Source organism: Phaenicophaeus curvirostris, chromosome 19 (assembly GCF_032191515.1).
Source record: "Phaenicophaeus curvirostris isolate KB17595 chromosome 19, BPBGC_Pcur_1.0, whole genome shotgun sequence".
NCBI lineage: Eukaryota > Metazoa > Chordata > Aves > Cuculiformes > Cuculidae > Phaenicophaeus > Phaenicophaeus curvirostris.
Genome location: NC_091410.1, coordinates 6,301,985 through 6,440,783, shown reverse-complemented (window position 1 = coordinate 6,440,783; position 138,799 = coordinate 6,301,985). Strand labels below are relative to the sequence as shown.

Below are 138,799 nucleotides of genomic sequence, written 5' to 3'. Positions count from 1 at the left end.
GAGAGGGTCACGGTTGGTCGCATGGCAGTCCATGTCACCTGGACACCTAAGCCCAAGGCACTCGAGGTGCACACATCCATCCCACGATGGGGCTGCAGTGCCGAGCTGAAAGCTTGAAGATCTCTAGCTTAACCTGAAAAAAAACAAAATGAAAATTTCCTGCTCCACAGAGCTCAGTTGTTTCTAGAATTACTTCCATCAGCATCTCCTCTGTTCCCAGTCCCCTGCCACAGAGAAGGCTGCAGAGGTTTGTGTATCTAACAAATTGCTGTTGAAACCCACTTGCTTGCAGAGAAACATCCTCAACCAAATCCAGCTGAGCCGGGGAAAGATATTTTCTCTCTCAGGCACTTGTCACTGTCTCCAGCTGGAGGTTTCTCCCATCAACCTGCCAGCAGGGCAGTTTGTGTGCACAATTCAGATGGAGCCAGCTGGACTGCTGTCCTCTACTCCAAAGGCGATAAATCTGAGAGCAGCAACCCAAAGAGGAGCACTGCGGGCGCCAGGCACGCTGCTGATCGCTGCTGCCTCCCACCAGCCAGGCCCTTCTTGGGAGAGTAACTCATTGTGGCAAAGTTTCTGCCAGATCCAGTATTGTGTGGCTGTGCTTCACTTATTTCAGCTGTACCAGGTATTATTTATCCTCTGGCAGACCGTTGAGATGCCAAGCAGTACACCATGGAGCTTGGCTAACTTCTCATGCTCAAACTGACTGTGCCCAGCCCTGAGCTCCTCTCTGCTGCCTGGCGGCTCAGTGTTGTGTGCATGAATTAACACCTGCAGAACAGCATCCTCAAACCTCTTCACAGAGATGAAAACAAACCCCAAATTTGGATGGCAAGTCCTCCCCAAACTGCCCAAGCAGCACATCTGCGAGGGTAGCAGTGTCCATGCCACAAGCTGCTGCAGGATGCTAACTCCTTCCACCAATACAGCTGGATCTCAGAGACAATGTTTCTTGGCTGTACGCGTGCCTGCAGGACAGGACTCAATGCCAGTGGTTGTTCATCTCATCCTCCCATGAAGACTGTGTGACTAGGAGAGCTCTGCAGGCTGGCAGTGAGGGGTTTAACGTGAAGAAGACCCCTATCTAGGCATAGAATCATTTGGATTGGAAGGGACCTCAAAGCCCATCTAGTTCCAACCCTCCTTCCATGGGCAGGGACACCTCCCACTGGATCTGGTTGCTCCAAGCCCCATCCAACCTGGCCTTGAACAACGTGGGCCAGGGCCTCCCCACCCTCTGGGCAGTGCAGAGACAGGTGGTGACCAGGGCCAGCCCTGAAACGACTGCCGCAGTCCCCCTTGTTCTGTGCTCAGGTAGCTGTGCTCTGAAATGCCTTTGCAGTACTCCAGAACACTTGGTCCTTCAACCTGTACCTTTGTGAGCAAAGCCAAGTCACGGCAGCAAACAGGCAGCCAGAGACACACCTGAAGCTCTGGTCACTGGAGTTTTCCTAAGGCAATTCATCTGTGTTGAATTCTGGGGATCAGCATTGACACCCTGTCACTCTTCAAACCCCACAGATGTCTCCCATCCCCAGCCAGGCACTGCCACCCCTCACAGAGCCCCTCGCACCTCAGCTCCCTTCCTGCTGCCCCAACGAGCTGTTCTACACGGCTACAGCCGTGCAGGAGACACGTTTCCAATGCAGGCACCTTGGACAAGTTTGATGCCCTTTGCAATCACCTTCTGTTACATTTCTATAGAGTTTGGTCAATTTGCATAATAAACATGCAATATAAATGTCAAAATCAGCCACATCCATAGTCTTATTTTCACTTCAGAGTCTGATTGCATCATTTTGAATCTTAACTTGCCTTTGCAAACAGCTGGAGCCTGGCACACTGGGGCCATCACCTTCCTGGCTCCCTGGGGCTTGCTCCAAGAGTTCAACATTCATCTTACAGCCACATCAGAGCTCCTGCCTTTCCTGCAGATGCAATTAGTGGCTCTGTCACTGCTGCCCAGCACAAGCGGACCCAAGAGGGAGAGAAAAACACATGTTGAGCCAGGAGACAGACCTGCACGGCAGCCCAGGGAGGCAGACAGCCTTTCTGCATGCTGAGAGGGAAACTGAGGTGGAAACAGCCAGGGGTCTGGCTCTCCATTGCAGATCCACGCTGCAGGTCTGGGTTCCTGGTGCTCTTTTTGGTCTGCTCAGTTTCTCATGACGTGCCATGAGAATGGATGCATTCAGGGTGCTTTTGCAGATGTAGGTTGAGGGGTGAGGAGAGACACCTCCAAACCCTGGTCTCCTCTAGGTTTATCCATCCACTCCATTCCTCCTCCTGTTGAGCTGTGGGTAAACCATATAAAGCGTGTATAAACCTTCCTGCTGCTCTCTGCGATGGCCCCACTGACTGCATCTGTTTCCTCCTGTGTGGCACATTTGTGGCTCATATTTAAAGGTTTCTGAATCCCTAAAGTGCCACTTCCCATTTAATTCTGCAAAGGCAAATGAGGATTTGCAGGAAACCATTTGATTCATGGGTTCATCCTTTATTTTGGCAGATAGCATCAGTTAAACGCCTGCTTATTTCTGCTTTGTGAGAACAATATAAACCACTTAAGTACACATACAAGATAGACTGATTCATAAGTGCTTATGAGCTGTTTGATTTACTGGGGTGTTTTTATCTTTGCTGAGTATCTTACAAAGTCGTTTATTATTTAGCAGTAAATTAAAGTAGAGGGTCTGTGATTTTCAACAACAGAAATTAATATCCCAGCACTCCTTTGTACCATATAAATCTAGAATTTACAGCACTGAAATCGGCCACATGGAGCTGTGAGACACTCCGTTTCCCCTTCTCCCTTGTTACCCCCTGATTACAGCTGCACAGGGGGGAATAAAAAAAATGGACTCGTAGGAGAGGTGCTCAAGTCAGTGAAGGATAGTTTAAATTAAAAGTCCAGGTTTTGTGGCTCTCGTGAGATGCCATTTGCTTCCCACTCTGCCCTCCCGCACACGTCAATTATGGATAATATATTGAATATGCTGCAATCTTGCCATGAGATCACAGATTTTTAATCTCACTGGTTCTGTGTTCAGGGTTAACTGCTACTGCTGCTATTATTAATTCCACCTATAAGATTCGTAAACACATGCTGTGGGGTGCCAGGTGCAGTGGAGAGGTGGCCACAGTACCTGCAGGCCTGGAGCAAGTGGTTGCTATGCAGAGACACAAGTGACAGTGAGGACAGAGCTCTTCCCCCTGAAGTTCCACGGACCTTCAAAGTCTGTGGGTGATATTAGGAACAAGGGTGGGGGTCTCGCAATGGAGAAAAATACATCTTTTGAGCTGGCTACTGCTTCCTTTGGGTCTGAGCCAGTTTGCTGCCAGTAGCCTCGTGCCACATTCAAGTATAATAGCATGGCCAGAAAGTTTTATGGGCTGTGTCAGGCTCTGGATGACACAAAGAAGCTAATAATTTACAGCTATCTTGTGTACTACAAAGGCAAAACATGTCCCTCTTAGATGTAGCTCTGCAAGCTGCAGGGATAAATCAGCTCCAGCAGGGAGCAAATACGAGGAAAGCAGAAAAATGACCCCAAACTTTCTCCTTGGCTTCTCCAGGAGGAGGAGGAGAGTGCAGAGGCCCTGCAACTGCCCTCCCAGCATAGATCGCATCCTGGCCGGCACATACAGGGCTGTGCTGGGGCTTCTGGGCTCTGTCTGCAGGCACTGTGATGTGGTCCACTGCTGCCTGGACAGACAGCTGACTCCAAGTTCTCTTTGCACTGCCTTTTGTCCATGCCCACATGAGCCCCCTGGCCTTCAGGAGCCCACCTGGGCTTCAGAGTTACAAGGTTTTGCATCTCCGAGGTGGGGATGGATTGGATCTGAGTCCTAGGAGCCACTCAGAGCCATCCAGCTGGCGAGCGCTTAGCAGTCCCTCCTTATGATCACCAGTGAATAAGGTGCATATGCAGTGAGGTCCTCATGTCTGGGGCCTCCACAGGGGCAGGATTTGTGCTTTTGGCCAACAAATCCCCTTTACTGAGTAATCCCAGGAAATTCAGCACTACCCGAGATGCTGCAAGCTGGAAATGGCACCCGTGGGCACTACAGAAGCTTTCCCCATCTCTGAGCACCACCTCAACCCACAGAGCCACCAGCATGTTGGAGCAGCACAAACTGCCCTCCCAGCACCTACCAGAGGTGTTTCACCACACCAGTGACTGGGGTGTCACCATGCCAGGACCGGAGCTGCTCTTGCCTCGATGCTCTTTGATGTTCTGCTGCAAGATCTGCACTCCCCAGCCTGGTGATCCTGCAGCATCAGATGAGATGAGTCACCCCATCACCTTGTTTTCACTGGACTCGCTTGCCGTGGTTCCCTAGGCAGCCGCTGGCTGGACCACTACCGAATTGCAAAGGTGCCCTTTGATTTCTTAGCTAAATTAAGAGAGTTGTCTATGAATCAGATACAGAGTAGGAAAGACATCAGGAAATTCAGCCTTAACAAGTCACTCTTTTCCCTTCTTTTCTTCTCTACGTGAAGAAATTTCCAAGGAGAAACCACTGCAGTGTTATTTGTCTTTGTTTTGGGGAAGAAAAGAAAGCTGATTAAAAGCAAACATAAAGCAAGAGCTGTGGGGTCCCAGAGGCTCCCTTGCAGGAGTTCAAAGGGAAAAAAGGAATAAAAATCTGGAAGCTTTAGAGCAAGACATCTAAACTTTGAAGATCACATCCGTTATGGATGAAGTAAAACACACAATAATTAGCACTGAAAGCTACAATATCTGAAAAGATGGGAAAAAATGAGTTCTTCATGCTCACCAAGTCCTTCCAAGGATGCTTGTGCCAGGCTGGCTTTATGGTCCAGACACTCACATCGTCACCAGCAGTATGTGAGCTGTGGCTGAGCTGCACTGGCTGGGAGAAGGGTTATTGTTGGGAAACACGCTGCTATTTCCATCGCTCAGGACCACAGCCCCCGCTCAGAGCAAGGATGGGGACAGCAGCACTCTGCACTCCCCCCTCAGAGCCTCCACAAAGCCCTGAGACAACGTGACCTGGAGGTGGAGATAAGGTGGGAGAACAAAACTCCTCCATGAGCATTGGGAGGCACCTGAAGCTTATCTGCTCTGTGCCTGCCAGTTGAAGATTACAGGCTTTTATTTCCTTCTTCCCAGTGGCAAGGAAAAAAGAGAAATAGGGGGAAAAAATCCTGCATGCAAAACATGAGCTTCAAATAAGTATCACAGCTATGTTATCCCATTAAAAAGGCATTTAGCTTCAAGCTTTGAATACTGTGGGCCTTACGATGCTGGGCTCTGACTGCAGTGAGCGATGGGAATGTAGGTCTGCCAGCTGCTGTTGGCTCTTACCTCCTTGGCAAACCATCTCCTCTTAGTGCAGAATATTTTTCAGCAGAGCCACTTGGCTTCAGACCTACCCAGGAGTTAATTTGCTTGAAAATCACCAATTAGATTAGGTATCCCTGTAGATGAGGGGTCACGGGCATGGTCCCAGCTCTTCAAGAGTCTTACCTTCTCCTTCGGAGTTGGGTCAGGCTCCCCTCACTCTGCTCCTCCTGCCTTGGAGTGGGGAATAGGGCTGATTTCTATCCTAGTTCTGCAGAAAAGGGGCGGCTGGACCATTGTGCTCCGATAGTCCTCTGAGAGCAGTGAATCGACTGAATCTCCAGCAGATGAATGGGAAGGAACTGCTTTCCTGCATGCACACATACACTAGGGCAGCGATGAGGTTGTTCAGTGGGAAGAAAAATAACCTAGGCAGATTCCTATCAAATAATGTGCTCCTGTATAGGCGATTCTCAGCAGCGCGGGGGCTGAGCTGGGCTCTGTGGCAATTTGAGAGGGAAGTTCAGAGCTATGGAGATCAAGAAAAGCTGTAAATTGTGTTCGCATAGCAACAAAGTCAACCAGGTTTGGGATTTTCTGTGGAGGAGGTAACATTCATCCGGGCACCAAGGGTCAGCTGCAGCCCCAAGAGCCACTCCACCAGTGGGCAGTGCTGAGGGGTGGGTTGTGCTGAGTGGCTGCGCCAGCTCCGGTTCTACAAACTGGATTTGTGGGTTCAGAGCAACATCACCCCATCATCAGCGGGGTGACAAGACCAGGCATCTCACCCATCTCCATCAAGAGTAATCCATCTCCGTGGAGCCAGGTGTATCTCAACGCCTCCATTCTCAACATCCTCCACTCTTCAGAGCTGCCTCTCCACCTGCTTCTCTTTTTCACCCTTTTGCTCAATTCGAGCAGATCAAGGCAGATCCAGGCTAGCCCCTCCTTGCCCAAACTTTTCATTACTTTAGGTGAGGAAGATGAGAGAAACTCTTGTGACTGATGCCTCCAGTAGCAGGTTTGAAAACCCATCCTTGTTCAGGAGGGCAGGTGTGCTCCTGGCTGCTGGAGGAGCAGGGAGAAAGGAGACAGTCGCCCTGGACTCTTCAATGACTCCTGCTGTGTGCCTCAGATTAGCAAATGTTTATTCCTTTTGCCTTTAGCACAAGGGAGGATGAGGCACTTTCCCTCCCCTCTTTTTAGTCTTGGAGGGGCACAGGGGTCAAGGTCATGCACCCCCTCCCCACCTCGATGTCCCTACAATAGTGGCAGGGACACTGTTTGCAAGGTCCCCGCAGCAAGGGGATGGTTTCTCCAAGGGGTGACATTCCTCCAGGGATGGGGACCCGCAGGAATGGCTAGACTCCGCTTTTTGCCACCTGAGCAGCCCCCTGGTAGCTCTAAGTGTCCCCATCGCCACTAGATGTCAGTGAAGACTGAAGCTGGGGCTTTGCTTGGCAGGGTTGATCCTGGCAGCAGGGCTGGGGAGGCAAAAGCCGAGTCTTGGGCATGCCACTGCAAGGGTTGGGGACACCAGGTGTGACCTGCCACCTGGCACAGGTTCGGAGGTTTCCCCTGCATCTCCCCAAACCTCCAAACCTTGTGGCCAGGAGTATCAGGAGTCCCGGTTTCCCATCCCCAGCATCCTCCAGCCGAGCTTCTCGTTAGGCAATAAAACGGGGTGAAAACAGCAAGGGAGATAAATCAGGCAGTTTCTCCGAAGGATGCGCTACAAGCAGCTTCTTAGTGTGCAAGGAGGGGTGGGACGCAGGGTCTCTGAGGGAGCTGCGTGGACTGTCCTGCAGGCTGGCATGGGGCAGGCTGTGGGGTTGGCTATGCCCTGCTTGTGGGCTCTGTGCTGTCCCCAAAACCCTGTTCCTGGCAATAAGGCATCGGGTGTTTATCATCCCCCTCCCAAATCAGCTGTTTGACATCCCCGTAAAGGCATCCTCCTCTTCCCGAGTCTTACCCGCTCCTTGGTTTTCACATTGGCAACAAGTTTCACCCCGAGCGCAGAGGATCGTCTTGGCTTTCTCACTGGGGATGGGCCACAACACAACCCTGAGCTGAACTGGGAAGTTCTGGGGGGCAAGCAGGGCAAAGGCAGCCCCAGCTCCTCTGACCGAGCTGAAGCTGCATCCTCCATCTCTGGGGACCAAGAGCTTTGCTGCTGCCCCAACTGCGATGTCCACGTGGGAGCAGCTCCTCTCTTTGGCAACCTGGCCTCACTTAGAGCGTCAAACATAACAGATAAATAACAAATGTCTTATTTCCATGAAAAGTGAGGAGTAGTGATGTTACTGAGCCAAGCGAAACAATTTGATTTTTCACTTACTGAATTATGACACGCTGGCTTCAACCTCCAAATCAAAAGCCATTTCCTACCACCAGTGGACGATTATTTAGGCAGTTTGAAACAAATCCCCAGCTTCCCCCACCAAAACCCATCAAGACCAAGCTTTTTTTTCTGCAAACATCCTCTGGAATTATCATATTCTATTAAAAGAACATGCTTTACATCAAATTCTCAAGTATCTCTAGCTGTGACTGAAGGGTCACAGATACTATGATAAATAATATGGGAGGGTAAAACCCCCATCCTCCTGCCAGCCTTTCCCACTACATATCTGGGGGCTCTCTTTGTCTTCCCTGTTTCCAGACTCATCACCCAGCCTTTCCCTCAAACACGAACAGTGTTATATCCATAGAATTCCATTTCTATTCTTACAAATGCCTCCCAAGACTGAGAGGTGCAGAGGAGCAGTCCCTACTCTGCAGGACCCACAGCCAGAAACCAACACAAAGTCCAGATTGACTAAGAGATTCTTGATTTTTACTACAAAAAGAGTATGTGATTTGGGCTTTTGGGGGAGCTGGTGTTTTTTTCATTCTTTTGGCATAGGGTTTTGAGTTATTTTTAAATGGCCTGGTTGCTCAAGATGTTCTTGTGGAAAAAAGATTGCCCTGTGCCCATCGGGACTGGATGGGGTTTGTGTTGTTGGGCTGGAATAATCTATAACAACCTGAGGCACATGAGGCAGGATGCTCTGCCAGATTTCCCGAGGATTTTAGCCAGCATGTTTAGGGATGTGAAGGTCTCGGAGCAGGGCTCGGCAGCTCCGCAGTCCAGGCTGGCAGGGAAAAGCCAGCACCAAGCAGCTTTGCCATGCCTGTGGCAAGCCCAGAGATGCTCATGAAGGTGCTGTAAATAATAAATGAGATTTAGAGTATATTAACCCCCCTGAGATGCCCCTTGGAGCCACGGGGGCTGGAGGGGGCTCTAAAGAGACACATCTTGCCAAGCCCTAGGGGACAAATTTCAGGTGGGTCCCCTGGTGACACTGCTTCTCGATGTCCTGGGGGGCACAGAGCAAGACCATCCAGGCACCTGCCCTGCCAGCCCTGTCGTCACTGCCTGAATACTGCATAAACACCCATGAAATAAAAGCCTCGCCTTCAGCAGGTCCATGAGTCCTGCTCCTGGGCTCGAGTCTCACCTCTTAAAACCCACCCACCACCACAAACCCACGGAGCCTGGAAAGGTGGGGGGGCTGCCTCTTAATTGCATGCAAGAAAACAGCTATTAGACTTCCTGAAGCCTTCCGAAGAGAATTAAAAGGGAATTAAGTTGCTCACTTCATCTTAGTCAGTACAAATAAACCTGCTGTTGGATTAGCAATACCAGAGCAAGAGCAGTGGCTGTTAGAATATCTTCCTTTTTGCCCTCCCCTCCCCACCCCAACCCTTTTTTTTTCGGGTTTTTTTTTGATTCTTGCCATCCAGGGTAAGAGAGTGTCAAACCAGCCTGGATCTTCTCTGAGATAGCCCCACCTGAGAGGCTGGGATGTTTTTTTTCTCGTGGAAATAAAAGACAAATCAAAACCAAACAAACCAAAAGCCTAATTCCAACTCACACTGGAACCTTTTATCCCTATGAAAGTCCAATACAGATCTTATTTTTACTGTAATATTGGACAGAGAAGCATACCTGGCAAATAAAGAGATGCTTTCTTTCCCCCATCTGCGTGTGGTTTGCTCTGCACAGTTGAACTAACTCATGCTGCATGAGGGAGATGAGCCCAAGCTGAGAATAAGCAGCCAAGTAACTGCCTGCAAAGGGACTTAGAAATGGAGATTAGATTGGCTTAATGACCAAACCCTCTGTGGACGGTACCAAAATGTGGTTTGAAAGAGCCATGACCCCTGAGCACCATCGCGTGCCTGCTCTGGGTGTGCGACCTGAAAGAATTTGCCAGCAGCCCAGCCTGATCAATGGGTGATGCAGACAAAGCAGGCAGGACGGGTACGAAGGCAGCCAAGAGGGACCTTCCCTTGGCTGGGGTAGCTGAATAAACGCAAGAAGCCTTCATTTCTTCTCCCCGGTGACTCCGGGTATGAGCCAGATAGCTTGTGCCTCCGTTTCCACAACTGCAAAATCACATTTCTCTTTTCTACAGTTCATGATTTGGTATCAACTTGCAAATCTGCCTATTTTTATATGTATATATACACAGAGTCATACATGCGTATATATATACACGCCCACGCGTGTACTATTTGCAGTGGGAGAAATAAGAATTTCTGGCTAAGACGCAGGACAACTCCCCTCCCTACAGACGCGCTTGGGGGGAGGGTCACAGCATCACAGCCCACTGCTGCGTTTGCACAGTTAATCATAGAATGACAGAATGATTTGGGATGGAAGAGACATTAAAGATTATCCAGTTCGACCCCTGCCATGGGCAAGGACACCTCCCACTGGATCAGGGGCTCCAAGCCCCATCCAACCTGGCCTTGAACCCCTCCAGGGATGGGGCAGCCACCCCTGCTCTGGGCAACCTGGGCCAGGGCCTTACTGCCCTCACAGGAAAACATTTCTTCCTAAGCCGACTGAACATGAGCCAGCAGTGGCCCAGGTGGCCAAGAAGGCCAAGGGCATCTTGGTTTGGATCAGAAATGGCGTGACCGGCAGGTCCAGGTAGGTTCTTCTCCCTCTGGACTCGGCACTGGTGAGACCGCTCCTCGAATCCTGTGTTCAGTTCTGGGCCCCTCACCACAAGAAGGATGTTGAGGCTCTGGAGCGAGTCCAGACAAGAGCAACAAAGCTGGTGAGGAGGCTGAAGAACAGGCCTTATGAGGAGCGGCTGAGAGAGCTGGGGGTGTTTAGCCTGGAGAAGAGAAGGCTGAGGGGAGACCTCATTGCTCTCTACAACTACCTGAAAGGAGGTTGTGGAGAGGAGGGAGCTGGGCTCTTCTCCCAAGTGACAGGGGACAGGACAAGAGGGAATGGCCTCAAGCTCTGCCAGGGGAGGTTTAGGCTGGACATTAGGAAAAAATTTTTCACAGAAAGGGTCATTGGGCACTGGCAGAGGCTGCCCAGGGAGGGGGTTGAGTCACCTTCCCTGGAGGGGTTTAAGGGACGGGTGGATGAGGTGCTTAGGGACATGGTTTAGTGATTGATGGGAATGGTTGGAGTCGATGATCTGATGGGTCTTTTCCAACCTGGTGATTCTATGATTCTGTGATTCTAAGATCTCATCTCAATCTCTCCTCTTTCAGCTTAAAACTGTTCCCCCTCCTCCTGTCCCTGCACTCCCTGATCCAGAGCCCCTCCCCAGCTTTCCTGGAGCCCCTTTCAGCACTGGAAGCTGCTTTGAAATCTTCTTGGACCCTTCTCTTCTCCAGGCTGAACAACCCCAATGCTCTCAGCTTGTCCTTGTATAGGAGATGCTCCAGGCCTCAGATGATCTTTGTGGCCTCCTCTGGACTCATTCCAACAGATCCATGTCTTTCCTGTGCTGAGGACTCCAGACCTGGGCACAGGGCTCTAGGTGACATCTCACCAGACTGGAGGAGAGGGGCAGAATCCCCTCCCTCAACCTGGTGGTCACACTTCTCATGTAGCGAAGGATAAAGTTGGCTTTTTTGGGCTGCAAGCACACTTTTTTATGGTTTCTCTGAGAGAGGTTTTGCTGAGGCTGGACTTGATGATCCGATGGGTCTTCCCCAACCTGGTGATTCTATGATTCTGTGAGGTTAGAAGCATTAACCAGAGCTTGAACCTCACCAGTGTCAGTAAAGTCGTGGTGCTGGGAGATCAGGTTTACCCTTCTCCAGTTCCACCCCAGTTTCAGTGTGGAGCCAAACCCTGCACACGAAACCATCACTTTGCCCTGCTGACAGTCATCTTCCTCCTGCTGGTTAATAATCTCAGGCCAAAAATTAAGCATGTGAGGGGATGAAGAGGAGGTTTGCAGCCAATCAGGCAAGAAGGGGTGGGGAGCAGCAGGACAGGGAGATCAGGAAAGCATTGACATGCCCAAGCATCCCGGCTGAGCAGCGCCTTGTGCCTCATGCCCTGCAAGACCACTCTCCTCAAGGGAGAAATATCTCAGGGAGCTTCTGCACGCCCGCATGGGCTTTTACACCTTCAGACTCAAGATCTGGGGAGGCGGTTGCTTTTGGGGGTGGTCTAGGGGAGATGCAGGCATCCCCAGGCACTGAGCTGGGGAACCTTGCCAGAAAGCATCCCCCCCCAGCAGGGTTTGCACGGATGCAGCTGCAGATTTCATACCCAGCACGGGCGAGCAGGCTGCCCAGCAGGCAGCGGCCGTTTGCCTGCGCGCGCGGCAAATCCTCTCTGCCTGCGCATCAGCAAGATACCAGGAACACAGGCGCAGCTGAACAAATACGATCACTACATGCCGTTATTAATTGGATAAATCTCATGTATTTTGACGCTTGCCGAGCTCTTTCAGGGACGTTTCAACCGCTGAAAGGTTGCTCCTTTTTGCCTAACTACTCCGGGAGCACCCCGAGATTCTCAGTGGCTGTGGGTGCTGCGAGTCACGTGGGGATCTCGCTACACAGTCACTTGGGGCATAAAGTCCTGCTGAGCACGTATACATAAATATATGTATATATGCCTTCCTTGTGGCACAGGGAAGGCATGAGGGGCAGAAGAGTAGTTGCCTGAGGGCACAGGATGCCCACAGCCCCTGCTCACTTTGACTTCACAGCTCTGAATGCAAAGGCTGCAGCTTATTTTCCCCCTGTAATGTCCCGTGTCCCCCAGTTCCTATCCCCAAGGGCTATTCCAGCTTTCCGTGCTGCTCCCTGCTAATGCCCCTGTTTGCTCATGCTGTTTTCCCAAACAGCAGCCCAAAAGAGAGGTGCAAAGACAGGGCAAACACATTGGAAAAAAGCTCAGCTAAATACTTACAGCCCCAAGTGTTTGCTCTGGATCAGGCAGCCAGCATCAGCTCTGCCTTTGTCCCCCAAGACCCTCCTGCTCTTCTCCCTGCATCCATCCAGCTCCTGAGAGCCCAGAACTGGCCGCACCAGAGTAAAAGCCCTCCAAAAGATTCACGTGGCAGAAAAAAACCCTACAACGTGGTCTGGGCTGGATGCTGACTCTGCCCAGACGTCCCACAGCATCTCCGGGGTCAGCAGAGGGGAGCACTGCTGGATTTCCCAGCCATAAGGGGGACATCAGACAGTCGAAGAGTCAAGAGCAACATTCAAATTAAGCAGAAAAGGAGGCATTCATGGAGCTCCACTTGCTGGAAAGGTCATGCACATGTCATCTTTATGCTCAGATAATGATCCACATGGGTCAGCGCTCCCCACCCCAAGCCCAGACGCTGGTAGCAAATAAAACCCTTCACGTTGTTAGCACTGAGTTACTCAAGCCGAGGGCAAAGCTACCAACCAATTTTCCTCTTACAGAGCCTCGAGACAAGGCTGTGGGAGGGATGAGTAATTTTAACCCCAGCACATGCAGCGAGAGGGCTGGCAGCTGAAGGAAGGTGGCAAAGCAAAGGAGGGAGGCAGGTCCTTGTCAGAGCATCTTCACTGGCACCAAAAAGCACTGTGATTGCTAAGGATAACAATCCCAGAAGGGACAACAGGCAGCCTGGGGCTGGGATCATCCTGGGTCTGAGACAGGGATGCAGTGGGAGCGTCACTCCAGGGCTTTAACACAGGGATTCCTATCAGGGAGAACAGGATTCACGCCATGGCTGTCCTCTTACCAAGCCTTTCTACATTTCTACTTTCCAAACAGCTGCTTTCTTGCTTGCAAATAACACTTGCCCCCTCCCCGCTGCTGCTGCTGCAGAGGGTGGATGTGTCACACGTTTGGAGACAAACCCCAGACCTGCTACCTCCTACAGCCCAAGAAAGAAGGTGACCCAGCCAGGCTTCAGGGTTTGCTTCACCCTGGGATAAAACACTCATCCACGGATCCCCAGAATCAGTGGGAACCGACCTGCCAAAGTCTGAATTAAGACAGCTGTGGCTTGAAAGCCTTTGCTGCAGCCATCAAGATGCCAAGCCCAGGTACCTCTCCCACTGCAACTATTCAGCCTGACAATGTCTTTTTGATTAAATTCTCCAGGTGACATGCAACTCTCAGGCTGTAAATGGGGTGTTTCATCTCAGCCTTCCTCTCCTCCATGCCGCTCACCTCTGAGGATGTGTGCTCCTTTCTCTGCTTGGATCTACACAGTCAGTAGATGTTTCTCCTCTCCTCAGCTGCCAGGCTAGGGTGGCAGGGACCGCAAGCAGGCTCAAAATGTATCCTGGGTTTATTAGAGGGTGGCAATAGACCAAAATTGCTCTGTGCGAGCGCTCTGGGATGGATGGTAGAGGAAAGAGGGACCAACCAGGGCTGGTGGCAGGTCCTGCCTCCTCCTGTGATGGCCAACAACAGTGACACAGCCCCACGCATGGGTTTCATCTTTGCCTTGGCTTTGCATGCAAAGAAAGCAAATCAGAAGGTCACTTTACCTTCAGATACACGTTTCCATCACTGGTGGGGCTGGCTTGAGCATGCAAATGCTCCGAGTTACTTGGCATGTGCTTTCTCCCTGTGGAGCCCAGCAGCACCCCCCAGGAGATGGAGCACATCTCACTCAGGCTGGAGAAATTCACGCCAATAAGCACTGCAACAGCTTCCTCAGGCTCCAGCTCAGGGGCTTAGCTGGACAAAATGTGTTTAAGCACAAACAGGACAGAAAGATGGGGGGGGACAGCTAGGGGACCACAACGGGTGATGTGGGATCAGCTTGTTCTGCATCTCACTGACCACAGGGACAACTGGACCAGGGCTGGGAACCCCCTGCATCCTCCCTGGCAAACGCACGGAGGTGGCTGCAGAGCTGCTGGCAAGTAATGTGGTTGGCCCTGGCCTAAAAATGTCAGTTGAGGTTCTCCTTCCCATGACAAATGTGCTGGGGTTTGATGCTAATAAAACTGGGGGTGGGAGCTCAACAAAGTCTCCAAATACAGACACAGCAACTGCATTGTCAAGAAGACACTTAACCCTTGATCATCCACAGTTTTGGTCTATAATTCATGTACCTTTTAACACAGAGAAAATAGAAAAGCTTTCATTATAAGCAGCTGCCGTGTGGCCCAGACCAGCAGCAAGGGGAAACACAGTTCAGAAGCCCTGGGGAATGGGGCCAGGACTGGCTGCTGTGTTGGAGTGATGATCATCCAACTCCTCTGGCAGTGCCAACCTGCTGCATCCCGCCCAGAGCCAGTGCACGGAGTCACCGTGATGAGCCTCATCTTGCTAATAAAGTAATTGAACACCATCAGCTGCCCTACTCAGATCACAGCCAAGATCCATCACATAAACGTCATCCACCAAGAGATTCATTTGTTAATGAGAAGGGGAAAAAAAGTCCTTGCAAAGCCCAGTTCAGCTCCAATTTGTGCTGGGCTGCTGCTGTGAAACTCAGCCCTGGAGCTCCTGGGGGTTTGCACCAAGTGAACTGCGATTTGAAGTCCTGTTCCAGACCTGAACCTGTCCCAGGAAGGTTTGGGCTCCTGCTGAACTGGGGAAGGGGGCTTCTTCAGGGAAGACAGAGCACTTAAAAGAGACTGGTTAAGGTAATATCTCAGTGCGCATCTTCCATCTCTAATTAACAGGATTTGCACCCTTGTTACCCAACCGGTGGGGAACAGCCTGGCCCCTCCTAAGGGAAAACAATGAGAAAGCAGAAAGAGAAAAATGCCCATAATATAACTTTGCTAATAAAAGACATGACAAGGATAATAAACATGACTTTCCTTTGGCTGCCATTTCTCTTTTAGAAACCATTCCTTAGTCCAAAACAGCAGGTGATTTTTTTTTTTTTCCTTTCCAATATTGAGCAGATCTGGCTGCCCGGCACAGCATCTGTTTTCCTCACCTTGGTGCAAAGTATCTGGGTTTAATCTTGGTGCTGGATCCTCGTGAAGGATGGAAAACTGAGAGCTCACAGGGCAGACGGCTGCTGCTCCTCACCGCGACATTGAGGCTAAAGTGGAACTGCTCCTTTTTAGGGGGAGGATTTAGAAAACTTTGTGTGTTTTCAGGGGGCGTCCTCTGGAGCAGGCTCCAGAAGCCTTAGATTTTAATGTTGTATGTTATTTCCTCCTGGATGCTATCAAGTTAACCAGCGACTTGGGATCCAGAAGCAACATCCTATGTCCCTAGGCTGCTATGAGAAGTAAAGGAATCAACCCTGGGGGAAAAATCCCTGTGTTTATACACAAACAATATGAAAAAACACAAGTTTTATTTGTAGATGAGAAAAATCCCGTGTTTCTGCCCCTTGGAGGGATTTACTGGTGGTGGGGCCAGCATCCTGGGGACACCAGCTCTTGGGGTTCCTGGAGGAGCCGCTGCCTGGGATGAACCAAAAACCCTCCCAGACAGCAAACCTGCTGCCCTTGGCTGAGTTTCCCAGGCATTAATGAAGACCTATGGGGTATTTTTGTGGAAATAAAACCATTCATGAGCGAAGTGCAGAAAGAGCAAGGGGCCACACACCCATAATAACAGCAGCAAACTCCTCTCACCAGCCTCAGCTTTTGCACAGCCCATTTTCCACAAGCACCCTGGGCTTTCCTCCTTGCCTGCCTTACACAGACATCCCAGCACGGTGGAGACCACAGCAAACCATACACTAAACAGATCCAAAAAATCAGTCCTGATTTTTTTCCCCTCTCTCGGAGCACGGGTGGCTCCACAGGCAAACCCTGCTTGGTGGGAGGAGGGCAGCCAGGCAAACCCACAGAGTTGCTGCAGCTGCGGGTCCCTGGCTCCTCTCAGCCTCCACCTCATTGTTGACGCTGAGACCAAAGGCAAAACCTGCTCAAGACCATTTTTCTTTCTTGTTTTTTATCTTTCACATTCTTTGCACAGCGCTTCTGTCTGATGATACGCTAACACTGCCACCAAATTGAAGTTGGAAGATTAGAGCAATCAAATCCATTTCCACAGGATACATTTAACTGGACAGGTTTTGCTTTAAACCTAAGTACCCTTCTGGGGATTCATTACCAAAATCCACCCGCTTCCCATTTGTTTCTAATGGGAGGGAAGATGAGTTTTGAATAATTAAAAGCCAGCCTTTCTCTGCCTGCCTGCCACTGGATGGAGAAAAAGGTTGTGCTGCTGCTCTGCCCGCTTACCTCTGACCCAGGAGCTGAGCAGGGCACCACGTAGCAATCCAACAAAGCCCCAGACTATTCATGAACTCTACAAAAGCCTCAAACTATTTATAGAATCACAGAATGGTTTGAGCTGGAAGGTACCTTCAAAGATCCCATCCAGCTCAGCTCCCTGCGTCCTCAACTCCATCAGGTTGCTCAGAGCCCCGTCCAACCTGACCTTGAATGTTTCCAGGGATGGGGCATCTCCCACCTCTCTGGGCAACCTGGGCCACCCTCAGCATAAAACATTTCTTCCTTATATCTGCCTGAATCTCCTCTCTTTTATTTTAAAACTGTTTTTACTTGTCCTATCACAAGAGCCCCAGTTAAAGTCTGTCCCTGGTAGACCAGCCCTGCGAAATCCCACCCAGCTCCTCTTTGCAGGAGACACGCAGGATCCTGGCTGGGACACGAGCTCCCATTGCAGACACTGGGCTTTGTGGGGCAGCTGCAAGTCAAACCAGGCACCAGTGCTGGGAAACCAGTGCTTTAGAAACATGTCCCTAAAGAATGGGCTGGGAAACAGGCACTGATGCATTCCTGCTTAAAGCTCTTCCACATTCCAGCCTGGAGCTGTATAATCTCAGGAAGGCTGGGCTGCCCGAGCGCTTTCCTTTGCAAAGGCAGTTGGGGGAAAGTGATGACAAATTCCTCCAGTTAATTAAAAAGCCCCACTCCAACAACGTAGCGGAGCTTTTGAAGTAATTTATGAGCGTTTATTCATTTTGTCCCAGCACAATCTCTGTGGAAATGTAAAATTCAGCTACTGTATGATTTTCTCTTTGCATTGACTGGAAGGAGAAAGAACTAATAGATTCTGTTAAATTAATTATCAGCATTGATTTCTTGTCTTTCTTATATTTTTATCCTGAGACAGAGCCCTCTGTAACTTTGAAGAATCTCTAGCACTCAGGTTTGGAAAATTGATCTTAGTAGTTTCTATGAAGCAGCATTTCCAAGCTCCCCTTCCTCAAAACACACTCTAAATGTTAATTTGCATGCTCGAAAGGAACCGGGTGATTTGTCATTATGTTTGCCTCCTCTCCCCTCTCCCAGATGTAGCTACTCGTTCCCTTCTTAATTGATTTTCATATTTAGATTCAGTGCTAGGAAAAGTAATTTGGGGACTGAATTGGAGAGAGAATTAATAGCTGACAACAACCGGGAACTTCGATGGGACTTTATTAGGCTATGGGAGCACCCAACCTGGCCCTCTCTTCCTCCAGCAGTTTCATTTGCTTGATCTACTATAAATCATTATATTGAAAAAGAGCTACTAAATAGAGACTCCTCGCCGCTTCTGCAAAGTGGAGGTGAAAGCTGCCAGATAATGGCCAAGAAATTATTTGCAAATATTCATTGGAATAAAAGCCCCAGGTAGCTCCTGGCTCCCTCAGCCGCTGCCTGGGGCAGGATCCCTGCGTCACCGCAGCCTGGGGCCAGACCCAAAGCACGGGGAGGGGAAACGGGGCCACCAAAGCCTGGTGGGACACGTGTTCCCACCCAGGCATCGTGGAACCCCCTTAGAATGCATCTACATCTCTGTGGGAGACAATCACAGAACCACTAGGCTGGAAAAGACCCACTGGATCATCAAGTTCAACCATTCCCATCAATCACTAAACCATGTCCCTCAGCACCTCATCCACCCATCCCTTAAACCCCTCCAGGGAAGGTGACTCAACCCCCTCCCTGGGCAGCCTCTGCCAGTGCCCAATGACCCTTTCCATGAAATATTTTTTCCTAATGTTCAGCCTAAACCTCCCCTAGTTGAGCTTGAGGCCATTCCCTCTCGTCCTGTCCCCTGTCACTTGGGAGAAGAGCCCAGCTCCCTCCTCTCCACAACCTCCTTTCAGGTAGTTGGAGAGAGCAATGAGGTCTCCCCTCAGCCTCCTCTTCTCCAGGCTAAACACCCCCAGCTCTCTCAGCCGCTCCTCATAAGGCCTGTTCTCCAGCCCCTTCACCGGCTTTGTTGCTCTTCTCTGGACTCGCTCCAGAGCCTCAACATCCTTCTTGTGGTGAGGGGCCCAGAACTGAACACAGGATTCGAGGAGCGGTCTCACCAGCCCCGAGTAGAGGAGCTGGAAAGGGTGCCAGCACTTACCCAGAAGAGATCCCATGTCCCGAGAGCACCCAGAGGAGCACGGCCACAGAAACCAGCATGGAAATCTCCCAGGATAATTGCATTTTCACGCTGGCACCCACAGCTCACAGCCCCCTTTTCAAGCAGAGGACACACAGCAGTGCTCATGTCCTCTCTCCACTCAAGGAGCTCCAAGTGTGGAAGCTGCTCGTGTTGGTCATGGAGCTTTGTTGCGAAGAAGCCTGAAGCCCTGAGACACCCTGGGGCTGCTCCAAGCCTCCCACAGGGATACCATAGCCTCTGTCAACCCAGAGCTCTCATTAACACTATTTAATTAACAGTCACAAGGATAATAGGCAGCATAGCAGCGCTGCAGCTGATGGGAATTACCCAACACCAAGAGGTTCCCTGCCCAGGGAGCTGCAATTCCACTTCAACTCCAGTTTTACTCCTTCCACTTTTAGTACCTGAACTCGTTAAAAAACCCTGCACATCTTTGAAGGAAGAAGTGTTTTTCTGCCAGTACATTTCATTTTAGGGCCACTCCAAAGCTGGTTGGCTGGAGAAAGCACTTTCTTCTTCTCTCCTACTGTTCTAACCACAGTTAACTCTTTTATAAATTAACTTGCACAATGTCACAGTACATTACTTCACCTTGGAATATTTTTATTCTGAACTTTGCATGGCTGATAAATGGAACGATGCTTGGATTTTCTCTGGGGATGTTTTACCCGTAATGTAACTTATTAAAATACAGCTGACTACAGAAGAAATAGCACTTTTTCAACAGGGTCCAGGTTATCCAGTGAAACGCAGATAATGAATAATGGTTTATGGCAAAACTGATAGTTCAGCAGCTCTTGTGTAGACTGGCCCTGTGGTTTCCTGTAATTGTTGGAAACTGCTAGGCGAGGTGCCATGGACCACCAGCCAGCTGAAAAGCAGGGTCCCTAGAGGGGGATGGCACAAGGTCACCTCAAGGGGGGACAACCCGAACGACCCTTGCCAGCCGCAATGTCTCTGCACAACCACTGAGGCTGGGGAGCTGCATCTGCTCCTGCAGCATTTGGTTTGTTCCAGCATTCTGTCCCTGGCTGTGAAATACTGGTTTATTTATAGCGGAGGCCGTGACGTAGAGCAAGATGGTTTTATTTCTCTGTGTGCTTGCTTTCTGCCCCGTGCAGGACAGGACAAGGCAGCTGTCACCTTGCGCAGCATCGCCGGCTGCTCCACTGGATTCAGGGGTGAACATCCCTTGGGGTACCCTGTCCCCTGCCAGCCAAAGGACAGAATCCCAACCCTGCTGGCTGTCCCTGGAGATCATAGAATCATAGAATCACCAGGTTGTAAGAGACCCATCGGATCATCAAGTCCAACCATTCCTATCAATCACTAAACCATGGGGAAGGGCTTTCCCTCTTCCAAAGGGGCGTGTTTCTGCAGTTATTACCCACATTGCAAAGGTTTCCCCTCCTTCTCCCATCAGCTACAACCAGCTCCAATGGCACTGACTGTTACCATTAGCCACAAACATCTCCTGCCCTCCAGGTCCCTCTGCCTGCCCCATGGCAGAGATGATGAGGCTGCTCACACCACCCCACCCCTGCTCCCAAACCAGCTCCAGTTTTAGCCACTGGCAGCCTGGCTTGGCCCCTGCACACACCAAAGGACAATTTCAGCAGCCAGGAGGAGAGGAGGTGGCTCCAACTAGAGCCAAGAAGAGGACATAACTCCATGCTCCAGTCTTTTCACTGCTCCAGAGACAGATGCATGCCACTTACCTCGGAATGCTGGGGAGAATGGTGGCTCCGGACCAAAGGTACCAGGATGTCATAGAATCACAGAATCACCAGGTTGGAAAAGACCCATCGGATCATCGAGTCCAACCATTCCCATCAATCACTAAACCATGTCCCTCAGCACCTTGTCCACCTGTCCCTTAAACACCTCCAGGGAAGATGACTCAACCCCCTCCCTGAAGTCTCCAATAGCATCACAGCTCCTCTGCAACATGAGGCTGGGGGAGCAATGGGGCAGGGGGGCTGCCCACAACCAACACCCGCCCTTGGCTTTCTTCCTTCCCAACACAGAAAGGAGATACAAACCCTCTTTTTCCCCATCCCTCCCTTTTACAGCAGCATGAGCCAGGGAGGGACCATTAACCCTTCCCTGCCTGCGTGCCCTTGGCTGTAACCCAGTTTCTCCCTGAGCAGGGCAGCAAGGAGCCAGCATGGGGAGAGCTGGTGCCTCCACGTTGGTCCCATCCCATTTCTTCCTTTCCCAACTCCCCCCACTACCCAGGGTATTGCTCGGCTGCTACTGGCACTGACGAGAATAAAGAGATGGTAAACAGACTCATTTTCCAAAGCAAGACTAACCTGAAGAATAAACGTCAGAGAAGCAAATGGAGCTGTTTGTTTGGGGGATGAAGTCGTCATGGGAGGATGTGACGGGCTGAGAAGGAAGGTGCAATACACCCTGAGGTGGAAAAGGAGAGCAGCCTGGGGTCCCTCCACCCAGCCAGCGTGATATCATCCAAGAGGCAAACTGTGTTGTGTTGGGAGGCTTGGGCTGGCCCCACATCCAGGGATGCTGCTGTGACTGCCGCGGGCTGCACTGGGTAACGCTAAGTGGCCACTTAAGTGCCGTGCCTCAGTTTCCTGACGTGCACCCCAAGGGTAACCCCAGTTAGCAGCAGTGTCAGCAGTGACAGGTCACGCATCCAAAGTACAGCGAGAATCTCTGCTGAGAAATGTAAATCCAAGTCAAACACTTATTTTTCATATCTCTTGGGAAGATCAGATGGTAATTAGCTCTGACAGCAGAGCCCCAGCTGGCAGGAGGGCAGCAGCATGGGCTTGCTCACAAGCATCAGACACTGCTTGCTTAGCACCAGCTCCCTGGTCCTGCTCATGCTGGAGCATCCTGACTTCATCCACAACAGGGCTTGTAAAATCCAAGGGTTTGCATGAAGAGGGTCTGCTCAGTGTTCAGTTGTGCTTAAAAGTGACAGGGGACAGGACGAGAGGGAATGGCCTCAAGCTCCACCAGGGGAGGTTTAGGCTGAACATTAGCAAAAAATTTTTCACGGAAAGGGTCATTGGGCACTGGCAGAGGCTGCCCAGGGAGGGGGTTGAGTCACCTTCCCTGGAGGGGTTTAAGGGACGGGTGGGCGAGGCGCTGAGGGACATGGTTTAGTGATTGATGGGAATGGTTGGACTCAATGATCTGATGGGTCTTTTCCAACCTGGTGATTCTATGATTCTGTGATTCCAGAGCTGGACACAATACTCCAGATGAGGTCTCATAGGAGAGGAACAGAGGGCCAGAATCCCCTCCCTTGCCCTGCTGGCCACACTGCTTTGGATGCCGCCCAGGACACATTTGGCCTTCTGGGCTGTGAGCGCTCATTGCTGGCTCAGGTCGATCTTTTCATCAACCAGCACCCCAAGTCCTTCTCCACAGGGCAGCTCTCAACCACATCATCCCCCAGCCTGTATTGAAACCGCATCATTGCTTACAGCATCTTGAGATTCCTCCTCCTGTCTTTAGTAATTGCCTCCTCTTCCTCCAGCAGCAGCTCTGCCCGTGCAGGCAGGAGCCCTTGAGGCTGGACGGCAGGAGCTGCTGGGGCAGCGAGGTGCCTGGGAAGCGGGGCGGCGAGGTGCCTGTGTTCCCAATTCCCTTCCTAGTTATGCACGATGAACACTTGAAAATCTGACCCGAGTTGGCCGTTGTTGAGTCATCCTCTGTTTAATTGCTTGCAAATATTACCCTGTCTCGCAGTGTGGGCTGTAAATTACCAGCAAATAAAGTGTGGAAGCTGCTTTACAGCTAATATATTGCTTCTTGGGCAAGTTTTGGATTAAATGAGTTTTTCTGCTGAGCTAACAGCCCCTTCCCTGGGGATTAGGCTCTAGCGAGGAGAGCCGGGGGATGCGGAGAGGAGGGCTGGGGGATACTGACCTCTCGCTGGACCGTGGCTGAAGGTAGGAAGGGGTAAACCAGGGAGGCATCCAGTCCAGCTGCTGTCACAACATTCCTGCCGCTCGCTGAGAGCCGCCGAAGTGCCAAGCACTATTTATCAATATTTCCCAATACCCCCCGAGGTGAGTCTTTCTGAAGATTTCAACATGAGGGTTCATTAAGTGACTTCAAGTGAAAAAGGAAAAAAAAAAATATCCGCTGTTCAGCAGCACAGATTTCCCTGGAGGTTTCTGTTATTATCGTCTTCCCTGTTATGAGTGATTTATTCTTGATGCTCCTGGCTTGGCACACACTCTGCAAGTGATTGTTCCTATTGTGAATCCAGCCCATCTCGACACAGTCACCGCGGGTGCCAGCATCCCCTCTGCCTTCCCTGGGGGTCTCCACACAAGGCTGGGGCATCACCCATTGCTGATGCCTCTTAAAATCTGGCCATGGGCAGCCCTAGATGGCTAAAAATTGTAGGAACTTCTGAGGTTGGGATGAAACTTGGAGGTCTCTGCTGTGGGTTGATGAAGTCGTTGGGGCATCTTGGCTGGGGCCACGTGTGTCTTTGTGGCCGTATTTGGTGGTGACCCAGGTGAGGAAGGACTTGTGCCAGAAACCAGCGCTGTTAGTGAGGTCTCCAAGAAAAAGACTGTTGAAATCATCCTCAAATTTAACCCATTTTACTAATTCCCATCACTAAAAAGGGGAAGGAGGTGACAGTTGTTTGTGTAGCTGAGAAAAGGTGATGAGAAACAGAAAATACCAGCAATGCTCCAAAGCCACCTTCCAAAAGTAGATGGTGGCCAAGCAAAGGAAGAAAAAAAGGGTCTCCCCTCCCTGCCTTTAGCTGTTTTTTGGTTTGGTTTTTTTCTCTCTCAGGCACACAATTAGGTGAATTACAGCATTACAGAGAGGCCCCGGACTGAGTCACTGCTGGGGAATGTCCCATGGGGGATCTGGCCCCGGCACTGTGATGGCTCAGGACTCCTGTCATATTAAAATGACAAATCTGCAACATATGGTGAGCGTGAAATGATGACTTGGATGTGGTTCGTCCATGACTAAGAGGAAAAAAGGTTTCACGTCATTTCTAGGTTATTCTTGTAGTTTGTGATGAAAGTTGTGGTGTGTTTGCTCTGAAGCAAAGAATCCCTCCTAAGAAAATCAAGGTTATATCAAGATGTTATGACTTCCTGTGGGCCGTCAGAAAATGAGAAGCAAAATCAACAGCGGCCTCAATCAAACATACCCCGACCCACAGTGTCTGTGCGATTTCCTAGAAAACGCAACTTAAGTGCTAAGAAGCATTGTTGCTTTTCCCCAGTCTTCCTCCATAGCTCCGAGAAGAAGGATAATTAATTGATAAAGGAGCCTCTTTCCATGAAGGCATTTACTCTACTTTGAAAAGAAATGCAAACCATAATTAGCAGCATTTTTTTTCTGTCAGCGTGCTCAACCTGAAAATGCTCAGCAATCCTCAGAGGCTGCTGCACCAGGGGATGGATCATTTACAGGTGTTGAGCAGGGGTCAATTCTTCAGGCATTTCAGCAGCAGCTGGTGGCACAAATGAAGATTTTTCAGAATCAGCCAGAGAGCTTAGCTGCATTTCAACTTAAATCATCACCCTGAGGCAATAGATGTCTCCACAGTCTGTCAATCCTGCTATCCTCATGACTGATGGCTTTTAAAAGTCCTGCAGGTTCCCCTGATTTATGTTTAAATCAAGGTTGATGGACAGAAAGACTGCGGTCATTTTATCAAGGTGTTCCCTGCCTTGTCTCAGCCCAGCAACTCCCGTGGACCAGTCCCTGCCCAGCTGGGTACCCAGCTCACTCTTTCTTCAGCAAACACTACCTATCCCTTAGGAAAAGCCTGGGGAAGCCAGAAAACCATTTCCTCTACCAGAAATACCTGGAAGAGAGCAAAAGAAGCAGTGAGGAAGGAAGTTATAAATCAGAGGAAGCTGCAAGGCGTCTGAAACCCCAGTACGGAGGCGCTCAGGAGCTGGAAAGAAATAAAAGAGTATCTGGTCTTTGTTCACCCATGGAGCCACGGCTCTGGCAGAGATGAGCAAGAACAATAAACCTTCCACCAGTTCTAGGGTTTCCTTGATGAAACCTAAGGATTTTCTCAACAAGAACTTTGAAGAGTGTGAAAATAAGAACAGAAAACATTTTTGTTGTCTTCAGGGAGGAAGATGCTCATACAGTGTTTTTTTCCGGGCTGGGTGGTGCTGGCAGCAGCCCTGGGTGCAAAACGTTGCTGTACAGAGTTCAAGAGCCACCCTTGGAACAACACTGGGGGGGAAGTGTGTCCTTCCCTCCTTCCCTCTCTCCTTCAGCTAATTTTGTATTTCTCTTTCTGGCTGTGCTGTAGGGAGTAATGAACGTGGGTGATTTGCCATCAGATAAATGGCATGCCATTAGCTGCCTGTTTAGAGACCATATTTCCTCTTTGTGATGAGAGCTCAATATCTTTCCAATGAGTTATTACTTGGAGATCTTCTAGACCTGGACTTTAAGTACCGAGCAATTACTGTGCCGTAATTCCAGGGCTGCTTGCCTTCCTGCTAGACACAGTCTCTCAAGCCTCGTCAGGTTGACTGGAGGAAGCTTTTTCTGTTTTAAAAGAATGGCTTCATGGCAGCTTATTTGAGTGGCTCTCTTTTCTTTTCTTTTCCTCTTTCATGCAGCCTTTTCAGCTGCCCGCTGCAATCTCCTTGCTCTGCCCAGCAACCCTGGGTGATGATGGAGGGGGTTGTTGGGGCTCCAGGGTTGCACCCTGCGACAGGACTGTATTGGGAATAAAAGTGGTCAAAACCTTATACTTAGACATGAATTAAACCATGGCACTGCTGCCCTTCTGGGGGGCTGCTACAGCTGCACATCCCAGCCCAGCATCTCCCAGGGATGCAGCCCTTCCCACCACACACGCTTGGTACCTGCATCACCGCCTGCTCCAGTGGCCTCAGGCAAACTCTATCCTGCTCTAGGACCATCTTCCCTGTTTGAAAAGCATGAAGAAAAGCATTCTTTCCCTTTAGGAAAAGCTCTTTGCCCTAGGACACAAGTCCAGAGCCACATTTGACTCTAATACAAGCAATTATGACACCCCAAGCTCCCAGTCGAGGCTGGAGCTTGGTGTGGCAGCAGTGTAGGCTGAAACACTGGTTATGTCTTTTAACTTCATTTTTGAAGGAATACCAGCATGTCTTGACCTTTTCTATACCTCAAGGGAACAGTGGATGATGTTGGGGGCCACATTTGGAGCTATTCGAAGAAAAAGTTCCCAAAATATTCACATTTTCCCCTCCTAAAAATCAATTACAAAAGCAATAGGTTCAAGCTTTGCATGGATCTCGTGTTGAGCTTAGCTCTTGTCTGACACGATGTGGTGTGGGTTAGAGGGGGTGCTTGGTTGCGAGAAATGTGTATTCTAGAACCAAAGGAAAAGCACCAAAGTTCTGCAAACAGGCTGAGCTGAGCCAGCCCTGGTGCTCCCAACACATCCAAGCACATGCAGGGGCTGGAGGCCAAGGGGAGATAAAGTACCTGGAAGCATCATGCCTTCCAGCAAGCACCAGCAGCTCCTCTGCCTGCAAACCTGTGCTCTCGCTACCAGCGAGTTACTCCCCAAAAGCACATTTCTTTTTGATTAAAGAATACAGCAACAACAAGCAGAAAACTCCACGGTGCCTGGGGCGTCTCATGCATTTTTAAACATCTCAACAGGCAGAAGTGGGAAGCAAGACAGCGGAGTGCCACAGGGCCACCCTGCTGCCCACTCTGCTGCTCCGGGCACCTCCGCTTCCCCCCAGCCCCAGGGTTTCTGCACAGAGTCCTCGGCGACCTGGGAAGAGGGATGGGATGGGATGGGGCAGGGTGGAACGCAGTGAGATGGAGCCAGCAGGATGGGATGCGATGGGGTGGGATGGGATGCAGCAGGGCGGAATGCAGCGGGATGGGATCAGAGGGATGGGATGCAGCGAGATGAGCTGCAGCAGGGTTGGATGCAATGGGATTTAGCGGGATGGGATAACATGACAGGATGCAGTACAATGGGATCTAGTGGGATGGGGTAAAAATGATGGGATGCAGTGCGATGGGATCTAGTGCGATGGGATCATCATAATGGGACACAGTGCAATGGGATGTAGTAGGATGGGATAAAACAATGGGATGCAGTGCAACGGGATCTAGTGGGATGGGATCATCATAATGGGATGCATGATGGGATAACAGGCTGCCCAAGGAGGTGGTTGAGTCCCCTTCCCTGGAGGTGTTTAAGGGACAGGTGGATGAGGTGCTGAGGGACATGGTTTAGTGATTGATGGGAATGGTTGGACTCGATGATCCGATGGGTCTTTTCCAACCTGGTGGTTCTATGATGGAATGAAGTGCAATGGGATCTAGTGGGATGGGATCAACATGACAGGATGCAGTGCGAAGGGATCTAGTGGGATGGGATAACAGGATGGGATGCAGTACAATGGGATCTAGTGGGATGGGATAACACGATGGGATGCAGCAGGGTGAAATGCAGTAAGATGAGGTCAGCGGGATAGGATGCAGCAGGATGGGGTCAGTGGGATGGGATGCAAGGGACAGGGGGCAGCGAGCAAGGACGCAGCAGAGAGGTCACGCACCCACAGGTGCCACCCCAACCCTACTGGGACCCCCTTCAGGAGCAGGACCCAGCTCGAACAGCAGCCCCAAGCACTAACTTGATTCCGAATTCCTCGATTCCAAATTCTATATTAAAGAAGAATATTCTTGATGAGCAATGAAGCATCTAAATAAGCCTCAGATGGACAGATGAGCACCACAAGTCCCCTGATTCACCAAGACAAATGTTCTGTTACAGGAGAAATGCTAAAGCAGAGCTAGACAGGTAGCTTGCTTTTTTTCAACTTGTTTTTGACAGCTCTTCTTACTTTTGACTTCACTGCACCTTCAGGGCTTGGGAAGTCTCCTGACACACTCACACAGGCATCGTGTGCCTGGCAGGCTCAGTGGGGTGACCCTGGCTGCTCTTGGCTGGAGAGCTGCTTGTTTAAATAGGAATTTCTTTTTATTCTCCCTGTGAGCTCCTATTCCCACTATCAGATGCAGGGAAATATCTCATCCTGGGGCAAGTCAAGCGAGGTGCCCCACACCACAGTCGGGTTGGTCTTTCCCTTCTCCAGTAAAACAGAATTATTCTTGCAGCCCTGGGTTTTTTTTTTGAATGACCAAGTAATGGAACAAACCTACTGGAGATATTTCAGCCTCCCAAACTGCTGACGTTGAAATGTATCCAGGAGACCAGGCTACTACTGGGAGTATTTTAAATAGATGAAATAATGATTGCTTTGCAAAGCCAGATTTTTAAGTCTCAGGCCTCGGGCAGGTAGAGTTCAAGTGCGTTTCGATAGTGTATTAATAGTGTATTAATGAAGCCTGCATACGCTGCTTGCAGACTTCAAAGGCACTCCTGGTTTTGAACTGTAATTGTCCACTGAGAAATGACAAAACAAACAGCAATTACACTGGAAAAGTGATTTTAAAAAAATTATGCCAGTGGGACTGGAGCTCATAAACCAGAGTTAGTGATATATACACATTAAACTGTTGCCAATTGCTGGAGAATTGAAAGCACAGAAGTGCCTTGTTTTCGTGTTTTCTTCCTTCTCTTTTTTTTGAGTACTAAATTTGTGCGATGTGAGCGATGCCTGGGGATGAAGGCAGATGGTGCCTCTGCAGCCACGAGGAGCTCCCAAAGCATCCCTGCACTGAGGCGGGCACTGGGGCTGGTCCTCTGGCATCCCTGAGCTCGCAGGAGATGCTGTCCCTGCAAATTCCCCATCGTTCCTCCACACCCAAGGTGCTCAATGCACCTGCAGCACGGAGAGCTCCTCCCAGCACTGCTGCTCTTTAGGAGCAAAGCTACGTGATGTGCCCTGAAAACTGGTACAGCCTCTCCTAAGACAGGAGAGCTTACCCACCCAGAGAATAATCCATCTTTCTTATAGTAGGATGCTAATAAATCATTATTTTATTAACATGATGCTAATAATTCGGTTTTTTTATTAGCATGATGTTGTTAATTCAATATTTTATTAACATGATGCTAATAATTCATGATTTTTATTAGGGTGCCAGCGTCCCTCTTTATGTAAAACCTGCAGAATTCTTTTCCACGGGATGATATAACTCACGCTAGACCTGGTGTGCAGAGAGCTATTGATAACAACACAGGACCATTTATTTAGTGTGGTATTGTGAAAGTGAAAACATCAGCCAGGCAGCGGTAGCCAATTACTGTCAGCTCCTACCTGCAAATAGGGAAAAATTCCCCTTCCTAGGAAGGAGACAGAGAAGTTATGGACTGGACTCAGTGCTGCAGCAATGAAAATAACAGTAATAATCATTTCTGTGTCTGAAAAGATTAGGGGCTGAAGTGCACCCTGCTTGCTCTGCCTTGTTGGTTTTCCACCTTTATTTTCGGAGCGTTTCAGACCTTTTTCTCTTTATCTTAATCACACTTTTCTATTAGAGAAGTGTACTGTTGAGTCCAAACCTACTGTAATTCAGGTAGCTTGTATAAACATGTTAAGCAGCACGTGGGTGCTGCCAGCCCTGTAAAGAAGCTCTAAAAGCAGTAGAAGGCTCTGGCTGAAGGGCTGGATCCAGCATCACCGCCCTCCAAAAGTGCAGGCAAAATAAATATCTCTCTGCATTCACATTTTCCACTAATTTAGTCATTGCAAAACTGAGGAATTTGGGGCGAGAAAAACCTTGTTTGCCTTTTCCTGCCTGTGAATAACGTAATATATTAATTTTAAAACCATAAAGAATATGAAAGTCGGGAACAAAGCTCTCAGCTCCCTCATTGCAGAGAATACTTATCTTGTTTAGGAAATCAGTTTTAAATGCATGCTCAGATAAGCTTGTTTTTTCACCTGTAGCCAGCACATTTTATATGGTTTTATTTAACTAATGAAAATAATTTTTGATGCTGGTTTTTTTGGCTGTCTTAAATTGAAAACCAATTTCCATCTGAATAGACCATGGCACACATTGTGAGACCAAAATTAATAATCATCTCATAAAAAAGAAATGCATCATTCCCTGTATTATACCATAATAAAACGCAGACACGACGAATTGCCATAAATACACATTAAGCTACATAATTATTTAAGTAACCTCGCATATATAAAGAATTTTCTTCTGTTTAGCAAAGAAAGGAGTTATAAAAGAAGTAAACTTGCAGATTAACGGTTACCAAGCAAGAAGAATTAAGTTAAGAAAATAAATAAAACGTACAAATGAGAAACAAGACTAAAGCTGATCGTTCAAACCAAGCTTTCTGCTGTGCTAATTTAAATCATGATTAGAATGGGTGGCTGAAATCAATCCTCTCCAAAGTCTTCACCTCTCAAGCTCCTTCCACTGTGGGAAGGGCTGGGGCAGGGTGGGGGCAGCCCTGGCTGCCAGGGGGGCAGTGGGATGTGGTGGGACATGGTGGGACACAGGGGGATGTGGGGGGATGAGGGCAGGGCTGGTGCTGAGCTCTCGTGGATTGTAAAAATTAAATCACAAGTGCCAAGAGCTTCCCCAGGGATCATAGAATCATGGAATCACCAGGTTGGAAAAGACCCACCGGATTATCAAGTCCAACCATTTCCATCAATCACTAAACCATGTCCCTCAGCACCTCGTCCACCCGTCCCTTAAACCCCTCCAGGGAAGGTGACTCAACCCCCTCCCTGGGCAGCCTCTGCCAGTGCCCAATCACCCTTTCTGTGAAAAATTTTTAACTAATGTTCAGCCTAAACCTCCCCTGGTGGAGCTTGAGGCCATTCCCTCTCGTCCTGTCCCCTGGCACCTGGGAGAAGAGCCCAGCTCCCTCCTCTCCACAACCTCCTTTCAGGTAGTTGGAGAGAGCAATGAGGTCTCCCCTCAGCCTCCTCTTCTCCAGGCTAAACACCCCCAGCTCTCTCAGCCGCTCCTCATAAGGCCTGTTCTCCAGCCCCTTCACCAGCTTTGTTGCTCTTCTCTGGACTCGCTCTAGAGCCTCAACATCCTTCTTGTGGTGAGGGGCCCAGACCTGAACACAGGATTCGAGGAGTGGTCTCACCAGTGCCGAGTCCAGAGGGAGAAGAACCTCCCTGGACCTGCTGGTCACGCCGTTTCTGATCCAAGCCAAGATGCCATTGGCCTTCTTGGCCACCTGGGTCACTGCTGGCTCGTGTTCAGTCACTGTCAACCAACACCCCCAGGTCCCTCTCCTCCAGGCAGCTTTCTAGCCAGACTTCTCCTAGTCTGTAGCACTGCATAGGGTTGTTGGGTCCCAAGTGCAGGACCCGGCACTTGGCCTTGTGAAACCTCATGCCATTAATGCTCAATCCTTCCCAGCCCCAGCTCCATCAAGCACCACACCTTGGGAAGGTTCCTGTCCCACAGTTCTTCATGACTGCACGGGTCAAGGAAAGGAGATGGAGATTTGGGGAGAGCCAGTGGTGTTAGAAAAGAAGCAGAGTGATAGATGGTGCTCGATTTTGATGCGCATCCCATGACATATAGGAAACAGCGCGCGGAGCCACGGAGAGGGAGAGACGGGGTCCTAGTACCCGTCAGCCACTGAATCTATCCCCTCACAAGTTCTCTGTGAATTAGACCTGCAAGGATGTGGGAAAGTGTTAACACGGATCCTCCCAGGTCAGCATCCTCCAAGCGTGACTGGGTGGGAAGAGGCAGCAGACACGCTAGCCCCACAGCAGTGTCCCCTCTGCTAACCCATCCCACCTTGATGTGAGACAAGAACCGCTTTGCTGCTGCCATCACTCTAAGCAGCAAAGCGGTTCTTGTCTCACATCAAGGTGCCCTGTGGCACCCACACCAGGATCCCCCAATGCCTGTCCACACCGACACCTGTGTGTTTCTCACGGCTGAGGAGCAGCAAAGGCTTCCCATCCCTCCATATCAGGACTCGATGATCCAATGGGTCTTTTCCAACCTGGTGATTCTATTATTCTATGATTCACACTTCTCTGGAGGAAGCATCATCTTTTGGCGGTGGATGGGGAGATGTCTGAGGAGCTGGGTTGGGGTTTTTGGAAGAGCCCAGGGGACACGCAGGGACATGGCAGTGCAGCTTCCTGCTGGCTACAGCATCCCAGGAAGATACTGTGTCAGAAAAAAAATGCAATTCCTTCCTGGCATCTCTCGCTCTGACTCGCTTCCAAAGCACACCCCCACTCCGCAGCAAACCAGACCATCTTTCTTTCATAGGAAAGAAAGAAGCTCAGCAAGATGTAGCAATAATGTGTCGTTTTCTATTCCGCTGCTCAGCAAGGAGCCTCTGGGGATGGCAGGGAAGGAAGGGGACCTCAAAATAGTGGCAGGCTTTCTGTGCAGCTGGGGAAGCTTTCCGGAGCAAAGAAAAACCCGGAATAGAACAAACATTCCCCTTACCCTTTTCCATCCCAAGGAAAGGGCTTGGGTGTAAGCTGCGTGAAACACCCTATGTCATCACTAGGGTGGAATAGCTCGCAGGACCAGCTGGAAGGGGTGAGGGGCTTTGAGGGGGCACCTACCACTGCCAAACAGCTGTGGCACCTCAGGGCTGGGACTCCCCAGCTTTAGAAGCTGTGTTTGCGTCTGCTCTCCTACTAACACGTCACACAGCCTTGTGTCTTGGCATCAATTGATCCATTCATGGAACAGGCACCTCTGATCTCAGCAGAGGACTCACTGCCCTGCCCTGCCACAGGCTGCACAGCCCTGTGATCCCACCTGAGCTTTAAGCCCACCAGCAGCTGATGATTTTGGGTTGAGGCCAGGTCAGAAGGAGAGGCAATCCAAGAGCAGGTCACCCAGCAGCAATCTCTGAGCCCTTGCAAGACAGAGAAACACTAAATTCCTCATTGCTCTCTCCAACTACCTGAAAGGAGGTTGTGGAGAGGAGGGAGCTGGGCTCTTCTCCCAAGTGACAGGGGACAGGACAAGGGGGAATGGCCTCAAGCTCCGCCAGGTAGTTGTAGAGAGCAATGAGGTCTCCCCTCAGCCTCCTCTTCTGCAGGCTGAACACCCCCAGCTCTCTCAGCTGTTCCTCATAAGGCCTGTTCTCCAGCCCCCTCACCAGCTTCATCACTCACTTCGGCATGTGTTTGCTGGCACCAGATGTCCCAGGTCCCGGGTGAACCTCGTCTACCATAAAAACCATCAGCTCAAGGCTTTCTTTGTCTTGCCAAAAATCAAGCACAAAGGCTAAGCATGAGCCAAGGGGTATAAATTGGCACCTATTAGCTGTCCTCAAAATAACTCTAACTTGTTTGACATAATGAGGTGATTAAATCAGCATGAGAAATTCTGCTTCTTGAAGCCAACAGGACACGGCAGGATAAATTGTGTTTCAAATCTCAGCACAATTAGGGAAAAGACAGAGTGCAGTTTGGGGAGGAGAACGTCTGCAAGGGCTTCATTGAGCTTGCTGCACCACGCCAGCAGCACCGCGCCGAGGCAAACCAGGAATCTGAATCAACCCACATGCCCTGGCTCTTTTGTTAGTGCTCCAAGGGCTGTGAAAACACGAAGATTGCCTAATATGCCTGATTTCACCCATTTTTCAGCCCCCCACAATGCATTAGGGCATGCAAGGACACTGCTGCGCTGGGTGCCAGCTCCAGTCAGTGACCTGCCACCATCTCCCACACCTCCTGCCCACACATATTCTTGCTGCCAAAGTCGATGCGTTAAAGCTGGTGCTGACACAAAGCGACTTCTCTGGGACAGTCTCTGATAGCAAAGAGCATTTCAGCAAAAAGTTTGCCTTTGCTTAGAATCATAGAATAACCAGGTTGGAAGAGACCCACCGGATCATCAAGTACAACCATTCCTATCAATCACTAAACCATGTCCCTTAGCACCTCGTCCACCCGTCCCTTAAACCCCTCCAGGGAAGGTGACTCAACCACCTCCCTGGGCAGCCTCTGCCAGTGCCCAATGACCCTTTCTCTGAAAAATTTTTTCCTAATGTCCAGCCTAAACCTCCCCTGGTGGAGCTTGAGGCCATTCCCTCTCGTCCTGTCCCCTGTCACTTGGGAGAAGAGGCCAGCTCCCTCCTCTCCACAACCTCCTCTCAGGTAGTTGGAGAGAGCAATGAGGTCTCCCCTCAGCCTCCTCTTCTCCAGGCTAAACACCCCCAGCTCTCTCAGCCGCTCCTCATAAGGCCTGTTCTCCAGCCCCTTCACCAACTTCGTTGCTTTTCTCTGGACTCGCTCCAGAGCCTCAACATCCTTCTTGTGGTGAGGGGCCCAGAACTGAACACAGGATTCGAGGAGTGGTCTCACCAGTGCCGAGTCCAGAGGGAGAAGAACCTCCCTGGACCTGCTGGTCACGCTGTTTCTGATCCAAGCCAAGATGCCATTGGCCTTCTTGGCCACCTGGGCCACTGCTGGCTCATGTTCAGTCGCTGTCAACCAACACCCCCAGGTCCCTCTCCAGAAAGGGGAAAACAAGTAGGGAAGAAGCTGCATGGTTTTTAGGCTGGGTAGTAAATGGAGTTACCATATTGGTGAGGAGCACCTGAGCAGCATCTCGGGTTGTTGTTCTCAGCTGTTGGACCAGATCAGCATCTCCACACCACAACGCAGGAAAGGATAAGCCAAACCTAAAGACATGGTTGAGAGCTCCAGAAATCAACTTTCTGCCAACACCAACTGACCCAGGAGACCCACAAGACCCCAGGGGTCATCTCAGAACTACCCCATTCCTACACTAACGCAGGAGACCCTTGGGGTCTCCATGAGAGCATGGATCTGCAGATCTCCACCAAGCTATCTGCCCCCATCCTCAGGCACAGACACTCCTGTCTGGTTTTCAGTGACCTTCAGAGGGTTGTCTCTGCTTGGCCAGCTCTCATCTTGGATGATTTTGTGCCTCTCCGGTTCCTGTCATGCAAACGGAGAGATGGTAAATCTTTGGTCAGCAGCAATTCACATCTAGACACTCCAGGGACTTCAGACAATGAAGGTTTTTCGAATCCAATAGTCCCTAAACACTTTCAGGTGCTGCCTTTGCCTTTCTATCTTCATGCTTCAGGGACAAATCATTTGGTACAATCTGTGTTCCTGGACCCTTTCACCTGACCTCCAGAGAAGGATTTCAGTTAGGTCTAGCACAACGTATGGTTATTTGTCATAAAATTATTTTTGTTCATTTATCTCCATTCTGCCTTTTCAAGTCCTTTTCTTGTGTGCTACTCCGGCCAAATTCCCAATTCCCTGAATTTATTATCACTATAAAATGGTTGCCTGCTCCACAGCATGACCTAGACGCGCACCCCACTGCGATGCTTTAGAGGCCTTCGTCTGTTCCTATGGCAACTGGAAAAAGAGGCAAGCGCTGCAGCCAGCGCGGGGACGGATCCTGCACAGATGCTGACACCCCTTCTCCTGGCTGGGAGGAGGCCAGAAGAACGTGGGGGAAATGCAGTGCTGGGAGGGATGGGGCAGAAATACACCTTGCTGGTGTTTTCCCTTTGCTGAGCCGGCGTGGGAGCGGGAGGACAGGCTTTGGCAGGGATGCTGGGTGGGCACTCGGAGCTTCGCTCGCCACAGAGGGATGCAGCGCGTTGTGCTTGAAGCTGGGGTGGGATGGAGACAGCAGGAACTCAGCAGACAAGGGTTTAACTGTGGGGACACAGATGCCTGTCCCATCAAAGCCCGCTCGCTGCCTACGGGAGCACAGCAAGTGCAGCCAGGGTGGTGCAGGGACCTCGCACCCCGCGATGACACAACATCCCATGCCCTGCAGGGCTGGTCTTGCTCTAGATTCTCACTCTGTCCTCCAAGTAAAATGCCTCACACAAACCCACTCTTTCCAGCCATCTTTGCAATGAAAAAGCTGCTTCTGCAAAATCTGCTGCTGCAAAATCCGCTTCCTTTAACCTGCTGACGGACGTTAACACCTTTACTTTCATTTACTGATGTTATTCTGTTTTAATTCTTTATTAATCAATTCCCACATCAGCCACTCCATCAGTTTGCCCAGAATCGAAGTGGAGCTGACAGGCCTGTAATTATCGAGGTCATCTCATTTATCCTTTTTATAAGTTGGCAGAGATCTCACCTGGGAAATCAGGGGAGTAGATTCGGCTGTTGCTTTTGACACAGACACGATTTTGTTTTTCTTCCTGTGATGGGTCCCTGCCTCTAGACCATGAATCCTGTGGGGTTTGCCTGACCAGCACCTCGTGTACAGCCACAGGAACCATCCCGGTCTTCCATAGCATCCCACTTTCATTAAAAACTGGGAAAACAGCATGGAAAAGCCCTTCCATCCTCTCTGTGGTGCATGAATAGGCTCCTTTGCTGCTTGCAGCGTGCGTGCTGGACTGCGGTGTGACGGCTCTCAGGTGTCACCACGATACGCTCTGTATTTCCTAAGCATTCCCTGCCCTGGGCTCTATTCACCACTCCCATCACGTAGCCGGTTGCTTCCCTTCCTTTCCCAGTTTGGAAACAAATGTTCAAAACTAAAGCAAATAAAACTAGACTAAGTACTGGCTTTTTCCCAGGGGGGGAATAGAGTCATTTCCTTGTAGAAATAACAGATTTCTTGGTGCTGGGTGCTTGCTGACCCACTAGCCCTGTGTGGGTCGGGGTGACAGCACACACGAGCATCCCACATAGCTCGGCACGGCCGTGGGGCTCAGCCCTGAGGGCAGGTGATGGGCAGGACTCGGAGCAGAGCGGTACAGGAGCGCTCAGGTGTCCCCTTCCCTACTGACAGCAGTGGTGTCGGGGCCAGAGCTGCCCCTGCAAGGACTCCTGGCTGCTCTTTGACTCAAGCTGATCTTCTTCTGCCCAAGAAAAATACCATGAGGCCGCAGCAGCCTCAAAGAAAATGAAATAAAAAAACCCCAAGAGCATTTGCAGGCAGCAAACGTTCATATTAGGGCTCCTCCAGCAGATAAGTTACAGCCACCCATAAAAGCTACATGCAGCGTGTCTTTCAAGGCCAGGCTGCTTTTAACACCCATCAAAAGACACAGGAAAAAAAGTGCAGTGGGATGAATAAAAGAAGCGATGCTACGGAGACGCGCCCTCACTGCATCGCACGTAGCATCGCACGGGAGGCAGTGCGTTTACGCACACCTCTCGCCTTTGATCCCGTGCTCTTTGTTTCTGATTTTACGTTTCCAAAGGCTGCTGCTTGTTGAGGCAGCACCTCGAGTGATGGGCTGCACCTCACAGGTTCCCACTGCAGACGGTACAAAACACCTGAGAGCTGGATGGGAAATAGCTTCTCAGTCTGCAGCCCTGCAGCCAGGAGAGATGGGCAGAAAAACCTTCGCTAGCTGCCATCTGGCAGCTGGAGTCCAGGGAGCCGGGGCTGGAGGTGAAGGAGAAAATAGCTTTTCTGTTTACTCGCTTGTAGGAAGGAGCAAGAGGATAAATTGGGACCAAGAGTTGGTTTGCAAGCCTGGCAGGGAGCGCAAAGCCACGTTCCTGACCTCTGCTCACTGCTGTGAGAGCTTCTACCCTGAAAGCAGATGAGAACATGAGGACTTTTGGTGCTGGGATGTACTGAGAACCAGAGTGGACTTCACCAGGCTGCATCCAATGTTGATCCAAAACCCCTCAGGGAAGCAGCTTTATACCAAAGGATTTGTGTGGGATTGCTGTTCAGCTGCAGAAGGGTTTATTATGAGCAAAGGCGCTGTGGGAAGATACCAGGGGATGAAAAACTGATGCATTTTAATGCCCAAGGCTGGCTGGGGCTTGGTGGCATTTTCGTAGTGCTGCTGCTTTGTAATCCTGGTTTGTGCTTCCCAGTGGGTCACGAGCTGGGAGCCAACAGCACGAAGCAGAAAGGCAACGTGCTGCATGGAGGAGATGGTCCAGTTGCAAGGGATGATTTTCAGGGCTCAGCATGCAGGGACAAGGGGCTGAGGGGCATGGTTTAGTATTTGATAGGAATGGTTGGACTCGATGATCAGGTGGGTCTTTTCCAACCTGGTGATTCTATGATTCGATTACTGCTCAGTTCTGCTGCAAAGAAGGAGACGGCAGCAAATGTCATGGGGTGTTTGCTAGCCAGGGAAGCTTGCAAAAAGGCAACAGCCTCCAAGGAAGCGTTTTCATACAAGTTGTAGAGCAAGTGTTGCTGTGAGGCCCTGCTCCAAAGAGGCTGAAATTTGGGTCAAGGAAGGGATTGAGACAACCATCTTCCTTCCCTCCACCTGAAGGCATGTTCACAGGGTCCCTGGGCCTACATTGAAGCAACATCAACATTTCACACCCAGATTTCTGAATGTAGCATTTCTGCTTATGCCCAGGCTACTTCATGTTCATAGAATCATAGAATCCCCAGGTTGGAAAAGACCCACCGGATCATCAAGTCCAACCATTCCCATCAAACACTAAACCATGTCCCTCAGCGTCTTGTCCACCCATCCCTTAAACACCTCCAGGGAAGGGGACTTAACTCCCTCCCTGGGCAGCCTCTGCCAGTGCCCAATGACCCTTTCTCTGAAAAATTTTGTCCTAATGTCCAGCCTGAACCTCCCCTGGTGGAGCTTGAGGCCATTCCCTCTCGTCCTGTCCCCCGTCACTTGGGAGAAGAGCCCAGCTCCCTCCTCTCCACAACCTCCTTTCAGGTAGTTGGAGAGAGCAATGAGGTCTCCCCTCAGCCTCCTCTTCTCCAGGCTAAACAGCCCCATTTTCAACTCTCCTGGCTCTGAGCTGCTCCACTCCTTTCCAAGTGACCTTGGGCTCTTCTTCCTATTTACTGCTTGCCCTGTTCTTTTACCGAAGTGGGATGCATCTCTCTTTTCAGCAACTTAACGGAATGGCTCAAGGGAAGGACACAGAGGCAAAGGGAACCCATCAGGTGCCTCTGCCCTCCGTGGCCAGGTGGCAGGGAAGGGTGGCATGGGGTTGCATGGACTAAGCTAAGGGCAACTCCACAGCAGTTTTGCAGTCTGGAGACTCACCACCAACATGGGAAGGACAAACCCCAAGTGCCTTCTGAGTCTGGCAAGCAGCATTTCCATGTGCCCCTACTTCTGGCACCATAAACCCTGGTAGAAGCCCGGTGCTGCCTGAAAGGCTTTTAAAAGGCTTTGTTCGATACAGTCTTGGTTGTTCAAAAGCCAGGCATCAATTCTCCTCAGACATCCTCACCAGCCCATCCCCTCCTGACCTCCCAAACCTGCTGCTTCTCCATCCCTAGGTTCCCTTTGTGTGGCAGCAGTTTATATAACGCACTCAATATGATGAAGCGACGCAGTAGGACTCGAAGAAATGTCTTTTGAGCAGACATAAAGCTGCTTGTTAACCAGAAAGGAGATACAAAGAACACAAACTGCTTACTGGGATATTATGGTTGGTGTGTGCTTCTTGTGCACAGGCCCACTGCTACCTGACAAACTTCTCAGGAATTCAATAACGCAGAGATTTAATAGCTGCGCGGATGAAGCTGTGAAAAATAAATGGGCTTTGTTTGGTAGCTTCCTGCCACTTGTGGCAAACAAAGTGGTTTCAAACGCTGGGACTTTAAAGCTGGGTATTTTTAAAATATAAAGAATTGAAGAGATTTCCAGCCAACATTCAAGAGTGAGATGAGCTTGTTTGGGAAGCGCCAGAGAAGGAGCTGAAGGCTTTAGAAATGCTTGCCCCTTCTTCCCTCCAGTAAGAGAATTGGGATGAATTGAAAGACCCTTCAGCCTCATGTGGTTTGCATCGTGCCACCTCACTGGGCTCACGTGGGCGCCGGGAGGGGAGAGTTTTTATAGGAGAAGAGGTGTACGTGCCATGAGCATCAGCCCCGCACTGAGGGGTGGCAGGACGATGAGCCTGCGACCCACAGCAGGCAGGCTGCAAAGGCCCCTCACCTGTGGAAATACAGCCCAGCAGCTGGGCAAAGCATTTCCCTTATTTAAAGCCACTTCTCAGGACCCCAGGTCTGAATTGAAAGCATTTGCTCACTTTTCAAGAAGCTATTTAGTCCTCTACAGAGAAACACGCAGCATCTCCATAAATTTCAGCAACGTCCAGAGGGCAGCAGGATCAGAGAAAGCGCCCTGACCACGAATCCATCAATCTCTTCAGGAAAGAATCAATTTCTATGTGCTTGTAGCTGTGGGGATTATTGTTGACCTTGTGAAATCATAAATAGAAGATACTTTTGGCACAGTCCCTGCTTTCATCTGGCTTATTTTTCCTCTTCCTCTCTCCCTCACCTCCCCATTTTTGGAGGGTAGCTGCCTACTTTGCAGGCAGCCTGCCTGGAGCATCTTTACTTGGAAATATCCTTGCATCTTTTTTTTGCTAGAGGCAGAAGAGCCTCTTGATGTTCCTGGACTCCATCTCCTGCCTGGAGAACATACCCAGCTCGTGCTCGGGTCATCGTTAACAGGTTTACAGCCAAGGTGGGTGAGTGCAGTGCATGGAGCCTCTGCAGCCTGGGAGGTGCATCCAAAGTTCTTGCCACACTCATTTAATGGAGCCTTACAGCTACGCGTTCCTCACCATGCACCCACAGGCATCGTGTTCCCAGGTCAAACCGCACTGCTTAGTTGTAGAGGCTCAAATAAAGTGTGTACGTCCATAACAAACCATCTCAGAGTTTAAGTCATTACACTCTTAGAAACATCTGCAACATCACAGAATCACTAGGTTGGAAAGGACCCACTGGATCATCGAGTCCAACCATTCCCATCAATCACTAAACCATGTCCCTCAGCACCTCATCCCCGTCCCTTAAACCCCTCCAGGGAAGGTGACTCAACCCCCTCCCTGGGCAGCCTGTTCCAGTGCCCAATGACCCTTTCCGTGAAAAAGTTTTTTTTCTGATGTCAAAACTTGCTCAGAATATGCCCCCAACCCACTTGAAATGCCTGCATGCATGGGTGCCCTTCTGCAGAAGCAACCCCCCCAAGAAAGAATTGGAAACAGAATCAGAAATCTAAAGGCTTTTGTGAAAATCTTCCCCTTGTTCTCCCACCTCCCAAGCCTTCCTGCAGGGAGAGCTCTGTATTTCTTCTTTTGGTGGTGCAGGTAGGTATTACAGCAGCTTCCACCAAAAATGCCTGAACAGAACTCCATGAATAAAATCTCTCCTTGTCTCTGGATTTCACTGAGTCACCCTGAAGCAGCAGCATGGGAAGCACGTTAGCTCCTAAGGTGTTCCAGCCCGGGGTGGATGCCTGGTACCCCCTGGGCTACCTTAGCCACACACCAAGACTACCCACCTTTTCCTTGGGCCACTTTCTTTGCCTGATCCACTAAGAAAACATCCACATTCAGCAGACTGCAGCTGCTAAGCTCTGAAACAGTCATAAATGAAGGAATAGTACAAACTATAAACATTGTTTTTATGCGCCATGGGTTAGGAGCAGCCCCACCAGCTCTGTCGCAGGTTCTCACTCGGAGCAAAGCCCCAACTGTCAAAACCATGACGCAAAGAGCAACCAGCAGTGCAGGGTCCTTCCCTCCGAGAGGCCTGCTTTGCCTCATCATTAATCATCCATCGAAGGAAGCAGAAAATATTTTTCCGCATTATGCTTTAGTGGAAAGAAAAAAAAAGAATGTATTTTGAGAGAAGCAGCTCTAACCTCTAAAGAGCAGCTAAACCAAACCAGGCTAAACCAGGTTGTTCAGCCTGGAGAAGAGGAGGCTGAGGGGAGACCTCATTGCTCTCTCCAACTACCTGAAAGGAGGTTGTGGAGAGGAGGGAGCTGGGCTCTTCTCCCAAGTGACAGGGGACAGGACGAGAGGGAATGGCCTCAAGCTCCACCAGGGGAGGTTCAGGCTGGACATTAGGACAAAATTTTTCAGAGAAAGGGTCATTGGGCACTGGCAGAGGCTGCCCAGGGAGGGGGTTGAGTCCCCTTCCCTGGAGGTGTTTAAGGGATGGGTGGATGAGGTGCTGAGGGACATGGTTTAGTGATTGATAGGAATGGTTGGACTCGATGATTCAGTGGGTCTCTTCCAACCTGGTGATTCTATGATTCTTTTGCCTCTTCTGAGTTGCACTTGGGCTCTGGACAGAGCAGTTATGGATTTGGGGAGGCACCCACCATGCCACAAGCATCGCCTAGCACCTTGTTTCTGAGGCTTTTTGGTGGTCAGAAGGTGAGTGTTGCTCCTGCAACAGAGCAGGTAGGTCAGGAGGGTCCTGGAGAGAAGATTTCACAGCACTACCCCTTCTGCTGTTGCCTCTTGGCTGGCAGAAGCAGGCAGTGCTATGAGCACCTTCCTTCAGCTCCCAACCACAGCTGGGAGCCAGTATTGCCTGGAACCAGCACTTATCCTGCCTGAACCTGATCTTTCCTTCTCCACCTCCACTAAAACAATAAATCTACCATTCCTCCACGCAGTTTTTGCCCCCCAGCACCTACGCAGGCTCTATCTGCAAGACTAACACTTCATGTCTTCACCCACCCTAGTAATAAAACAGAACTCAGCCCTCCACAGATTTAAAAGACAATGAGAACAGGGACCATCGCACAGGACCAGTGCTAGGGTGTCTCTCACAACTCACAGACAAACTGCTTTGCTACTAAATGAAGGCAACACGGTGCCCCAACAGAATGTGATGAAATGAACAAACAAAAAATGCAAGGCAGCCAGCATGAGCAGCGCTGTAATCAGGTCAGATGAAAAATTAAGTTAAAAAAAAAATAAAACTCCCCAACTCCAATCTATTTCCTCCCATGCACAGTTCATCAGTGGTTCAGCTGAGAGAATAAGCAAGAAGAGAGGACGTGGGGTCCGCAGAGCATGAAGAGACTCACCTGGGTCTCTGCTCAGCACAGGATCAGCTCCCAGGAAGGATGTTCAGCACGTGGGCTTTGTTCTAGCAAATCCACGTGAGACCATCACAGCTGGTCCTCTCCTGCAGGGACCATGAGAAGCCCACAACCAGTACTTAAACCCAGAAACTCCCTTTGCCAGGTGCAAACACAGATCTGGCAGAGAGACCCCAAGCAGCACCCCAGGCTCCCACAGAGACTGGTTGAAGCTCTCCTCCTCGTTCATCCACCCCTGGGCATCCAAGCACCAGAGCTATCACAATTATTCTCTCTGCCTCCAGCACCTGCAGCTGGCAGGACCCCTGGACCACCAGCAGGATTTATTCATGATCATCATTAACTCATGGCTGCTCTCAGAAAACAGAGAACCCGAGCAAGCTGAGCTGGCGGGTGCCATGGGCCCATCAGCCAGTGCCAGCCAGCCCTGCCCTTTCTCTGGATGCACAACCCAGGGCTGCCTTTTCCTCCTTCTCCAGCACCCAACCAATTAACTAAATAAACAAGAAAACAGCAATTAACCCAGCGTTGGCTTCTCCAGCACCCTGCTAGCAATCCTCCCTCAAATGAAAGCTAACAGATTTCCCTGCCGCTCCAGACAGCATGAGGGCATGAAATTATCTATAATATTTCATCCTCTGCCCACCTCCAGCATCCTGTCTGTGGTTCCCAGCCTCTCCAGCCTGCTGCCCTCACTGAAACATGCTTGACTGATGCCTTTTAAATGAAATCAGACCCAAAGATCTTTGCTCAGCCCACTGCCTCTTGGCAGCTTGTCCTGGGAAGATGCTTATGGGTGAATCCTGAGAGCCAGCTGAGCCTTGGCACGTGTTTGGCCACAACCGCTCCGATGGCATGTGCCCCGGGCAGGGCTGCAGGGTGGCACTCAGCAACCCCCAGGGATGATAGAATCACCAGGTTGGAAAAGACCCACCGGATCATTGAGTCCAACCATTCCCATCAATCACTAAACCGTGTCCCTCAGCGCCTCGTCCACCCGTCCCTTAAACACCTCCAGGGAAGGTGAATCAACCCCCTCCCTGGGCAGCCTCTGCCAGTACCCAATGACCCTTTCTGTGAAATATTTCTTCCTAATGTTCAGCCTGAACCTCCCCTGGTGGAGCTTGAGGCCATTCCCTCTCGTCCTGTCCCCTGTCCCTTGGGAGAAGAGCCCAGCTCCCTCCTCTCCACAACCTCCTTTCAGGGAGTTGTAGAGAGCAATGAGGTCTCCCCTCAGCCTCCTCTTCTCCAGGCTAAACACCCCCAGCTCTCTCAGCTGCTCCTCATAAGGCCTGTTCTCCAGCCCCTCACCAGCTTGATGACTGGTGCTGAGCAAAACTGGGCAGGGGAGCACAAGGGCAAGGGATCGGTGCAGACCTGGAGAACCAGGAGATCACAGATGGAAGTGAAAACCAGCCCCAGCAGAGCTGGGGAGCGGGATCTGTTTTGCTACCCAGTCCTGGAAAGATTTTGGGGCTTGCCAGGGTCTGATGAGACCTTTAGTTCATCCTGGGCTTCGGTTTCAGAGAATTTAATCTCAAATCAAGAGAGAGCTGCTGTTGGGGCTGCTCAGCCTGGAAAAGAGAAGGCTCTGAGGAGACCTGATAGTACTCGGGTACTTAGAGCCCTCCAGTCCCGAAAGGGGCTGATAAAAAAAGCGAGGATGTTAGCAGGGGCTGTTGCAATAGGGCAAGGGGGAATGGTTTTAAACTAAAAGAGGGGAGATTCAGGCTAGATACAAGGAAGAAACTTTTCACAGTGAGAGTGATGAGGCCCCAGGTGCCCAGGTCAGGGGTGGCTGCCCCATCCCTGGAGGTGTTCAAGGTCAGGTTGGATGAGACTTGGAGCAACCGGATCCAACGGGAGGTGTCCCTGCCCATGGGAGGGGGTGGAACTGGATGGGCTTCGAGGTCCCTTCCAACCCAAACCGTTCTATGAAAACCCCAGGGGAGGCTGTTCTGCAAAGTGGCTGGAGCACCAAGCTGTGACTGAGGAGGGGAGCATCTGTTCTTGCCAGAAATGGAGACATCTGCATCCTCTCACTGAAACACCTCACCTGCTTCTTGGGAGCACTACAGCAGCTTTAATGCTCCGGTATGAGCTGCAAGGCTGGATTGCATTTCCCACAAAGCATCGCACCCTTACGCATCCCACAGGAACGAGGCGAGGCACAGGTCTTGTAAAATTACTAAGGGGAAAAAAAAAATATAATATGTATTTTACAAACTCATCTTCTCCTTGAAAGCTGGAGTGCCTTGTAAAATCTGGGTCAGTTTTGTGAGATTATTTTGAAGGAGTGGAAAATCATCTTGACAACTTCAAACTACCCCACTCGGGCTGCTTCTTCCCCCCTGAATAAAGTGCCTCATAATGACTTTTAATGACTTTTTGTCTTTATAATCTACTGAAGTTAAATCAAAGTTAAGATGCAAATAAAACACCCTGAATGACTGGCGACCGAGCTCTGTGATCTCTCCCCGTGGAGCCGGCAGGGAGCAGCCAGGTCTCTCACCCAGACCAGCGCTGCCACAACTGATTAACTGAGTCAGTTAAATCACTCCTTCTCTCACATTTAAGCCAAATTTCCTTATATTTACAGCCCAGCAGACATCACCCTGGGGGACAGAGACCTGGGAGTTTGTGTTTCCTTCTGGGAACCACCAATGCCTTGTTTACAGGGTGGAAATGAGAAAATGTTCACATTACAGAGGAGCATCTCCAGTGTGGGGATGGAACTGGTTATATCCCCTCCGTAACGCAGGCTGCGGGTGTCGCCCTGCGCCCCAGGGGACAGAGTCGCTGCCCAGCCACACGCAGAAAGTGCCTGCAAAGCTGCACATCTTCCCATCCCATGCAAGCGGGTCAAAATCTCCACCCCACGTACCATGAGACCCACTTGGGGTCGTGAATCTGGGTGACAGCAGCATCGCAGCATCAGGATTCACCTGCTTCAGTGGAGATCTCGTCCTGATCAGCATCATCTTACCTCCTAACCGCACTGTTTCCATTTCAGGAGCAACTGACCAACGTGAGAGAGTCCAGAGAAGAGCAACAGAGCTGGTGGAGGGGCTGGAGCAGCCCCAACAGCAGCTCTCTCTTGATTTGAGGTTACATTCTCTGAAACCAAAGCCCAGGATGAACTAAAGGTCTCATCAGACCCTGGCAAGCCCCCAAATCTTTACAGGACTGGGTAGCAGAACAGATCCCGCTCCCCAGCTCTGCTGGGGCTGGTTTTCACTTGCATCTGCGATCTCCTGGTTCTCCAGATCTGCACCAATCCCTTGCCCTTGTGCTGCCCTGCCCAGTTTTGCTCAGCACCAGTCATCAAGCTGGTGAGGGGCTGGAGAACAGGCCTTATGAGGAGCGGCTGAGAGAGCTGGGGGTGTTTAGCCTGGAGAAGAGGAGGCTGAGGGGAGACCTCATTGCTCTCTCCAACTCCCTGAAAGGAGGTTGTGGAGAGGAGGGAGCTGGGCTCTTCTCCCAAGGGACAGGACGAGAGGGAATGGCCTCAAGCTCTGCCAGGGGAGGTTCAGGCTGGACATTAGGAAAAAGTTCTTCACAGAAACGGTCATTGGGCACTGGCAGAGGCTGCCCAGGGAGGGGGTTGATTCACCTTCCCTGGAGGTGTTTAAGGGACGGGTGGATGAGGTGCTGAGGGACATGGTTCAGTGTTTGATAGGAATGGTTGGACTTGATGATCCCATGGGTCTCTTCCAACCTGGTGATTCTATGATTCATTGCTGTGACCTTCGCTAAACACAACCCAAACGGCACAAGGCGAGCCTTCGATGAGTACAGAGGTTGTGAAGAAGACACAAGCCCACCTCGTGGGCAACACTTCACCCTGAGGCCCCTCATGGGGGCTACAACTGCCCCACCTGCACTAGGACGCTGGGTGCTCCCAGGGCCACCCCCTCCAGAACCCTCCCCACACGCAGCTCATCAAGCTCTGCAGCACGAGGACTGCAGGCAGAGCAGGCGATAATTTCATTTCCCTTGCAAATGAGGCCCCGTTCCTCCCCAATCCCCAGCACCTCATCAGCGGAGCCGTCATCTCCACCCCGCTCCCCACCTCCTCCGCTCGCTTCAGTTTATTCACCCAGCCCCAACAAACAGCCGTTCACCACTTTGCAAAGAGCTCTGGCCATTGCTGTGTTCTTACAATCCCATCGCAGACGGCTGATCAGGCGGGTTTGATTATTAATGAAGTTATGACAGTTGACTATTAACAACAATGCTTGGTTTTCTAGCAGACGTGGTGCCCCAAGACCTCATCCAATGCCCGCTGCTGGAGGTCATCACTGCATGGAGATGGTCCTGGGGATAGGATGCTGCTACAGGCTGGTGCCTACATGCAAGAGGAGCTTCGTGCACGCGAGCAAAAGGCTGAGGTGTGGGTGCAAGCAACTCGAGAACCTCGACAGGACCCATCTCAGCACGACGCTCCCCCCGAGCCCCCACTCCTGCAGCTCCACCACTCACTCGTGGCTTGGGGTAGTTTATCCTCCTCTTTTCCCACCCCTCATCCTTCTCCATCCAGGCTTTCCCAGCCCCACTGCTACCCCAGGCAGGGCTGGGGTGTCCAGCATCAGCCAACTCAAATCCACAAGCTCTGCCAACCCACCAACTTTTTTTTTTTTTGCTATATTTAAACAGACTCGGGAGCACTCCTGGTCTCGATGGACCCTTCCCCAGCAAAGGTGCTTTTGAGCTACACTGTAGTAATTAAAAACAAGCCCGAAATCTTCCCAGAGAACACAAAGCACATTTGAGGCTGCAGAAAGCTCCAGGAAACAAAGACTCGGAGGTCCCCAGTGTCCTCCCAGGCAGGGGACAGGTACAGGCACTGGGTCATGCTACCTGCTGGGCTGGCACCTGCCTCAGTTTCCCCACTCTGGTTAAGAGACACTCTCACAAGGCATTGATTCATATCACAGCAGTCACTGACCTCCCTCACAGCGCTGCACCCCACAGCTGAGCTCCTGCTCCTCCTTGGCTGGAAATCCTGCAGGGAGGAGAGAAAGAACCATTTGGGGGTGGGGTATCTCACTGTACCCCCATCCTGGGCCTCTCCTCACCCTGATCCAGCCAAGCACATTGGTACCCCCACATCTGCCCCAGCTTTTAAGGGCTCCCAGTCACCCTTGGATAGTCCTGAAGCACCCGGGATGGGCTTCACCTTGCCCCCAGCCCTCCTCCCTGCAAAGCCCATCAATGCTGGCCCGTTAGGAAAAGCCGAGACAGCCAGCAGGATCCAACCCTGCTTTCATTAATTTCTCTTGAATAATTAAACCCGGGGAAGTTAATACTTTCTGCTTAAAAACTCAAATTGCAATGTTTGTAATTACTGTTTTATTGAATCATTAAAAATTAAAGGACATCCTGAGGCTGTAGTTTGTGCAAGAGCTGTGCTCAGCCCTGAGAGGGAGCCGAGCTCTTGGGCACCAGCCCAGCAGTGGGGAGCACATCCCTCCCGCCCCCCCAGTGCTGCAGAGATTAAGTCTGGGGACCAGCAGCTACAGGAGGATCTACCCCCCAAAACCTGGGAGTCCCAGCCACAAGCCCTGCCCAGCTCAGCCTGGCTCCTGAAACTTAGGCTGCTCATCTCAGGGTGGCCGGGGAGCTCCTGACGCCCCCAAACCATCACCCACCACTGCTAACACCACCTCAGCCCTCACTCCAGGGCACAGAGGTGGAGATACCAACTCACCATAACCATCCTCAGGGCTCCCAACCATCCCTTCTCCTGCAGCCAGGCTCCAAGGCCAACCCAGAACCCCCCATGCCCTGCTGCACAACCCAAACCACCCCTAACAGCCCTTTATAGGCTCCAGCTGCTCCCATTCCATGAAGCAGCCTCACTGGAGGTCAGGCTGGATCCAGGCTGCTGCACCTGCAGCACCTGCAGCACCTGCAGCATCCTTGGAGGCTGCCCAGGGAGGGGATTGAGTCCCCATCCCTGGAGGGGTTTAAAAATGGGTAGACGAAGTGCTCAGGGACATGGTTTAGTGGCAGGTAGGAATGGTTGGACTCGATGATCCTGTGGGTCTTTTCCAACCTGGTGATTCTGTGATCTGCTTCTCCAGCGAGTCCAGAGAAGAGCAATGAAGCTGGTGAGGAGGCTGGAGAACAGGCCTTATGAGGAGCGGCTGAGAGAGCTGGGGGTGTTTAGCCTGGAGAAGAGGAGGCTGAGGGGAGACCTCATTGCTCTCTCCAACTACCTGAGAGGAGGTTGTGGAGAGGAGGGAGCTGGGCTCTTCTCCCAAGTGACAGGGGACAGGACAAGAGGGAATGGCCTCAAGCTCCACCAGGGGAGGTTCAGACTACACATCAGAAAGAAATTTTTCACAGAAAGGGTGATTGGGCACTGGCAGAGGCTGCCCAGGGAGGGGGTTGAGTCACCTTCCCTGGAGGAGTTTAAGGGACGGGTAGATGAAGTACTTAGGGACATGGTTTAGTGATTGATGGGAATGGTTGGACTCGATGATCCAAGAGGTCTTTTCCAACCTGCTGATTCTATGATCTGCACCCCTGGACATAAGTATTGAGGATAGAAAGGTGCTTTTAGGACCACGGCTGTGGGGAACTGTCACCTCCTCACCTAGGTTTTGTGCGCTTCTGTCCCTGTGCCATCACTTCATCCCATCACAAGTGCAGGTATCCAGTCCTGAAACACACAGCTAGAGCTTCTACTGACCCCGCAGGGCTAGTGTGTGTCTGGAGTGGGAGGATGTCCTGAGGGAGGTGGCTTCCCACCCCTGGAGCAAGGGGGCAGAGCCAGGGTGCCACGTGAAACTGGAAAGCTTCACAGCAGGCAAAACATGCCTGGAAATATCAGCAGGTAGTTTTGTGCGTTCAAAACGCAAGTGAGTGGGCTGGAGAATTACCAGCTCATGGTGAGGTGCTCATCACCCATGTGCTGAGGATCCCTCTGCCAGCTGCTGGCGGGGCGATGCTGCTGCTTGCAGGGGAATCATAGAATCATAGAATCACTTGGTTGGAAAGGAGCCACCAGATCATTGAGTCCAACCATTTCCATCAATCACTAAACCATGTCCCTCAGCATCTTGTCCACCCGTCCCTTAAACACCTCCAGGGAAGGGGACTCAACCCCCTCCCTGGGCAGCCTCTGCCAGTGCCCAATGACCCCTTCTGTGAAAATTTTTTTCCTGATGTTCAGCCTAAATCTCCCCTGGTGGAGCTTGAGGCCATTCCCTCTCATCCTGTCCCCTGTCACTTGGGAGAAGAGGCCAGCTCCCTCCTCTCCACAACCTCCTTTCAGGTAGTTGGAGAGAGCAATGAGCTCCCCCCTCAGCCTCTTCTCCAGGCTAAAGATCACAGGGAAATGTGGGGAAGGGACACCATGGGAGAAGGCAGAGCTGCTTCTCCTCTGCCGCAGTGTGTTGGGGAGGTGACCCTCAGTCCCCTGCAGCCCCCACATCGCATTCTGATCTGTGCAAGGTGCAAGGCTGGAAGGACACAGAGAGATGTCTAAAACATCTTTGTGTGACGCAGTGAGCATGGCCTGGGAGAAAAGTGATAAAGACACCTCGGACCCCACTGAAGACACCTCTCTCTTGCATCCCAGAGATGATGAGGCCTCTCTTGTTTTCCTGAAGTCCTATTTTTAGGAAGCAAAACAAACAAAACCCAGACAGGAGATACTTCATTACTTCTGGGTGGGGAGGAAGAGCTATTCCGTGCTGCGCACACCACGTCACTGCTGCCAAGCCAAGAGCATTGCCCACCCCTCCCACTGCCCCCCGGCCCCTCATCCCAGTCCTGCTCTTCCCTCCTGGCCTCCCTGTGATTTCTCGTGGGAGATGTGGCTCGTGCTGCATTTCCAACTTCAGCTACTTCAATGTTTGTGTTTCTGCGCAATTCACAGTCCTGATTGTTGCCAGGTTGTGTGGCTGAGAGCCCAGAAATATCCACCAGCTCTTTCCCCACCAACCCCCGCTCTACTCCAGTTTGGGCTGCTCGATTCCCCAGTCTGGGGCTGCGTTACTTCACCTTGGTGCATGGGAACTCATTTGGGGGGACACAGCGGGGCTCAGCCCTGCTCTGGAGCATCCAACAATCCCAGCCACCTCACATCCCATGGACCAGCCCCATCCCCATAGCACGGGGACCAGCCCAAGTAGGATGGCTCCCCAATCCCAAACTGGTTTCCATGGCAGCCAATTTTCAATTGTTTCGATGGTCTCCATGGCAATAAGACTTCTGCCTCTCCATCCAGGGTGATGAGGTGTTGCTCGGGGGTTCCGACAGCAGCTCCCAGCTGCTCCCCCAGTTCCTCCCAGCAGCTCTGCCCTGCAAGCAAACCAGTATAACCAGTGCAGCCTGCGACACCTGCTCACGCAGCATCTGCCCAGGTGCCTCAGCAGCCGCGTGGGGCACAAGCTTGCTGTGAACTCGAGAGAAAAAAATAATTTTCCTTCCTTCTCCCCCTGCCTTGCCCTCATCCCTGAGGGTTTCTCACTGCTGTCTGTTGTAGCTGGAGTCACCTGGCAGGGACTTGGCGCTATCTCGAACCAAGCAGGGCTGTAAAACGTCCCCCTGGTCGGAGAAGGAGACAAGCTTTGTCAACATGACGCAGAGCAGATGCAGATTACTTTTATCTTCCAGTCCTGTTGAGGATTTCAAGCTACTCACAATATAGGACTAAAAATACCACCAGGGTCCTTGAGTGTTTCATTTTTTCCTGTTCAGCAACACTTAGGACCAAAACTCCCAATGAAAACAGCATCCCCAGAGCTGGGCTGAGCCCCTCACGGCGACGGCAGGAGCTGGAGGTGGGGAGGTGCGAAGGCACCGGCCGGAGGAGGATGCGAACAGCATCTCCCTTCCTCTGCGGCAGAACACGCTCTCATTGAAGATAACCCCTGAGATCTGCAGTGCACAAGTTCTCTGCGGCTTCGGCTAAAGCGGAGCCAAAAGTAAAAAAGAGCATAATCCTGTATTTTCTGTGCTGTTAAATATTGGCTGTAACGATTCTGGGGATTGCTGCAGTGAGTTTGTCCTCTCTAGGGCATTTAATAAAGTTTCGCTCAGCTGCTTTGATGCTTCCTGGACACTGGGCACCAAACATTTCACTGGGAGTGAGCCTTTAGGGTGAAGCATCTCCAAGAGCCCCCATCTCAGCCCTCCAGTTGATCCTCAGTAGGGCAGGAAAGGACTTGAAGCCAAATCAGAACCAGCAGCACCTTTCCCAGTGCCGGGGCGAGAGGCAGGTAGGTGGGAGGGCAGAGGGGTGGTGGCTGCTGGATAAGATTCTCACCCCATTGCCTCAAAAGCAAATTCAGCGAGGTGAGAGCAAAGCCGTGCTGTGATCTTTCCACGGGAGCTCCTCTGGGCATCAGAGTGGGCAGAGAAGAGGCCCTGGGGTTTTGCTGGGTGGGCTTTAGAGAGCAGTGGAGGGAAGAAGGGTGGGTTTGGAGCTGGGGCTGGGCTCAGTCCGGAGCTGCCACCAGGACTGTGATGGGTCCAGAGCCCACTGGCACCCATAGGACAACAAACACAACCAAAAGCAACGCAGGAGGAAAGGACTGCTCCGTATTCCCACCGAGATGAACTCCTCACTGGAGGACACGGCTTAATTAACATGCTCAGAAAAAGAAGTCAAGCAGATATTTTCATTCAGGCATAAAACAGCAGTGGAGAATGACAAAACCTGTCAATGAAATCTCCCCGCAGTTTAGTTTTCTGGTGGAAAACGGCTCAAACAAGAGCGCAAGCAGCTGAATTTGCAGCGTTCTTGGCAAGGCAGCGATGATGCCACCCAGCGCATCACACTCTGTCGCGGGGAACTCACTGCATCCCTCCCCACTGGCCGTTCCCCATCCTGGAGAGCATCGTCCCACATCGCTGGGACCAGACCCGATCCGATCTCCCCAGCGTGCGCCTGGGCGGCTGCAGTGACAGCTCTGCTGTTGAGGACACATAACTCCACATTTTCTGCTTCTATAATAAAGTTAAGACAGATAGTGCAGATGTCGCTTAGGGGGGTAAAGATGATTAATCACTATAATCCAAATTACAGCTTCTAATTGGGATTAATTTGTTGAGTTAATTAAGTGTGGAAATCCATTGCCTCCCAGATTTCTTTTATGAACTTCTTCCTCCCAAGTCCAGTCCCTGCCTTGCCACATCTGGAGAACAAGAGGGGTGGCTGAGAGAGCTGGGGGTGTTTAGCCTGGAGAAGAGGAGGCTGAGGGGAGACCTCGTTGCTCTCTACAACTACCTGAAAGGAGGTTGTGGAGAGGAGGGAGCTGGGCTCTTCTCCCAAGTGACAGGGGACAGGACGAGAGGGAATGGCCTCAAGCTCCACCAGGGGAGGTTCAGGCTGGACATTAGGAAAAAATTTTCATGGAAAGGGTCATTGGGCACTGGCAGAGGCTGCCCAGGGAGGGGGTTGAGTCCCCTTCCCTGGAGGGGTTTAAGGGACGGGTGGACAAGATGCTGAGGGGCATGGTTTAGTGGTTGATGGGAATGGTTGGTCTCGATGATCCCGTGGGTCTTTTCCAACCTGATGATTCTATGATTCTATGATCTGGTCACAGCTGGAAGGGCAGAGGGCTGGTTGCTGCCACCACCTATGACAACCAGATGGGTTCCACGTTAGCACCCAGTCGCTGCTCTTCATTTGGCCTCTATGGAGAGATGGCAAGATTTGGAGACGAGAACCCAGGCGGCTCATACCTCAACACCAAACCTGAACAAGCCTTTGCAGGGGGACAGAACTGTTGCAAGAGCCTGGGGACAGTGGTGGCTGAGGAATATCATCGCTGCAGCTACGTTGGAGCTTAAGCACCAAGGGACTAGTGATGGAGGCTCCTTGCAGGTAGAACTGGAGCAACACCCTCCCTTCTTCCCAGAGCAAACTGTGCAAGGAAATCCCAGAGTGCCAGACCCGGTGAGAGCAAAGGACGTGGGACGAAGCGCACGCAGGAGAAGGTGTAGGATTTGCAATGCAGTCTGAGTGCCCAGGTTCTGTGCAGCAGCCAGGGCAGCTGGAGATACCTTTCCCTGAGGAAGGCACTGTTGGAAGGACGTGGACTGGGATCTCCTTGGCTGCAACCGCTGCACAAGAAAGACAAGGACGTGTTCGAGTGGGTCCAGAGGAGGCCACAAAGACGATCCAAAGGCTGGAGCACCTCTGCTATGAGGAAAAGCTGAGAGAGTTGGGGTTGTTCAGCCTGGAGAAGAGAAGGCTGCAGGGAGACCTTAGAGCAGCTTCCAGTGCTGAAAGGGGGCTGATAAGAAAGGTGGGGACACGCACTTTAGCAGGGCTTGTTGCGATAGGACAAGGAGGAAAGGTTTTAAACTAAAAGAGGGGAGATTCTGGCTAGATATAAGGAAGAAATTTTTCACAATGAGGGAGGGGAGGCTCAGGGGTGGCTGCCCCATCCCTGAAGGTGTTTGAGGCCAAGTTGGATGGGGCTCTGAGCAACGTGATGGAGTTGAAGTTGTCTCTGCTCCTGCAGGGGGTGGGTTGAACTGGATGGGACCTTTCAAGATCCCTTCCAACCCAAACCATTCTGCGATTTTCCGATTCACATCTGCCCCCGCGCTCCCCTGAGGCGCCCGTACGGATCACGGCTCCGCTCCCAGCGCAGCGAGACAGCCAGCAGAGCTGCTGGCGCTTCTTATTATTTTTCTCAACGCTACCCTGAAAATTAATTAATTCAATTAATTGAATACATAAACAATCCTACATACTCGGTGGCGCTGAGCCAGCTGTGCAGCGCATCGAGCTGCAAGAACATCATCCGCTCCCAGGCTGACTTGCTAAGTAGGAGTGAGGAGTTGAGGTCTCAGTGACGTGAAATTGGAATAATTTGGGAGGGAACTGAGGCTGGTGAGCGAGGGGCTGCAATGCAATTCTCAGCAAACAGTCGCACGCATGCACCCCCCCTAAAACGGCTCCATTTCCATGCAGGTTACAAAGTCTTTCCTCGGTTCTTAGACAGGCTGTCAGATGCTTTGAATCCTGAGATGAAAGGAACTAAATTAGGGCGGATCGTTATTTCCTGTTTTCTGGTTTATATTTATAGAAAAGCTGATACGCCTGCTCTAAAACTAAAAGCAAATCTCTGTCTTGTTTCCAACTGGTCTTTACTGGGTTGAAGAGGTGGGAGCCGAGAGTTGGCGAGGGGAAGGGCTGCACATCCCACCAGCCCCTTTCCTCACAGCTTTCCAAAGCCAGCATCCAGGTGTTAGGAATGAATCATAGAATCATAGAATCACCAGGTTGGAAGAGACCTACTGGATCACCAAGTCCAACCATTCCTATCAATCACTAAACCATGTCCCTCAGCGCCTCATCCACCCGTCCCTTAAACACCTCCAGGGAAGGTGACTCAATCCCCTCCCTGGGCAGCCTCTGCCAGTGCCCAATGACCTTTCCCCTGAAAAATTTTTTTCCTAATGTTCAGCTTAAACCTCCCCTGGTGGAGCTTGAGGCCATTCCCTCTCGTCCTGTCCCCTGTCACTTGGGAGAAGAGCCCAGCTCCCTCCTCTCCGCAACCTCCTTTCAGGTAGTTGTAGAGAGCAATGAGGTCTCCCCTCAGCCTCCTATTTTTGTGCCTCCGAGGCCCTTTGCAGGCAGCAACACCTGCACCCAGAGTCCCCAGCTGGGGGTCCAGCCCCCCAGAGGCATCTAACCCTCTCAAAACACCCCCACGCCCCCTCCACCCTCCCAATATTTAATTTTCCTCCCTTTCCAGAAGACCTGGATGCTGAGGGCTGGATCCTGACTTGGCTCCAACGCTGCCTGAGCTGGGGGACGTCCTGCACCCCGCGGGCGCTGGTGGGAGAAGCTGCAGCCTCAGCATCCTGCTCAGCTTTGTGGATGGTTCACTGGTATTTCTCTGCCTGCCTGGGGAATAATATCGAATGGGTCCTCTCTCTCTCTCTCCTGAGAAAATATCGATCCAGAGTTTTAATGGCTTTCTGCTAACGAGCCGCAATGAGTGTCACTGCGCATCACTGCTGGAGGTGATAAGAAAGGGAACAGTCAGCCCCACAGCTTCGAAAGCAGCTTCACACACAAAAAGAAAGAAGGAAAAAAAAAAAGAAAAAGAAAGGGGGGGAAAAGCAAAGGATTTCACTGCTCTTTTCACTCAATAAGTCTGAGGACAGATTTTCAATTTGCTAACTTTCTTTATGGCTCTGGCTTTGCCAAAGGGAGCACGAAATGAGGGAAGGGGACAGGAGATTAAATGCAATAGTTTATTTTGGGAATAGGCTTTCTAAAGGGAGAAAAAAAAAAAGATCATAAAAAAGAAAGGAAAAAAGTGTGACACCAGGGAGACAGGACTCAATTAAAGCAAGACCTTGAAATACATGAGCCAGTAGTTCCCACCACGGGTCCATCAGACATCCCTGTCAGGCATCGTGCTTTGCTCACCGGAGGCTGCGTGGCAGCTAGATCCATCACCTGGGGAAATAACCACCGGTGCTTACATCTTCAGCAGCTCCTTGATCTAGCGATAAACCCGTTACGGGAAATAAATGAGTTTCTCTTGCCTGGACCGTCCCCATCGTGGATGCAATTTGCCATTTTACCTGCCTGCTGATAAGCAGGGGATGGGGAAGGAAAAGCCACTTAACGATTTCCTAATAAAGACCCCAGATAAGAGCAGAGCAGCCCTATTACCTCTCTCTGGCTGAGATTTACAGCTCAGATTGATGCTCTGGGAGCAAAGGCAGCTGAGATTCTGCAGGGGAAGATGCCAGGGAAGGGGATCCAGCTGGCAGCGGGATGCTGCAAGGGGACACAGAGGCAGGGACCACCCGCTCTCTCGCTAGACCCCCCCACTGCCCAGCTGCACTGACAAGGGGTTTGATGCCATCGACATTAAAAACAGGGGTGGGGGGAAACTCCAGAAAGTTCTTCCTAAGAAGAGTGAGGCTCAGAAACAAAACTTGCCCCCAGCTCCATTTCTAGGTATGGAAAATGGATTTCCAGAACAATATCCTTCTTTCGACACGCCTGTCCTGGTTTCACAGCTGTCAGAAAACAGGTTAGGGGAAAAAAAAAAAACTTCCAAGAGATTCTGCCTAGTGAGAAGCCACCAGAGATGCCATCAGGAGGTCTGTGTCCCCCAGAGACCTCGGGCACCCCTGGGCACATGTTCTGCTTGTCAAATGAAGTGTTCCATCCACCTGCAGTCAGAGGGATGACAGCTCCCCATTTGAGCTTTGTTTGATTTTATTCATAGTTTTGACACTGTTTTCCCCTCTCTCCCCATCCAAACTGGGAAGTTATTCTTGGTAATTAGCTGCGGTAATTAGAATCTCTTTCATATGGCAGTGCTTCAGCTTCCCTTTGAATCTCTTCCATGCTCCTACGTAATAAAATGTGAACTTAATGTTTGTATCTTCCTTGCAGATGGAAATGTGTCCTGGCCAGGGAGACCAGGGCAAGCACTGGAGACCTGCTGGGAAAAAGGCTTGGGAATGCTCCAGTGATTGCTTGGGCACAGCCAGGGTCAGAAACAGGTAGAGAAAAAGCATTCCTAGGTAACAAAGTCCCTTCTCTTTTAAGCCAGCTCCATCAGGAGCTGCTGCCAGCCCAGCAGCTCTGTCCATTGCTTCCATTTCCATGTTGGGATGCCCAGAACCAGCAGTGCTGCCCAGTACACACCAAGCTGCACACAGCCCTGGCACACGCAGCCTGTACAATAAACAATTCAATGCCAACTCTGCACACAAAGAACCATAGCATCACCAGGTTGGGAAAGACCCACCGGATCATCAAGTCCAACCATTCCTATCAATCACTAAACCATGTCCCTCAGTGCCTCGTCCACCCATCCCTTAAACACCTCCAGGGAAGGGGACTCAACCCCCTCCCTGGGCAGCCTCTGCCAGTGCCCAATGACCCTTTCTGTGAAAAATTTTTTCCTAATGTCCAGCCTGAACCTCCCCTGGCAGAGCTTGAGGCCATTCCCTCTCGTCCTGTCCCCTGTCACTTGGGAGAAGAGCCCAGCTCCCTCCTCTCCACAACGTCCTTTCAGGGAGTTGGAGAGAGCAATGAGGTCTCCCCTCAGCCTCCTCTTCTCCAGGCTAAACACCCCCAGCTCTCTCAGCCGCTCCTCATAAGGCCTGTTCTCCAGCCCCCTCACCAGCTTCGTTGCTCTTCTCTGGACTCGCTCCAGAGCCTCAACATCCTTCTTGTGGTGAGGGGCCCAGAACTGAACACAGGATTCAAGGAGCAGTCTCACCAGTGCCATTAATACCCAGCATTGGCATTATCCAACCAGCCACAGGCATCTCCCTGTTCCCAGCAGTGGGGGCTCCATGCGGGATGAGGCAAGAGGAGATGCCTCCAGTATTCTGGGCTCAGTTACACCCAGCATCCGCGAGGGATGTGCAGTCACCAAAGGGCCAACAAGAGGGGCTTTTCCCCAGGCTGGATCCACTCTCCGAGCAACACCGAGGGCAGGACTCGGTGCCAGCTGATGAGGCAGAGACACAGCAGGCAAGACCAGAGCATTACTCAGCCCCATCACCCAAATTTACAGGCTGGCACAAGATCCGACAAGGTTTCAGACAGATCATTATTTCCCCTGACAGCAGCAAAGGGGAGCCAGCCGCCTTTTATTTCAGCTTGGAGAAAAATGCTCCTGCCAGGGGATAATTGGGAGAATGTGTGGCGGGAGGCAGGCGCTGGGCTGCCGAAAGGTGAAGGCTATTTCAAAAGCAGCTGAGCAGAACCAGCAGGGAAAGCTGCCTAGGGAGCTGATGTGCAACGAGTGCTGCCTCGAGAAGCATCCCAAGCCTCTTGGTCTTTAAAGCTCACTTAGATCCCCTATAAAATGAGGTTTTATTTGGTCCTTACAACCCTGGGAAGTGAATCACTCGTAGTTCATGCTTGCAAATCCCCCGTGCCTCTCCCATGCCCACCCCGAGCTCGCAGCAGCCGAGGCAGGTGGCATGGGAGCCTTTGCCAGGCAATGCTTTGAGAGCAAGATGAAAGGTGCCATAGAAAGGCACAAGGTGTTGCTATTCAGCTCTACAAAGAGAGGTTTACGCTGTTTATATTTATACACATGCTGCCTGCAAGACACAAAAATTACTTAATCAATCCTTCCCTTTGCCTGGCGTCGCAGGTGGGATGAAGGCTGCCTACACAATTGTGAGCTGAAGATGACAAATTGCTTCGGGATAACAGCAGCATCTCCAGCTCCCACCTGATCTGATGCAGGGCACAGGCAGCCTCCCCGTGGTGGGCTCATGTTCTTGGCCAAAGAGATGCTCAGAGGACACAAGATCTATGCAATGTCCCCCTTCCCAGGGCAGAGAGATAGTGAGGGGAGCTGGAGTTGGAGCTGGTGTCTGTCTGAAGCTGCTGCACAGCTGAAGAAACAGGATTTTCTCCCAAACCTGGCTGCAAGACATCACACACTGCGGGGAGGACAGGCTGGAGGTGCCAGGGCTGCATGACACAGCTCCACGGGGCAGCTGGATCACTGGGAAGACCTCATGCTCTCATCCTGCTACACCGCTGCTCTCTCCAACCACCAACTTCAATCTCGAACCATGGGGAGAGAAGCCTGCCAGGGCCTGGGACTTCACAGTGACATCTCCAGGACAGGCTGTCACCTCACAGTCTCCCTCACCAGCTCTTCTGTGCAGGGAAGGGCTAGGATGGAGCTTCCAGCCCATAATGTTCCAGTCATGTATTTTATTGGACACACGAACCTCACCATCGAACGCTTACAAGCAACAGGAGGGCTGAGCACCAACCTCACAGCCACACACTCAGAGCCTTCCTCCAATGAGCAACCCTACAAAAACAAACCCAGGTCACCTCCATCCCTCCTCCCAGCAAGGGGAGCCAGGAGGGGAGATACCAGCAGCAGTGAAAACTCCTCCAGAGTGAGATGAAGGGCATGAAGAAAAGTTAAAGCGAAGACCACACACAGAAGATGGTTGCTTGGAGCTCGCCTTTTCCCGTGGCTGCAACATCTGGCACACGGAGATGCTGCTTTTGCAGCTGCCGAGTTGCCCCCCCTGCCCTGCCCTCGGTCTGTGCCCGCTGGCAATTCCTTTTGGCTGCTGCCGCTCACTTGAATCCCAAACAGCCCCCATGCCCCCACTGCCTCCTGTGGTGCCTCGGTCCCTCCATACAGCTCCGTGCGCAGCCCAGAGGGGCAGAGAGCAGCTTTGGGCACCTCTGCCCTGCCAAAAGTGCTGCCCCAAGGACCAGCATCCTTCCTGGGAGCCACCCCCGGCTCCATCCTGCCTGCTAAGGTCGTCCTGGGGGGACAGTGGATACAGACCCTGTGTTGTATATCCAATGCATTCACTGTCCTTGGGGCTCCGTCCTCTCCCAGCTCTACAGCCCAGGAAGGTGCCAGCAGCCCCCCCCTGCACTCCCCAACACAGCTCTGCCCAATAACTCCCACATAAGGGCAAGGTGTTGATTCCCCTTTAATTTACCACTTGTCAGGGGGAGGGATAAAAAAAAAATAAATCAATAAATAAAACAACCTAGGATGCTTGAAGAGGATGAAAACCCTGAAATTGCAGTCTGCTGGTGGCTTGTCCCATTGCCAGAGGAGGGAAAGGGTGTCCCTGGCCCCCTTCTCCCCACTACCCTGTCCCAGCACCACCAGGTCCAGGTGGGTTTGGATGCAGTCGGACGACGCTCCTCGAGAAGAAAATGAAACCAAAGGTCAGGACATGGTCATTCACGGTTGACTGGCAGACGAAACAACCCCCAGAGTCTGGCATCGCCGGCTCACCCGCTGGCAGGGACCTGTCCCACCTCCCTCGGCTATTGCAGAAGCTTTGAGAAAAAGCCACTTGTCACACGTTGTGTGTCGCTAACATTGGGAGGGGACACACCAAGTCACAAGCAGTCCCTGCACAGAGCCACCTGTCCTTTGCGGTAGTCGCGGCAGGGGCAGAGGCGCCGGTACTTGGTGTTGTAGCCTGCACAGCTGAAGAGCAGCGGCTCCTTCTGGAGGTAGCACTCATGGACGTTCTCAGCCACCGCTGGATAAAGATGGTTCATCTCATATTCCGTGCTGTCACAGGTGATGCTGAGCCTGGGAACAAAGACAAAGGTGGGTTGGTTCAGGTGAAGAGGCTGCCAAGGGTTTTTAGCATTGTTCTGTCCTTCCTGGGGAGGTTCCTTCACTAAATGTCAGGCCAGATCATAAGCATTGTGTTTGGCACACCTTCGCTAGACATGATTGCTTATCATCAGCCCAACACACCACAGAATCATAGAATCACCAGGTTGGAAAAGACCCACCGGATCATCGAGTCCAACCATGCAGGAAGGTGTGACCCTTACAGTTCAACCCTGCAGCCCAGAGACCACCCCAGCCCTTGCATGGGCCATGTATGGTTCAGGAAATCATGTTAAAAAACCCACTCAAATATTTTATATCCCCCTGCTGACCAACAGGCCTGTAGGATACCCATAGTCTCCTCCCACAGCAGCTAATCTCGCATGGAGGGGTATATGAGTTCAACGGATGCTCACGTGTCCTCTGCTAGCAGGGATGAGCCACCAAAACCAGGGTGGGCATCAGCAAATCATAGAAGCATAGAATCATTAGGCTGGAAAAGACCTTAGAGATCATCAACTCCAACCGTACCTGTCTACTAAGTCATGTCCCCAAGTACCTTATTTACGTGCCTTTTAAATACCACCAGGGATGGTGACTCAACCACCCCCCTGGGCAGCCTGTTCCAGTAAATGCCCCATGGAGCAGCAGAAAAGCTTGGTGCCCATCCCAGCATCCCTCTCCTCCCACCTGTGCCCAGGTGTGCCTCGCCAGCATCACCCTCCCACCAGCCTCTCTCAGCCGAGTCCCTGAGCCAGCTCGTTTTAAGGTCTGGAGCGGAGAGAGTGAAATGTAAAGCCCCAGCTCTAATTTATCATATAAAAATGTCAGTGGGACTCACAGCGCCTGCCTGACCAGCATGACAGCAATGGTAATGCTCGCATTTTAATTGCCCACAGAGCAGCACGGAGCCCAGTGGCAGATTTATACTCTATTAAAACTTCACTGCTGTGTGCTCAAAATGCAGTTTTATAGAGAAAGATATAAAAATAAGAGAGGAAGGAAGAGAGCACGGGGGAGGTGGAGAGGAACAGAGAGGCGGAAACGTGCCTGGAAAGGCTATCGCTGCCTTTTGAAGCGTGAAGCTGGCCGAGGCTAACACGTGCAAGCCACGGGCTGCTTTGCAGGCAGCACCCTGCCTACATCGCCTGGGACATGAAGACACCTCAACAGGATTTCAGGAGAGAGGACACGAGGAAAATGGGTGCTGGAGACGGAGGGAGCAAAGGGAACGTCATCTGGCTGATGGCCCCGAACACCAACGCGCTGAGAAAGTCACAACTCACTGTAGGAACACCTCCTTCTTGTTGAGGAACTTGAAAAAGGTAGGCTCGCAGACCAGCCCGTGCTGTCGGCACGTCTCAGTGCAAGCGTGTCGGGTATCCGACACCCACACCTGCAGTGAGTCCACTGGGGGCCAGGCCTGGGGGTCCCGGCTGGCGCTGGGGGACCACACTAGGTGAGTGGCATTGGGCGACAGGGCCAGCGGGCTTGGAAGGCTTTGCATAGCAGGACTCTTAGCCTTGGGAGGCAGAGGAGGAGACGATGTGGTGCAGAAATCCTAGTGGAAGAGAAGATAATGAGTTAGCGCTCAGAAGGACAGGGGAAGATGTTGGGGATGGGGAAGAGAGGCTGCTGGTGGGACAGGAGGACTGTTTGGTGGCTGAGTTTGCTCCTCAAATTGAGGTCACCTGCACACACCCCTGCTTTTCTCCCAGTGCTGCCTTATTCTCTGCAGCAGAAAGGCCTTAACCCTGCTCCAGCTCCCCCAGCCGACCCCACTAACCCCCCAGGATCATTGGTTCATGACAAACCTCCCCCAGCTCCTGGTGGTTTCTGCAACTGAACCACTGGCTGCACAGGGCTGGGACTCAGGGTCTGTTGCTGGGAAGCTGCATTGGCTCAGCAGTTGCTGTCCCAGAGGAATGCGAACGGACGCATGGGAGAATAGGGTTGGTCCTCCAGGTAGAAGAGGAAAGCTCAGCCAGGAGAATAGGGGTGTTCTCCCAGGGAGGACAGGAATGGTTCCCCAAGGAGGACAGGAATGGTCCCCAACCTGGTGCTGAATGTAGGCGTGGATACGCTCCAGCATCCCCTCGCAGGTGTACTCATAAGGCAGGTAAGGGTCCACCTGGGAAGAGGGAAGAGCAGAGCAGAAGCAGCAAGTGGGGACAGCCTTGCCCTCCCCTGGGCCCAGTGGACAGCAGCATCCCAGGCAATGGCTCTCCCGGCACACTGAAACCCACAGCTCGGGTCTGTCCACCAAAGCAAGCAACATTGAAAACTAGCACTGAAAACACTTCACAAGCTATAACGGGCTACAGAAAGCGGGTGAAGGATTAATTTGGGTCCCACCCACGTATCGGTGAAAACGAAGTAATGCTGTTCCATTTTAGTCTCGCTTTTCTTCATTTTTGGAAAGTTATAAAATAATATCAGTTTTCATGCAATAGGTCACTTCCAACTAAGGTATGAACTGTTTAAGCCCAAGACACACTACAGCTGCAGGCGAGGAGGAGGAGTAATTTTAAAATACAGGGAAGGAATTAGGACTGGTAAAGACGCCAGGCTGATCCAGAAGCAAGAGCATCCCAGTGGAGTCCTGGGTTTGGTCTAGCATCCTCTGTTCCTCTGCTTGGCTCTGCCTTTTCAGAGAGGAAGAGCATGGTCTGGGCTTCGCTGCCCTGGCACCACAATCCACCAAACCAGCCAGGGAAAAGCCCAAGGTTGGGATCAGCTTGGTGCCCGGTGTGGATGGCTGTGATGGGGTGGAAACCAGTGTCTCTCCCAGCCTCTGAGGGTCGGTGCTCCCTCCCCACTGCTGCCGGCACGGCTGCGATGGGCAGGAAGGCAGCAGCACACCAGGATGGGTGAGCGTTGATGCCTACCTTGATGCCGGCGCTGCCACTGCACTGCCACACTGATATCTGCTATTTATAGAGAGCCAGCAGAGCTTAAACCACGGGTGTATTTTTAGCACGGGTTACAAAATGTTGCCAGTCTTTGGAAGACTTTTGCCTGTGCTCACTTCCTAACTTCGCATCTCCTTGTCCCAGGAGCCACCTTTGGGTCCTGACATGGGAAACCCCCCTCCTCTACGCCACAGCACAGCAGCATCCTCCAATCGAGCACATCCCTGGCTTGGCACAGGGTCCAGGGCAAGCAGGGAGAATCCCTTGGGAATAAATTATTTTTAAAGGACCTTTTTGCCCTGGGAAAAGATATTTCCACACTCTCTTATTTTTCCAGAGAGGTGTTACATGAGCTGCAGGATGCTGGTGCTCGGAAGAGGCTCGTCCTGGGATCCCCCTTGCCCCACGCATCTTTGAAAAGCTTCATGCAAAAGAAGGATTATAAGCAAAAACATCCCAAAGATAATTCATCTGCAAAATACTGGTTCTTCTATTTTCTGAGCTCTGCACCTCCAAAATCGCTCTCTCCCTTTGAAGTACCTGTCAAACCCAAGCTCAAAGGCTCAGTCTGCCGAGAAGATCCCTCTAAGCATCTCCCTGCCATAAATATCCCACCTGAGATCTCAGCAGGGCTGGAAATCACAGCTGCTCTGTCTAATTACAGATGTGCACACTAATCAGGGCTGACACCATGACAGGACTGATCCTGCCTCTGAATTGCTGATGGGCACTCAGTTAACCAGGCAGAGTCCTCCACAAAGCAAAACCGCCCATCTCAGTCACACAAAGCTCGCGGCAGGCTGGGTGCTGGATGCTGCCTGGTACCCACTTGAGGCAGAAAACCCACCCCTCAACTCAGCACCACCAGCATTCAGTCTCATTTTACCACTGCTTTCACGTCCACAATGCTGGGGAGCTTTTCCCAGGACCCCATTGCACCAGGCACAGTGCAAATGTAATTCTGTAAACCAATCTTTTTCTCCCAAAACACCACTGTGGTACCAGCTAGGATGCAGCACATCCTCAGCAAGGTGGAGGTGAAAACTCCCTGCATCCTGGAGGAGATGCTCTGGGTGCAATCCCACCTGCCCACGGCTCCCGGGTCCCCTGGTGGGTCTAAGGGCATCAGGAGGCTGAGGCCAGAGTCTGCTGCAGCCCCTGCTCCTTCAGCCCCACTCCTCTTCGCTGTCCTGGGGGCTCCCTGAAAGGTTCTCATTCCCCCGCTCCCCCTCTCCTGGTCTCATTAGGATTCGGCTCACGTGGCCCAGACTGATAGAAAATGACAATTTCAGGAGGATAATTGTTTAATTAAAATCTGACAGGCTTAGCCTCCTCTTGACAACCACATCGTTAGTGCCGCTCCCTGCACTAGAAGCCCAGGCTCTTCCCAGAGAGCTGGGAGGGAAGACGAGGGGGGTTCCAAGGTGGGGATCACCGCATCCTGCTGCCCAGCAGAGACGTGCATGGGATCATAGAACTGTCTGGTTGAAAAAGACCTTTGAGATCATTGAGTCCAACCGTACCTGTCCACTACTAAACTATATCTCTGAGCACCACGTCTACAGATCTTTTAAATCCTTCCAGGGATGGCGACTCAACCACTTCCCTGGGCAGCCTCTGCCAGTGCCCAAGAACCCCTTCCATGAAGAATTTTTTTCTAGTATCTAATCTGAACCTGCCCTGGTGCAACTTGAGGCCATTTCCTCCCATCCTATCCCTCCTTCTTTGGGAAAAGAGACCCAAAACCACCTCACTACAACCTCCTTTCTGGGAGCTGCAGAGGTCTTTCCTCAGCCTCCTCTTCTCCAGGCTAAACAGCCCCAGGTCCCTCATCCACTCCCATAACCCCTGGGCTCCAGCCCCTTCCCAGCTCCACTGCTCTTCTCTGGATGTTCTCCAGTGCCACAGGAGGGAACGGGGATGCTGGTGAAGATGGATTTTGCCATCCTGCGCATTGGTGGGGAGCACAGGGCCAGCGCTCCCCAGCTCCAATGCTCTCCCAACAGCCAAACAGGGATTTACTGGTGCCCCACAGGGAAACCACTGCAAGAGCCCTGGTTTTACAATCTTCAGCAGGAATCTCAGAGCTGAGGAGAGCAATAAGTCTCCCTTGCCCAAAAGGAAAAGGAAGAAGAAAACGTTGCCAGACAAATAAGTAGGAAAATAATACAACTCTCCGCTGGCACGTAAGAGCAGGCTGGGAACACTTTAACCAGCTATTTTTGCTGTGATGTTTAATACACCACTCTTTCAAGCATAGTCTGAAATGTATAATTTTCCATTATATTCCTGTATGTTTGACTTTAATATAATGAAGCCTTCTCCCTTCACTACACCAGAATATTGGGTCTGTAAAATTGCTTGTGCAAGGGCTATTTTTGACAATGGAAAAAGCTGAAGGCCAAGAAAATGATGTTGTCTGTGAACATCTCTCCTTCTCCAGCCTGTAACCTCTGGCTAACGGCCACAATCCATCACTGGGAAGCCTCCCCGCATCGCCTCTCCCAGAGGGATGCAATTTGTCTCTTGACCCCTGCGACTGAGCTGGGATTTGATCTCTGGGGCATCGGGGTCTGGCAATTCCACGATTTCAATTTTCCTTATAAATAGGTTGGGGATGCAAGCCATCATGAAAATCCAAAACTGCTCCAAGGAAGGATGAATGGCAGAGGCACGGCTTGCCAAAACCCTTCCTCAGCAGTTACAGGGTGACATGGAGTGGATGCCACCTCCAAAAGGATGAGGGAAAGGAGAACAAGGGTTTTTCTTGAGAAAAAAAACAACTATACTGCAAGCCCAAGTCACAATTCAGATTCCTCTCCAGAATGAAAAAGTTTCTTTGAGGCAAATCTAGGTTGGGAACGTACGCTGGCTGCATCTCAACTCCTTTATTTGCACAAATACAGCAGCCAGTCCTGCCAGCAGACCCGGACGGCTCCAAACACACCAAAAGGCAGCTCTGCCAGCCCAGCTGGAGCTGGGGCAGGGCTCTATCCCACCCGGAGCTGCAGCTCTGTGACTCTGCGATATAAATCAGGATAGTTGTACAGCCACACTGACAGCAACCTGCCCCGAGAGCCACGGGCAGGCTGGGACAGCTGCAAAGTAACACTGAAATATTGCTAAAGCATCATCAAATCCTCCCCAGCCACAATGCTCTAAAGCAGGGCAAGCCCTTTGTCAGTCTGACCGTATCAGAATTACTACTAAGTTCACAAAACCAACTCCCAAGGTCCTTGGGGGGCTCCTGGTACCCAGGCACCCACTGGTTCCCAGTCCCTGGCACCCGGGTTCCCAGCAGCTGGCACCACACGGCTGCTGCGGGGAAAGGCAGAGCAGAGCAAAGGAGACATCTCGCAGCTTCCCACAACATTGTATGCACCCAAAAACATTTTACTCTGTTTTGCCTGGAAGATGCAAAACTAAAGCTGCGGGATAAGTGATTTTTCAGTCATACAAGACAAAAAAAAAAGAAAGAGAAAATCCATTTCAGGTCAGTTTCCAATTTCCAATGTTTCAAGAAGGAAAAAAATGGCATGTTTCAGGTTCAACAATCTGTTTGGGTTGGTGAAGCAAAGGGAAATGCATCACTTCAGATACAAGCTTTCCTTTCAATAAACTGGCAGGGTATTCTCAAACAAAGGCAGGCAGATGGGAGACAAAAACAGATTATTTCATTCTGCTGAGGTTGAAATGAAATGTTTTCACCAACAAAAACTAAATTGATGGTGGTTATTCTGAAGCACAGACAAATTTTTTTAGATATTCTCATAACAAAACACCCCATTTTGCCTTCAGGGTAAAAAAGAAGTCGGTAGAATAGTTTCTCCAAGCTCAAGTACCTGGCTGGGAATAGCAACACTAAACTGTCTGGCCACAGGCTCACTGCCGCTCCTCCTGCTAACACCCTTGTTTTCAGTCCCTGCTGTAACAAACAGTATTTTAAAGACAAGATACCAAGGGATTCCTGAAGCTAAAGCCCATAATAAGGCTTTTAAACCTGCAAGGTAGGTCAATTTTTAGGCTTAATTGCCTTGACAACATCTCTAATAAAGCAGACCTTTCTATTTAAAAGACCAAAAAGGGGGGGGGTTGGTGGAAAGAAGAAGTGCTCTAAGTTATTCACACTCACTCCCTGCTCTGCTTTGGGAGGATTTATACAATATCTTTTAAAAAACCCAGAGAGGAGAGTTGTGGGATTAACCCAGCACACTTCCTGATGGGAAGGAATAACTTCTCTCCAGAGTGACTGGAAGCAGGACGTCAGCAGTGGGTTTTATACATTTGAGGCAAATTTAGAACTTTGACCTCCCGGCAGCCAAGGGTAATTACAGCACTTGGGATGCTTCACAGGAAGGGACCTCGAGGTGGGGGTCCCTGGTCCCACAGAGACGGGTACAGCCAGACTCCTCCAAAATAAGGTGTTTGAGAGGTGGCTTCAGCTGCCCCATTGTCCCATAGGAGACAAGAGTTTATCTGACTGGGTCTAGGACAAGTCTCCACAGCCAGCTCTCTGCAGGACAACTCGACACGGCCAACTCACCACAGGAATACACTAACGAGGAGACCCAAACCCTAATCTTAACCTTAACCCTTGCCATGTAGAGTTATCCCCACGAAGAACTGTCCACCACAGCGAGCTGGTGGACAGAAGAATTGTCCCTTTCTGTATCCCACTACATGTGGTGTCACGCTGGGATGGAAAACAAAGCAGCCACCCCGTGATGCAGCTGCCAACACTGTCTGCATGCTGTGCCCATGTTAGACACCCTCATTCCAGCTCCTCTTCTCCTTTTCTCCATCAGTTTAGCAACTGAAGAAAAGTTAAGAGAGAGAGGCAAGACATGGGACTGCACTGAGCTGCGCTTACATGAAGAATGGAAATGGAGAGAAGAATGGAAACACAAGCTCATCTTTGGATAAAGAAGGATCACCAGGTGAGTGCCCTGTGCTAGAGTGAGCAGGTCCCCACACCAGCTCCTCCAGCCCGGTGCCCATCACGCCACCAAATACTTCCCTAAAATCCTTTTTCCTTCTTTTATTTTTAATCATAAGTTATCATTATGCATCTAAGCGACCTGGTGCACATCGAGTCAACACTGCAGCACAACATCACTGCCCAGGAGCCAGGAGAGCTCCTTCTCCCACCTTTAACTCTCCAATAACATTTAAATTATTTTAATATCATGGCAACACTAGGTTTCACTATTTTCTTTTTGAAAAAACAGCAAAATTCCTTCTCTCCTGAAGCAGAGGAGAGCAGCTCCCAGCTGCCTGCCCATGGCATTGCCTTCGCTTCGGGGCCATTTCTCCAGCCCAGATGGTGGAGGGTCAAGCACCGACAGCTGGCCCAGCAGCACAGCAGCAGGGATGTAATTATTTATCATTTAATTTTAATCAAGGCACCGGAATGAATGCGCAAAACAACAACTGTTTCTGTAAGTCAGGTTTGTTCTATCTTTGCAAACTCAGAGAAAACCAGCACGAGGTGAAGAGCTGCAGCAATCACCCACACTATGGTGTGAGACACGGGCAGATGGCACGGCCACATCAGCTGAACAAAGTCCCCATCCTGCCACACTCACTCACCTCTGCAGCCTCTGAGATGGGGAAAGGCAAGGATGACAGCTCTCCAGCCACTGTTATCCTTGTCCCTCCAAAAATCCCACCCAGACCTGTGAACCTCGCACTGCCCACAGCCTGGTGCAGCACCCTGCTTTCGCAGAGCATCGCTGTCCTCACAAGGGAATGGCTCATCCTGAGTGAAGTAAATTGCAAGCAAAACGGAGATCAGCACTTTTCTCCCCTCCAGGAAAATTGACTTTAATAATTTGGACAACCTGAAAAGCTCCTGCCACAGGGCAGGAGGTAAATATTCATGAGAGAGTGTTTCCAGGGCAGGCACAGCGAGTGCGCTCCTTTCCTGGGTGGGTATGGGGGCTGCATCCCTCCCTGTTTGCTCCTTACAGCCTTTCATCCTTCACAGAGGCAACTCCTGGGGCTATTCCCCACAATTTACTCAATCCAAATGGCGAGGATGAAGAGTGAAATGGGGGATGAAGAGTGAAATGGATGGTAGCTCTCAGGTTACTTGCAGGGAGATGCTCTCTGAGTTTATCTTTGTTTCATGCCAGGTCCCTGCGCCGCCACGCACCTCCAGCAACCTCAGCCTTCTGGTCCCAAACCTCATCTCCCTTATCTCAGCTTTCCTTGCTCCGGCTGTGCCTGGAGGATTCCCAGAAGATCCCTCAAGCACAGTGCTGCTGTGGGCAAACATCTCTGATGCTCAGCAAGGTGAAAGCATGGGTTCACCTGAAGCTGCAGGAGGGGAATATTTCTGCTCTGAACGTACAGATAATTGCCAAGGGGAAGCAAGGAAGGAAGAGTAATTAATGCCCAAAAGAGAGAGCCACGCTTCAGCAGTTGTTGCTGTTATCCATCCGTGCAAACCCAGCAGCAGGGACATCACCCCATCACCTCCTCTGAGCTGTACCTGGGTCCTCATGATGGTTTTGATAGCAGCTTCAAACTCCTCGGAGTTATTGTAGTCGACAGTCCACACATGCGGCTTCCCAATGAAGTCTTCGGCATATGGGTGTTGGGAGGCCACCTAAAATACAGCATCATGAGCTGTTTTTTGCAATCCCTTTCAGAACAGCTGCTGTCTACCGCTCACAGCCGCAACAGCAGAGAGGAGCAGCAGGCTCAGGCACAGACACATTGGGTGTTAAACCATTGCACATAGAGATGTGCTGGGAAAAGGTTTCCTCTGAATCCAGCTGCTCCCCAACATCACGCTGGTGGTCTAAAATTCCCATCAACACTGAAATTGCCTCCACAGCCCTGAATCTCTCTCCCTCTCTATAATACGGGTAAAATCTAACTTTGGCTTGAACCATTCAGGGCTCTGGAATGGCAAAAATAGACCAAACCAGTAAATCTCTGTGAAGGTACCGTGTCTCTTGGATTTGCCGATTTCATAAACAAGGCAAAGAGAAAATCCATCACCACTGAAGGCTGGGGATGTCCAGCACCAGGAGAAAGTGGTGCTGGAAGCTGCATCGCCCCAATTCCACAGGCAGCTCCGTGTGCCAATACCCCACAGCCACCCACCTCTCACTACGCAATTTTTCAGAATCTGCCTCTTTTGTTTCAGGTCCTGAGCTGCCTTTTCAGCCCCACCCTGCTGCAAGGCAGCCAGAGGCTAGATCTCCTCTTGGAAAGGCAAGACAGAGGATGCTGAGGAGAGAAGGTGTTTCAGGGGCACCACAAAACCTTGCAGAGGGGCCTGAAAACCTGCCAGCTGGATGAGGAGAGCAGCGCACATTCTGTATTTCATTCTCCAGCTTGCTGTCCTTTCCCATTTTTTGCCAACACATTGATCACCTCCTTCCTCTCCAGCACAAAAACACCCTGGGGCATTTCCCAGCTCTCTCACCAGCTGCTCCCCTGGCTCCAGGCTGAAGCACAACCACAGCACCCACCCGGGATGGGTGCTAATAACACCAGCAGCTAATTAGGGTGGTGCATGGGACAGACACGGGGGTGCAGGACAGCCCCATCCCTCAAACCCACAACACGTGCCGCTGAGCCGGGCTACAGCAGGGCTGAGCCAGCACAGCCCCCCAGCAAAGCCCTTCTCAGCGAGAGTGAGCATTGCACTGCATTATCCACTTTATTAATAATAAAAGAGGCAATTTTCTCAACCCTTTAACTTTTAAAGAGTTCCTGCTTCACTTAGATTGAATTCCCAGCGGCAGGCAGGCCTGGGAGGGATTTCATACCCCTGCGACACCGCAGAGATCCTGGCATCCCTCTGGGCGTACGAAAGGATGATCAGGGGAGCATCAGTTTGGGAGCAGCGTAGGGGCTGCGTGTGGATCTGTGTGATAGGGAAAGAGCTAGGCTCTGGTCTGCAGAAACCTCCTGCACCACCTTCTCCTTTGCAACTTCAAACCCCCAGCAGGGCCCCTTGCATCCAAGTGCTCGGGGTGGAGATGATGTGAGGATGGGACCCCATCTGCAGATCAACACTTTTGCATTCGCCACAAAAGACTAAAAACAAATCTCAGTTTAATAATTGCTCTTCCCCACGCTGGCCCAAACACCAGTGTAAAGGCTCCATCCAGCCCATCTGCTCGCCTCCGGCCAGACTCACCTCTCTAGACGTCGGCTTCCCGCGGAAGAACTCATGGTTGAGGGAGCTGTGGGGGGGGTTGAAACGCGCCTGCAGGAAAACACAGCCGTTGGCGATCGCCTCCAGTGGGGCAGGACCCTCGTAGGGGAACCCAAAGCCAATGAAGAGCTGCAAGGGAGAAACCCATGTGCTGGTGAGTGAACAGAACAAGCTCTACAGGAAAGTCTCCCAAATAAACTGCCAGCAACTCTCTCTCCTGCTCTGGTTCTGCACACCAAGCCTCTAAGGCAACTCCATATGGTTGAATACCTCATAGCTTAAATGTGTTAAAAAATTCCCCTGCTCCATGGCTCACCACCCACTTGGGCAAAGCAACAGGGTGTTCAGGAGCTGCAAGTTCCCTCATGGCAGTTACAACCATCATATTTGGCCCCTATGTAGAAATATCGGTTTCCCAAAGCCGTTCAGGATGGAAAACCAACAGAATCACAGAATGTCCTGAGTTGGAAGGGACCCACAAGGACCATCGAGTCCAGCTCCTGTCCCTGCATAGGACAACTCAAACATTCACACCATGTGTCTGAGGGCATTGGCTAATGCTTTTTGAATATTATCAGGCTGTGACTGCTTCCCTGGGGAGTGGTTCCAGTGATCCACAACCCTCAGGAGGAAGAACCTTTTTCTAATATCCAACCTAACCCTGCCCCAGCATCTTCCTGCCATTCAGCATTTCCCTCAGCCACCGGCTGGAGGTGACCAGGATATACCCCGTGCCCTACACATTTGCTCTGAGAATCCCACCTCTTTTTATCACAGCTGCAGGGAGAAAAAACACCCACCCCACTTAGTAATAAATGAATTAATCAGGAAAATTTGTGCTTTGTCCATGGACGGTCTGCAAGCAGAAACTCATCAGACACATCTTGTTTTGAAATTATGTGCTCTGTTTGGCTCCTGGCTAATTAGCCCTACTGCTAGCGCCTGCAAGGAGCGCAGATAACGGCCTTTCCTCCCCATCTCCTCCTTTAATTAGGTTTTATTTCTCAGGGCAACGGACTCCTCGCTGCTGGCTGGTTAACAGGGGACTGTAAGTGCGTTTCGGTTGGCTCTCGCCCACCTTCGCCTTCCTCAGCAGCTGCTGAAACTCATGCTGTGGCAGCAGCCCGTGGTTCTTCACGAACGCTGGGACCTCAGGTGGCCGCTGTGTCTCATAATAAACCGTGCCGTGGATCTCCATGTACTTGTTGAGGATGGCCAGGAACTTCTCCTTGCCCTAGAGAGGAAGGTAGAGGCCTGAAATTCAACAGAAGATGGGGCTGACCCTGAATTGTGGCTAAAAGGTGCAAGCGTTTGCAGCACTAAGAGTGGAGGGAAATGCCCATCCTGAGGTTCTAACTCTATTTAGTTCCCAAATTAACCTAATTGAGCTCAAATGAAACATCTGGACAAGAAAGGGTGAGGAAATGATAGAAAAAGAAGACAAAAATGTTACAGTTTCCCTAAGATGAGGTCTAGTGGGTGTCAGTGCGGTTTAGGAGGGCCACATGGTTGGATGGAGGGGAGTAGGGAGTGATGGAAAAGCTACAAACACCCAAGAACAGGAGGAGACGGTGTGGCACAGCAGGATTGTGGCCCATCGAGGGCATCACTGCAAGGACAGAATTGTTAAATCAGGAAAGATAGGGACAGGGAAGGGATAGAGCCTTTGGCTGCATCAACCCGCATCCATTCCGGTGGCTCAGGAGGACTGAGCCCATGATAAGGCAAAATCAACTCAGCAAAACTTTTTCTCTCACGAGAAGATGTGTGGAGGTAAAGCCCAGCAGCAGCTGGTGCGGTACAGTACCTGCAACTGGAACAGCCCCAGGCAGTGCACAGAAGGGAAAAAAAATAGAAATAAATCAAGACACAGTGATAATTAGTTCCCTTTTTTAAGCCCTGGAAGGAAAAGCAGCTGGGTAGGTCTGGATAAGACAAGGGAATACACACATGCTCTGGCTGCTATAGGAGATGCAGGCGGGATGTTATGGGAAGCTGGGGGTGGTGTTGGTCTTTTTGCTCACTGGCAGAGCAGCTTGGCAAAGAGAGCAAATGGTTGTACTCCACGTCTGTTGGCTCAGAGGTGGCCTCAGCACCAAACGTGGCTGAGTGTGGGGTCCCAGCAGGGACCAGCACTGGCCACCACCAAGGATGGCGCAAGAGCCCCTGCACCAGTGCCCACCCCCCACCTCTGGGCATTACAGGCACAGGAGGGGAGCAGGGCAGTACAGCCCCTTGCACAGGGTACATGAAAGCAGAGAGAAACCATTCCCATCATAGCACAGGAAATCACCCATCAGCAATCGTCGCACTTAATACATACAATCATTGATGTAAAATCCTCAGTCTAAGCAGCCTGTTGGGAAGAAGTGCTGCCTAGATCAAAGAGCAGGGGACAGTGTTGCTAGCCTCTGCATTGTTTGCTCGGAGGCACTGGCCACGTCACATCACCACAGCAGCCTCAGTGTCCCCTCTACAAACAGGACAAGGATGCTCCTCTACAAACACCCTGAGATCTGTGCTCAAAACCCCAGAGCCAGAGGCGGCTGCTGCTGCCCTGCAGCTCTGCCTACAACCACCCTCGCCCACTTGGCTGCTCCCCGCAGCGCCGAGGACACCCACCTTCCAGATGCTGGCCTCCTTCCCGTACACCACTGCCATGCTGCTCACTTTGTTGGACTTGATGAGTTGTCTCTCTGTCTTGTTGAGCTCCTCCGACACGAAGCCCATGAAGGAGTTGTCAGGGGTGTGAGCTGTGGACACCAAGGAGAGGAGATATGCGGCTGGACAGATGTTTTCTGGAACCTCATCAGGGTGGAGGACTCAACCCCACTGCAGCATGGGGGCTGAGATAAGTCTAGCTCTAGAGCCTTAGTGGAGCTTGGAGGAAAAATGGCATCAATCCCCATCCAAGCAGCTCATAAAATACAGGCTTTGGAACTCGCTCAAGCGACTCTCTATGAAGTAAGGCATTTTTAAGGCTGCCAGATGGGCTTTATCCAGCCAGGAATAAGCAACATTTGAGTCATGCGAATCATCCAATGCCCAGTGGGTCACTGGGCTCCTTTCAAACAAGGACGACTCCTTTCCACACCACAGGCAAGTCTGAACCACTGAGCTGCCTCTCACCTCTAAAACCCAAGCTGAAATAAAATCAGGCTTTGCGACCAAAACCACCTCACTTTTCGCCTCCCAGGAGCTGGAAGCTCCTGCCTGTGCCCTGTGTTTCACTCTGGCTCTGGCTATGCTGGAGTCACTGACCCATCACTGTGGAAGGAGCCAAATCTCTCTCTCCAGTGCATTTTTACAGCCCAAGAGATAGCCAAGAGATTCAGGAGCTGCTTGCAGGCAACGGGAAGCAGGAGGGGAGCCACGGAGGATGACAGTGCCCATGCATCATCTCCTAAAGGAGGTGAGCCCTGAAACTGCCCTGCCAAGCCCCTGTCCCCGGCTTACGGAACATAGTCATGAACTGGGTGGGCTGCAGGTTCCAGTAGCCCCAGTTGGTGCGGTAGCCGCGCAGCGTGGCGTACTCCTCATGGTTGTAAGCGGGCTCAGTCCCAAAGGTATCGATGACTCGGACACGGCACCTGGGGGAGGAAACAGGACCACGGTCACACCTCAAGGAGCTCGGCTCGAGCAAGTCCCACTGCCAGGGACATCTGGTGGCCCCAGGCAGCTCAACTCTTCTCTGCTCCCTGAGGAGAGGGTGTTGGAACATCCCAAGCAGCCCTTGCTAATCCAGTGCTCCCTCCTGTAATGAGCAATTTCCCTTTGCAGGGCTTTCATCTTCTTGACGTCTGAGACAGTGATGTATGTCCTGAAGACTTGTTAATGCTTTTCCCAATATCCCGGGAATGCTGAGGCAGGCATTACCAGCACAAGACCAAGGAGAGAAGGGGAGCATCAAGCAAGGGAAGATCAAAACAAGCTGACTGCGAGAGCAAATGCACTTATAATAAAAGCAATAACACCACTTGTCATTTTTCTCTCTAATAAAATTGTGTAGGATAGTGGAGGAGATGGGAGAAAACGTAATAAATAGCAGGACTATCAGCACTAAATTAAATCGCATATTTTCCTGGCTGGTGATGTACCAGGGGATGATGACATTTGTCTTGATGCCAAAGGAGCTGGGGACAGGGCTCTGCTACTTGCAAAGAGAAGGTCGCACTCCCCTCTGTGGTGTGGCTACCCCTCTCTGCAGGCACAGTGCTTGGAAGCACACACACCACACAGGCAAACAAAGGGCTGGTTTTTTTTTCCAATTTAGTCTCTTCTAATGAGGTTTTGACTTAAACACGTGAGGCTCTGAAGCGAGCAGCCTGCTTCATGCCACAGCAGTGGAGGACACAGCAAGGCACCAGCTGGCAAAGCCACACAAAATTCAGAGGGTCCAATTCCTTGTACGTGGTGGCTAGTCTTCATAGTCATCAGCATTGGTCTTTGCTTGCTGATTAATGAAATGGTGATTAAGAGAAGGGAATGGCTTTGCTTACCTGTATTTCTTAAAGGAGAGCCCCATGTGCTGCTTCATCTGTTGGAGTCCATGGTAGTCGGTGTAAATCAGGTCAAAAGGCAAAGGACTTGTCAAGGGGCAGTTTCCTCGTCCTGGAGGCACCCCTAAATGACTGGGGAGAAGCAGGAGGGACTGATCAGCCCCCCAGCACCATAAGAGCCCTGCAACACACTCATTTCTGTGGTAGGCGTTTAACAGGGGCCATCAACCAGCTCCCTCGTTGATGAAGGGGGAGGCAGATGGTTCTCCTCCTCCCAGCCTTTACTTCCGCAGCCAAACACCTGAGGTGTGGGGGGAGTCCGTCTCCAGCTGAGTTCCCATTCCTCACACATGAATGATGAGGGTTTTGCGCAGCATTCCAAGCCAGAGCTCACCAACATCTCATCTGACACACACACACACACTCCTCAATTCTTCTTGCCAGAGACACGAGATTTTGTTTGTTTTCACTGCAATTGCATCAGTGACAGACTTGCTGAGCCACCTCTCTCCCCTCCTGCCTTTCTGCAAAGCTTCCAGTTAAGCCTAAATCTCCCTGTTCCCAGCCCCACATCCTTCCCAGCGCAAACACCATGTGTGCTTGCTCTTACTCCAGCCCTTACGGCTACCGGCCACATCCCTGAGCACTCTTAGATTCTCCTCGATACTGGTGGCCCTGCCCGTCCTTGGGTGTTGTGCATAATTCATTCACGTTTCTGACTTTTTGTACCATTTATGAAACAGTGCAGTAAAGCTGGGGCAGCCAAACCCTGGGTCTCACTCAGTGGGTTTGGAGCCAGCTCCTTACAACAGCAACCCTCAGCCCTCCTCCAGTGGATAAAATGCATTATGAAAATCCAGATAAACAAGATCAACCGCAATCTCTTTATCAAGATCATCAGTTACCTCGCTGCCAAGGTGATGTGTGATTGATCTGGCATGATACAAGGCTGGTAAACCTGTGGCATGTCTCCTTCCTTTTTCAATTACCTTTGTGAACTGATGAAATCCCTCTCTCCAAAGCTGTTCCACTAAGCGTAGCACTGATGTCAGCCTGACAGCCCATCTGCTCGTCTGGACCATGTTTTCTCCTTCTCAGAAAAAAAATCTGTGACACCTTCCAGCCTCAGCAGGTTTCTCAAAAATCCTTGTTACATGTACTTGTGATTTCTGAGCACCAGTTTGCTCTGAAATACAAATGATCCACTCCTCGGGTTCCATGTTCTTCTATTTTTTTCCCTCCTAAAGACAGTACTTCCTCATGCTCACAACCCCACTCACACCCAAACAGCAACAGCAGCATCCCCATGGAAAAACAAGTCACTGAGCTCCTCTGGCCCTCCTGGGTTCTGCCTGCTCCCACCACACAGTCAACCCATTTCATTCTCCATCCTTGTAACAGGGCTGAGGAATTTATGTTTCATTTTTCAAGCCTGAGCTCAGACAGGGTGAAATCTCACCCTTAGCACCTGCCTGCCAGGACATCTGTGTTTTCTTCTGGGCTCTTCACTTTCTCCTAGCACCTATTTGGAGACAGGAATTTCTCCCAGCCATCCCTGTAAGCATTTTCCCTTTTCTTAGGAATAAAAAGTCCAACTAGGTTTTAAATTCCCAGGTTTCGAAGTCTTGACTCCGTGACTTTTCTTACTGGTTCTCCTAATGTCTCTGCTTTTCCCCTTCTGAGCCTGAGAATCTTCTTTCCAGCTCTACCTGGGTTTTCTCTTTCACTCAGCTGAAACTGGAATGGATCTGTAGCCCAGAGATCCATCCTTCAAGGAGCACTTCCATAAGGTCCTCATCCTTTCCCCAAACCTATGACTATGCACAGCATTTCATCTACCCATCCCATGGCTACCTGCAAAGGAAATCAATGGTTCTTCCCCCCAGGGAGCAGCGAAGCAATACAGTTACCATAAGCATTTGCTCTCCAATATCTCACAGATCTTCACCAACGTCATCAGAAAGGGACACGAGGCAAGTGAAACCTGTTGGCCATTACAGAGAAAATAAATGGTTCTTGGTCTGCTCCTGGTCGTATCTCCCTCTTCTTCTCATAAGGGCTTGCAAGCCATGAATGTTGGGCAGCAAGATCCTTCTTCCAGCCTCATCTCGACCTGAGACCAATGAAGGGTCGTCCCAGGTGCCTGACCATGACCGTGACTCCAGAGAGTGAGTAAACGTGGAACCACACCGTTTGCCAAAGCCAGGAAAAAACAGAGAATTTCAATTTAAGGCAAAGAGCTGCATTTGTAGCTGCTTCATTGCTCTTGTCACAAGGAATATAAGCATCAGCTCAGGGCAGCCCGGACCAGTCAGCCGCAGGGGAAACAGGCTCTGGTTTTATCACTTTTCTGCACAATTTTACACAATACTGTTGATTGGGAAGAGAGCAGGAACGGAAAGGCTCTCACCTCCAACAGGCACCTTGGTATGAGAAATAGGGCAACAAGGAGACCCACCCACTTCCAGGGAGGCTGAAGCAGAAGGGGAATTTTTAAACCAGCAAAATCCACCAGGATTTTACAGTGATGCTCACATACACACTGCTTTTTTCTCAGTCATCAGCCAAATGGCACTGCTGATTTACACAAACGTGGCACTGCAGCAGAGCAACTCAGCTCATCCATAAACCTTGTGTTTAAGTAAAACTCCCCAAACCGTAGCACTTCTCTTGCAGCATCCTCTAGCTGGTCCACATCACAAGCCGCTGCATTACAAAACCACTTGTAATTCTAAAAAGCCCTAACCAAGCTTAACAAGGGGCTGCAGGAGACAGCAATTAGCGTATCTCATACTGAAGCTTCCAAAAAACTTCCCACTGGTTCAGCAGAGCAGATCTGGCTTCCCCTGCTCCCATTCATCACCAAGATTTGCCACACGTCCCTTCTCCACGTGTTTGGGACTTGCCACGTCCATTTACTCCTATAATCCCAGTGCCAGTGCTGCAAGGCAGGAGTAGATCTAAAAGCAAGACCAGTGTCTTTGAAGTAGAGCATCTCTCTCCTTTACCCCCCTTATCCTTCCCAAACACTTTATAACCACTGATTTTAATATTCCAATCATGCAAATTCAGGCTGCACCTCTGAGGTTGGGGGTACTTTTTTTTCCATTCCTCCTTATTTAAACATTCTTTATTCAGGCTTTCATCATTTGCCAGTTAAGTCAACTAATTTTCTACTAAACCCAATTTCACTCATGGTTGGAGTGAAATTTCCCTGATTTTACCTCATGCCATGTACTATTAATGGCGCTTGAAATTACACAAATAAAATTGATGAGCGCAAACGCCTTCTTCTCGGCCAAGAGATTTGTTTTTGAAAACCACTTGATCCCAACTTCTGGAGAAACCTCCCCTCCCAGAGCAGCCAAGGATGGCCACTGGCTAGTGCCCAGGCTTAGCACCTCCGGAGCCCCAGGTAACAGAATTCCTTGTCCCATCCTGACACCAGGATTAGGGCATGAGCTCAGCCCTTTCTCCCCTTTGGGAAACAGCAGCCAAAGCACCTTCAATCCAAGCGGATGCAAGCGCTGAGCTCGCCTCTCCGCCAGCTGCCTCCACCAGCTGTGCCTACTCCAGAATAAATCTCCAACAGCTTCTTCTCCTCCTATTTTCCCCTTATAGAGACTTTAATCAACCAGGGGATGCATTCTGTTCTTGAGCACGGTGCAGGCTCTCTGAAATCAGATGACTGCGGTGTTATCTTTACATCCCGTTGACCTATTTTCAGATTAACCCAACGTTTCCTTCAATGTTATCACTCCCGAGGCTGAAACGTCCAGCACTACATGGATCTTGTGGGCATCTGCTAGCAGGCTGGACTAATATCCTATATTATATCTAACTGCATCTTCTCTGCTGGCATCTGCTGTCACCAGCAAGGCAGACTGCAGCAACGGAAATGGAGGAAAACTTCTACCCTTCCTGCTTTCTCAGCTTCTCCCTGTCTACAAGAGCCCAGCAAGCACAGGGATGTTATCTGGGAGATGAAAGGTGCCAGAGCTGAGGCCGAGAAGCTCCCCAGGGTCTGTAACAAGCCCGTTATGAGCAATTTAAAGTGCAAATCAGAGCCTGAGAGATGAACACCCCACTGCCTGGCCTCTGCTCCCAGTTCTTCCTCTTGCTAGAATGGACACAACATCCTTAAAAAAGCATGGGATTTAAGCAATTACAGTATGCTTTTTAAGCCACCTGCGATGTTTTTACTTTAGCAACACACTTCTAGACCATTTCTCTAGCCCATCATCAATCCTGTGTGACACAGCCCTATCCAGCCATTCATTTGTTTATTTCCAAGGTTCAACAAAACCCTGTTTTCCTGTTGGGGCAGGACAGAGCATTTGACGGAAACTTTTGCAGCATGTCCCGAAAAAGCTAATACCAAGTTTTTGCTGTTTAGCTGAGCACCAGCAGCTCCAGCAGGTCTGGGCAAGGGTAGCCAGAAGGTATTATTTTCTGGTCTGCAAAGATAAGCCACGAGGAGTGAAAACTGGTGGATGCTTCACATCTTATAAAGGGATTGAAAGCCTCCAGAAGTGAGGAGTCGACAGTTCTGACACTGAGTTTCATCCACAGGCTCCTGGTTGAACCCTGTCCAAGTGAGATGAAACCTCCATCGTCCCTGACCTCACCAGCCTGGAGGGGCTCTGCCCCCCTGCCAGGGATCATCAACCTTATATAAATTACCCAGCAATTAATAAGGATATGATAACCTTTATGCTTCAAAGCAGAGGTTTCTGCGATGGCAAAGAAGCCAGTGAGCCAGTCATCATTTGGCTACAAAATAAACATTTCACAAATAAGCACAATTTAACAGTTCGGTAATTCCTGCTAATTTATGCACCTTCCTACAAAATGAAGCCCTCCAAGGTAGAAGAAATCCCTCCCCATCACTCCGCGCCCTGGCAGGGTGGCTCATCCCCGCTCCTCACGTGGCTGCTGCCAGCAAAGCTCTGAGCCGCCTCCTCAGAGGTGCTGGGAAGCTGCTGTAATTAAAGGGAGCAGCTTTTGCAGTCTTGTTTCTATGCCCTCAGCTTTGAATTGCAGAGCTACAGGGCTGCAACTCTGCAAACAGCTGAGCCTGCTGGGAGAGGGGAGGAAGAGTCAGAGGGGTGGTGGGATTCTCCATCCACCCGTGAGACCCACCCTCCCGGCCAGGCAGAGTCAGACCCTGGGGAAGCACAAGACCGAGCAAACAGCACTTTGTGGTCAGAAATTCGGCAAATAATGAAGAAACTTCCCAGGAAGGGGAAATAAATACTTGGGCTCCTCTGGGGAGCAGCAGAAGCTGAGCGCTCATGTGCTTGTGACACCTGGGCACACCCTCAGATAGAAGGGCTGTCCCTTCTGTCTCAACTGCTCCAGAAGCTCAAAATTAATGGGCAGTTTTAGCCAAATCTTCATGGACACCACTAGAAGAAAGCTGATTTCTATCCACTAATGTCCCAGAACCCTGGCTACCCCGTCAGCTAAGATACATCTGCTGGAAACATTTCCCAATTAAACTACATACTGGAGAATCCAATAAAGCTCAGACACACGGGGCTGGGGGTGGGTCCAGCATTTGTGCAGCCCCTTGGTTCAGTCTTCATCATCTCTGTCTTTACATGGGGTGGCAGTGGTTGAGTGCCCGTTATCAGAGGCATCATCCTCAGCTCCCACTGAGACCCGTATCCAGCCCTTCTGAAGCCCACAGCATCTTGTATGCAAACATGTCCCAGCAGGAACACCAAAGCCTGTTCAACACAGTAACAGGAACATCTGATGCTACATTAAAGGCTGAGGTTTCCTTCCCACCAGCATGGAAGCGATAAATCCCACAGCCACACCACACAGCTCCACCAGGACCACACACAATTGGTCACTGCTGGCTGTTTCCACAAGCAATTCCACGCAATGTCAGGACTCTATTTGCCAACTGGCAAGGGAAGGTGAAGCCTGGAGCCTGGGCATTGTGTGAGTTTCCACGCGAACAGATGCAAGGCAGAAAGACAGCTTTTATCTGCCAGAAAATAATTAGAAATGCCTCCGTCTGGACATTGCACTTCCATTTGAACAGCCCTTTTTGCAGGCTGACCTCACCTCAGTGACTGTGGAAAGCGCAAGGAAATAGCAGCTATGATTATATATGTGCCAGGCAATGAGAGGACAGCAGCGAGAGCTGAGTCGTCCCCTCCACACTGCCCTGGCACACGGAATGCAGCTCGTGACCCAAACCACACACTGGCCACAGGCACCGCTTGGCAGGGAAAGGGCTGCCAGCATGGGATACAAGCAAGGGCTGAAAATTAAGTGTTTTTCCAGGGCCGGTATTAGGAGTCCAGAACTTGACATCAGAGCAATTAAGCTCCAAGAACACTTTGAAAAGCCCCAATCCCCACAAGGCATCAAATCCTGTTTTCTTCGACTTTCTGTCCTGCCTTATGAGCAGTTAATTTCAAGGGGACCATTGTAAAAAGTACCTTTCAGCGTCTCTGAGATCAATAGTCCCTGCTGCTCCAGCAGCTCACAGCACTGCACCCCTGTCTTCCCAAGACTTAGCCCCACAAAAGCAGCTGGAGTTTCTGACATGACCGTTCCCATGTCCTAAGGTCAGAAGTAGGAGCTGGAGGTCCCTTCAGCGCCCATAGTTCCTCTTCTCCAGAGGAAGAGGCTCAGCTTATTGCAGCTACTGCACCAGCACAGCCATCGCTCCAAAGGCACGGATTGTAGTTTTCCAACATCTGCTTCTAAGCTGCCTCATTAACAACCCAGCTCAGGTCTTTCAGGCACTTCCCACTCCTCTCCAATCAAGCAACACACACTGGCCTTGATTCTCACTTCCCTGGAAGCACATTTGGGCTAACAAAGCAGCACAAGGGGTCTTCAGCAAGAATAAAGTGTTTGCATTCAGATTTGGGACGTTTCTTCCCTCCTTGCTTCAAGATAGGGCTCAAAATGCAGCCAGCTCCCTCCACAGCACCTACCCACCCAGCACAATCTTGACTCCCTGCTCCAGCTCGATGCTTTGCTTTCCTCTTGGGGAGCTACACAGGCAGTGATGCTTTGCAACAGCCACCAAATAATCCTGTGGCTCACCCCTTGCCTGTCAAGACACATCAGAAGCAGGTCACAAATTCACCAGGAAATGCAAAAGAGGACAAACATCTGCACTTAGTAGAAAAACAAGCCCCTGGTAGGACACACCAGCAGAATTCACAGGTCTTTAAGGTCTATAGCGGGCAAAAGCTAAGCTAGATAAGCTAGCCCTGGAAAAGCAGAACTGGGTTCAGTGGGTTTGATCTCAGACTTCACAGAGGCACTTCAACAGTGCCAGTCGAGCCATGGAACAAGCCTGCAGATACCCAGAGCTCTTTGGTTTCATTCCAGATTAGCGCTGGTCCCTGAAACCAGTGGAAGAATCATTTCACACCCTTGCTACTCTGCCTGGCACCTGCTGCCCTCCCCACTGGAGCCCCTCGGCAGGGAGAGGTGCCCAGCACACAAGGTCGCACTCCCAACCTGTTTTCACCTCCAGCCCTCCATCACCATTTTTTTTGGACCAGTGCCTGACTTTTCCTCCTCAATTGCCTGATCCCCAGGATTTTGGACTCAACCCTGACCACCACCTCCCAGCACTGCTGCATTGCAATCAATACAGATGCTAATAATGAACTACAGGCTGAAGTGTAGGCAGGCAAACCTTCCAGTGATCCCTTGCCAATGATCAATATGCATAGAAAAATCATCTCGGAAATTTGAAGAGACAAAAAACAAACCAGGAAAGAAGTTATTCTGTGCTGAATAATTTATTGGCACCAGCTTTTGCTCTCCTGGGCAGGAGGAACTACAGCTCTGAGCCATGAAAAAGGCAGGGAGTGCCAAAGAAAAATAAACAAGAAGTGGACTCAACATTTAAATTGCTGGAGCAAAATATCCTCAAACCCACTCTGACACCAGTGCCTGCCCTGCTGCAAGTCCAGCAAGAGACACCTGGGACAGGAGAGGACAAATGTAGCCCTGGTCTACAGCGGAGTAAAGCTTTGCTTCTTCAGGAGGTTGCACGGGGGCAGGAGGGACAAGAAATCAGAGTATTTGTGCTGACCCTTCCACCGTGACTGGTTTTCAGCTTTGATTCATCCCTGCAGCCCAGCCCCTCGCACATCCCTCGGCTCTCTGCCTGCCAACCCCTGCCCAAAGTCACAGCTACAGGTCAAGTCCCCTCCAGGCTTTAATGAAGTAAGCAAGATTAACTATTAGCACAACCTGGGATTAATTACAAGTGTCCCGCTAAGCCTCCTGCTCACTCCTGCTCACATGAAGGCTTATCTCGGCACTCCTCGGAGCCACCGCTAGTGCCACATCAGCTGGGACATTGCTGAGAGGTCTGCAAGCACAGAGCAGGATTGGTGGCACCGCTTGGTCCTCCCCTCGGGGGGGGGAAACTCTGCTCCCCCTCCAAAACCCATGTTAACCCATCTCTTGATGGGCTGCAGGAGCGTCCTAACAAGCACTGGGTTTGCTCTCCAAAGGGGTAGAGGGGACCCACCTATGGCCTCAGCCCCATCAATGTGGAGCTGGACCCACAACGTGGATGTCCATCGCTTAAAACATCCTCAGAGCCAGGCACAGAACACATGCTTGGGTAGGTGGGGATGATTTCTACTGCTGGAACAAAAAAGAAGTGCAAGAGCTTCAGCCCAGCTCACTCGCTCCCCATCGCAGCTACAAAGGCGAAGAGATGGAGCTGTGTCCCAGGCATCCCAGGGGACACATCCCAAACCATGTCAGAAGAGGATGTACCATCACTACCAACTGACTTTAAAGCTTCTACACTTCTGAGAAAGGTGAAATACTACAGGCAGCAACGCAGCTCTCTCCAGAGTCACTCACAAAGGGAAACAGATGCTGCAAACCCCCTCCCTAAGACTCCGCCAGCTCCTTCCCCTCATTGAACAACCGCCGTGAGGCTCCTCATTAAAAAACACAAACAAGAACCACACAACAACAACACAACCCTCCTAGCCATTAACTTCTTTCATCCTTGAGTACATGGATATTATTTAGCACGTCAATTTAGCTCAGCACGCCACGTGGTGATCACCGTGATGCACGCCCGCCTCTTTGAGAAGCTGCTGCCTTCTGCATTAGGACCAGGATTAATTTTTTGAGTTAATTAGTTGGAAGTTAATTCTGTTCATTAATTCTGAATGCCGCAGGGGCTGGGTTGGGGGTTTTTTGTTGTTCTTTTTTTTTTTGCCCAGGATTGTTGCTTTTTTCACTCCCTTTTCAGCACAGCTCATTATGCGGCCAATACTGGGTTAGCATTGCCGAAAACCTGCCCAGTCCCTGAGGCAGCTTCAGGCTTTTCTTGATTTATAACCCATCTTAATTTTTGTTTTCCCTGCCACTTGCCCTCCTCTTGAAATGTCTCACAAGAGGCAAGGAAACCTTGTGAGGTTACAGGAGCAACAGCATTAGACTGATAATAACAGAACTGCATCAACAGAGAGGAAAGCAGCTCACTGTTATCTTCTCCCTCTTACTTTTTCCATTTAATATTGGTCCCTCTTGGAGACAGAGTGCTGCCTAGAGACGCTTTTAGGGTGGCCTAGCATAGCTGTTTCCACACTTTCACCCTGCATCACCCTCTATCCCATGGAAGAAAACAGCCATCCCTCTGTGGAAGTGCCAATTCCTCTACAAGTCCCCTGGCCACCACCAGCATCTTCTGAGGAGGGACTCCTTGGTGGCTGCCACCCCCCTGCAAGGGATGCAGGTTATTTTTAGCAGACGCCCCAGCTGCCTGTCTCGTGGAGGAGCAGGAAGGGAGGGAGGGAAGGAAGGAAGGGAGTAGAGTCACCACTCAAGCAACACCAGCAAAGTCATGCATGGTGGGAAGTGCCAGTAACCTGCAGGACACCTGCATCCTGCAGCCAGCAGCCCCACAGAGAGCATCCCTAGGGAGTGGGGAGGGTAAACAGGAGCCTTTCCCACATCCAGCCCTAGGAAGGCAACAGGGAACAAGGGTGATCCTGTGTGCTGACAGCGAGGGACTAACGATGCTCAGATCCAGCACCAGGACCACAGCGCAGAGCCCTGCCCCAGACGTCCCATCAGCTCCATGCACAGCCCTGTGGTAAAGCCTTAGTTTGTACCAATACTTCCCACTTCCCCAGGGTGCAGGAGGGATGGGATCAATCCTAGCTGCAATGCTGGTGGTCTGCACCTACCCACCAGTGCTGCCCGAGACACATGTGGGAGGAAAAGCCACCCCTGAGCCTCTGCATACCTCATGCTTTCACACAAAACCTTGATGCAACCAACACGCACACCATTCAGACCTTCTTGGGAGGGACCAGCCACCCATAACGCCGCAGCACCCACCTCTGCAGCTCTTTCAGGGAGACTGTGACCCTTAGGCTGTGTCCGAGGAGGAAAAGAGCAGCTAGGATGTCAGCCCACTGCACCATCTCACCCAGTGGGCCTCCCTTCAGCACCCGGGGACTGAAAACATCCCCCGATTCCTCCGTCAGGAAGCCAATATGGATCAAAATCTGGAAAGACAAGGAGAGGGGTCAGTGCTGGGATGGGTGGTGCTGGGGGAAAGGGACAGTTTGGGTTTTCCAGCCCTAAGTGACTTACGGTTCCTTATTCCCTCAAGCTCCCTTGTCAGGCTGTAATTACTCAGGGAAATCATTTGGATGTATAGACAAGTGATCTATGTCCAGTTAGCAAAGACTCAGAGTTAACCAGCTCCCATCGACTGGTGGTCTATGTCTGGGGACCAGGCTCACGTACATCCAGGTCCATCCCATGGACCAGGGCTGGATCTCCTGGCACACAGAGACTGAAGGGCAGGGTACTGCAAAAACATGCATGGGAGGGTCAGCAACCCCGCAGAGGAGATGTGCCAGACTCTGCCTGCTGCCAACAGCAGTCCACTGGCTGGACACCATCTCTCACTGACCAGGACCTGCCTCCAAAATTCACCCCAGCATCCAGCAACATGAGCACTGCAACATCCCAAATGCTTGCAGACCTGCACCCACGGACCACAGGCGAACCCTGCAGCCCCATGTGCTTCCATAAATGAACTTTCCTCCTAGCTTGCTCACATCCCAGCTGTCTCTGCTCCCCATGTTCCCAAGGGCTCAGCTTTGCTGTCTTGCCACCATGACCTCCCCGTGCAACTTGCTCGTACATGTTTCTGGTCCCTTTGTCGGCCCTTCAGCTTGTGCTCAAGGCGTCGAGCTGCCCGCACCCACTGCTGGGCCAAGTGCCGGATCCTCTTCTTCATGAAGCTGAGGGATTCCTTGCCTGTGCCGATCAGCTCCAGGAGGTGAGCCATGTCACTCTGGAAAGCTGCCTAGGAAAGGAGAAAGCTCTGCATTTTGAGTGTAGGGAAAGCAGCCGCGAGAGGAGACCCTGGGCTGCCACGAGGGCTGATGGAGGTTTGTCCATTGCAGCTGAGATGCTGAGATACACCCAAAGCACCTTGTGACACCCCAGATTCCTCAGTACACGAAAGACATAGACCTGTTGAAGTCAGTCCAGAGAAGGGCCACAAAGATGATCAGAGAGATGGAACACCTCTCATATGGGAAAAGGCTGAGAGAGTTAGGGTTGTCCAGCCTGAAGAGAAGGCTCCAGGGAGACCTCATTGCAGCCTTTCAGTAATTAATGGGGGCTGTTAAGTAAGGTGGGGACAGACTCTTTAGCAGGGCCTGTTGGACTAGGACAAGGGGAGATTTGACTAGACATAAGGAAGAAATGTTTTATGCTGAGGGTGGTGAGACACCAGCACAGGTTGCCCAGAGAGGTGGTGGATGCCCCACCCCTGGAAACATTCAAGGTCAGGTTGGAGGGGGCTCTGAGCAACCTAATGGAGTTGAAGGTATCCCTGCCCACTGCCAGGGGGTTGGCCTGGATGGGCTTCAGAGATCCCTTCCAACCCAAACTGTTCTATGATCCTATGAAAACCCACATCATGGCCCTGCTGACACTACTGACTCTCGGAATATTTATTTCCAGCAGCCTTGAAGCCATCGTTTTACCCCAGGGACCGCAGGACCGACAGGATGCAGGCTGCGTCACCTTACCTGGACCCGCGGCAGCGGCAGGGAAGAAGGCAAAGCCGTTGTCCGGTTTCGCCATGGCAGAGGAGGGCAGAACCACTCAACTTCGCTGAGGTAGATGAGGAATGAGCACTCGGTGCCGTCCACACCAAAAAATGCATAGCAGGGGTCGGAGGTCCACCTGGCCCTCATCCACTGTGAGGGGGCAAAGAAACATGTAGGTCTTGTCCTCTGCCCAGGAGTGGGTAATGCAGCCCTGTGAGCAGCCCCTGTCATGGGCAACCTCTCTTCTCCATCATTTTTATCTAGCTGGGAGCTAGAAAGAGAGGGCAGGAGGGCCTAAAGGGCTGCAGACCAGCACGAACCCAGCACCAGTGCCACGGTCCTGATGTTCACCCATCTGGGGCCAATGTACACCAGCCCAGTGCCTCCAGGGCACACGAGGCAGTAAAAGAGCCAGAAGGGTTCGCTGGGGGCTCCCTCAGTTTCTAGCACAGTCCCAGCACCAACACATGCCTTCCCCAGGGGCACAGTCATTAATTCCTAGGGAATTACATGCTTCAGGGTTTTCTTCTCATTAGCTTTGCTGGGGAGCAAGCTGAGCTGCTGATCTCATTGCTTCAGGCACAGCAGGGCAAGGAGACAGAGATCCACTGGCGGTCCCCAAGGATGATTTCACATTTTACCAGCGACCGCAGCACTGATTTATCATCCCCTCAAGGGCTCTTGCCAGACTCTTCCTAATTCAACTACAAAACCAAATCTACTCAGCAGTCGCTGTGCCCAATATGTAAAATGTAGAAATCACCCGGACAGGAGACCAAATCACAGCCTTCCACAATTAAATTACATTCCTAATTTACTCAAATCACGGAAGGAAAAGACACCTAGCATCAGGGAAAGAGGAAAATACAACTCCTTGGTATCATTTTAATACACCCTTCAACATCTTCACAGGGAGATTCAACCCTGTAGAAGCCTGAGCTTGAAGCAAGAGGATGGGAAGGGGAGGCAAGGGGGAGATGCTTTTAATTAGTTCATGTAAATACGCTCTCTGACAAAGCAATCGTGCTCTGGGCCAAATGCCAGGCTGCATTCAGGTGTAAAGAGCAGGCTGGGTCAGGCAGGACATCCTATCTGAGATGGAGGTCCTGGCCACTCTAACACGATGCTCTTGCGTGCAGTGCTGAGATTACTCCCCAGACACCAGCTAACGCTCCAGATATTTAAAGACAATGTGACAGTGCTTTCTCCTCACCACGCTTCTGTCATTAAACACAGAAACTGCAGGCAGGGAGGGCTGCAGGCAGAGGAGGTCTCAGAGCTGATTCTGCTGCTGCCTGCACACCTCTGGGGACTGTGGCTTCAGTGCTTCCTTCTATTAAAACTGAAGATATCTGCCTTATTACTCAGGGAAAACAGTTAAATTTGTATAGCAAAGGCTCCCAAAGGAGGTCAAACACCTCACTTGTTTTCTGCTTGCAGCAGAGCCATGCTCTGTTTTCCATGTCTTTGGCCTTCGCTCCTCGTTTTGCAACAAGCTGTAACTTTCCCATTCTAGAGCAGTTTTATTCTGGGAAGCATCCCCATCTCACCCTTCCCAGTTTAACCCCCGTAGCCACTGCTTTATGCTCTTCCCAGTAGCTTCCACCACAGGTCAAGACCCCCTCCCAGACAGGGAACCCCAACTCACCTCCACTTTGCCAGCACAGTCAGGGTACTTGGGGTCCCTGGGCACCTCGCACTGGTCCCTCCTGCCGTCCATCACTGCAGAAAGACAATTTGGGCATGGGGAGAGCCGGGACATGCTGGTAGAGCAGCTAGTAACACTGGGAGGGAAAGGAGAGGGCAGGGGAGGGGATGGGACTGCCAGTCCCTGAGCATGTTCATCAGCACCGCAACTGGGCCAGCAGACAGCCCCATCCCACTTGACAGAGCAGGACACCAAGGTGTGAAGCATCTTCCCAAGGTCAAGGAGGAAACAGAGGAAACCCCCCAGCCCCGCTTCAACACTGCAAGTGTAATCATCTTTCCTAAATCTCAGCAGGTCACTTTAAAGCACCTCCCTGCTGCTCTCAGCCTCGTCCAGACCCTGGGCCCCACCTATCCACGCTCCTGTTAATCATCCCATAAGCAGGTTGCAGTATCTAGGAAGCACTCGACAGCCTTTGTGCTGTAAACTTGCAGTAGAAATTGTCCTGCTGAGCTGTTGCGGAAGCCTCAGCTCCCAGGGTCAGCCCCAGATTTAGGCACAAAAGTGGCTAAAAAAATAATAGGATCTTTTCTTCCTCTGTGGTTGGATCCATAAAAGACAACTCCCTACCCATAAGCCCTCCTTTGCCTATAACCAAAAAATTATGAGGCGGAAGAGGCAATGGAAGCATCTTCTACATGATGATGCCAGCCCAAATCCTGGGAAACATGCAGCCATATGAAGAAACATCTGGAGAGCCCAGCTGCCCTCACAGCACTGCCAGGCTGGAACGGGAATGTCTCTGCTGGCTCTGGATCCCCGCCCCTCGGCTTTGGATCCAAACCACCACATTTTTCTATCCAGGTGTTTGTGCTGTTACTTCTGACAGCAATTCAGATTTGTCACCATTCCTCCTCCTTGTGGGCACGAGTGTCCTAGGTCTTGCTCCTCTGTAGACTGATGTCACCCACTCCTGAGTCCTCCTGGGCCAAGCGAGGCAAGGCTTTTACAAGATTACTGCTGTACAAGGCCATGGAAGGTGGTTCCTTATGCAGCCACCTTCCCTGAAAACCTCCAAAACGGCTCAGACCACACTCAGGACCTCCTCTCCCTCAAAGAGATGGTGTGACCATGCGCTGCATCCACATAGAGTTAGGCACAAACAGCCCTAGGAGGTCTGCCATAGAGCTTCATGTCTCCTACTTAATCCTGCAGACAGGAGTGAGCTGGGTTAACTCAGATCAGCATCTATTCCCCTGCCTTTTTACCAAGTTTGTCAAGGCAGGCTTGTCCGGATCTCCCTATTGCAACTGTGTAAAGTGTAGGAGGTTTGGAGCATGGGGATGCCCAAGGACACTCACCTTTCCCATTCAGGAGGCTGTTCCGGAGAATCTGATCCACTTTTATTGCGATGTCTGAGACATTTTGAGCTATAGCTTGGATTCTCTCCATCAACCCGGCTGCTGGCTGGAACCTGGGAATAAAACAAACAGACCCTGATAACTTGATGTCTTCTAGCGGTGACACCAAGGGGTGTTTAGCTGCCATCCTTGGAAGCTGCCAGCAGGTTGAACGTAGGTCCAGGACACAACATGGGAACAAAAAGGGGCAACTCTCTGCAGCCAGCTTTACGTTGAGAGGGTTTGAGTTCTCCCCTTGGAGAGCGGGCCGTGGGGAGCTGTCCCACAGGTGGTTGGTCACAGAAAGTAGTCCTAGACCCACATGGGAATACCTGGTCCACCAAGTGCTAGGCAGAGAGGTCATCGTCTTCCAAGAGGTTTGATTAAAAACCTGTGTAAACCGGTATTCTACCACTTTTTCTGCAGATACATCTGTGCATTTTACATGGGGAAATATTAAATAGGCTGGAAAAATTGTGTTGCTTATTTAGATGTGCTATGTTTGAAAATTCTCTGCTGTGATTATTGGCCTTTTGGTGCACGTGGGAAGCTGTGCTGGGAAAAAAAGGAACAACAAAACCTCAAAAACTACAGACAAAGGAAAGCAAAATTGGAGGAAGGCTGAGGAAGCTCGTGAGCCCAAAGCAGACTGCAGATAAATGCAAAACATGCAGGACATGGATGACCCAAAGCCAGCCCACCCGCCAAGGATTTAGGCGAGCGGATTTCCAGGTCCCTGAGCAAGGAGCAGCGGCAAGGGCTGTGCAGGACCAGGGTGCCAGGGCAATTGCCAGCAGGTTGAGAAGGGTCTCGTAGCCCCAGCAAAGCCCACAGGCGCCTCCCCACCACGGCTTGAGATCAGATTCCACCGGTTTGAATAGATGCGTATGCCATCTACTGAATTAAACCTTGTAATCAATACCATCCCAGGTAAACATCACCATTAAACTCATCTACATAACATATTGTGTAGACAGAGCAACAGAGCACTGTGAAGAGGCCAAGTGTCAATTAAAAGCTAGTGTAATATCTGAAAGGACAAGAGAACTCTATCCATCAACAGCAGTGCCCTGTCAGCCTTGACAAGGAGCAAGCTCTCCACCTCCAGCGCCTCGCCTGCCATTTCCACTGCAACCAACCACCACGTCTCGACGAGTCTCAGTTGTCGCAGTAAATAATTCCCCCTTCTGCAGCATCTGGGTCATAAGTTTTTCCTCCTGCTGCTGCCGAGATCATTGTAATACAAGGAAATGTCATAAGCAGTGAGCAAAACCAAAAGGGCTACCTTGAATACTCCGGGCACAAAAAAAATATGTGCTGATGTCAGGTTCTTCTCGGTGAAGTTTTATGTTTGTTCTCCAGCAGATCAGTGAACCTGAAGGCTGGAATTTAAAGTACCTCTGTCTTCAAGGCTAAAAAAATCCTGGTTTTATGAACCGATACTGCTTCAGTTGTTGATTTAAAGTCCATTCGCTAGCAGTGAGCAGCTCACATTTTTTCTTCTGGCATGGTTTACGACCATTGATACTCAACCTGCACACCTCCACGGGGAGCCACATATCTCAGGCTTTTAAGAAATAATAATTAAACGCAGAGGACACCATTGCCCCCAAGTAACTTTCAACCTTTTGCAGAAAATAAACCCCGGGTCTCCTGCCAGCTATGTAAGCACTGCAGCAGGGAGGTTGCTCCTGAGGCTCTGGTAAAATACGAGCACAAAAATGACCTGTGATGAGCTCTGCTTGTGAGCATGACACCAAGGAGATAGCATGCTCCCAGTCTGAGGGCTGCACAGCTTAGCCAGCCCTGAAATCCCTCAAATCCAGCTGTTTCTACAACCTTTTTTCCACCAGCAAGTGGCCATCAGACCATGCAGGTGATGCACGTGTGCTCAGGAAACAGTAAAAAGCTGGGATGGGCAGTTTAGGAGCAAACATTCCGAGGTTGCAGTGAATTTGCAGCCAGTGAGACCAACCTCCTGCTCCAACAGCAGGAGAGGGACATCAGCTTGGTGGAGATGCTCCTCAGGTTACTCCACCACTCATGGAAAGGATAAAAGACAAGTACAGCCAGGACAGCCCTGTTCCTGTGCTCCAGAGCACCAAATCAGCCCACAATCCAACTTCTTCCTCTTGCCAGTTCTCACTTCTGTCCAAAATTGCTTCCAGACACCCATGTAATCAGGTAAAACCCAAAAGTCAGCAGCAAACTTGGCCCCCATATCCTCTCTGATGATCTCCAGGCCTCAGCTCAGCCAGAGGACGAACACTGAGCACCCACAGACACGTTCAAGCAAAGATCAGGATTATTATCCTAAATCTTTCTTCCCGGCTCAGCCCCACAGCCAGCCTAAGTCCTGCTGGAGCTCCAGCCACGGTGGTGATTTCCACTCTTGCCTGGCACCTATGCCAGCTGGCACAGCTCTTGTAAGCTACACAAACATTTCAATTTGGAGGCCTTTGACATAAAATACGTGTTTGATCATCTCACTCTGACAGCATTCCAAGTTCCTGCAAACAAGAGAGCTGCATTGCATGGGTGCCACGAGGCTTTCCCTAAACCCAGTGAATCACTAGGTTGGAAAAGACCGTACCTGTCCACTACTAAATCATATCCCTAAGCACTTCACCTACCCATCTTATAAACACCTCCAGGGATGGTGGCTCCACCAACTCCCTGTGCAGCCTCTGCCAGTGCTTGATAACCCTTTCATAGAACCATAAAGTTGGAAAAGACCTATGAGATCATCAAGTCCAACCGCACCTGTCCACTACTAAATCGTATCCCCAAGCACCTCATTGACCCATCTTTTAAACACCTCCAGGAATGGTGACTCAATCACCTCTCTGGGCAGCCTCTGTCAGTGCTTGATAACCCTTTCTGCAAAGGAATTTTTCCTAGTGTGCAATCTAAACTTCCCTTGACACCATTCCCTCTTGCCCTATCACTTGGGAGAAGAGACCAACACCCACGTCTCTACAACCTCCTTTTAGATAGTTGTAGAGAGCAACAAGGTCTCCTTTTGGTGAGACCTTTGGTGAAGAATTTTTTCCTAATGTCCAAATGCAGAAGGTTACTGAGAGGCAACACTAAAAAAAACATCCATTGTGGCTTGTAGCTTATATTAAAATGGAAAAAACAGTAGAAAACTTCCCTCCAAAATAAGCAAACAGGCTCCAATCTCCCACTATCTGCACGCTCATCGCCCCGTCTTGTCAAAGTAGTTTCCTCCAAACCCCCATGACTTTGAGCGAGGGATTGGAGTGAAGAGCCACACTCCCTCGTCAGGAGCACTGATGGACCTCGGTGTTAACACTAACAAGGGCAGCACCGAGTCAGCCTCCTCTGTCTCTTGATCTGCTGGGCAACAAGGCTATCAATTTGCTGCTACTCAAGCAGCAAATTTCATTTAATGTATTACAGAGATGACAAGAAAGTTAAGCATAAGTTACATCACCTACCATTACAGCGATCTGTCACCTGGGCAGAGGATAAGAAAATAAGACATTTAAAGTAAAACATCAAACACAAAAAGTTTTTCTGTAGCTTATCAGAATTTGATGCCTTATTCTTAGTAACTGGAGACACCGGGAAGGACAAGGTAAGCGGCTTATTATGCTCAGTGACAGCTAAGCAGAAGGAGACATCCCACTGCGCGGCTCCATATGAGCCAGGATGCCAGCACAGCCTCTGCGTGCCCAGTGAAAAGAATTTGTTTCCAGCACTACCACTGCCCAGGGAGCAGCAATGGGCTTTTTTCTCCCTTGTTGCTTCTTAAATTTTTCTATAGTGACAATATAAATGCCACCAAAATGTGCTGGGGCTGTGCCAGATATTGAAACTATAGTAAATTACTATGGGTTTCCTAGAACAAATTTTTCCCTGGGATCTTAAAACCGTTTACTACAGCAAATACAGTACTTTTACTTCTAACTATCAATATTGATTTCGTCTTTATTATTTTCAGATTTATATTTCCCCATGTTTATTAAGCTTCAGATCACGCTGTGCCTTATAATGCACTGTATATGGTATCCATCTCATTTCAAAAGCTGCTATTAAGATGTATCTTTCCCCACTGGCAGATCATTTGCCACATAACGTAGCCAGAGGTTGAGTTTTCCCTTACTTTTTTATGCATTAATTTGGTTCCTTTCACTTTGTCTCTTGTCCCCAACCCCAGCAGCAGCTCAGATTCAGGCTGTTTATCCCCTTACTGTATTTTTATTGCCTTTTATAAAAGTGACATTATGAAAAGATGAATCTCTCTCTGTTTGTGTGTTGCCTTCATAATACAAGCCCTAAACATATTTGCTTGCTCATCCAATATTTCTTGCTATTAACTGGCGAGAGCATTGACTTTGGGAAGACCAACAGAGATGGAGAAAAGCAGATGTTTTGAAGTTAATACTTCAGCAAATGCAACATTCTCACAGCGTAGTTTACCAAAGGATTTCAACTTGCTCATTATGATGTCTGTGCTGCCACTTGCCTCTTTAAAGATTTTTTTTTTTTTTTGCCCAAAGACCCAAGGCAGAGCAAAAAGCAGCTGGAAGGGGTGCCCAGAAGCCAGGGCTGGTGCACTTCTTCCCTGCTCTGGGGACACAAATCACCCCATAACATCCAGCCCCACAACAGCCTCGCTCTCCAAGACAGGGAACCAAAATCCTGGAGATGGCACTAATGGATAACCCTTCCAGGCAAGGGGGAAAGGGCCTTTCCCATTCTCCTGGCTCCTGCTGCAGGTGCTGCCCATTAGAAGAGCTGGGGTAGCTCTGGAAAAAATGCACTCTAGGGCATCTCCAGGCTCAGACTCCCCACTCCATGCACTCAGGCAGGATGAGCTCAGTCATCCAAAAGCCTTGGACAAGCCAAGGAAAGCCAAGGGCTCCCTCGGGATGTGGGGAAAAGCCTTCATCCAAGTGCTGGATAACTAAAAATGACAACTTAAATCTCCAAGAAGATGGAGCAATTACAAGTTTCGTTCCTCTGGCACAAGAGTATCCAAGCAAACTTCATCGATGCTGAAGGCAAAACCTTTTTGGAGGATCCATGCCCTTGCACTCATCTCTGCACCCTCTCCGAAGAAGTGGCTTGCATGTGAAAGGCCAGGAGTTAGGGCTGCCCGCAGGGGAGAGAGAAAGGACAGGAGCAGGGGGAAATAAGGGGATTACCAGGCAGCTGATGCTCTCCCTAAAATTTAGGTCGCAGTCCCCTGATGTTCCCAATGCGGCGTGTAGTGGGAGAGGCAGCCAGGACCAGGCGGGTGCTCTGCTCATCAGGCTCAGCTGCTCATTCTGTGTTTCTTTGACTTGTAATCCTGGTTTTAATCCTCATAACTCCAGTGCTGGAGCTATTACCCTAAGCTTGGATAATAAGCAACCTTGGCTTGGTTTGAGCTAGTGGTCCATGTGCAGGGGGCAGCACGTAGAGAGCTGTCACAGGGAGCATGAGGAGGGTCTCATGCTCTGCTTCACCTGGGAAAGACTCAGACCCCCAGGAAGCAGAGCAAAAGCTCAAAGCCCTGGTTGCTCCCAGCTTGGCAGAAATTTATAGCAACATTAGGAGGAAAAGAAGTGGTGGGGGCTAAGGCACAGGACTTGCTGCTTTGCTCTGCCAGGTTGTTCGGCTCATTGGTGCCTTTCCTGGCATTAAACTACCTCCCAGAGAGCCAGGTATGAGACAGCCCATCCACTGCTAAGTGGGTTTATGCTTCACAGGCAGATCAGTCGACTGAACGAAAGTTTTAAAAGAAATTAGAGTATTTAAAAAATGACAGAACAGCACATACATCCAATGTAATTCCTGGGACCTCTGTGCACTGCAATCATTTCCATTACGTCTCAGAGCTGAGACAAACAGCTCAGTCTCCTTTCCATGAACACTTGAATAAAGACCCAAGTTCACACTGACTGTGTCCACACTCATCAAGATTTCACCCTGGGCAAATATCCCAACGGATGCTTCTGGAGGGGAACATTCCTCAGTAACTCATCCGAAGCAAACATGGGATGATTCCAGGGTAGAGCCCTGCCTGAACTCCTCCAAGTTAGGTAATAAATCAAGTAATAAATACTAGACATTTAACACACTAAAGTACTTCCATTTATCTTAATTTCAGTTTACTGTGGGTGAAGACTCTCAAACAAACACATTCAGAGGACCAGATCCTGAGCTAACCCAGACCCTGTGGCTGCACCTCCCAGAGAAGGACGCTGCCATTTTAATGGCTTGGCAATAAATTTCATTCAAAAAATAATGAAAACCAACTTTCCAATCACAGCCAGCATCTCACCAGCACAGGGAGAACTTACCAGAAAAGTACAACAAAGATTGTTAATTAGAATATTTCAGAAATGCTACAAAGTGCTCCTCCTCAAGCAGAACTTGAAGCTGGACCCACAAGCCTAAACCTTCACTTTTCTCCTGACTCCCAGAGCAGCACTGAGCCGAGCCACAGCTCAGGCAGCAGCAGGTTTTATTTATGTGAACACGAAGGGTGATGGACAGGAGGGTTACGGGATCAGTCACTTTGATGTATGTTAATCTTCACTTGATTGGGGAATAAATCGGATCTATTTGCCTACATGCTCGAGTAGCTTGACACAGGCTGCAAGCAAGCGCCTTCAGAGAGCTGCAGAGACACCATCAGCCTCAGCAGTCTCCACTGAGAGGGACCTGCCCAAAAGTTAAACCAAAAATACCCACTTTTGACCACGATCCCCAGAGCAAGGGAACTCCTGGGTGAGATGCTTTCCTGAGCTTGTGCTTTTCTAGAGCCTTCGGTCTCACATTTGCCTTACCAGCTGGGTGTTTCATGGGGACTTCATTTTGGGAGGGTTATTTTGGCAGACTGTGCTTCCACCATCAGCACCGCAGCCTCCCGAGATGCCCCCATCCATCGTGCCCCCCAGCTGCAAAGCCCCCGGAGCCCATCTGGATGGGGCTGCTTGCTCCCAGCTGCTTTGAAATGAGGGACCCCAAACAGAGGGTTAAAGGGATCTGATTTTCCTCACAGGGTAAAGGCACGCTGGTGCCACACTCCTGCCCACCCACAGCACCACTGCCAGCCCTCGGCACTGCTCTGAAGCCCCTGGGCTCTGCTTACCCTCAGTTGACACAAACAGCCCCAGCACAAACCCACCAGCAACAGCGCTTTGCCTCCACGTGCTAATGCATCAAGAAGACTCATTTGCAAAGCCCTGCAATAAAGCAGCTCAATGTTTCAGGCTGAAAAGGCACAAAATAAACAGAAAGCAAAGCCTGTTGCAGAATTAAGTTCAGCAAATTGAGCTGGAGGTGCTGGAGGAGGTACAAGCCCGGGAGCAGGAGGGAAGGGTGCGAGGGTTCTGGGCACACATGGGCACCACTGCTGAGCTGGTGATGCTGCCATCAACCTCCAGCTGCAGGTATGTCCCAACAAGCCCAGAGCAACCTGAGCAAGATGGGGGCACATGAGTGGATCCTGCTCCCCCGGCCACTCTGCTACCTCTGCTTTAGAGGGAAAAGCAGTTCACCTCAGGTGCCAGGTATGAATTTCCCCATGCATCGCCTCCCCTGACCCAGATGAGGACCCCAGAAGTGAGAGGTCCTCACAACCCCACGTGCTGTGCCCATCCCCTCTGAGCACATACCAAAAGCACCCAGGACCAGGCTGTCCCCAGGAGCTGGCAAGAAACAACTCATTGCCTCTACCAGCAAGAAACAACTTGTGGGACCCAGGAGAAAGGAGAGCACCGGGGAGGAAAACTCTCCTGCTGGGCTCTCCGGCCAGCAACATCCTTGATGCTGCTCCCCAGGACCGAGCTCTGCTCGCTCGAACAACAACCTAGCAAAGCTGAGCTGGATTGCAGAAGGAGCTTACCTTCCTCGCCAGCTGCTTCAGGGCTCTGTCCGCTACACAGAGCTTTCCTCACCTTGCAGATGCCCTTGCTGAGCCCTGCAGCGTGCCAAGGAGGAGCAGAGAGTAGTCCATAACTGCAGGGGACTGTGGCATCTGGGAGCGATTTTGCTAAAGCCAGCTTATCAATGGCAACAATTCAGGAATTAATAGAGCCAGGCTGGCAGGATGCAGGAACATCACCCATTTAGTGTCATATTGTGAGGCTTTTAATTACTGGGGGAATATGGAGTCATGTAATGATTACAAGAACAAATACTTAAAGTGTGTGGAAATTAACTGAGCCTTGGCAGTAATTAAGCTTGAAGATTAATCAGTTGTTAGCAAATAACACCCTTTGCAGGCTAACCACTATGTGGGGGAGAGGGACAACTGAGGATGCTGGTGCCGCAGACCCCAGTCTTCCCTCTGCCACCTCCCCATGATCATAGGGTAGGTCAGGGGCAGCCCAGCCCCTGCAGAAGAGCTTCTCCAAGCCCCAGCACTATCAGGTTATGGTGCTGGCTTTAGTCAGCCACTCCAAAGACTCTTCCTCCCTCCCAGGCGTTTTCCAGCAAGGGACAAACACTTCCCCTGCAAACTATTATAACATTTCCTTTGCCCAGTAAATAGCTCTCCAGAAGGCTTCCATAAGTACTTCTAATTTCCTTCCCCTCTGATGATTTACAAGGGTTGCGTTCAATTAACAGCGGTATTGATTTTTCTGCAGCTGCCTGGGAGGCTGCTCGCCCTGGGTAGGGAATCCATTGCTTACCTTCCCCAGCACGAGCAGGATGCAGGCAGGGGGGAGCCGGGGGGCTGGAGAAGGGACGCAGCAGTGCCCTGCGGCACAGCAAACCGGCTCACAGATGCAGCCTGCATCTCCTTACCCCAGTGTAACATCCTACAAACCCCCTGGGCAGCTTTTCTAAGGAGGACGTTGGACATGGGCTTTCCAAGAGTTTTATCTAAAGCATCGCGAGAGGCTAGTGGGCTACATATGGAGGCACCTGTAGAGTATTCAATCACACAGCACCTACAGACCAAGAAAGATCTTGGAGCAACATAAAGCTGCCTGCCCTGGCAGCAGGGAGGCTTTCCAAGGCAGGTCATTAATTATACCCCATATATTTTAATTCCTCCTTGCACTTTGCAGGGGGAAAAGGCACCCCTGCCCTCCACTGGAGGGGAACAGCACTCATGGGCTAGTCTATAAAGCCTTCCATATTCCCAACGAAGCCTTCATTTCCTTTCTCTTCACTGGGGCTCTTCAAACCCAAGGCCTCCAGATTTCATCAGAGACCCAGTGTTAAGTAGGAGAGCACTTTGTAAAAACAAGAATTAATCCACTTTTGCACAAGCGTCATTGCCAAGTCCATGCTTGCAGCTTTGCTGAACAGGGAAGGAGAGGAAGGCAGCCACCGTGCTAACCAGAGACACTAAAGAATAAAATCCCTTTGAAATTAGCACCCTTTAATAATATTATCTCTTGCTGACAGCTTCAAGTCGGTCACTAGTGATCAAAGAGACGGAGAAAGGGAGGGAAAAGGGAAACAAGCCCTTGGTGGAGTTCCAGCATCCTAATAATGAACAAAACCAGGACATCTCTGCAGCCACAACAGGGCTGATCCGGGCTCAGGAGACAGCCCTTAGTCCTGGTGCGGTTGGTGATGCCTTTTCCTTTCGGCACATGGAGTCCCCAGGAGCTACAGCCAGTTATCCCAGAAGAGACAGGGACCTCAGCACTTCTCTCCCCAGCTCTGTGTGATCTCAGCCCGGGTTTTGCACCAGCTGCTATTCAATTCCTCTCAGGATGCTCCACACAGCTCTGGGGAGCATCCACCAGAGCAGCACGGTCAGCCTAGAGCTGGCAGCAGATGGGGTGTATTGGTTCTGCACCCTGCAAAGGATGGCAGGGACCAGAGCAAGCCAAGAAAGGTCACTACAGACAAGTGAGCACATCTAGCAGCAGAGATGGAGCTGCTCAAACCTGCTGAGATCCAGCATAAGTGTAACAATTCCAATGCATTTCCTCTGACCACAGACCTCAGCCAAACCCAGGGGCTGCAAGGAAGGAGGGGAGCACTCGGGAAATGCTTCATGAGTGCTTGCAAAAGCTGCTAGTGCTTCATTACAGACCATCACAGCAAAAACTCATCCACAAGACACCCTCCCCTCCCCACCCCATGACAGTTGCTTCACCTGGAGATGCTCTGCCCCACAACCAAAACCTGATCTTCAGAGTCTAGGTGAGAACACGGAGACAAGGTAATAAACTATTTGTCCCTGATTTTCTGTTCCTGAAAATTAAGACATCTGTAATCTCAGCCACTCAAGCCCAACTTAGCACACACACAAAACTCAAGGCTGTGTTGATGTGTTGGGTCCATAGGCTCACATCCTTTCTGGTCTCTCCAAGCATGGGCCTCAGAGCCAGCAGCCATGTCGCAGATCTGAAATGAGAGATCTCCATCTGCTGCGACGGCTGCCAGTTCACGCAAATGCTTTTAAGTTTATCTCTTGGCTGCTAGTGTACAGAAATTACCATCACCTGAAATTACTGGTTCTTTCAACATGAGATTGGCCAAGAAAATCATCAAATGCGAGCAAGCGCGTGTGCCTTGCAGTCGCTGGCTGTAATAGCCCTGTCCGTTGCTCTCTGGGATTACTGTTGTCCTCCTTGTACGCCTGGGTACCAGCCAGCCTCATAATGACAAAATCCCCAGCCTCTGCCATTACCAAGGTAAATTATATTTTTCAGTGGTTGAAATTATGTTACTTAAAAGGCAAGACCATGCACTCTGAGGCTGCCTGTGCAGCTTTAATTCTTGTGTGCACACAGTACATCACAGCCTTTAATTACAGGCTCACTTACTCTATTTTCCATTATACGCACAAAAGAGACTCATAAGGAAAGGGCGGGAGAGAAATGGAAACTGAGATGGAAACAGGGAGGCACAGGAACCCTGCCAGGTGTCCAGTACAGCCACGGCAGGAGGCAGAGGTGGGAACGGGAAGCTGGAGCAGCTAGGATGCTCCGCAGCTCCTGTGGCACCAGCTGTAGTGGCACGACACAGCACAGAGGAGGTCATTGTATGTCACAGCCCTGTCACCCACCACTCACACGTCACCCGTGACTCTATCTCAGCAAAATCTATGCTGACCTTTTATTTGCACTGCAAAGCTTGTCCCGCACACTGCCCCTTGTTTTTTTCATCTCTACTCCTCTGCACTCAAGTCCCTTTAGCTACCCTTTTTGCAGGCTTTGGCGTGATCACCTGGTTACTATTACTAGATGTTTAAAGACTCTCAAAGCAAAGGGAAATGTCTCTTTGGCAAATCAGCATGTCATGAGTGGAAGGTCTGACAGCATCTCTCGAGCTGCTGGCTGGGACAGCTGCAGGAGCAGAAGCCAGAAAACCAGTCCTGCACAGCAAACTTTTGGGACCCAACAGTTTGCTCCTATTTCATTTTAAGCCTTGCTCAACTCCAAAGCTGAACATATCATTCCTGGATTTCAAAAAATAATCATCTCCCCAGCTGCCAGAGGAATATGGGCACAAAGAATTCAACCTGAGCTCGCTCTGGGATTTAATGGCAGAGGGAGCCTATGCACCAGGTACTGCTCCAGCTGTCAATGAGCACCTCCAGCCCCACCACAGCACAGCAGTGAAGAGACGCCCTCCTACCCTGCAACACTAGCAGCTGGGATGGGTGCTACAGGAAACCCTCCAAAACACTGTAATTTCTGAAATCCCAAAAGAACACGGTTCCAGAAATGGCAAGCAACGAGACTGCAAAAGATCTGCCCAAGCCCCATGTCCTTGTGGGCTCCACCACCCCCACACAGCAGCTCAGCCTGACACTGCTGAGTACACTGAGGTTCTTCGCTCCTGCAAACCCCCTGAGCCTGGCGCGGCTCCACAAGGTCTGCATGGGGCACTGACCTGTCCAGAGGGAATCGTGCTTCATCCCCTTTGTGGAAGTCAGTGCTATTCTCCAGCCTGGCCAGGATGTCCATCCTCTTCATCAGCATCTCCAGCATGTCGCTCATTCGCCGCAGCACCCCTCGGGACTCCAGCGCGCCCATCACTGCAGGCACACAAAGAGCAAGCAAGACACGGTCACGGGCTGGGTGCTGGACTGAGAAAATCCCTCTCCCCACAGCTTCAGCCCCAAAGCTGCCCACGGTCCTGCACTCCCCAGCCCCGCTAATGGGCTCAGTGGTTTACGGACCACCTTGGTTCCCTGCTGTCCCAATATCCCCTCCCTGGCTCTGCCAACAGACACCGAGCCCCATCGTCCTGCCCGAGCATGGGTTAACCGCTGCCTGTGCTCAAATCCAGCTGGGATGCTACAGCTCCCAATAACCAGCGATTACACCAGCCTTGGATCCAGCTTCCTCACCTGCCTCTCCAGGCATAAGCTCCCGACTACCCCGCCATATCCAGCCTGTCCTGACGGATTCTAGGAAACCAACTTTACTCTCAAGCACTAATCAAACAGCCTCACATTTCACATTTCTATTTTTCACTCTGCAAGACCCACCTAGCCCAGCATCCTGCCTTTGATAGCAGCCTGCAGGGGACACTTAGGAAAAGCACTGAAAATGGGGCAAATAAGTGGTCCTTGCCCAACGTATCCTCCCAGTAGCCCTGGATTTTCCTGTTGCAGAGATGAATTTCTTATCGACTCAAAACTGCTACAGGGTGGGTGCTCCAGCACTGGAAATAGCTCTGTCTCAGGCACTGCATCTCAGCAAAACCCCCACAAACAGGAAAGACCCTTGATTCCCAGTTTCAATTAACACTCTGTATCCTGCAGGTTTGCATAGCACCAACCCGCTGCTGTGTTTAAAGCTCCAGGGGATACACCAGCTCCTGGCTCCCAGTCTGATCTGCTGTCTAGCAACAGGCAGCCTTGAGCCCGAAGCTGGGAAACAGAAAATAAAGCTCCTGTTTCATCTCAGCGCTGCTCATTTCACGTTAGTAATAACTTAATCAGTGCATAATCCCCTGAACTTCTCCCGTTTAGCTTATCTCTGCCATTCCACTCACATGGGCTTTTCGAGAGGCAGCACATGTTTAATTTAGGCAGCAGCAGGAGATGGGCAGGCAGCGCCAAGAAGGGGAGCGGTTGCTGGATACCCCGGAAGGCTATCGGGACTTACAGACATCCCATGCACCACCAAAGAGAAGCAAAACTGGGTCTTGCAAAGCCAGAGGGTGGTTGTGCTGGTGCATCCCCCGGGTGGATGGATGGAGGAGAGCATCCCAACAGCATCGCATGCCGGGATGGGCCATGGCACGGGCTTCTCCCAGCTGCAGGAGCCAACTCAAGCCGCTGCACACATCAAACAGCACAGAGACCAGCCTGAATGCAAGTTCTAGATGGTTTTGGTATTTAGATGAGAGCAGCGTGCGTGGCCATGGTGGGAACTGGCTCCGTGTGACAGCTCCTGCTGCTGCAGAGACGCAGCCCCCGCCCCCTCCCCACTCGCCCAGTAAATCACCCACTAACTCTGGCTCCAGATGCTCCAGCTGCCAGGGGTCAGTTCTCCAGCTCTGATGGACGAGGGCTACATCAGCACCACAGCCAAACCAGGGGCTTTGGCACTCACACATCACCCTGCCAGGCTCCTGCTCCAGCAGGCAACACGACAGCAGCACACGGTGACAGAGCACAGCTGCCTGTCACTGTCGGACACATGGCATGTGAACACATGCTTACAAGTCAACTCTTAACCCCTCCAAGAAGCTGACACCAGGCCAGACAGATCTTGCCAAGGGATGTCTCCCACGCTTGGCTGAGATTATCAGCAACACATTAGTTTTCCTGACGCTATCAAATGAAATGGAAGAAAAACGGAGAGTCAAAGCGATTCCTCAAAAATTACCAAACCAAAACCCGCTCATGGGTGTTGAAATCAGGCTCATCCTCAAACTCTCCCTGCATTCCCATGGCAAGAAGTCAGTGACTTCTTGAATCAGTAGGTGCCCGAGGTCCCACGCAGCCCTGGTTGGGTCTGGGATGGCAGGAGCCACCTTTGCTCGTTTGACCAGGAAGGTCTCGCAATGTCATGGGTGGGACGTGAGTCACAGCCTGTCCCATTAAAGGTCAGAGCTCAAATTAAAAGATTCAATGGAAGAAAAAAGTGGAAACTTAGATCCTGGTGCTCTGTTTGTAGAGGGGCCTCCCAAAACACAGTTGAGCAAACTGGGCAAAGACATAGCCAAGGAAAATAGAAAAGCACTAAGATGGGCTTAAGTCAGAAAATCCGTATCAGTTACTTCCCCCTTTCACTGCTGGGACTGAGCCCACTCGAGTGACATTCCCACTCTGGCTGGGCTGTGTTCACAGCATCTTCCATCCACCTACCTCAGGTGGCTTCCAAAACTGACTGCTCCCAGAATGGAGATTTCTGCTTAAGATCTGCTGCTGCTCCAACATCCCAGCACTGCCAGTGGATCAGAGCTCAGACCTTGAACTCAGTTTTTGAGCAAGATAAAGACCGTGCATGTTCCTGTGCTGGTGGGTGGATTTGGAGGTCAGGGAAAGTATCCTATACAAACCCTACAGCTGTCCAGAAGGGCTTAAACCACAACCACCACCTTTTCACAGACAGAGTGGTACCTCTGGTCCACGGATTTGTGTCCCAGTTTGTTTTGAGGGATTTAGGTTGTGCTGGTTCACAGGGAAGATGCAAGGATCATGTCTGGGAAGGCAACAGAGACAACTGAGAGCAGCTGCTGCCTTTGCCTCTCGGGGCTGGGCTGTCTCCCCAATTTGTAGCCAGCCTGCGTTCATTTAATTATGAAGGCCTGTTTAGTGGCACATCTCATTTGAAATTTAAATGGCTACTCACAAAACCCAGGCACAAAAACAGCTCTGGCCCCTGATTAAAACTCAGACACACACACAGAACTCATCCCTGCAGAAGAGACCTGGGAAAAGCCATTTTCTGAGGAGTTTGGGATGGGTCACAGGAGCCCCTCCACTCCCACTGAGGGAGCCAAATCCTGCTTTGGGCCAAAGGGAAACTGAGGCAGGGAGCTACACACAGCTCATGTTTACAGCAGGCAGCTGTGAGTTGATGCCCATGCTGGGCAACCAGGGTGCTCAATGCCACGTCCCCACCACCTGGGCAAAGCTCCCTAAGGATCATCCCACACGTGAGCAGAAGCAGATGTCCTGATGCTTGGACTACATTAGCACCCTAGAAAATCCAGCCCAGGATGCCTGCTCCAAATTCTCACTGTAGAGTGTGGCTGACAGGACAGCTCACCTCTCAAACTGTTAAGGAGGGACAAAGATATTCCCACTGGGGAATGAAACCATTTGCCCCTGGAGCCCAGAGAAGGTGGCAGCAAGTGCAACCACAAGCCCTGGTCCCACAGCCGAACCTCCAGCACCAGCTCGGCCACCCCCGGCTTTCCCCTGGTTTCACCAAGACTTTCCCTCCTGTGCCACCATCCAACTTCTCAGCTGGTTTCAAGCGATTTCAGGACACTTTTCAACAGCACAGCTCCAAGCTTTGCTGTCAACAGTGAGGAGAGATATTCCTTCTCCAAAAAAAGAAATAAAAAACGCTGCAAATCCTACGTAAAAATAGCAAAAAAAAACAACCACAGCCTTCACTGGGTTCTGTTTTCAGGCTCCCTGCCAGAAAGCAGAACTGTCATGGGGCACATCTCCCCCCAAGCCCTCTCTTGGCTCTTGGAGATAAAGTTGAAACCCTTCCTCATCAACACCTCTCTTTTTCTGTTCTTGGTCTTTTTTGTTGTTGTTGTTGTTCCAGAAGCTTAAGAAGGATAACAAGAACGATTTGACATTTTTGGCAATGATTATTACATCTCTTGGAAAGTGTGTCTCATTAAAACCAAAAGAAAGGAAGAAAAGTGCTGAAGCGACTCTTTTAAAAATGCAAGAGCCAGGATTAATTTGTTAACCTGAAGCGGAGACCCAGACATCCACCGAACGGCTGCTCGGCTGCCTGACAGCACGTGCCAGCAACGGGGACTCGGAGGATGGAGGCGAGCCAGGCCTGAACCCCTCGCTTCTCCCCTTAAGCCAGTGATGAAGATCCTCGAGAGACTTGCAAACAGAGCTACAGGCAGAAGAGAGAAACCCAAACCCAAGCGAGTCCACAGCAGGCCATGAAACTCATCTGAGGGCTGGAGCACCTCCCATGGGACAACAGGCTGAGAGAGTTAGGGTTGTTCAACCTAGAATCACAGAATCGCCAGGTTGGAAAAGACCCACCAGATCATCAAGTCCAACCATTGCCATCAGTCACTAAACCATGTCCCTCAGCGCCTCATTCACCCGTCCCTTAAACACCTCCAGGGAAGGGGACTCAACTCCACCCTGTTGGGCAGCCTGTTCCAGTGCCCAATGACCCTTTCCCTGTAATATTTTTCCTGATGTCGAGCCTGAACCTCCCCTGGTGGAGCTTGAGTCCATTGCCCCTTGCCCTGCCCCTGTCACTTGGGAGAAGAGCCCAGCTCCCTCCTCTCCACAACCTCCTTTCAGGTAGTTGGAGAGAGCAATGAGGTCTCCCCTCAGCCTCCTCTTCTCCAGGCTAAACACCCCCAGCTCTCTCAGCCGTTCCTCATAAGGCCTGTTCTCCAGCCCCTTCACCAGCTTCGTTGCTCTTCTCTGGACTCGCTGGAGAAGAGAAGGCTCCAAGGAGACCTTAGAGCATTTTCCAGTGCTGAAAAAGGCTCCAGGAAAGCCGGGGAGGAGCTCTTGTTCAGGGAGTGCAGGGATAGGACAAGGAGGAATGGTTTTAAACTGAAAGAGGGGAGATTTAGATGAGATCTTGGGAAGAAATGTTTTTCTGTGAGGATGGGGAGGCCCTGGCCCAGGTTGCCCAGAGCAGGGGTGGCTGCCCCATCCCTGGAGGTGTTCAAGGCCAGGTTGGATGAGGCCTGGAGTTCCTGATCCAGTGGGAGATGTCCCTGCCCATGGCAGGGGATGGGCTTTAAGGTCCCTCCCAATCCAAACTATTTTATGATTCAATAGCATGAAAACCTAATAAAATAGTCCCATAAAACACTTATTTTTTTTACATTAAAAAAGCAAGCAAGCTACTAATTACAAAGGAAAAATACTCTAATTACCCTTGATAATCAGCAATGATGGCAAAGAAAACCAAGAAAAACTGCTCGATGGATTAATTGGAGTTTGTTAAAGTATGACAGGTTTTTGACAGTTTTCCTGAGTGGCAGCCACTCTTTAAAGGCAATCACTGAACCTGACAGAGGTTTTCATAGCAGCACTAGGAAATAATGATTGCAATCAATCATATCTTACTGGATTTCATGAGACATGCTGGTAAACACAGCAGAAGGAGGAGAATTATTTATGGTGCTTCAGAAGAGCACACAGCTAAATAATTGGATGAAATCAGGGGAAAAAAAAAAAAGAAAGCATCCCCTAAGGGTGAAGTCTGGTGGAATAAGAAATAGTATCTTTGTAAAACCAGGGGAATAGTCAACAGCCAATCTGCTTAAACTTGGATAGGTGGAAACCTTGGGGAATTCCCTAACGATACACTTGTCTTTAAAATACTTTCTTAGAGTGAATACATGCCTGGGCAGGCGTCCCACACCCTGCTGTTACCTGCCACCAAAACCTCCAGGAACGAGAGCCAGGATGGGCATGTGGGCAAGTTTTGCTGTGTGTGCAGACGGCCCTGGATGCAAGGATGAAGTTTGATGCCAGATGCCTCGAGGCAACTGCACAGCTGAGTGTGCAGCGTTTCAGAGTATCTCCAGCCCTGCCATGGCATGAGGGTCTCCCTTTTGAGCAAGCTGGTGTGAGGCTGGGAGCTGTGGAGATGAGGTGAAGCGGAGCTTGCAAGGCTCAGGTTGTACCACAGGCGAACGAGCAGATGGAAAGGAACTTTCATGCTCAGGCATTCTGTTTCAGGATCCTAAGCATCCTCCTCACGCCACCCCACCACTGCTTACACTGGGAGGCATCTCCTCCCAGTACTCAAAGGGAGTGTGCAGGATGTCACTCAATCAAACAGGTTCGTGGGTGGCTCTGGGACACTCAGCCTGAGGTTTTCAAATGGAGCTGAAACTCCTTGGGGAAAAAAAAAAAATGCATTTTGGAGGCACGTTCCTTTTAGCTGCTTGGACCAATTCAAAGCTCCTTGCCCTGCGTAGCTGCTGGAGCCAGATGACAGCTCCCTGTTCTCAGGTCAGTAGGTCCCATCCTGCTCAGGGAGTATCACTGCTCAGCACCGGCTTCGTGCTGAGAAGATGGGGAAAAAGAAACAGACAGGGCAAAAGGTGTTTGAGCTGCACACCAGCACTCTTGCCATGAGTTCTCCTCCCAGTGAGGGCAGAACCCTGGTGCCGCTCCATAGGTGCAGAGGTGGCATCTTGCCTTGGTTGCTTACAGAGAGCTTTTCTATCCCAAACCCAGACTGGTTTTAATGGCAGCAAAAGCCTCTCTAACCCACCAGCCACAAGATCCCATCTCCTGAGAGCAGATCGAGGCACAGCCTTGACCCACATTGGTATGAACAGTGCTGAAACATCCCCTGACATTTAAAACACAATTCCACAATAGATCTCTGTTGTTGATAACATGGCTGATTTGTTGTCGATCGCCCCCTCCTCCTTCTCAGATATAAGTCATATCCCTGCCTGGCTGTCTTGCAACAGCTGAACGCTCTGGTACAAGAAGAGAATTTGCTTAGAGATGGTAAGATATGTCCACTGAAAATAACAGCTGAATTAATTTCGGTCTAAAGCATCATTTGCTTTGCTTTGTTTTTCTCCTTCAAAGGACAACTCTAGGCTACTTAAACCCCTCAAAAAGACAACGTACTCTTGAAGGATCTCTTCAGAAGAAGCTGGAGGATCCCCACCATGGTGCAATTGGTAAGGTTCTCTGAGTGGCTGCTACCCAGGGCTGTCTTGGGGACCTCCATGCTTCCAGGAGGGTGCCCATCCCAGCATCTCCCTGACACCCAGGGAGCAAAGCACCAGCCCTTCGCTGCTCTCCTTTTATGCTCCTCTATTTACTTTCACTATTGATTTCGATTCAAGCAGATTGAAAGACCAAAGAGCCAACTAGCCAAGGTCTCCAGCTAACCCTGACACATAATCTATTACAATCACAGCCCAGAGACCCAGCACTAACTGATGACAAGAGAGCCTAAGGCCAGGCTTGGGCTGGCAGTGATGGGCAACTCCCACCTCCATCCCATCAGCCCCCACCCTGGGGGGAAGCTGCTCCTGGGATGGACTAGGTCCCGCTGGGTGACTGCACCCCTCGAAGGCACCCGCTCACCAGGATGGGCACCCAGCCAGCTGTTGCCTCCAGCAAACCCACTTGCATTTGTCATTAAACTGCTATGGATGTATTTATTTTAGTTATACAGAGAAAATACAGACCAACTTAACCAGTGCCCCAACACAAAATGCACAAGGAGCCACACAGGGAGCTGTCACGCCAGCAGCAGCAAATTGTACCTGGAGTACACAAAGCAGCTTGGGGGCTGCCAGTGAAGCGGATGCTTCGGTACAGCTCCAGCTGCACCATCGATCTGCTGCTGAGCCGCCGGCAACAGCCGGCAACAAAGTGGTTCCCTGGTAATCAGCCAAATTAAGCAGCCTTAAGTCACTGGCTGGTAAAGTAGATTATGTCCCGCCTGCCTGCTATCATCTACCCCCTGGATTTATCCATCCCCTCATCCACTGCTGTGCAATCAGTGGCAAATGTGCAGCCTCAGGGATGTTTTCACTCCCTCTCACAGCATCCATGGGCAGGCAAAGCCCATCAGGCTCCGCTACACCCTGCATAGCTGGCTCCAGCACCACAGGGCTGGCAGCCGTGTGCCAGGACCAAGCCAGGCAGGAGCCACCCCAGGACTCTGCTAACACAGCGACCCGATAGCAGCGATCACAACCCTGTCACAATCTGGAGAGACCCCCCCTCGGCTTTCCTACAGCCCCTCACGCTGGTGCTGCTCAGTGGCGAGACACCGCAGCAGGAGAACCAATGTACTGCATAAGTTCCCCAGCTGAGAGCGAGAGCTGGCTGTGCTGCAGCACGCACGTCACCCGTAACAGCACCAGTAGATGGGAAGCAATCCCATTTGGCCCCATAAATCGCTCCTGCAAGCATCATGCCACCCCTACAGCCAGGTACCTCTCTGCACACACTGCTCCAGGACAGCCACATCCTTGGACTCTGCTCTCCCGTGCTGCCAGTGGCCTCACGAGCGATGAGCTGTACCTCTGCTTTCCTTCTGCAGCCCCGCACCCCAGCACGCTGCAGGTCCTCCTCCTCCAGGAGGATGATGTCCCTCAGGGAGGGTAATGCTGCATTAGGATTCACAGAGAGGGTTGGTTAAAGCAGTTCTGAGCAAACCTCAGCCTCAAGCCAAGGTCCTCAGCCTCCTCCAGCCTGGGTCTGAGGCCTCGCTCCCTCCTTTGGGACAGCCCTTCAGCTGCGGGACCCTAAGCTGAGCCTGTAGAAGGGGCTCCTGCTGCTTCTCCATCCCAAGCAGCTCCCCCTGCCCCACCATCCAAAGGAAATGCTGTAAGAGCAGACTACAGCTCTTTCTCCACCCGAAAACGTTTGTTCCCTGTTTCCATACAAATAAGAAATGGCAGGAAGCTGAGCAATACAAACAGACACTTAGATTCACAGACAGGATTTTCACTACGGCAAGGGAGAGCCCAGGGCTGCTCCCTCATTGCTGTTCTTACTCCTTACCCCCCAAACACACCCCAGACATCTGATGTTCTCTATAGGACATAGGGACAGATCCACAAGTCCTGCCACAAGCCATCACTCTCCAGGTAAAACGAGCTCGGTCATCCCCTCTCCCCAGCAGTGGCAGGAGATGGGCTGGGGAAAGGTAAGTGGTTGAGGAAGAAAAGACTAATAAGCACAAGCTGCAGTTCAGCTTTTATTTATTTTTAACCCTATCTTTTTGCCCCTTCTCATCTCCCTTTCACTTTGTTTTTAGAAGTATCAGCAGGGTATTTTTAGTTGCTCCTCTAATGCCAGCCAGCACTACTTTAAATTGCATTTTAAGCTATTCTGCAGTTCTCCAAACACCTCACACTGCAGGCGAGGCTTTCAAACTACAAGATTAACATTGATTTTAAATTGCTTCCTAAAACACAAAGGCTCCAGTGCAGGGCTTGCTCAAGGGCAGTTAGCGGCAGCAAAGCCCAGAGGACAGCAGGGCTCCAAGGCACAACTATCCCCACGCCAGGGTAGATGCTGTCGGCACTAGAGGCAAAGCTGGATCTCAGTTTTGCAGCTGAGACCCCCCAGCTCCAGGCAATGAGCAGCAGACACCAGTCCCATAGCAGAGGGGCAGCCCTAGAGCAGCTGCACAGACCCATAGGCCAGGGACACCCTCCATCACCAACCCTCTCTTCAGTTCTCGGTCTCATCTCCAAGGCTTTGGCATTAAACTCAACAGGCCCCCACTGCTGACCTGGGGAAAAACAAATTATCAGGGGCTGACTCCCCAAAGGATTGCGGGAAATCAGCCCAAATCCCTCCAGCAGAGGAATCACAGAATGGTTTGGGTCAGAAGGGACCTTCAACTCATCCAGTTCCAATCCCCTGCCATAAGCAGGGACACCTCCCACTGGATCAGGTTGCTCAAAGCCTCATCCAACCTGGCCTTGAACACCTTGAATGATTCGACCCAGCAAGCGCATGTCCCAAGATCAGCCAGAGCAAGGCTTCGGGAGGCTCAGCAATGCCATCGCTCCACTGGTCCTGCACATCGAGACCACAGCCTTATTTACAGCTGCCCGAAAACCTTGTTTCAGAAACGGCAGAACTCACTAATTTAACATTTCCAAAATGATTACCAGCTCTCCTTCAGCCAAAAATATTGGCCAAGCAGTGCTGGGCATCCTGCCACTCTGTTTCTAGGGGCGAATAAATCATTCCTTTCTTTCAAACCCACTGGCCTTTGCCGAGCCCAGCGGCCGGATCCCTCCAGCAGCAGCAGAGCAGGGCAGCAGCCCAAAGCAGAGCCCAGAAAAGCTGGGAGGCACTAGCAGAGCCACAGGATGAGCCTCAGCTAATCTCTTCCCAAGCTGAAAAGAGCCCTGGTCTCTCACTTGGGCCAGGGAAACAAATAAATCAGTAGGAAAAAAAACAGCTTTTACAGCGGCTGCTATGGCTCCCACTCTGCTAGTTTTATTTTCTGAAGTACCTGCTGCCTCCTCGGCTCAGGATGAATTTTGATTTAGGAGTGAAAAGGGGTAATAAAAGCATAAAGAGCCATTAACATTTCTTCTGGCCGTGGTAGGGTGTTTGCTCATCACACGTTGATGGAAATGCCATTTGACTTCCTTACGAGCTATAGAAAACCAATTAATTGATTTAATCATTCCCTGGGAGTCGCTGCTTATGGAGATAACAGTGCTGGGGCCAGCGGGATGCTGCACCTCCCTTCTCCAACACAGCAGAGGCAGGGAAGGGGCCAGCACACATCACTGCACTGAAATCATCCCCTCTGCTCTACCAGTTTGAGACCTGTGAATTCCCACGTCCCTCTTCCAGTGAGTTTGGTGGCCTTTTTTCCCCTTTTAAGCCCGTATGCATCCAATTGCGAGTACTGATAGTATCAAATGGGCACTTCTTCAGCCAGAATCGTGTCCCCAGGGTGGATTAAGTCTTTACAGCTTCTGCTGCAGCCCTTACAGTTCTTCTTACCCCTCCGTGCCCTGCAAAGCACCAATCTGCATTTTATTCTGCTAATACATTCCTGAAGTGGGCAGCAATCTCTGGTGTCACAAGGATCCCCCATGGATACCTTTATTTTCCTTATTTTAACAGCACTCGTTTCTCTGCCTGCAATAGCAATTTAATAAGAGCAGTAAAGTTTTACACTTCCACTTTAAATTCCCTTTCTAAGTGTGTGTTGGAGATAAGAGCACAGTGCACGTTCATCAACGCCACAGCAGATGCAGTGCTCTGGGACCAAAGTGGGGAGGCCCATGGGGACACCCAGAGAAGCAGGGGTGAGAGAGGACACATGCTTTTAATCAATATCCACTTTCTCCACCCAGGCAGAGCAATGACCCACTCCTCAAACTAAGGATCTCTGTGCTGCCCACGGCATCTAGCATAAGCAGCAGCCTCTTGCCACAGCAGTGGAGCTGGCAGCGCTGTCACCCCAGGGTGCAGGTGACACCCACAGTCACTCCCAGCAGAGACCATCATCGACAGCCATTCCTCAGCACAGAACACCGCTGTAACCCATAATTAAGGAAGCTTCCCCACACTCAACAGCAAGAGCAGAATAAGTTGTTATTGCTGCCACACACGGCGTTATCCACTTACAAGAGCCCCTGGAGCAACCAAGCATCTGGCATGAGCTGGCAGGGAGCAGGGACAGGGTGGGGAGGCAGCATTGGAATCACAGAATCATAGAATCCCTAGGATGGAAAAGACCTTTGATATTATCAAGTCCAGCCATACCTGTCCAGTACTTCATCTACCCATCTTTTGAATCCCTCCAGGGATGGTGACTCAACCAACTCCCTGGGCAGCCTCTGCCAGTGCCTAAGAACCCTTTTGGTGAAGAAGTTTTTCCTGACGTCCAACCTGAACCTTCACTGGCACAGCTTGAGGCCATTTCCTCTCGTCCTATCACCTAGCACTTGGGAGACCAACACTCACCTCTCTACAACCTCTTTTCACAGAGCTGTAGAGAGCGATGAGATCTCCCCTCATCCTCCTCTTCTCCAGGCTAAATGACACCAGCTCCCTTAGCTGCTCCTCGTAAGACTTGTTCTCCACCCCCTTCAACAGCTTCGTTGCTCTTCTCTGGACATACTCCAGGACCTCACCCTGCATCTGGGTTCTGCCTTGCTTTGGGGTCTGCATTAACCCTCTTCTCCCTACTCATGCTTGGACAATGAGAGAACAGTCCCAAGCACTGAGAGCTGCCAGAGCACAGCATCTCTAGGCCCACTGGAGAGCCATCCACATCACCCCAGCATTTTTCTGAGGAAGAAAAGGGCAAAAGACCATCTTTGTGAGCACAGCTCCTCACCAAGGAGGTGCTCCCAGTATCAACCAGACCAGCTTGGCACCAGCCAGGCAGCCTCCTGCAGTGTTAGCTGGCTGCTCTGGTCCCCAGGGCTGCTTCAGATGGGACGGGAGGCATCAAGGCTGGAAACAAGCCTCAGGCACTGTACAGCACACTCCTCCCCACAGGTCTCACCAAGCTGCCACCCCTCCATTGACCACCCAGCTCTGGATGCAGTAGCAGGAGCAGGAAAATTAAGTATCAGGGATGTGCAGGATCTGCACGTCCCAGCTGGTGCCAGGGAGATGACACATACCCGCTTACCCATGGAGACTTGGGGAAATGCTCCAGCTCAGAGACCCCCAGCTGCAGCAAGAAGTATGGAATCCTCCACTACCTTTCCAAGAAGGTTTTGCATAAGCAAATTCTGGATTCAGATGGAGAGAATAGACTCATCTCTACACCCGGACAAGCATCCTGGTCGCTGCCTGTGCCATCTAGTGAGACAAGCTCGAGCAGCAAATCCTGACAAGCTGCTTACAAGCTGCTGCAGACAACAGCAAAACATAACACAGGAGAGGGTTATAACTCATTCAGAAAGGAATGAAGAATAATTTGTACAGCATACTCTGCCCGGCTCCCTCCCTTGCTCTGCCCGTGCTCCTCTTGTCACCGTCACTTGGTTACACGAGTCTTTGCAAATGGTTCTCCTATCACCTTCACCGTCCATTAAAGGCAGCAAGATAAATCGTAACTTGCACGACTTTTTGAAGGCAAGGGGAACACGAGCATCCCTGGAACCACACATCCGTGCATCATGCCTGAAGAAGGCAGCAGCCCAAGCCCTTGTTCTCAGGTGCTCTCTCCACCAAGGTCAGGTAAGAGAAGGGATTATCAAACCCACACAGCAACTTTTGGGTATTTTGCCCAACTTGAGCTCCTGTCAGAGGAACGATGCGCTCTGCCAAGGAGAAATAACTGAGGAGCAGACTGGAATCTGTTACAAGTGACAGCAACCTAAGTCTGCAAATGGGTCCAGAAATTAACTTTTCCAAGAGAGAGGGAGCTGGGATGTGAGGACAAACACATCTGTGATTTGCTCTAAATCTCCTTCAGGCTCAGCAGCCTCTCACTGCAGGCAGGACATTGCAGGCAGAGCAGAGCCATCCCCTCCTCCTCTGCCTGTCCTCCCTAGTGATCAGCCAGACACAGAGGGTACGTGGTGAGTCGGGTTCGTGCACACAGACCTCCTCCTCCCCTCACAGCACGGTCCTCTGCGAGGGAGGACGACAGAGTTATTCAAGCTCACTCTGATTGTTAGTAAAATCTAAGCTTGACCTTTCTGCATCTTCTGTGAGAACAAACGGGTACGGTACCTGGCCACACTAACCCAGCTGGGATGCTGCTGGAGCAGAAGGAAAACCCGCAGAGGCAGGAGCAAGGGACCCCTCTGAGAAGATCATGTCGGTTCTCACATTTCTGTTTGGCCTCTCTGCTCCTCTCCTCAGGGAGCCATTCAAGGGATTGAACTAACATGAGATCCCATTGCTTCACAGTCCTATGACTCTGCAACAGTGAAGAATGCCTTACGAAACAAGCAACCTTCAACATTATCCTCTGCAGCACAATTCCCACTCCTCTGCCCTCCTCCACCAACATCCCTCCCCTGGAGGGAAACAGAAGCCACATCCACAGAAGTATTCAGCCATGTTGCACAGCCCAAACAATCTCCCTCTCTCTCCTCTTCTGTGTTCATTGAAGGAATAAATTGCTTTAAGCAGGTGAAACTCCAGGAACTGGAGCAACAACAGCCGGAGGAGAAACAGAGCACTCCCGAAGCTGGAACACAGGATGGGTGCTGGGCAGGATTTCTGCCAGGGGAGGTTAAGCACTACTTCCAGCACAATGTACCTTGGTTATTGTCTGCTAGATCTTATCTGAGAGTCCAATACCCAACACAGCAAACCAGAGCCATTCTGACACCCCAAGAAAGCAGTGGTGCTCAGCTTCACCTCCTGCATCCAGGACAGACTGCCCCAAGCCAGCACGGGTGGCTTCCCCAGCAGGCTTTCTCTATAATTTCCCTCATTTATTTTTCTTTGCCTGCTAAAGGTGAATGATGAAATCTCAGTGGCTTTTGCAGCAGAAGCTCTCCTCTGACCACCCGCACTTCTGCTGTGCCACAGACCAAGGAAAGTCCCTGCAGACACTGGAGCACCGCACACCTCCAGAGAGATTTGCAGGGCAAGGCGCTTACCATCACCCAGCTGCAGAAAGTCTACGTGGCACAGGACTGGGAAACCCTCTGTTTAATATCCCATCAGGTCCATATCCCACAGCCCCAAGGAGATCAGACCCCAAAACACATCTCAGCAACCGAGGACAAGGTGTGACTGCCTCGCAGAGGATGTGCTTCACCCCTGCTCACCTGCATTTTCCAGCCTGTACTCTAATCAGCACTCCCCCACCCTTGCTTTCCTTCACTCTGTCCCTCCCAACTCTGTTCCCAAAGCGGTGGAGGAAACACAACACATTCATCCATTTGTGGTCACCAACAGGAAACCAGCCAGAGATGCTGCTAGGAGCTTGTCTTGTGGTGGAGAAAAGCAAGTGTCGAGCTCTCAAGCTGAGCACCTGTGCAGGCAGGAAACACTTGAAGAGGGGTTGAAAAGACAGTTATGGGAACAGTAAACACACAGTGCTCAACAAACCACTTCCCAAAGTCATTGAGATTCCAGGACCTCAGTGCAAGAACTGCTGTTGGAGCACACGGAGCCCTAACACTGAGATAGCTTTATATGAACCACCCAAAGCATTTGCATCGAAGTACCACCAAGGTCAGCAGAAATTAAATCAGAGCCCTCTTGCAAGAACCAGCAGGCCATAGTGAGGGCAGAGCTCAGCTCTGGACATTCGGGACACCAGGATCTGTCCTACGCATCCCCTAGGCTCGCAGTGAATTCTTCCAGTGCCTTGTATCTTAATGTACAGGAATCAAAAGAAAGAGAAGCCAGAAGTGTTTTCCTTTTTTTTTTTTTTTTTAAACTAGCTACAGCAGTCGCAAGCGATATTCCAGCCGCATCTAATCATGTTTTAACACTTAATAACCTATTTTCCTCCACTAATCCCCTGCTGCAGCAAGCTCCACCAGCAGGACGTACATCACGGCCAAAATCAGAGTGGGGCATGGACAGAGGCAGAGAAGCCGCTGCCAAAACCCTCCCCAGCTACACCACAAGGGCCACAATTGAAGATTTTGGTGCATTTTTGGGATCAGGTCCCTGCCCCAAGACAGCTCAAAAGGAAGATGCTAAGAGGAGGAAACTTGAACATTTTAAATTCTAAAGTGGAGGAGAGAAAAGGGCAGAGAAAACTCAATCTCTCGAGTCCGGAATCTTTCCCAAAGCATCTCCCACATTCAAAATTTATAGATTTGTCAGTCCTCTTTTTTTTTTATCTGTAGAATGTGTTGTAGAACAAATTCTCTTGGTGGCCATTTCAAAACAAAGGCACCTTTGTCTGTGTTTACTTGACAGCAGTGGATTAGGATAAAATAACTTGTATTTCAGAAGGTTTCTTTATTTATTATTAAGATGCAAAGCCTCTGCTGCATCGAATCACCAAGCAGAGAATCCATCCGAGGAATGATTTCTGGCACAGACCAAGAAACTTGGCTTTTGCAGAGAGCCTCCAAAAAGGGGATTCACATATAAAAGTAAAATTAAAAATGGGATTAACTTTCGGACTGTGACATTATCCATTTCTCTTTTTCATGCTCCTGCCTCACATCTATCTTCATTTTGGTTTTGATCAGCTGCTTGCACAGCTCAGAAGCCAAGAAAGCTCTGGGCAAGTCTGGGGCTTTTCATAAGCTTCCCTTTGGATTGCAATATCCAAGGTTCAGTGCTAGGGTGTTCAGATAACTCAGGGAGAGAGAGGAACAGCCCCAGCCTAGCTCAGACTGTGATCAGTGGGCTTTATCACTTACCCACAAGCCAACAGGATTTCTCCAATGTATAAGACTTTTAAGTATTCGGGTGCTGGGCTTGACCCCTGGCTCTTTGCAGCCACCCCAACCCTGCAGCCATTTAAGTGCCTGGGCAGCTTCACTTGCAGAGCATCCCTGCTGAGCCAGGCGGGATGCATGACAGCAAGAACCAGAGCAAACAGTCACTTTAAAAGCCAGCATCACCCCCAAGAAGGACTGCAGGAGTGGGCACTCACTAGCCACAAACACACCCGCCTAAATACACCAGCTACACTGGTCAAGCAGCCCACATCCAGAGTGTACGGGAAAAGGATGCTGCCAGCTTGCAACGCAAAATTAATCAATTAATGAGCAATGCTTGAAAAGGTCCATTAAACCCAACACTTCGATGAGCCCACATAGAGAGGAGAGGAGCAGCAGGGACCAGGCTCCTTCCCCAGGCAGGACCACCAGTGTACTCCAGAGGCTTTCACGCGGGAACCGTGGCCCCAGGAGATTTCAAGCCCAAGCTTTGACACAGCAGACCTGAGCCCACGTACCTGGTGACTCTTCCAAAGCCAAAAGGCCTCAGTCAGTCGAGGAGGATCATGCAAACCCTGGCCCACCATTGCTCACACCAAGAGCTAATCAGCCCATCAAAATTAACCTGTTCCTTCAAGGTCGTCTTCAGACCAGCACTGTGCACTTAACAGGAACCAACAATATTTCTTGGGATCCATAATGCAGGTTAATTAAATGCCAGTTTGTTAGTCGAACAGACCTCTTGAGACCTTCAGCACTAAAAAAAGAACCACTATATTCCATTTCTGTTCCCATCAACCTGCCCCAACTTTGATGTGCATTCAGCACTCCTCCACACAAGCTCAGCAACACCCCAGCCAGGAGGGGCCTCTGGAATCCCTTCCGCAATCAGCACAGACCTGAGAGGTCAGATTGAGCTGCCCACAGCCTCACCTCAGCCAGATGTGTTTTAGAAGCCTCTGAGAATGCAGTTTCCCCATCTCACCAGCTTCCCAACAGCTTTAACCCCCCATTTCCCAGTGGCACCGTTGAGGCTGCCCAGCACTCATTGTCTCTCCTGCCTTTCCCCATGGGTGCAATAGCTGGTTTTCCCAGCCACTGGAGCCTCCTCCAACAGCCACAACCTTTAAAAGGTGACAGAGAAGGCTCTGCAACAACACTGTCCAGCTCCTGGCCAGTCCCAGCTTTGTACATGCCCTGAGTTATTGGTCCTGCTCTGCTTTTGGTGTTTCTCACCCTGTGTAGCTGTGTGCAGGGAGCCCTGCTGAGAGCAGCTACATCACAAAGCGGGACAGCCAGTCCCTGGGTATCAGTGTCATTGGAAAAGCTGAACCCTTACAGCCTGAACTTGGTGTTAAAGAGTGAGAAAATGCTTCTCGTGTTGTGCCTGCAGAGTCCTGGGGTCTAAGACTATCATCTCCTTCCAAAACTGCATCCTTTCTTCAGAAACAGAGAGGATGCATCGTGTTTCAGAACGGTGTCTGAGAACACAAATGAACCAAATCTTCCCCAACAAGAAACACACCGGCAGCCAAACCTGAGCAATTCATCTGGAAGCAATACCTTGCTTGGTAAATCCATCCAATAAAGAAAAAAAAAAGGGTTTACATTGAATTTCTCAGCTTTCTAACAAAGCAAGACTCGCCCAAGCCAGCTGCAATCCTAAGAGACCAAAAGCTTCAGAAATTAGAGGACCGAGGTCATAAATCTTTTTTCTTCTTTAAATGAGACCAACCAGCCATCACCAGAACTGATATCAAGGCTCTCAAAGCAAGGCAGTGGGTATTTCTCCTGGCCAGCAAGGCAGGTGCTCACAGCACCCTGCTTTGCAGAGACAAGGGGGGCCACTGTGACCAGGACTGTGATCAGGTGCAGGAAGGTGAACCCACCTTCCCACCTAAACCTTGGTTTAATCATCTAAAGCAGTAAGCATGGAAGACTCAGAGATGTGAGAGCCTGAAAAAGGTGGTTTCTATTGCTCCAGGTCCAGGACTGTGCTGACATTGCACTGGTACGCAAGAGTTAGCAACAACAGGAATCAGTGGACTCAAAGGTCTGGGTTAAATCAATGACAAGAAAAAAAGATGGGAAAAGCTATTCCACTCTAAGGCATCCAGTAAGGGGATAAAGAAGCTGAATTCTTTTGCCATCATTCCACCACAATGTTAGAGAGCTCTTTGGGGTGGGAGCAGGGGATTCCACAGGCTTCTGGAAACCTTTGCTGCTGTTTGCAGCATGATCTGTGCCACCTCTCAACTCCAGCTGGTCCCACAGCCCATCAGCCCCAATGTGCCTTTCTTCTAGCTCTGTGCAAACTCCCTGGGGATGCTGAGGCTCTCCTGGGACAGAAAGCAGCTCTAACAAGTGACACCTTCTATTCCAAACTCAGGAATCTTTTCAGTCCCCATCTCCTAAAAAGCCAAGTTTGGAGAAGGTGATGGTGCCGGGGCTTCTGACCAGCCCCCTTGTGCGCCACTTCACATCCCAAGAGGGATGAAATCCTCTATAACCAGGCTTCACTCACCAGCCAACCTGGGAGCCTGGCGTGGGGACAGGGACAATAACACAGCACCCACCCTCCTTGCAGAGGAGGAAAATAGTAATAAGCACTGATCCTGCAACCTTCTCTGGCTGAGGCTGAGGCCAGCCGTGCAAACACCAGTCCCTTGGAGAAGAAGCTTAATGGAGCTGATGACAGGAACAATTAGGGGAGCACAGGGGGAGAAACACCAGCCACCGTGTTTCTCCATCCACGGGGGAGAAAGTAAAGCCAGCCGCCGCAGGCTGCACATTAATCTCTGGAAGTCAACTAAGCACTTTACAAGCACCACCCGACTTCTGGAAACCGCCACTTTAGCCCTCTCCTGTAGGAAATCAACTAGCACTTCTTCCAGCATGGCAAGGAGAGGGTTTAATTCCCCAAAATCACATCCAAGGCAAGGCTGGAACCACAGAGGAAAAGTAAAGGCAAAACCCAAAAACCAGCAACATCCCCCCAGAGCAAGGTAGAACATGACCCTCCCACAATGGAAGCTGTCTCCTGAGCTGATTGCACATCTCATGGAGAAAAAACATGGCTTTAAGATTGTAACTTAAAGTATGCCTCCTAAAAATCACAATATTTCTTTTCTACATTTCAGTGCCTCCATGAAACCACAAAGATCTTTTATTTTCCCATCCCTAAGAAACAATTTCCACTCCCTGCAGAACGAAACTGTTCAAAACCACTGAGCCCTCCAAAACCATCATCATGTGGGACTGGGTGCAGCCCCCACAACTCACATCACAGCTGGCAGTTGAAGGTCTCATTCCATCAGCCGAAGCCATCGGCATTTTCCCATCCTTCTGCTCCCTGTGAGCCAGGGTCAGCATCCTCGCTCCAGCACACACACGTCCCGGCTGTGCCTGTACACCTCAGGATGTGACCACAGCCACGGGGCTGCAAAAGTGCCCCAAGCCACACCAAGAAGGGCTAACAAGACCATCCTGACATCCTTGCAGCTCATCTAGAGAGAACTTCGAGAAAGGAGGCATCCAGGCACCATCCTCCCCACACACCCAGCACCCTGCAGCTCAGCCCAGCCACTGGTGTGGGGGTTATCAAGCATCTCACGGGACAGGGTGGGCACAGAGCCGTGCTTACCTTCGGTCCGGATGGTGAAGGGCGAGTCCCCCAGGCGCTTGGCTGAGAACTGCCCTCCCAGCGACGTCATCAGGAAGCACAGGGTGAAAAATCCAATGCCCAGCACGAAAATCCTGCAGGAGGGAAAGCAGTGTTGTAGTGAGGTGTGACAAAGACCCCTCCAGGTAACTCCTCTTCACAGCAGCACCAGCCACTTTTTGGGGGGGTGTCTGGAAGAAGCAGTCAGGACAATTCTTGCCTCCCTCCCAATCCCATCTAGTCCAGGTTGGAGCATCTCTGCTGCCAGCCACACGAGAGCAGACCAGGGCCTCACTCCAACCACACACACTTCACAGAGAGCCCTGAGATGCTTCTGCCTGGCACTGGGCTGGGGGGTTTTGCCTGACAACACCCCCTGAAATCCACACAGCCTGCTCCGAGGCCTCGAGAGGGAGCTGAGGACTTGCACCTTAGGTGGGAAAGCTGAGCCAGACCACAGCTGCCCTTACGATGCTCCACTAAATCCAGCCCAATAACCCAAACCACAGGCACCACTACAATAAACAATACCCATTCTCCTCCTGGGAGAGTCCAGAGAAAAGAGAAAACATGTACCTTACCTTCCTCCCAAAGGATCTTAAAAAAAACTCCATTTTTTTTATAAAAAAAGGTCTTTTGTTCCCCCTGTAACTAGGCCACCAGCATTTGCCATTGTGTCTGGTGTCGCCTGTGTGGTGCTGGCAGCCCCGTGCACAGCAGGACGAGGGGGGACTGGTGCTGGTGGCACATGCCGTGGCCTTGGACAATCCCATTGCCGCTTTGTTTGTTTGGACAGGCAGGAAAGTGGCTCCTAAGGGGACGCACTGGGCAGGATGCTGACCCACACATCACTCCCAGCCGAGCTCGTGGTCCCCTCCAGCTGCAAGAGAGCCTGGAGCTCTCAGCACCTCTGCAAGTAGGAGCATTATTGTGCAACAGGGAACGTAAAGCCAAGCCTTCCCGGCTCCCCAGTGTGCACGGAGAGCATGCTGCATCAAGGGACGAACATCGAGCCTCTTTCTACCACTCAGAGATGATGTTACCGCTGCCTCCGAGTCTCCCCGGAGCAGCATCCTCCTACAGACACACGGGGAAAGCCCCAGCAGAGCCTCTGCCAGGCACCGCGTACAACAGCTCCCAGAGCTGTGGCTGTACCGGGGATCTCAGCGGGCCAAATCCAAGGAAAGCTTCAAGGAGAACAAGGAGGAAAAAAAAAAAAAAACAACTGCCAGGCAGCCTTGTGAAACCACGGGTTTGTCTTCAAACAGATAAATCCTGTGTGGGACGGGAACAAGGCCCTAAGGGTGTCCACTGGTGTTTCTGGCTCTCAGCATCCCTGAGCTGGAGGGAATTAAACCCGCAAGGACAGGGGCTACTGATCTTTACAAGTTCACAGCAGGATCTGCAGGGCTCAGGAGCCACACATAGAAATACAGGGCAGCCACTCAACACCAAAAACAGGCTTTTTCAGAGAAAGGCTTGCAAAGGAATGCCACAGCCCTCTGTCTAATCATTCTTATGTAGTTCAAAGGCAGAGGATCAGGAGCCGACCATTAAGTGTGGGCTACAACACACCAGCACTGCAATTATCTGTTACTGGAAAGAGCTAGCAAATAAAGTAAATTGCTTCAAAGCACTCATTAATACAGGAGATGTTGTGGAGAGCTGAAATGCAGCATCAAGAAGCTCAAAATAGACTGGGCCTCCCCAGGGAGACCTGCCAGCAGGTCCCTAATGTCCCAGCACGGCATGTCTGGATCTGCCCTAGCTGGAGAGGCTCCTGAGCAGGACACAGAACTTTCAAGCGACCCCACAAGTTCCCTACCTCCATCCCATCAGCTCCAATGATGCTCTCGCACAGCCAACGCACACCTGAGACCCAAATCCCGGTCAGCTTTGCTCTCAGCATCAGGCAGCTCAAGAGCAACAGGTTTCTTCTGCCGGCCCCAAGGAGGATCAGCCCTGCCCACCACAGACAGGCATCTACCTCATCCATCCCCCTGCTTCCAAGGATCAGCCCCGCTCCATCCCCAGCTGGTTCCCAGCAGATCTGAGTCACCTGGCCACAGGCTCTGGACAAGCAGCACCGTGCAGCTCCCAATCTCCTTCTCGCCTCCCTTCTAATCAAGAGATAAAGCAACACCTTGGGCTCATTAGCATTAAGAACCTCTGCAAGCAGCACAACCCAGTGCAAACATTCACTAACCCTTCTGGAGACCCACAGACAGGTGCCAGGAGAGGTGACCCACCTGGGAGTGGGGACATTCAAGTGCATCCCTCAAACTCCATGCAGGCACTCTGGGAATGAAGCAGCTCAAGCCCCTTTTATTTCTAAACAAGCCTGCCCAGGGGAGTGGAAAGCAGTTTAAACAAGCTATAAAAAGCATCGTGCACTTGGCTAACCCAGACTCCTGTCCCTGAAGGCCTGTCTATAGGCACAGCTGGCGCATCCTACAAGCAGCCGCCAGTGGAGCAAAGCCGTGCCATCCCCTTCCCAGCAGATGCTGATGAACCATCAAGCTGTGGCACTTGCACGTGGAGATGACTCCAGACTCCATCCCCTCTCCCAAAGCAACCTGAGAGAAAGGTTTTCAGAGAGCCATGCTCCTGCTCCAGCAGGAAGGTGATTGTGGAAGTCTGAGAGCATCCCTGACGCTGCAAAGCAACATGATATCCCATAAAATACTTGGGGAAACGTGATTTGGGGACACTACTCTGTTCCCATTATCACACCCTGTGCCCAGCTGTGTGACACAGTGCTGGGTCTGGAAAGGGCTCTCAGGAACACGACGGAGGGGACTGCAGCACCTTTCTCAGACTCAGAGGGATTAATTTGTTCTTAGAGGAGGAGAGGGAGAAAGCCGTCTGCCATGGACAATGGCATAGCAGAGAAGGCACAAGCTGAAGAAAGAGAAGGTCAAAGCCTAGCTATGCCCCTCAGCCAAGGGTCTTCCCTGGAAGAACATCGTGGTATAAAACCCACCCCAAAGCCCCATCCTGCTGCCAGCTGCCTCCTCCCCCAAGGGACATTTAACAAAGCATCACCTGATTAAATAATCAGAGCTGATCCTGCTCTTCATTCTCATTCCTCCTATTGACAATATCTTCATCATTATGCAAGACCTTGTTTACACATTTTAATCTTCATAATTATATCTGGCAAGGAGTGAATCAGCGAGAGGGAGGGAGGAAGGAGAGGGAGGGAGGAAGGAGAGGGAGGGAGGAAGGAAGGAGAGGTATTTAAACGTGATCTGTGCTAATGCATCTCATTAGGAGACAAAATCATCTTGATTTTGACTGGATCACAGACAGAGAGGGGGAGATGCAGGATGCTCTTTTCCTAAGAAAAGAGGGATCACAGCCTAGCTAGAATTAATGTGCCTAGGGGACAGAAGTGGATCCAGCCCCACAGCAATGCTCCAGAGTGCAGGGACGGGCTTTCAGCCTGACTCCTGATCTTCTTCAGGTGAATAAAAAATGCTTGGCCCAGCCTTAACTGTATGGCAATATCTCGTGCAGAAAACAAATACCATGAAGTCAGTAAAATATACCAGAGCCCAGATCTCCCAAATACCTATCACTGCACAGGACTCTCTGCCCCTAAAATCAAGTCTCACTTAGTGAAGACCATGGAGCTCCAATGACCAAGTAACATCTACTCTGCACGCTGGCTTTGCCTGTCATCGCACGTCACGTTTAATTCCTCGTCTGGGCATGGTTCTGGTGCCAAGTCCCTCTCCACAGCCCCCCCAAACTGAAAAGTTCACAGTTCTGGGTTCTGAATTGGTGCCCAAAAGAGAAGGAAGCCAAATTCTCCGAGTCTTTAGTGAAAATTGGAAGTGATGCCCCAATCACTGCAGATCTTGGCCCATAGAACTGAAAGCTGGATGCGACCAGGAGGGTCCAAGCAATGAATTGGGAAGGAAGGTGAGCAGCACCCAGTGAGATGGGGCTGTGGCACTAGGAATGTCTGTACACGTCACTGCATCACCAAGCTGAGACCTACAGGGAGAATATTACGCAGGTGCATGGGGAACCCAAGGGCTACAGGGAAAGGTAATGGCTTTTATTAGACAAATTTTTAACCTCTAAGCCTCTTGAACCCAAAAGCCAAGCCACAATTTCTAAGCGCAGCAGTCAGACTAATAAAAGATGCTCCCTCTCCCACAAACCCTGTTTTGCTCGGAGCCCAACACCATCGAGAAGCTGTCAAAATGATGCTCTGCCACATGAATCTTCCTCCACAAAGAGGACAACAGTGAATTCTCTTACTGGCTAACGTCACAAACACATGAAAAGCCTGGCTTTCATTTTCAGCTGACAAACTTGCCTGAACACCCTGTGTTCTGCAAAAACCAAGAGCCGGGTGAGCTGGACCAAGGCTCTCCTGGCCTCACAGTAAATTCTTATCTGAATCCAACACCGTCATAAATTCACAAATTCAACACTTTCTAGTGCTGAGATGAAGTCAGAGTCATCCCCAGACATTTCTACAAACAGTTTCTACACTGATGTGCTCTCTCTCCCCTTCCCATTTGCTGCAGGTGGTTTCACAGCTCAGGGTTTTGCATTGCTTTACTAAGCATGTCCAAAGCATGATTAATGAAACGTTTTGGTGCTAAGGGTCAGGTTTCTTGTTTGTTGATGGCACCACAGCCAGCAGTCTACACCAGGCAGGGGATCACACCACAGGCTTCCATAGAGCTGCTCGGCTTTGCCCAGCCAGCAACAAGCACCCGATTTACAGAACCCATGCTGATCGCCAGCATCTTCTCCCGCTCCTGCAAGTCATCCGATTCACAGCAGCTGAGAACATAGGGTGCTGATTTTAGGAGAGCGGTGCTGATTTGCACCGGCTTACGGCTGGAGAGGGGCAGTGCCAACGCTTGCTGACACTGGGCTGGGAGGAAGGTGACACAGGACGGTGATGTGAAGAGATCAGGCTCAGCACAGCACCAAAGCGGAGCAGGCGCAGGGCTGGACACTGCAGGACAGCTAGGAGAGGGTCTTGGGAATTTCTCCAGTTACACAGGTAAAGCCTGAATGGTTAACAACAGGGTTAACCCTGCTGGATCCATACTGGTCAGCAGTGGCTGGAGAGCAGAAGGCAGCCCAGGGCACACAGATAGGACCATGCCAGTGCTCTGCTCTGCTCCAGACACAAGGGACCCTCCAGCCTGGTGTTCTGCTGCCATCACAAACCCCTCAAAACACACATCCTCATCTCCAACGGGACTTTGTGATCACCCTGTGACTCAACCCCTGCTCTCCCCCAGCCTGACAGCAGGTCACTGATGATGATGGGCTCTCCCTGCCCCACGAGTGATGCCCAGGGCACAGGAGAGAATGATGCTAAGGCCAGTTACTTCCTCAGTACATACTTCAAACCAAGTTAAGAAAGCGAACAGCCAGGCTAAGAGCATATCCTTGTGTTGCGGGTCCTTCCCATTTCTCTCAGTCATTCCTCACCCCACGCTCGGAGCAATCCCAAGCCACGGGGAGTCTCCATGTCCCTGCTTTCCGACATCACCTCTGCCAAATCCCCCAGCCCCAGGGGCTGCCGTGGGATGCAGCCACCGGGATCCCTCCAGGCAAGCCATGCAGAGCCAGGCAGCTCCAGGGGAGAGAGAATCATAGAATCACAGAATCACCAGGTTGGAAGAGACCCACCGGATCGACATCTCCAAACCCGAGCACAAGCAAGCGGCACAAGCAAGCGGCACAAGCACAGCCCCATTCCTCAGCTCCAGGCACCAGCCTGGGTTAAGCAAAAAGGCAGCAAGCAGATCTCTCCAGTGATGCCAGGGGACTGGAGATGATGGGGAGCGCTGGCAGCAGCCAGGCAAGGCTCACCTCACCTTGCGCTTTGACCCTACGCAGCACTTCTCCCTTTCTGTGAGTTTTTGGTCTTCCCACATTAAAACCAAGCAATTCCCAGCATCTCAAGCCACCAAAGCGCATCTCCGGTGAGATGAGGCTGGAGAGCAAGGAGAGGGGAAGGGAAGGCAGGGAGGCAAAAATGAGGAGAGTTTACACCAAGGAAGGTGAAAAAGCACTAGGTGGGCACAGGCGTGCTGGAGGGTTTCAGGGTTGGATTCTAAGCTCAGGGAGGGCTCAGAAGCCCCATCAGCGCCAGAGGATTTAAACCAAAGGAACCTGCGAGGAGCAGCATCTCGAGGGAGGTACAAAGAGAAGCAAAGAGCCCTGTTATAGAATCACAGAATCATAGAATAACCAGGTTATTCTATGATTCTATGATTCATCGAGTCCAACCACTCCCATCAATCACTAAACCATGTCCCTCAGCACCTCGTCCACCCGTCCCTTAAACCCCTCCAGGGAAGGTGAATCAACCCCCTCCCTGGGCAGCCTCTGCCAGTGCCCAATGACCCTTTCCGTGAAAAATTTTTTCCTAATGTCCAGCCTAAACCTCCCCAGGCAGAGCTCGAGCCCCAAAAAGACATCGAGCTGCCAGGAGCACCGCAGGACCAGGCACCGCAAACTTCCCCTCATCCCAGACACCCTCCGCGGGGTTCGGAGAGGCCGGGAAAGACCTTAGAGAGCATCACACCCCCAAAATAAATCATAAAAATAGATCAACAGAAGGAAAACGCGCTCCCCACCCGCGGGAGGAGGGCGGCACAACTTTACCTAAAGGGTCTCAAGGTGACGAGGCATCTCCTGACCATTATCTTGCCATCCGCGTTGACTGTGAGCATCGTTGGGAGCCGCCGGGGAGGGGGCGGCCCCCGCGCCTCCTCGGCCCCCCCCGAGCGGGCTCAGCGCGCGGGGCGCATGGCGGGCGGCGGCCGCTCCCCCCCCCGGCCCCAACCCCGGGTCCTACCGCCCGCCCCGCCCGCCGCCCGCGGGGAGCGCCCGCCCCGCACCCCGCATCCCCGGCGGCCGCCGCGGGGCGGGAGAGGAGCCCGGAGCCCACCGGACCGGCCGAGATGAGCCGAACAGAACCGAACCGAGCCGAGACTAGCCGAGAGGAGCCGAGCCCCGCCGAGCCCAGCCGAGGAGCCGAGACTGCGCGGGCGCCGCGCGCCCCCTGGCGGCGGAGGCGGGGAGGGGGCGGGGATAAAGGGTTGAGGGGGATAAAGGGGTTGGGGAGAAAAGGGGTTGAGGGGGAGAGAAGGGGTTGGGGAGAGGAGGTTGAGGGGGAGAGGAGGGGTTGTGGGGGATAAAGGGGTTGGGGAGGAAAGAGGTTGGGGAGAAAAGGTTGAGGGGGATAAAGGGGTTGGGGAGAAAAGGTTGAGGGGGAGAGAAGGGGTTGTGGGGGATAAAGGGGTTGGGGAGAAAAGGTTGAGGGGGAGAGAAGGGGTTGGGGAGAAAAGGTTGAGGGGGAGAAAAGGTTGAGGGGGATAAAGGGGTTGGGGAGAAAAGGGGTTGGGGAGAAAAGTTTGAGGTGGAGAAAAGGGGTTGGGAAGAAAAGGGGTTGGGGAGAAAAGGTTGTGGGGGATAAAGGGGTTGTGGAGGATAAAGGGGTTGGGGAGAAAAGGTTGAGGTGGAGAAAAGGGGTTGGGGAGAAAAGGTTGAGGTGGAGAAAAGGGGTTGGGGAGAAAAGGTTGAGGGGGATAAAGGAGTTGGGGGGGATAAGGGGGTTGGGAGGGGAAAGGGTTAGGGGGCATAAGGGGGTTAGGAAGGATAAAGGAGTTGGGAGGGGAAAAGGTTGGGGGGATAAAGGGGTTGAGGGGGAAAGGGGCTTGGGGGAGGAAAAGGGGTTTGAGGGGTAAAGGGGTTGGGGAGAAAAGGTTGGAGGAATGAAAGGGTTTGGGGGGAAGGGTTGGGAGAATAAAGGGGTTGTGGGGGAAAGGTTGGGGGGAGGAAAAAGGGTTGAGTGGGATAAAGGGGTTGGGAGGGGAAAGGGGTTGGGGGGATAAAGGGATTGGGGAAGGATAAAGGGGTTGGGGGGATAAAGGTTTAGGGAGGGGAAAGGGGTTTGGGGAAAGATAAAGAGATTGGGTGAGAAGATGTGGGGGTAAAGGGGTTGGGGGGAAAGCATTGGGGGAAAGGGGTTGGGGTATAATGGGATTGGGGGATAAAAAGATTGGGGGAAAAATTGGGAGGATGAAGGTTTTGGGAGGAGAAAGGGTTTAGGGGCTAAAGGGGTTGGGGGGCTAAAGGGGTTGGGGGGAGGAAAAGGGTCTGGGGGATGAAGGGGTTGGGGGGAATGAAGGGATTAGAGGATAAAGAGGTTGGGAGGGGAAAGGAGTTGGGAGAAGAAAGGGTTTGGGGGATAAAGGAGTTGGAAGCTTCACATGTGGAAGGTGACTGGCACAAAAAGCCTCCCAAAGCTTGGGACTTAAAGCAGACAAATGCAGGTGCACCCACCAGCGGGGAGGGAGGGGCGGCGTTGCCCCGCAGGGTGAGCACCAGGTTGCAGAGAGCTGGAAGATGGTTGTCCTTGGTGTGCATGCTTGGCCAGGCTCTGCACAGGACCAAGCTGTTACCTGGAGGGCTGTGGTGCAAACAGAGCCCCCTTGGGCCCTAGTGACCCCATGTCTGGCCAGCCCTCTCTACCCTTGATACCACCATGGGCACCATGAAGCATAGGGTGACGTCGGGAGAAAGCTGCCCCTTTGCCTTCCCTTCTCCTCCTATGGTTTTTCTCCAGTCCTTCTCCATCCTGCTTGCTTCCCAGGCAAGAAACGTTCCTCTAACCCCAAAAACCTGGCATGGCTCAGCCATCTACTCTGCAAGTGCTGTGCAATTACAATGTTCTCCCAGCACCAAGCAGCCAACCGCCCCCTCCTTCATAAACTAATTGTGGGCTCCTTAGCTTGTGCAGAATCCCAGTGTTTTCCCACAAGGCTGATGAAGAGGAAATGCCGTATTATGATTGTTGTGATACCGTAACTCCGATTTCCATAGGGATCCCAGGCGCTCACTCTGCTTTCTTCTCCCTAGTGTAAACCAGGGGTGGCTTCAGGCAGCAGAGCTGCATGTAGCAGGTGCTGCAACAGCATCAGGCGCAGGCGAGCTCCAAGACAAAAGACAGCTGGAAATTTTCCACAAAACAGCACTTTCTCCTCATGAAACAGCACTTTTTTCCCAAGGAGAAGTGAGAAGGGAAACTGTATCCTTTAGGGTTTCATAAATATAAAAGGAGTTTTGTATTCATCCACGCTTTTCATGGGCAAGGGAGAGGGAAAGTCATTGCCAGTCTGGGTCAGAGCAGGGTAGGGGCGGATGGACACCCAGACACGCAGAAGGTGGCTCAGAAGCAGCTGACCAGTCTCAAGCCGAATTCAAACCTCTAGGTCAAGTCTCCCTGCTGTTCAATACAGGCAGTCCAATATCTTGACAAGGACATCCCACCCCACATCCCATCCCGTTGGGACCTTATGACCATGCTGACCCACTGGGCAGGACAGACACCCACCTCGAGCTGGGGTTCCTCAGTGCTTGCCATTTTAGGTGCAGTTCGGAGTCTTCTGGTGCATCTGGCCTCCTTTGGAAAAAAAAATAAGTCTGTTTTTCTTAACCTGGCCTTTGGTAAAGGAGGAAATCAGCAGATTAAGGAAGGTGCTGTGGGCATCCTGCCACCTATAATCTCCTCATTTCTGCCAGCTCCCTCCATTCCCGGCTTCTGCTCCTCTGACAGGAGACCCTCCGTCCCCATATGAGCTGTAAAACCACTTTAAAACCTGGTGTTCCCCACTTGCTGCTCTCAAGAGGGCCACTCCAGCAGTGGGGCACAGAGCCTTTCACTCTGAGCCAAGCTCAGTGCAATGGAGCTGGAAACATTCCTAATGTACATAAACACACAACACGAAGTGGTCAATGGAGCAGCCAAATCGCTGCCTTCCCTGAGCCAGGAACCGGCTGCACCTTCCTGAGAGGCTGAAAGGAAAACCTATCCTGGGGGATGCAAAGTAGGGGGCTACAAGAGCTCCAGTGTGCTCTCATCCCTGCAAGGATGGGCACGAGGTTCCTCTGCACATCCCACAAGCTCTGGGTCATGCCAAGTGGTAGTTTTTCCCTGAGGCCAATGGCAGCATGAACAGGCACATTAATTTTGTAAGACTGAGGGGTGAGGGTCATCAGAGGGAGAGAAGACTAAGGAGGAGATGGTGTCCATCCTCCAGGGCTGATAGAGGGTTGGAAATAGCCCCCAGAGGGCCACGCTATTTCTTGAGAAGGCAGAAGATGTCTCAGCTCCCTTGGCTTCCTCCGGGTGCCTCCTGCAGCACCAGCCAGCGAAAAAATAGGAAATAACGTAAAATGCAGAAATCTGCTTTGGGCAATGCCTATTCGACAAGCTTTTATTTTGTCAGCACATCAGACATCAGCTCCCCGATGCCATGCACGGCATCTTGCAGGCATTAGCGATGTTGTAACAGCCCTGGGAGCAATGTGCAAAACCCCATCAATCCAGCAATTAGTGGGGGAATCCTGATGTACAGGGACACCTCCACAGCCAGACGAGGTGGGGAAGGAGGCCACCAGAACCTGCTGCTCCCCTTGCTGCACGTCTCCCACCTCTCGTTACAGAACATCCAGCCTCATCCCCAGTCCATGAGGCCACGTGGGAGAGGGATTGTCCGAAGATGGGAAGAGGCACATCCCAAATGCACAGCCTGGGAGCAGCAATTGCATTCATAGTGCTGGCCAGGGAGCCAGGCAGCTCCCTCTGCCGCTCTCCACTCCTGCCAGCGCTGTCCCGTGCAGGATCCATCATGGTTCTCACTGGCCCCACAGGGCCCTCGTCCCTGAGAAGACGACAATCTCTTCCCTATGCTGCTGCTTGAAACAACAAGCTTAATTAACTACCAGCCCACTGCCTTTTTAGAAGGATAGATCTAAAATCCAAGGATGGTAATAAAGTGGTGAATTATCTTCTTTGGCAGCTGGGAAGAAATGGCCCCAAAAATCAATATGCTGAAGTTACAAACACACGCGCGCGCGTGCTTGTTATTATTACGATTCGGGCAGCAGCACGCAATGGAGAGAACCAGCTCAGCAGCTGGCAGGTATGAAAGAAACCAGTTTTCCACCACTTAGAGCCCTTAGAGATGGAGTGACTCCTTTACCTGCTCCAGCCAGCCACTCCACAGTCCTGCCTGTAAGCCAGGGTACAGCCATGGCTCCACCTCCAACACTGGAGCATCCCCTGGCAGCTGGGACTCACCCTGCACCACTGGCCCAGAAAAAGACCTTGGAGTTTTCAATTTATCTTAAGCAATTGTGTTACTGTGAGTCCCAAAGCTCCCTAAGGCAGAGCATGGTTGTTTAGACCACCACAACTGGAGAAAAAGGGTTGTAAGTGCAAGGTGGGCTGTAAACCACCAGCTTAAACTACCACATGCCAGGAAAGGGTGCAGACTGACAGTCACCTCTGCTCAGGTGCAGGCAGTACAGCCATGGGCAGCTCTGGACAAGTCACAACAAGTGTTTTTATTGGCTTTTGGTGAGCAGCTTGAGTGCTGCTGGGTCTCCAAAGGCACCCCAGGACCCTCCAGAGACTCCCTGTGCCAGCCTTGAACCCTTTTTCAATGCTTTCCAAAGCCCAGGGCTCAGACTCTGCCACATTTCTTCTTGGAGCCTCTTCTTGAGCTCTGAGCTACCGGGTCTTCATGGAAAAATAATGATCACAGAGGAAGAGAAACGCAGCAGACCACCGAGTTGTAATGTGCTATGACAAGCCACTTCCTCAAGTTCTCCCTGCATGCAATTTTGCCCTTGAGATAGGAAATAAAATTTGATTGTAGGGGCTGTGATGCCCAAGTGCTTGGGGCATAAGATCACTTAGTCACAGTAACTTCTCCGTTCCCCTCAAGCAACATTGCTCGGCACAATGTGCTCTTTATTGATATAAAGCAACTTAGCTCCATCGCTGGTTCAGCCTCAATTACTGCATTCACGCCTCGGTCCATCTCTGTAGCAACAAAGCGGAAAAGCTTTGAGTCTGGTACCGATCTCCCGCACCGACGAGCATCACCAGCCACCCAGCCGGCGCAGAGCTGCCAGCGCCACAACGTGCTGTACCCGAGCTCCAGGCAGGCAGCCCTGTTCCACCCCCGGCTTTTTGCCTGTTCCCAGGGACAGCAAAACCAGCCCTAAACTCATTCATATGTCGGCATTTGGAGAAGTCACTGGGCAAACAGCAGGGAGGGGATGGCAGGGAGTGTCCCAGGGAGGGGGTTGAGTCACCTTCCCTGGAGGTGTTTAAAAGACGGATGGATGAGGTGCTGTGGGGCAAAGTTTAGTGACTGATGGGAATGGTTGGACTCAACGATCCAGGGAGTCCTTTCCAACCTAGTGATTCTGTGATTCTATGATTCTAAAGCCACCTTTGCATTCCCACCCATAGGGAGCCCAGGAGCCACATGTGTTCCTGAGATGGGTGAACAGCACCAAGAGGAACAGCAAGGACCTGTGGTTTTATCAGAAACGGCGTGACCAGCAGGTCCAGGGAGGTTATTCTCCCTCTGGACTCGGCACTGGTGAGACCGCTCCTCGAACCCTGTGTTCAGTTCTGGGCTCCTCACCACAAGAAGGAGGTTGAGGCTCTGGAGCAAGTCCAGAGAAGAGCAACAAAGCTGGTGAAGGGGCTGGAGAACAGGCCTTATGAGGAACGGCTGAGAGAGCTGGGGTTGTTTAGCCTGGAGAAGAGGAGGCTGAGGGGAGACCTCATTGCTCTCTCCAACTACCTGAAAGGAGGTTGTGGAGAGGAGGGAGCTGGTCTCTTCTCCCAAGTGACAGGGGACAGGACGAGAGGGAATAGCCTCAAGCTCCACCAGGGGAGGTTCAGGCTGGACATCAGGAAAATATTTTTCACGGAAAGGGTCACTGGGCACTGTCAGAGGCTGCCCAGGGAGGGGGTTGAGTCACCTTCCCTGGAGGTGTTAAAGGGACGGGTGGATGAGGTGCTGAGGGACATGGTTTAGTGATTGATGGGAATGGTTGGACTCGATGATCCGGTGGGGGTCTTCCAACCTGGTGATTCTATGATTCTATGATGGGCTGCCTCCAGCAGAAAGCAGCATGGATAGCCTTGCTGCTGCCAGAACACTAAAGCTGCGGATGTTAAGGACCCATCTGCTGTCTTAGAGTCCCCTGTGACCGCAGCTTCCAGAAGATCCAGCCTTTCCCTTCAACGCCTGAAAACCAGAAGCTCTACTCAGCTAAAAGGCAGCTGCGAGAGGGCAACTGACACGACTCTGGGGGGTGTTTTACCTACCACGAGGGTCGCTGGGGCTGTTCTCTGGTCCCTTAGACTGTCTGCACAGCTGAGGCCACGTTGGGGTGCAACTCAAGCCCAGGTAGACACTGCTCTCGGCCCTCGCTTCCCTAGGACAGCAGCTGAGAGCCCAGCGGTGATGTACAGCGCAGCTGAAGGGTCAAAACCAGCAGCATCCCCCAGGGAACAGATCAGGCAGGGTTAGAGGCTGCTTGCTGCTCTCACTGGATCACTCTCACTGCCACTCAGGGAGCAGGAGAAGCACAACAACCCTCACAAGACTTTGAGTGCCACCTGCACAGAGAGCTGCAGCCCGCAGTGCGTGTAGCTCTGGTCCTTGGGTACCTGCTGGAGGTCTACAACCAGGTCAGGCGTAAAACAGAATTCTACAGCTCAGGTCAGTGTCAGCACAGCCTTGCATGGGGAATTTGGGAAGCTTCTGCCCTTGCAAGCCTGTCAGCACAGTGAATCCTTCACTTCCATTAGCTGCTAATTCGCTTACAGCAGAGGAAAATAATAGAGGTAAGGATCACTCCTCAGCTCCCAACAGGATTGTGTGTTTTGAGAGCAGAAGGGAAGCTGAATTTCCTTTTCTCTTCTTGGAGAAAGAAATTAGTGCATTTTTCTTACCATGTTAATTAAACCCAGCAACAGCCCTGGCTTCACCAAGAAGAAAATGCAAAAGGTGAAAGGGAAGCCTGAACCAGCCTTATCGGTCAGGAAGGTTTCCTGGCTGCTCTGCTGCAAAGGGAGATGCCCAGTGGAAATAAGAGCAGCAATAAAAAATTAAAGAGAGAGGGAGAGCTGTACAGCAGATTCTATCTGTATCTGCACCCCTGCAGTGCATTAACAAGGCTGCGGTCCCCGTAGGATCTCCTGATGCCATCGGGGAGCCCAGCTGCATTCCAGGAAGAGAAGAGGAAAAGAAGAAGCAACCAAGCCCAGGGTAACCGAGAGCAGCAGGGCAGGGTGGGAGATGCAGAACCTCCTGAGGAGATGAAAGCCTCCTCTCTTTGGGCGAGTTTATTTAAGGCAAAGCCCCCAGAGCACCCCCGCCAGGAAGGGGACAAGGCAGCATGTTCTGGGTTGGATCCAGATGTCTAGAAAAAAAAAAAAAGAAGTCAGACCCAAGGGCTGGATCTGTCCCTTTGCTGGGAAGACTTCTCAGAGCTGCCAGTTCAGGTTTGCGTCCTCCTCTGCCTTCCTGTCACACTCAGCTGAGCAGCGTGGTGTGGTCCCACGAGAACGCTCCACTGCTCAGCCATGGAATTAGCATCAAAAGGACATCACACGGGGTAGGCCACAAGAAAAATAGGCTGGAGTATCCTCCCGGGCTTATTTTCACTTTAAATCAACCTCCTGCAGCAAGTGCTGCCTCCCCAGACGGGACTGTCCAGGGGCATTAGTGCCTTCCAGCCATCCCACCGAGGATTTTATATCCCCCATGGCCCCAAGGCTGAGCCAAATGAGCTAGATGACTTGGTGGCATCAACCTGAACCATTTGGAGAAGTGTTAAGTTCAAGAAAGACAAAGCATGCAAAATGGTGCAACGTGGGGCTGGGAAGAAGGCAGAGCTTATAGCCCCTGCACGACAGACTCCTGCATGTGCGAGGACTTTCTCGGGGGCTCAGAGCTCTTATCAACAGCCCAAAGCAGAACATTTACAACCCCTGCATCGCATCTAGGGAGTCCCAGAACCACAAGTCACTGCAGTGAGAAGAAGCCACCAGGAGGTTTGCACTAATTAGCCAAATTAAGAGGGAAAAGGCAGGTTGAGCTCCAGTTGTAATTAAAGAAAATAAAGTCAGGGGTTAGGAGACCAAGAACTCTTCATCCTTTTAATTACTGCAGGAGAGTTGCCGCTGCTGAATGGTGCTCGTGGGGTTTGTAAGGAGTCCACTGCCTCTGCCCCACCTGCACATCGTCCCGAGCCCAACAGCTACAGAGCAAGCACCCAAATGCGAGCTGCAGGCACAGATCCTTGTGCCCCACTCCTTGCATCCTATCAGGGAAAGCAGAAACACAAAGTCTCAGGCAAAGCAGCTCCCAAACACTGCCCAGGCTGACACACAAGCACAGCTCTGCAGCTGGGCAGCAAGCGCATCCCTCCACAACGGGAGCCACAAGTCTTCATTTCACATCTCATAAACCCATCGTGCTCCCTCACTTATCCCTTGGTTAACAAAGCCCCAGCTTTCCACCAGCGCTACCTCGGCTGCTGCGTTCCAAGCACTTGAGGGGGATGCTCACTGGGATGCCCCACGCCAGCTCTCATTCCTCGCACCCTCCTGCCCCCAGGGAGGGAGCAGAGGAGCGTACGGAGCCCGTGCCACTATAATCAGAGAGGTGACACCGCTCGGCCAGCAGCCAGGGCTCTACAGGCTCCAGAGATGCTTACAGATGCATGTTCATTATCTGTGAGCAGAGCATTCATGCATGACATCTCTGCAACGCTGACCCTGGCATCTCAGTCTCCTTATCTCACATTTCTCACAGATAATGGAGAAAAGAGCTCAGTCCTTGCTGCTGTTGATC

At 51.1% G+C, this 138,799-nt stretch overlaps 1 protein-coding gene across 2 annotated transcripts; it reads right to left on the bottom strand.

Annotated features, from left to right (window-relative positions):
* Positions 1–60,011: 60,011 nt before the first annotated feature.
* On the bottom strand, positions 60,012–129,817 carry MGAT5B (alpha-1,6-mannosylglycoprotein 6-beta-N-acetylglucosaminyltransferase B). Of its 2 annotated transcripts, none has more exons than XM_069872294.1 (17): positions 129,729–129,817; positions 123,060–123,172; positions 103,319–103,463; positions 91,454–91,566; positions 90,093–90,166; positions 88,424–88,594; positions 87,526–87,690; positions 86,709–86,878; positions 76,347–76,478; positions 75,304–75,437; positions 74,470–74,600; positions 72,926–73,081; positions 71,830–71,976; positions 70,165–70,281; positions 62,816–62,890; positions 62,046–62,320; positions 60,012–60,732 (listed from the first exon to the last, which is right to left on the bottom strand). In XM_069872294.1, the coding sequence occupies exons 1-17, from the start codon at positions 129,794–129,796 to the stop codon at positions 60,534–60,536; spliced, it is 2,385 nt and encodes a 794-aa protein (XP_069728395.1). In that variant the 5' UTR covers positions 129,797–129,817; the 3' UTR covers positions 60,012–60,533. The 2 variants fall into 2 exon arrangements, with proteins under 2 accessions (XP_069728395.1, XP_069728393.1); XM_069872292.1 differs by having other exon boundaries at positions 60,014–60,732; positions 74,464–74,600.
* Between the last annotated feature and the right edge of the window lie 8,982 nt (positions 129,818–138,799).

Bases quoted from the DNA above. Each gene is read 5' to 3' on its own strand.
- MGAT5B (XM_069872292.1), bottom strand. From the start codon at position 129,796: ATGCTCACAGTCAACGCGGATGGCAAGATAATGGTCAGGAGATGCCTC. The intron at 87,691-88,423 runs GTAAGGTGACGC...CTCCTTTCCTAG, and splicing joins TGCCGCTGCCGCGGGTCCAG to GCAGCTTTCCAGAGTGACAT. The intron at 75,438-76,346 runs GTAAGCAAAGCC...TTCCTCCCCCAG, and splicing joins CTCTCCTTTAAGAAATACAG to GTGCCGTGTCCGAGTCATCG.